At 39.9% G+C, this 136311-nt stretch overlaps 1 protein-coding gene and 1 long non-coding RNA gene across 15 annotated transcripts; both read right to left on the bottom strand.

The window, feature by feature from the left end:
* Positions 1-4742: 4742 nt before the first annotated feature.
* On the bottom strand, positions 4743-15665 carry LOC146400309 (uncharacterized). Of its 2 annotated transcripts, XR_014813552.1 has the most exons (3): positions 15499-15665; positions 14487-14644; positions 4743-6844 (listed from the first exon to the last, which is right to left on the bottom strand). It is a non-coding gene; the product is annotated as an uncharacterized LOC146400309 (long non-coding RNA). The 2 variants fall into 2 exon arrangements; XR_014813551.1 differs by lacking the exon at positions 4743-6844 and having other exon boundaries at positions 12848-14644.
* Positions 15666-57962: 42297 nt separating this feature from the next.
* Positions 57963-128537, bottom strand: CPEB2 (cytoplasmic polyadenylation element binding protein 2). 13 transcript variants are annotated; one of them, XM_084970693.1, is made up of 13 exons: positions 128149-128537; positions 126638-127197; positions 123428-123709; positions 122575-122664; positions 114148-114238; positions 96704-96754; positions 88583-88606; positions 76473-76643; positions 74672-74761; positions 69498-69616; positions 68844-68958; positions 66233-66414; positions 57963-61989 (listed from the first exon to the last, which is right to left on the bottom strand). In XM_084970693.1, exons 1-13 carry the CDS (start codon positions 128324-128326, stop codon positions 61762-61764), a joined length of 2181 nt encoding a protein of 726 aa, XP_084826819.1. In that variant the 5' UTR covers positions 128327-128537; the 3' UTR covers positions 57963-61761.
* Between the last annotated feature and the right edge of the window lie 7774 nt (positions 128538-136311).

The following is a 136311-nucleotide window of genomic DNA, read 5'->3' as shown; positions in this document are numbered from 1 at the left end:
CATACAGAAAGCATTTCCTGGTGTCCAAGAGAGGAGGCAATAGTTTGAGTTTCAGTTCCAATTCAGGAACTGAATCATCCTGGGCAAGTTAAACTCTCCAGCCCTCTGTTCTGCAAGCTTGGCAGTAAAATGGGGAAAATAATGCAGAGCTGCTCTAAGAAGGGAGTGAGATTTTCTTCTGTCTATATGTCCATCTCTAGTCCACAGACACACACACACACACACACACACACACACACACACACACACACACACACACAGCCCTCCAGAACCCATTGCTATTTCTACTGTAATGTAGGTGGAGCCTCAAGGAGCAGTGGTCATCTCTGCCTACAGAAGTCAGCAAGGCTTCATTGACCAGGAGAGACTGAGCCAATTTTCTTCTTCTGGTAGACGTGAGAGCTCTAGTGCATGAAAATACAGGTGCCAAGTCAGTGGGGCAGGAAAGAGCCTGGCCTATTCCAGGAAAAGCAAGGATACCTGGAGCCCCAGTTTCTGGGGGAAAAGGGGACAGGTGGTGGTGGAGTGTGACCCTAGAGAGGTAGTTGGTGGCCAGGTCCACACCCACCAAAACCCTGCCTCTTGCATTTGATGGCTGCTCCCAGGACATGCCTCCTCCACTTTCTCGTGTTGTGTGATTTCTGCTCTCTTTCTCAGTACCACTCAGACTCACCTTTTCCATTCAGCCTTACCTGCTTCCAAGCTAAGTACAGGTCCCAGCATGGCACGGGGTGGGGAGCTCAACCACCCCCTGTCACCTGTCTGGGCTCAGCTCGTAAAGTCCTCCAGGAGGGAGACGTCATAGAAATCTGTAACCCCATTTCCAGAGCACTTTGCAAACAGAGGGAGTTTCATAAATGGTTTTGCTTCGCTGGGTAGATTTTTTTTTTGTCTTTTTACAGCCACACCTGCTGCATATGGAAGTTCCCGGGCTAGGGGTTGAATCAGAGCTGCAGCTGCTAGCCTACACCATAGCCATGGCAACTACGAATCCCAGCCACATCTGCAACCTGCATCATAGCTTGTGGCAGTAGCCAATTGAAAGAACACTGTAAACCAGCTATAATGGAAAAAAATAAAAATCTTTATATGCAAAAAAAATAAAGATGACATGTTTCAAGTTTTGACCTCAACCAACTGCAGGGAGGAGATAGAAGGGAGAACACTGGGAAACCGTTGGTGTGGATGGGAGAGAGAGGCTGGGTGTCAGGTGCAGAGCCGGAGGTCTAGTGACCAGGTATAGACCAGAGAGAGGAAGCAGAGAGGCGTGGGAGGAGCCTGAGCTGGGTCCATGGTTGGGCATGATGAATCCTGGCTCAGGCAATGCTGAGGGAGCAGACACCGAGTGCAGGTTCAAAGTCCAGATGGAGCACTGACTTAGCACAGAAGCAAAACATCGTTCCTGACCTCACAAAGAAGATGCTGTCTCTCTTGAGTTATGCTTGCTGTACAAGGAAGGGCATCTGAGCATCATGTCTCATTCCAGAAAACACGTCCCTGCTCGTAACACCCACAAGAAGCGTCTCGATGGAGGTGCAAGATATGTCTTTGCTGCCTGTCATTTGTTTGCCTGTCCCTCTGTGCAGAATCCCCCTGGAAGGGCAGCTAGGAGTCTCACCCTCTCTTGGAAACTCCCTCTTCTCCCCCTTCACAGCTGCTGCATTTTGCATCCCAGAGAGGCTGCCTTGGACCCTTTAGGCCCCTGCCGCTGACTCTCTGTAGCCTCCAGCAGTGATGTTGGACCCTCCAAGCCATAGACCCTTCAGAGGAGCATCCACAGCACCAAGAGATGCCTCCCTGGTTCTCCTCTCTCACTGTATGACTTGCCCAGGCTAGTGGGCCTGCAGCAGTCTACAGAATACGGGGTTCTATTAAAGACCTCTGTTACAGACCTAGCAATTCTGTCCACGTTTATTATTGAAGCCCTAACATGCAGTGTGATGGTGTTTGGAGGTGAGGCCTTGGGGAGGTAATGAGGGCTAGATGAGGTCATAAGGGTGGGCAACATGCCTCTTACAGGGCCTTATAGGACCCTAAAAGGAGGGGAAGCATCAGGCCAGAGCTCCCTCTCTGACGTGCAAGGACACATCAAGACGGCGGCCGTCCGTGACCAGGAAGAGAGCTCTCACCAGGAAATGAACCTACTCACACCTTGACCTCAGACTTCCAGCCTTCAGAACTGTGGAAACAAATATCTATTACTTAAGGCACCCAGTCAATGGTATTTTGTTATAAAGTTGTAAGACAAACTCTTTCCTCCAAAGAGTAAGGAGAGAAGGAAAAAGGAGTTGCAAAGTAAGGGATGATCCAGAAATGCCCATTCTTGAAAAGGACATCAGATAGGAAGACGGGTGACCCCCCCTTCCCTGAAGCCCTCCTTGACTTCCCCAGATTGAGCTGGTACTGACAACGCTTGCACACATGCTCAGCTGCCACACCTGCTGTGCTGAGTGGCATTAATCTGTGTGCCTTTATCCCTTTCAACTGACTCTGAGCTCCTTAGACTGGACATTGCCTGTTTGCCCTCTCTGTGCAGGCCTGGTACATAACAGGGCCTCCACAAGGGCCTGCTGAGTGAACTCACAATAGGAGGAACTCTGGGATCACATCTCCCAGGATGTCACTTTTGGATGTAGATGTCTCAGATGTAGCCTGGCATCACAGGTGAGAGTGCTTGCCTTGGAGTTCCCGTCATTGCTCAGAGGTAATGAACCCGACTAGCATCCATGAGGATGTGGGTTCCATCCCTGGCCTCGCTCAGTGGGTTAAGGATCTGGCGTTGCTGTGCACTGTGGTGTAGGTCACAGATGTGACTCAGATCCTGCATTGCTATCTGGCAGCTGCAGCTCTGATTCGACCCCTAGCCTGGGAGCTTCCATATTCTACAGGTGCAGCCCTAAAAAGACAAAAAAAAAAAAAAAAAAAAAAAAAAAAAAAAAAAAGAGAGAGAGAGAGAGAGAGAGTGCTCACCTTGCATGAGAATACCTGGATTGGATTCCATCCTCACCCACTTAGCTGCTTGACTCTAGGCAACTGGCTGAGGCTTGTCAAGCCTTAGCTTCTAAGACATGTACATGGGGGAAGGATGCTTACTTATAAGGTTGTGGTGCCATCAGCGGAGATTGTCCGTGAAAACGGCACTGGGCCCAGAGTCGGTCCTCAATAAATCTCAGCTCTTATTGTTTTTCAAGGAGGCAGAGGGGAGGGAGACTGCTTTGTGTGATGCCCAGGAGTATGGAGGAGGCTGGACTTGAACTGCCCTTAGACGGCGAGGGTCCATAATACCCAGTACTTGGTATGTACTAGAACGTGGCCTGTGTTTGCTTGTTTAATTTTCAGCTCACGTTTGCCAGGAAGGGCTTATTCTCTCCTCAGTAAAGAGGAACACATTGAGGCTCAAGGAAACTGAGCAAACCTGCCCGAGATCACACAGCTAATAAATGACAGAGCACGGGCTTGAGCTCAGGTAACCTGACCTCAGACTAAGGCCTTAGAGGGCCAGGCAAAGTCTTCAGAGCAGGAAAGCCCAAGGCCACCCAGACTTCAGCTACAAGAAAAGATGCCTGTAAAGGCAGGAAGAGAGATGGGGGGAAAGAAGGCGGATGGGGCCTGGGGAGCTCTCTAGTGCCAGGCAGGAAGCTTCTTCCGGAAATATACGAATGCCATTTCAAGGGCGGGAACAAGCAGGTGAAAGGGGTGGAAAGGGGCCTAGATTGGAGGACAGTCCTTGTCATTTATCATCACAGACCTCAGCAGTGTCCTACCCACCGAGGCCGGGGTGATGAAGGGAGGGCCTGGTGCCGGCCACTCCTTGTCTGCGTGTTCCAGAAACACCTGTCCTTTGTCTTGTGTCCACAGCTGCTATTTGTAGCATTTCCAACTCACATTTCAGCATCGGAATGCTCTGCAGAGAGCAGCCAGGTCCAGCTAGGAGGGAGAGGATCCCTGAGCTGCAGCAAGCTGGGGCGATCAGGCGCCGGTCCCAGGAGGCTGTGCCCCAGATTCAAAAAACTCTCCCAGTGTTGCCGCCACTCAGGAATAAAGCTTGCACAACCTCCTCACCCCCTAGAACTTTCGTTCCCTTTTGTAAAATCAGGAGAATAGAGCGCCCATCTGCCCGAACCGGTCTGCTGTGTCAAGCGAGCCTGTGTTTGTGAAAAGTGCAAAATCATCATCCACACCCTCGTGTGCCACCCTGACCCTTCCTTCCTCCTGTCTCCACTCCAAGGAGAATCAGTGAAATTCAATCATTACATTCAATCTGGAAAATAGATATAGGGAACCAATACAGGCACTGCACAGGCAAAAGTGAAGGAGAAAATCTCTCCTTAAATCTCTCTCTTCCTTTTTTTTTCCCCACTAGGGACACGTATGGGGCCTATGGAAGTTTCCAGGCTAGGGGTTGAATTGCAGCTGCTGGAGCTGCAGCTGCCCTCTCCACCACAGCCACAGCAACACCAGATCTGAGCTGCATCTGCGACCCACACCACAGCTCACGGCAACGCTGGATCCTTATCCCACTGAGCGAGGCCAGGGTTTGAACCCACATCCTCATAGATACTAGTTGGATTTGTTATGGCTGAGCCATGATGGGAACTCCCTCCCTCTTGTTAATAGAGGAATTCTAGACTTGAGCAAAGAAGGTGATGGGCCATCTGGAGTCACCTCTCACCTGCGATTCCTCCCATGTTGCTTCCTTGACGAGTGTTTGAGAGCACTTTCTAGATGAGAGGCACTGGCTAGTGTCCTTGCCTTTATTTTATTTAATCTTTGAAACAGTCTGGCCTCAGAGATTCTAAAACCAAAGATCATCGCAAGAAATGTACCCAAGATCACCCAGCTCCAAAATTGGCACAGTCAGAGTTCTAATCATGAGCACATACCCAGAAATCTTTCTTCTGCCAACCAGCCTTACGAAGAACAAATGCCCCTCCTCCCATGCCTACCTCCACCCTCGCCACCCCCCTCCACATGACTGCCTTATTTCAGGCCCCCCTCATCACTCACAGAGATGATTTAAATAACCAACACCCTAATCTCCCATGCTCCCTTCCAATCCACCCTCCCCATGGCCCCTAGAAAGAGCCTTCTCAAATCGCTTCATCACTGTTTAAAATTCTCAGTTGTTCTCTCTGTCCACAAGACAAGGTCTAAATTCCTTGACATGCCCTGCAAAGCCTGTACTGATCTTAGCTTTGCAAACCCCTTTCAGTGGTGCCCTGACCACCGCGCCCAAGCAGACACCCACTCCACTCATTAAGTCTCCCTCCAGTCTCTGTGCCGGATTCCATTCTGCCCTCATCTGTCTAGGAAAACCCCACTCTTGACTCCACATTGAGAGTTTCCTCTTAAAGGAGCCTCTCTGAGCCATCACATGCCCAGTTAGCCAGCCCACCCCCGTCCTGTCCACTGTAACTGTCACTTCTATTATAGGAATGGACACAGATGGCAGGATGCTCCTGACACCAGGTGGGATGGGGCAGGGGGCATTTATCTATGGTTGGTCCTGGCCTTGAGGAACATATTGCGGAAGAGGTGGGATGTCCAAGGATTTCAAAGGGGGAATCGGAGGCACAGAGGTCACCGAGCTCTGAATTCCCAGCTGTCGCCAAGGAGAATGTCAATATTGGAGGCTGTGGGGTAGGAAGAAGACGAAGTTCCTTAAACACGCCCTGGGCGGATGGACGGTGTGTCTTCTGTCCTCCAGGTCGGGCCGCTGGCTGGTGGCTTGTCTGGCAGCGAGCCAGGTGTCCCTCAGCACATCGACACTTTGAGAGATCTGGCCCAAGCAGCAAGTATGGGTGAACTTGATATTTACCAAGACCCTCTCCTTCCCGAAAGATCACGTTCCAGCCGTCAGGGAGGGACTGTGGACATCATCATTTTACTAACCGGGGCATCTTTTGTTGCCAGCGGAAAACAAACACCGACCTTCTGACTTGGCCTCCAGCAGCCCCAGGACTCTCATTCAACAGTGTTATCGGGAGGGTTTTCCCCTGGGCAACCAGATGCAGGTTTCCTGACCTCTGACTTGGCCAGTCAGAGGCACAGAAAAAAAAAGACGAACCATCGTCTTCCCCACACTCTGGGTCTTCCAGCAGCCTCTGTAAGATTACAGACCGTCTTCTGTTGCCTCCTCTCCAACTTTAAGCATCGCAGAGTAATTCCTCATTCCCAAGAAGACAATTCTGTTTCCACACTCCTTATTTTAATCTTACTGCCACCCATCTTTTATTTTCTTTTCCACTCTTAAAATTTCCACCACATACCTCTTACTCCAACCCCTCAATCTTAGTCCAAATGAGCACTTACTTTGGCTGGGTTTTAGGTATTTTGAAGATGTATAGGCTATAATTGTATCTTTTGCCCCTAAACACATCTTTTTTTGCCGACGTAGGTTTCTGTTCAGATCAGCTCCTCTAGTCTCTCCTTTTGCATCCTGTGCTCCTCCCTCTTTGAGAACGTGGGTTTTGCTAGAAGGATTAATTAATTCCTTGCCACTGAGGGTGGATTAGGCCATCTGTCCTGGAGCTTCACCTGATAATGATAACCTTAGCAACAGTAACCGCTGACCATGGGCTTGGGGCTGGCCAGGCGCTGGGCAGAGCCACCAATCTGAATTCACCGTCTCCGTTATTGATACAGCGAGCTGGAACATTCAGTATCACATCTCTCCCCCACTTACAGGTGTGATAACAAGACTCAGAGGGGCTTCAGGACCTGTGGAAGGTCGGACAGGTAATGAGCATCAGAAACTGCCTGCCTTCAAAGCCGAAGTTCAGGGTGCCACACAATCCTGTATCTTGAGCTTTTGTTGACGTGTTTTTCTTTCTTCTTAGGAAAACTACAATAGATAAAGACAGAAGATAAGATCGGAGAGACAAAACTACTGGACACCATGGAATTATCCTCTCCCCTCCTTTAGGACCTGTCAGCAGGGGTGCCATTCAATTTCCTTAGTTCAATCCATTTGAAATCATTTTCGGGAGGTAAAATTTGACAAGCGGCTGTAACAACACACTCCGGTGGCGTCCGGGCCCACAGCCCCCTAGTATGTCTGCCCTGATCTTATTTTGTTTCTCTCCCATTTGCCTGGTGTGATTTGTCCTTTATAAACCAGCCTCATCTGGGAATCGTGTGCATTTGTTAATTACCTTTACAGAGCCTGCAGATGGTGCAGAAAGCACTGTATTGTCTGTGGAGCCAAGCCAAAAAAAGAGAGGGGGAGAAAGGGAGAGCGAGAGGCATCTGTTTATTTGTTTAATGTCTTCGCAAGGAAATGGTGGGTATAAAAATAAAACCGGTCGTCACTAGGCTTTTCAAAATGAGGAACATGTTTGCTGTCGCATAACAATGGTTTGAAATAAAATTCTCTTTGAGTCCCCAAAGCCTTAGCAATTCCAAGACGTGTTTGAAACCAGAAGCTGGCCATGTTGGATTCAGCGAGGATCCATTAGCCAGTCTGAGATGCTGGCCAAACTTAACCTGTCCAGGGACATGCACCTGCCACATCCCTGCCCTGATCTTAGGTAGAGAACTACCCAGTAAAGTAGATTCCACCTGGAGGCTCTCACTGGATTCCCCCACCCCCACCCTCATTCTTCTCAACTAGCCAAAGGCCAGGTGAACTTCTTATTAACAGAGAATAATGGCCATTCTCCCTATCAGTTGACTGTATGAGTTCAGAGTATGAATCTGCATCATAGTCTCTAAAAATCAAGGGATATTTCAGATGGAAAATTCTTTTTTTTTTTTTTTTTTGTCTCTTTTAGGGCAGCACCCACTGCATATAGAGATTCCCAGGCTAGGGATCGATCGAATCAGAGCTGTAGCCCCTGGCCTATACTACAGCTGCAGCAACTAAGGATCTGAGTGGCGTCTGCGACCCACACCACAGCTCATGGCGATGCCAGATCCTTAACCTGCGGAGCGAGGCCAGGGATGGAACCAGAGTCCTCATGGATACTAGTCAGACTCGTTTCCGCTGAGCCATGATGGGAACTACTGTTGGAATATTCTTAAAGCCACCCCATTGAACCCCCTCCTTTCAGAGATTAAGATATTGAGACTAGAATAGGAAAGGGCTTTATTCCAAGTCACCAAGCTTATTAGTGGCAGAGCCAGGATGAGAAGTGAGGTGCCCCGTCTCTCAGCTTGTGGCCCTCCTTCCCTGAAACTCCAGCAGATGATTAGAAGAAGGGGTGGTGGGGCAGGGGTGGTCTGAGAAGATTCTACAAGGGTTATATCAGCCAAATCTTTGAAACTGCCTGCTGTGGAACGGCCCTCATGGTCACACATATGGAGGGATGCAGGCTCATGACTTTGAGAAACTTGAAATACATTTGAGTGACAAGAGTACTGGGTGTGGGAAAGGGGGCAATAAAAGTCATTTGGGGCCTGACTGTGAAGGAGTTTTGTCATAAAGATGTTGCACCAACAGATGTGAGAAGGGACAGTCTGGGGGGAGGGGGACTGTGCCCCATATGTTGCTGATGTGAGGACAGGCTGGTGGGGGACAAGACTGGGGCAAGGGTGAAAGGTCTGATTCAGGGCAGCAGCACTGGAAAGCAAGAGGCTTCATAGGAATTCCCTCTAAGGCCCAGTGGGTTAAGTATCTGGGGTTGCTGCAGCTTCAGCATAGGTCACTGCTGTGGCTTGGATTCGATCTCTGGCCCAGAAATTTCTATATACCTTGGGTACAGCCAAAAAACCAAAACCAAAACCAAAAAGAGGCTCTAGCTCCCTTCGCTCCACAGGAACACTTTTCTGCTCAAGGTCACCAATGACCTTGAGCCTGCCAAATCCGATGGTGGTCACTTCTTTTTTTTCTTTTAGGGCTGCTCCTGCGGCATGTGGAAGTTCCCAGGCTAGGAGTCAAATCGGATCTGCAGCTGCCGGCCTACGCCACAACCCCAGCAATGCCACATCCAAGCCACGTCTGCAACCTACACGAATCCTTTAACCCATTGAGCAAGGCCAGGGATCAAACCCACATCCACACAGATACTCATCAGAGTCATAATGTCCTGAGCCATGACTCATTCCCAGTGATCCTTCTTTAGCCTGATCTTTCTTGATACAATTAACCATAGCTTCTGCTTCAGAGACTTTCTTTTCATAGGCTCCAGGACTCCATACACCATGACTTTTCTTTCTTCCTCGGGGGCCAGTCTCGGCTCAGCTTCCTCTGCTGGGTCTCAAATCGCTGATGCCCACAGGGTTCCCTCCTTGGCTTTCTACTCTTCATCCTGACTCTTTCTGGGGCTTCAAATATCATCTTGGAACCATTAACTTTATCTCTCTGGCACTGACCTTTGCTTTCAAATTTACATACCTATATCCAATGGCGTACCACTTACAAACCAGGTGGGTCTCTGGAGCACAGAGTTGGATAAAGGAGAACCCCCATTCCCGATGCCCTGTCACAGTCAGTGCATATGATGAACACTCAGCCCACAGGGCAACTCCAGAGTTAGGACTTCTTACATTTATTTGTGTGCTTTTCACCTGGTCATTCCCCACATCTCTTCACTTTGAAGTAACCATTTCCTGTATTTTACATTTTTCATTCCCTTGTTGTTGTTTTTTTTTCCTCCACACCATTTTATCACCCATGTGTATGGCTCAAAGATAGAGCTTTTGTTGTCAGTGGTTATTGAATTTGTATTGAAAAAGTGTCATGATGTACGTGCTATGTTACTAAGATCCTTCCATACTATTCTTGGGAGCCTTAAGTAATCATTTCATTTCCCCTGTTATATAATATTCCCTTGTCTAAATATACCACCACGTACGTATCCATTTTTCGGTCAACAGGCCTTTGGGGTGTTTCTAGAATGCTACTAAAATCAGCACTGTTATGAGCATCTTGTCACGTGTGCTGTCATACGTTTGTAAGAGATTCATTTGGGGATGCACCTAGGAGTGAAACTGCTCCTTCTCTAGTGAAATGACTGTTAAACTTGACATCATAATGCCAAGTTGTTTTATAAAACGGTTACACCAGTTCACATTCCCATTGGCAGTCTCTATGCATTCTTTTAGTTCCACCTCCTTATCAACATTTGGTATTGTTAGACTTTAAATTTTTTGTCAATTATATGAGTATAAAATCACATCTCATTAGGATCTTGATTTGCATTTTCCTGATTACTTATGCGGCCATGCCGCCCTTCATACGCTTATTACATGTTTTTTGTTTGTATGTTTGTAATGTTTCTGCATGTCTTTGGCCTATTTTCTATTGTATGGTTATTGCATTGTAAAAATACTTTATATATTTTGACGCTTTGTGTTTTTATACCAATCCTTTTTCTGGTATATGTAGTGCATATATTCTACTTTATAGTTTGAGTCTTCATTTCCCTTCATGCGTCTTTTTTTTTTTCTTGATCCACAGAATTTAATTATAACATTCTACATTTTTCGCTCTCCTATAATTAGCACTTTTTAATCTTTAACTTTTTTTCCCTATCCTAGAGTGAGAAAGATATTCTTCACTCCATTACATACGAGCTGGAAATTTTATGATGTCACTTGTGTCTATAATTCATCTGAAATTTGTTTTGGGGATGGCGTTAGGTGGGGATCTGATCTCACCTCTTTCCCTTCCAATGTGAGTGACATTTTACCAGCACCCTTTGACAAGCAGCATCTCATCTCCCCACTGACCCCCCATCCATACATTAGATTATGTGTGCCCCCCTTCCATATAATAGATTCTACTCTGTGAACAGAATCTATCCTATTCTATTCGAACAGGATGGATACATTTTATAATTTTGTCCATCCAGCATTACTTTCTCTTCATTCTGCTAACAGATTCTTTCATTACTTATTAGAGACCACCCCTTCCCTGCCTACTGGCCTTTCCGCAGTTGTGGACATATGAACCTGGCTGAGTCAGCATTCTCCAACTTCTGAGCAAGGATTAATTTAAAGTTGGTCCTCTGAACTGGATTAATTAAGAAGCCAGGGTAAGAGAATACATAGCTGAATGAGAAAAGAAGTAACTGCTTGGTGATAGCCTTTAAGCACTTGGATGCAGCCATACCTGAAGCAAGTGGCCCTTTGCATTTTCTAATTACAAAAGCCAGGGAATGCTTGTGTGAAGGCTATTTAAGGAACATTTTTGTCTCTTGCAGTTTACACATTCAGATGACCACACCATGTCTACCTGTAGGTGAATCAAGAGACTACCTATGGGCAGAGTCAATGTTTTCTTCAAATAATCTATGTCCCTGCTCCCACCGAAGACAAATAGGAGATGGATCAATTTCTCAAAGCGCCAAAGAACAGATGTTTTCAAGTCCTTTTAAAAACGTAGAACCCCTTATTTAGGCAAATTCAATGCAGGAAGAATCCCATATATAATGCCACATAAAAGTGGCATGGCTGTGGTTGAGAAAGGGCTGAGGACCCACACAAACCTCCCCATGCTGGCCCCAAAGCAGTTTCCACTTCCACAGTGTACAAATGCTGTGATCTAAGCCTGGAGACTTTCCTTAGCAGGTCTTACTAGACCATTAAACAACCAAAAAAGGATTTTGGTTTTAGAGTGGGTGACTTTAGGCTGTTCCGCCTGGCAATAACAGATAACAGGGCAGTTATCTTGGGAGGCCATTCTTAATCCATGACAGTAAAAGCTGTCAGCAGCTTGGGGAGAATGCTGACTTTTTCGTTTTCTGGAGCACAGAGGGAGAGGAAGCAGAGAGGCTTTTGGCTAGACTGAGTAATAGCAGAGCCGGGGAGCCTGGGAACAGCAGCATCTGATTTCATTGTCCCTCACTCTGCCCTCATGTTTATGACTCTCTTTCCTCCTGCCTCCACAGCCTCAGCATGGTAATGGTCTCGGGGCAGGAGGGTGCCAATCAGCCTGCCTTTGCAGTTCTGTTTGAAGTCAGATTTCCCCGGGGGAACCACTTATCATCTGGGATCCCTCCGCCCATGAAATCTTGGTAACTTGATTCAAATCCCATAATTTTGTGACCAGTGGGATTCCAAAGTCCTCCCCCACATTTATTTATTTCTGAAGCACTTAAATGATGCCAGGCTCCTCTGCCTTAGGACACATAGAGAGGGCTGATGGGAAAATCTGAAGGTGAGACAAACCTGTGAGGGAGAGATAATAGGGTAAATGATCAAATTGAAATTCAACATAACTGTGAGAGATAAAAGCCAAGGCGAAGTCAGCATTGTGAGATTGGACAGGGAGAAAAGCAAGATTTTCCATTTCAATTTTTTTTTTTTAAGATAGAATGAATAAATGAATGAACATACGCAGATACAGCTATTCTTAAAAGTAAAAAGTGTGACTCTCCTTGGGTGGAGGAAGACAGTATGGATTATGATTCAACCCCTCCCTAGTGGGGAGTCTGTATAGGACCAAATGCACAAGGAGCAGCCCTCAATCCAGGGCATAGGCCAGCAAAAGGAAAATCCGGTATTTGGGCTTGAAAAATTCAATGAGAAATAAAGCACGTAAAAGATGCAAGAACGAATCTAGTTACAGCCCAAGTTTTCCGCTAATCACAAGGAAGAGTCAAAGTGACCCAAACCCAGCATACGAGCTTCTAAGACTTCTTCCCTTTTTACCATTTTTCAAAAGTTTTTTTTTTTTTTTTTTTTGTCTTTTTGCCTTTTCTAGGGCCGCTCCCGCAGCATATGGAGGTTCCCAGGCTAGGGGTCCAATCGGAGCTGTAGCTGTCGGCCTACGCCAGAGCCACAACAACACGGGATCTGAGCTGCGTCTTCGACCTACACCACAGCTCACGGCAACGCTGAGCAAGGCCAGGGATCGAACCCGCAACCTCATGGTTCCTAGTCGGATTTGTTAACCACTGCACCATGACAGGAACTCCTAAAGTTTTACTGAAGTACAGTTGATTTACAATGTTGTGACAACTTCTGCTGTAGGACAGAATGATTCAGTCATACATGTACACTCATCCATTCTCTTCCAGATTCTTTTCCCAAGTAGATTATCACAGAATACTGGGTAGCGTTCTCTGTGCTTTCCAGCAGGTCCTCGTTGGCCAATCATTCCATATACCTCATTGGGCATATGCCAGTCCCAATCCCCCAGTCCACCCCGCCCCCCCACCTATCCCCTTTGGTAACCAGAAGTTTTTCAAAGTCTGTGAGTCTGTTTCTGTTCTGCAAATAACCTAATGTGTATCCTTTTTTTTTTAAAGATTCCATATATGTGATAGCACATAATGTTTGTCTTTCATGCTTTGCAGCAACATGGATAGACCTAGGGATTATCGTACTATGACTTCTTTCTATCTACTTTCCATTCTTAACTCTGTAATGGTTTCTCCTGTGTATAAACCAAGATTGCAACAAAAGAAATACTTAGAAAGCTAACAAAATCAGCACTGGCACTAGGAGTGTACTTTCCAGATCAAAGTAATAAGCCTGCATTACTTTGCACTGGTTAAACCTTACCTGGAGTTTGTTCTGTGTTCAACTCTAGGCCTCGTGTTTTCACAAGTGACAGAATGGGGACATAATCCAGCATGGGAACCTCACCACCAAATGCAAAACTGTGCCCTGTGAGAGCTGGAGACGTTTTGCTGAGAGAAATCATTATGCTCTCCCTTGATTGCTCAAACGTTCATAAGGTTAAATGTAGGCGATGGGACAGACCTATTTTAGAAGGAAAATGAAGAGCCTTCAATGCATGGACTTTGCAGGCAGTCAGACTTAGCTCTGTGTGAGCATTAGCCCTCAAAGGAGTTGACTGTTGGGACCAATGGCGAGCTTTCCATACCTGGGAATGATCATCGCAGAGACATACTCAGTGCGAGAGATGTCACCTTGTGCGTGGGGGAGTCTACATTATTTGAAATGTAGCCCTCTTGTAGTGACCACCAGCAGACTCCAGAATTTCTTAGAGATGTTCAAAACTGCTGAAAAGAACTGGAGTTGACGGGAAGGGGGAAGTAAGAAAGAGGAGAGTATGAGGAAGATGGGATCAACATTAAAGAAACTCTGAAATCTGTTAAGTGGGCTCTTGAGAACATTCATCTCCTCTTTCTTGCCCAGTGATATAGTCTTGCCTTCTTCCACGCTGTTGTCTTTTTCAAGATACTCCTTCATTAAAGGGTCAGTAATAATTCATACTAACATGTAAGACTTAGAGGAATCCACAATCTTCTCTGCCTAGAGCCATTGCTTGCCGGTAAGTGATAAAAGCTAGCTCATAGACTATAGAGTCAAATCATTAGCCATTTGTGGGGAGAGAGTAAAGGTTAGATTTGGGGGTACATATGACAAGCGTTGATGACAAATAACAGAAATGGACTCTAAATAACTTCCGCACAAAACGAATCCATTTGAAGAACACCGGAGACGCTCCCTGCAACGAGGATCAACAACAAAGCCTCAGGAAAGACCTGGACCAGGGTGGCTCCTGGGCGCCTGGGAAGTAAGAACAGGTGAACCTTCTTTCCCATGGCTGCTGCCAGAAAACTTAGCTCTACCTGCCATCCATCGCCACCACATCTGTGTATCTCAATATTCAAATTTCCAGAAGACAGGAAATGATGGTAGATCTTGGTGAGTCATGTGACCATCTTGGGGGCTGGGGAGAAGGGTTTGAGGCCAGGTGCAGGTAGGACCATGAAGGTAAGACATCCAGCTGCAGGGAAAGGCATAAAAGAAGGACTGAGGGTCTTCCTATCAACCTGAAATCACATCACACAAGTAAAGCCATAAATGTCACCTTACATCACCAATAAATCCAGTCCCACCACCTCTCTGTTCACAAGCCTTGAGTACCTCCCCAGCTCAAGCTGGTGAAGTCCAAGTTCCATAGCAGGTATCTATGCCCCATGCACCCTTACCCTTGACCATTTCACTGGCCGAATGACCATGACCACCGAGTGGTCTTCTGATTGACACCACTGTGCCACCATGGACCACCAGCATTCCTGGTCCTGGCACTCCCTTCTTCAAGCAGCATCCTTCCGACTCTTGCCAGTTTTGAGATTTCCTTTTCACCATCACAGACCATGGGACAAGGTAACTGGGTGCATCCGCAGAGCCCCTGCCCTGTTTGGTATTTTCACTGAGTCCAGCTTTATTTTTGCAATTTACAGCTTTATGGAATGTGTTTCCCACTGTGAACCTCCTCTTATCTTTGCAAGAGGCAGGAGGTAAACAGGTCCCTTTGGCGCATCAACTTGTGCTGAAGACAGGGCGAGGGGCGGGACCGCAATCTTTCCCTGGCCTTCCCTTCACTTCCTGGTCAGATTGAACACAGCCTTGCATTGCCTGTCACAGAGTAGGTGCACAATAAACGCTTACTTGAGGACCTCCTGAGGGCCCTGGGAGCCACAGCCACATCTTGTGGGGCATGGGGCTTATTTAGTTTGGCTCTAGGGAAAAGAATATCAAGATATCTTACTTTGGCAGTTTTCACAAAAACAGGTGGCAGAGGAATACTTTATAATAGGCTTCTGTGACAGAGAGGCCAGAGGCAGAAGTTTTTACCTTCGCTGGAAATACTCCGCTGCTCAGACTCAACCATGCTTCCCGGTGGGTGGTATTAACATTAGTTCCAAGAGAAGAACCAGGTAAGGAGAAAGTTTAGTCCCCACTAAGTCTTTGCTGTGAGCCAGCATCTCGTCTCATTCTCACAACACTGTGAAGGTGAGTGTACTAGTTTCCTGCGGTTGCCACAGCAAATGGTCACAGACTTGGTGGCTTAATGCAATGAGAAAAAAAAAAAAAAAAAAAAGTATCCTTCAACCAAAATTCTTTAGGAATTCCTGAAGTATTTCTAACTTATTTTTCTTACAGTTTAAAAAACCCCTGTTAAACTGTCTATATAAAGCAACACACATTTAACTGCCTTACAGATTACATTTTAACTCATTGATGGCTAAGGCCATCAATGAGTTACTTTAGTTGCCACATTATCTAACTTTGGGGAAGGCCTTTATAGTAAAGCTTTCCTGATATCTTTATGTGTGTATTTGAACTTTTTTAGAATGTAGCATTGATTTGGAAAGCCTCTTGTTTTTTGTTGGTTGGTTTCTTTTTTAAAAAAAATTCGGGTTCAATCAGGTCTTCTCATGTAAACTTGTGTGTATAGGAACCCTTATGCAGTACACCTTTGCATGATTAGGTGCTGGGCAAAAGAAGTTGAAATGTAGGACCTGGTGTTATGAAAACAATCCCAAATAGGCAATTTCTCAGATGACTGTCCATCTTAAGTGCTACTGATCTGAATTGGACATTTAAGTTTAGGATAAAGAATGTGGAGTCATAGTTAAATATTCATAGCAATAGAGCTTTATAATACTTGGACTGGTTTTACAGAAGAATATGCCAAGGAGTTCCCACTGTGGCTCAGGGGTTAAGAACCTGACTAGTATCCATGAGGCACCAGGTTCCATCATTGGCTGAGCTTAGTGGCTTAAGGATCCAGCTTTGCCCCAAGCTGCAGTGTAGATCACAGATATGGCTGGGATCTGGCGTTGCTGTGGCTTCGGTGTAGGCTGACAGCTGTAGCTCCAATTTGACCGAGAGCCTGGGAACCTCCACATACTGCAGGTGCAGTCCTAAAAAGAAAAAAAAAAAAAAGAAGTATGCCAAGTTTCCAAGATGAGCTACTTAAGAAATTCTAGTCCTTTGCAGCTACGAATCTGTGTAGAAAAGTTTGCTCGAGTCTGTGCAACAGAAACAAAATTCAAAATTACGTGAAATTCTGAAGATTACAGAAACCGTAACTGTTGCCTGTGTCTTCAACTTGAGTTAATTAGAAATGACTCAGTGGTTTCAATGCTTTTAAAAATAGGTTATACGTTTAAACAAATTAATTGTATTTACACTAGCATACCATGTTGAGTTTTAGATGTAGTTTGCATATTTGCACTCTGTGTAAGATTTTATTTGAAAATGAGACTTCACTACTCAAAAAAATAAACAAAAACAAAAACATTGTGTTGGTGGAGAGAATGTGGAGGTTAGAGGTAGGTGGTCTTGGGTTCAAGTTCGAGTGATGCCCAGCATGATGTGTGTCCCGTAGCAGGTATTTTGCAACTGCTTACCATGCATCTTCCCATCTTTATGAATCAGCTGCCTGCATGCATAGCCTTAGGTCCTGGGTTCTTCTGCTTTTCCTTTTCTTTCCCAAAACATCTCACGTGGGGAAGGGACTGAATTGTATGGAGATATGGTAGCTGTGTTCAGAGCCCAAGAAGAACCTAGAAGATAAGGGACATTCATGAAAAAGTGCTGCGTCATCAGCCCCGCCAGGCTCTGAGCCCAAGCGGGCCATTCAGTTCTTGAAGAGTTTGGTTTCTCCAAGAGGCCACCAGGACAATGCAGGCCTTATGCTAAGTCAACTGACCAGACCTTACCTCCTGCCTCTGCCCTGCCCCCAGCTTTGGGGACCGCCTGTCATCTTCTACCGTGGACAAAGTAACAAAGACCAGTCTATTTCCCTCCATGCTGGAGATGCCATCAGGGGAAACAGAGCATGTTTTCTTCAAAGTCTCAAATACTGTTTTTGGCTAGAAGGACAAACTTGAACTGGGAGGGAGTGGGATCAGATGGGAGGCTGGGAGGCGTTGGCAGGTTTTCTAACTTTGGATGGAGCCTGGGCTCCTGGGAGCGCTGTGGTGGGGGTGGGGCTCCAGGAGGAAAAAGGGAACATTGCCAGAACTGGCTGGCACAAATCATGCACATTCTTGGCAAGGGGAGAGAGTCTGTGGATGAGGAAATCTCAAGAAGCTACGGGGAGGGTAGCCTGTTCTCTGCCTATGGGTTTGCAAAATCTTCAAGGCAATCACATGCTTATATTAGACATGAAGCCAGACTTGAAGGTCTGCAAAAACAAAGCCAACAAACAAAACCCAAATGTCTTAAATAGGTCATCAGAAAGATGTCTCCTTGGTGTTGACAGTCAAATTTCCTCTTCACATGTCACTTGTCAGCATGCATCTGCTTTGTTGCAGTGCTGGGTAGGCTTGTCCTTAGTCTCTCTGACCCCAGGATTGTTCTCTTCTGCCTGCTCTGCACATGGCAGGCAGAGTAGCTGCCTTAGGTAGCATTTTGATGATGCCATTTCATGGCTCTAGCTTCCTGTTTCTCCCCATTGTCAACACAATAAGCTTAGACTCTTATCCTTGCCACTCAAAACCTTCCACAGTCTGTCCCTACACCGTTTATTCAATCCTGAGTTTATGGAAATTTTAAACAATTTATGCCCCAATCACTTTTGCATTCTCTTTCCCATTGATGCAGCAGGTGATTCACTCCATGTCTTTCTTCCTGCTCTTCCCAGTACCCTCTCTCCTGCTCCCAACTTTCCATGTCCAAGTGCTACCTACTCTGAAATATCTGTTTCAGACATCACACCTTCTACAAAAGCTTCCCAAGAAAGAGTCACTAAGAGAATTAACTTTCATCTACCAGCACTATGGTTTGGTATTAAATATTTAACTTCTCTGAACCCCAGTTTCCTCAGCTATTAATTGAAGAAAACCTATAAGCAGTGTGCAATTTAACTGAGAATATTGTATAGAGTTCTTAGCACAATGCCTAGCACACAGTGGGGGCTTTAAAAAGAACATTTTTGTATTTATTACTATGCTTACCATGTGCTGACATATTTTATGGTGGTGAGAAATGTACTCCTACTGTTTTACTTTGCATTGAGAAGAATTCCTGCAAGACTGGAGGAAGCCTGGCAAAAAATTCACATAATCAATAGACAACTTCAGAGTCACATGTTTATCCCCATGCGCTACTCTGAGCTAATTCATATAAGGAATCCTTGTGGTAAGTCTAATTTCCCATAGACATTTTAACTAGCCATTATATTCTACCTGCTCCCCCAAAGGAGCTATAAAACCAGCATTTACCATCCTGTAGAAATCTGATTCCCTGCTCAGATTTCCAGAACGTAGAGCTATCATCCCATATTTATAGAGCAACCGAGTTTTCAAATTCTAAGTCTTGTTTGGACATCACACCAATCCTGAAAGGTAGGAATCCTTAGCACTGTCTTACCAAGGGGGAAAAGACTCAGAATGAGACCACCAGACTAATGCCATGGCCAGTACAGAAACAATGAAGTCGTGTGGGCACAGGATAAATAATAAGAACGTAGGAAGTGAATGAAGGAAGTGAATGAATGAGAGAGGTGAGCTGCCTTCTTCCTCGACTGAGAGATGTAATTCATCAGGGGCCAGGGGAGAGGGAGGCTAATATTCATCTACAGAGTCCTTTACAAATTTGGGTGATTCTGTTGAACTATTTCAGTTTTGACAGAGGTCCTACATGATTTGCTTAAGGAAAAATGAGATTTATTGGTTCCTATAAATGGGAAGCACAAGAACCAAACTATCTTTTTTTTTTTTTTGTCTTTTTTCTATTTCTTGGGCCGCTCCCACGGCATATGGGAGGTTCCCAGGCTAGGGGTCCAATCGGAGCTGTAGCTGCCAGCCTACACTAGGAGCCACAGCAACGCTGGATCCGAGCCGCGTCTGCGATCTACACCACAGCTCACGGCAACGCCGGATCTTTAACCCACTGAGCAAGGGCAGGGATGGAACCCGCAACCTCATGGTTCCTAGTCGGATTCATTAACCACTGCGCCACGACAGGAACTCCCCTAAACTATCTTTTAATAATTGATTCAGAGCTCAAGTAATGCTATCAGTCCTCTGTTTCTCTTTCTCTCTCTCTCTCTCTCTCTCTCTCACACATACATACACACAAACACTATTCTGTGAGACAAACTTCCCCCACGCAGAAGAGAAGACAGCACCGGAGCCCAAGCTCCACATCCTTCCTGTTCTGTGGCCAGAATGATAAGAATTGGGGGAGGGCTGGGCACCCATATGCAACAGCTAAAACAGGGAACTGGCAACATTTTATGAAAGTGATTTTAGAGTGACCTATGGGGTGTCCCAGTGACAGTGTGTACTTCAGAGCGATATGGGTTTCTGATTGCCCATTCTGGCCCTGCCTACCAAGACACTATTCTTGTTCATTCCTTCTAAACACTTACCAACTGGCAGCCCCTGGTTTTTTTGTTTTTGTTTTTTGCTTTTTTAGGGCTGCACCTGCAGCATATGGAAGTTCCCAGGCGAGGGGTCAATTCAGAGCTATAGCCTCCAGCCTACACCACAGCCACAGCAACAAGGGCTCCGAGCCATGTCTTTGACTGATACCACAGCTCATGGCAACGCCAGATCCTTGACCCACTGATCGAGGTCAGGGATCGAACCTGCATTCTCATGGATCCTAATTGGATTCATTTCTGCTGAGACACAGAACTCCCGGCAGCCCCTGTTTTTGTACACATGTATTATCTCATCGTGCCCTTTGAGCCACTCTACAAGGTAGTTCTATTATTATCATCATTTCTCAATGAGGAAAGTGAGACACAGACAATTTCAGGAACTTCTCCAAGGCTTTGCAGCTACTCAGTAGTGGAAATAGATATTTAGGTCTAAATGGACTAAGCTCCAGAGACCACCTTCATAACCACCACACAACTGCCTCTCATCTGCTACCTGTGTGCTTTGAATGTTTCATATGACTGAGTAGAAACCTCTGTTCCTCATGAGTAATGTTACATGATTGTTGCCAAGAATAAAGATAGTGAACGTATTCACCATCCATAGCGGGGGCTCCATCAATCCTAGTTAATGGTCCCTTCCAAGAAGATGCTTATTTATGGATCTAGCATAGCCCAGGACACTCACCAGGATAGACTGGGCCAACAAGGACCAGAACTGAGACCCGTGTGTTTCAAGTCGAGATTGTGAACATATTTGGGATTCAAGAAGCAGCAACCTAACAAGTTGGCTTAAACATAAGAGAGGGAGTTCCTGTTGTGGTTCAGTGGGTTAAGAACCCGACAATGTCCGTGAGGATGCAGGTTAGATCCCTAGCCTAGCTCAGTGGGTTAAGGATCTGGCATTGCTGCAAGCTGCGGCATAGGTTGCAGATGTGGTTCAGATTCAGTGTTGCTGTGGCTGTGGCATTGGTGGCAGCTGCAGCTCCGATTTTACCCCTAGACTGGGAACTTCCATATGCAGCAGGTGTGGCTATAAAAAGAAAAAATTTTCTAAACCTAAGAGAGAAATGAATGTTTGTTCTCATACATGAAATTTGCAGGCTAGAGTCAGTGTCCAAATAATCCTTGTAGATTTCAGTCTCTTCTTGATCTTCCAGTTCTATTTTCCTCTTTGATGGCTTGTTTTTCCAGTTTGGCAGAGCTGATCACCATACGCTGTCCATGCTAATATCAGTTTAGCACATTAATGCCCCATCCCCAGGTAAACTTTCTTGAAATTTCCATCTAAAGTCCAGGGGGAGCTCTCATTGGTCTGGCTTAAGTCACATGCCTAAGGATACAGTGTTCTGATTGGCTCAGAGCCGTTCACTTTGTTCACAGTGAAGTCAGGGTGCAGTTACCAAAAGAAGGAAAAAAAAAAAAAATCCAGGGCAGGCTAAAACAATTCTTCCCCTACTGTAAACGAATGTGGAGAATTCCAATTAGTTCAGCAGAGACAGAGTTCTTGAGTTTCATCTGGAGAGGGCTAGCCTCCTTTGAATTGGGGAAAGTAAAATTTTAGCCTCAACAGCCCTTCCTTGCCGCACCCCCATTCATTGAATATTTATTTCCTAAGTACCTACTATGCATCAGGCACTGTGAAAAGAACTAAAGATAAAGAGAGGAACAAATACACCTGCTACCCTCTACGGCCCCTAGTCTAGTGGTAATTGTTGCGGATGAGAAGACAAGAATTTTAATAGTTATCTTGCAGGGTTTTTTTTTTAGTTTTATTGAAGTATGGTTGATTTACAAGGTTGTTATTATTTCTGCTGTACAACAAAAGTGATTCAGTCATCCATGTACACACATCTATTCTCTTCCAGATTCTTTTCCCACATAGATTATCACAGAATATTGGGTAGAGTTCTCTGTGCTCTACAGCAGGTCCCCACTGGCTAGTCACTCTGTATAGCTCAGTGTGCCTGTGCCAATCCCAAACCCCCATTCCATCCCTCCTCCCTGTCCCCTTTGGTATCCATAAGTTTTTCAAAGTCTGTGAGCTTGTTTCTGTTCTTGCGGTTGTTTTCGTTTTTGGCTGTGTCCTCTGCATGTGGACCTCAGCCAGGGGTCAAATCTGCCCATCAGCACCAACTCAAGCCACTGCAATGACTATACCGGATCCTTAACCTGCTGTGCCACAAGAGAACTCCCAGTTATCATGCAGCTTTACACTCCAGACACAAAAGCAATTTCCAAGCAGCCTCAATATTCAAATAGTAAGTATTAAACTATTAATCATGAAAAGAAATGATGGTATCGTAGTTATGCAATGACTTGGAGAAAACGTATTCACCAAAATCCTTTGGGAGACAGCAATGCATTTGTTTTGGAAGAAATGCTTGATACAGATCAGGACCCTCCAAGAATGTTTACCTACCAAAAGATGGTTCATTGATTCCTCTGCATAACAAAAGTACTCACTAGAGAAAGAAATCAAGAGGAGATGTGGCAAAAGGGAAGAAGATGGCGGGATGCTTGGTACTGAAGGGTGATGCATTGTTCATCATGAAATCCACCCTCCTCACCCTCCCCCAACCTCCACAAAACAATTGGTGTGAGTGGATTTATTGGGGAAATTGGTCAATGGGCCGAGTTTCCTGCATACAGAGCCTGTGGCTGCAGTTGCCTCAGCTGGAGTGACTGCACTGACATCTGGTTCACATTTACCTAATCACAGGGCGGGGATGGACTCTCAAAGCACGACCCCAAAGGCAGAAACCATAAAAGAAATGGGGGCTAAATATGGCTACACCACACAAAACAGATTCCGAATCGTTAAAATGCCATAAACAAAGTTAAAATGTCAAAAGCAAACTGGAGTGAATTTTTTTCGCAACGTAAATGATGAAAGCTTATCTTCATAAAAATATTTTTCTATCATCAAAAATACAAAGGCAAGTCCTCCAAAAGAAAGATATGCAGAGAGGACGAGATGCTCATTTTCAAAAGGAAAAATATAAATGATTGATAGATGTATTAAGAAGTTTAATCTCATCAACAGCGAAGAAAACACAATTCGCAATGAAATAATAATAAAATACTAGGGTTTGCCTATTATGTTTGGAGAAAAAGTGATCATTCTTAGTGTTTGGTAGGTTTGGGGGAAAACAGTCTCTTTCAAGTTATTACTCAACAGAGATAAACTTTCCAAAGGAAAAATTGGCAGTGTATTCTAAATCCTTAAACAGGTTTATACCTTTAACGAAAAAAAAAAAAATTCATTTCTGGGGATGTATCCTAAAAAAATATTTAGACACATGTGAAAATGTATGTTTACAGGGATACTCACTGTAGCTTATTTATAAAAGTGAAGTATTTGAAACAACCTAATATTCAGAGGACAGAAACAGGTTACCAAAACTCTGCTGTGAGACACCAGGCAGCCACTAAATATTCCAGTACAGATGGATATGGATGAACATGGGAATCTAGTTCCAATTTTGACATTATGAAGTGAAAAAAATCAGGCTGGAAAAGTATCCGTATATTGCGAACTTAATTTTGGTTATAGAGGGACACACAGGAAAAAATGCCGGAAGGGCACCTACCAAACTGTTTATAGAGCTTATTTGAGAGTGATTGGATTACAGGTCATTTTTGGATTTGTTTGTTGGTTTTAATTTTTTTTTCTTTTCTGCTTTTTAGGGCCAGGCCCACCGCAAATGGAGGTTCCCAGGCTAGGGGTTGAATTGGAGCTACAGCTGCCGGCCTACACCACAGCCACAGCAACTCGGGATCCAAGCTGCATCTTTCACCTACACTACAGATCCTGGCAAACAGGATCCTTAACCCAATGAGTGAGGCCAGAGATTGAACCCTTGTTCTCATGGACACTACTTGGGTTCGTATCTCACTGAGCCTCAATAGGAACTACCTGTTGGTTTAAATTTAATTGGCCTCTATGTTCTGAGTGTCCTAAAAAGAAAGATTTCGACATCATGAAACAATAAACACAGAGCAAAAGCGGAAGGGGTACCTGCGAGGTGCTGCAGGGCACAGGGAAGGGACCAGAAACATCCACGGGAAATGCTCTCAGGAGCGGACTGGATTCTGAGCCGTCTTCCTTTGGGGCACACCCCTGCTCCAAAGCTGTGACTCCCCACTCCAGATCTGACTCCTGAACATGACCAAAGATCCAGACCACTCTTCATCCCCAAGCCTCTGGTGCTCATCATAACTTACCCGCCCCTGCCCTGGAGCCCTGCTTTCCGCCAACGTGTTCCTGCCTTTGCAGCTTCTACTCTCACTGTCCTCGCCACCTGAAAGGTCATCCTTCTATTCTCTGTTTGGTGATCTCCTTAAAGCATGCTTCAAAGGCTCCACGAGGAGGTGCTCAGAACTACTGAATCTCTCTTTCCTTGGAGCTCTTGCCATGCCTCTATTTAGTATGTTCCAGACCCTACTCTGTGTGGTTTGGATGTCTGGTTGGGATGCCTGGTTTGGATGCCAGGATCCAAACCACCCTACTCTTGTGTGGTTTGGATGCTTGGTTTGGATGCCAGGATCCTGACTGCAGGGCTGCTCCCCATTCTGCCCTTCAAGATGGGATCTGGCCGTGTGGCTCTGCTGTCCCACCAGGCCAAATCTCAAAGGTGGACAGCTCACCTGAGCTGGGGAAGGTCACCCAGGACCCCTCCCTGCTTTGCTGCTTGGTGTAAAATCCAGCCCCTTTGCCATGGTCTTGAGGTCCTCTTGGCTCTGGCATGGCTCTGTGGGCCCAGTCCCTACCTCTGCTCTTATTTCCCCATCTCATGGTGGTCACCGTGGTGGAACTGGAGTGTCTGCCAGGGTGATGGGATGGTCTCTGGCTCCGAGTACACTGACCCAGACTTAGTGGCCATGAAGGTGCCTGATAGTCAGGCACAGCCCTGATGTCCAGAGTCATGCAATTGGCAGCCCAGTGAGGCTCATCCATTCCCCCATTATTCAGGGCTGCAATTTACATTCAGCTATGACATGGGTGGCCCCAAAGTTTTTGAAACCAGCCCTTGATGCATTTCTTACCACATTTTCTAAGACTAATTGCAAAGAATGTACCCCGATGACATGGCTGGGTGTCACTCAGGGACATACCTGAGTGAGAGGATTTTGGTTTTAAGGAGCTCGCTTGGACTGAGTGGAAGTGAGGAAACCACAAGCGTGACAAGGGTGGACACAGAGGCATGCAGGTGAGTTAGAAGTGCCTGTGCCAGGTGTAATTAACAAGATGCTACGTGTGTGGTTTGCAGAGGGGGAGATGGAAAAGGAAAAATCGTGGGAGAGTCTTTGTTTTTGGATTGAGCAACTGCATGGAGGGTGGTGGCATATTTACCAAGAGGCAAAGGGATGTGGGCGAGTAAAGAAGCACTTTGGAAGAGTTTATAGGACCCATGTGGGGTGAGGAGCCAGGGCGTTGTTTTTCCAACACATGGCCTTTGAGATGTCTGAGACATCCAGGTGAAGATGGCAATGATGTAGCTGTTTTTGTGAGCCCAGAGTACACGGTCTGTGCTGGAGACAGAAATCCTGGAGTCATCAAGGCGGAGGTGGTACTTAAAATCATGGGAAGGCATGAGCACAAGTCAGGAAGGATTATAGACAGAGCACAAGACCAGGAGAAAAAGCAGGGCAGCCTTGCATAATCTTTCTATGCCTCATCTTACTCATCTGTAATATGGGCAGCTTAAAGTGCCGGGTGTGTAGCAGCACTCTGGAAACACAGCTTTAATTGTTAACCTTTTCTCGGGTTTAATTGTTAACCTTTACTGGTGATAAAGATACAAGGAGATAGTGAGGTCTGAGGAAAACCTGGAGCATGTAGGTCCTTCTAGAGAGTGTATGTGGGCCTTTGTGCATATATATGTGCACATACGTGTATATACACCATGCATATGTGTGTGCGCACGGCTATAATGGGAATAAAGGGCACCCGAACACTCAAACAAGGCAGAAAGCCGCCGGCATCTTTAATAAGTTCTCTGAACCCACCTATTCTCTGAAGAGATTATATTCATTTCCTTTCTATTTGTAACCTGATTATATGCAATGATAACTTTTTAAGTCATTGCTAGATGATAAGAACAGCAAAATCTAACACCAAATTCATGTATAATATAATTTTAGCAAGTCCCGGATGCCCGCGTCTGCCCCAATCCATAAGGCGCCCTGTACATGCCCGCGTGATTTACTGCTATTGAGAATGGACTAGTTGATGTCGCGGATGGGCTCTCCTGCTCAGTTCTCGGCACGACCACTAGGGGCATCATTTTGAACAGAACAGGAGGTAGGGGGAGAGCTGGGGTGATTCTGCAAATGGCATTTTAAAGAGTTGATTTGAAAATGCCGGAGGGATTATGTCCTGTACCTTATTTTATTAACGGAATTTTACTGAGTTCTTAGGTCATTTGGGGAGCAATCTCTTAAAATAATGATAAAATTTGAGCGACGCACTGAGATTTGCAGAGCACCCCTCGCTCAGCTCAGATCACTCTCTGTCAGCCTTGGGAGGGAAGAACGGGCAGCCACAAGAGCCTGGACTCTGGAATCAAACAGCAGCCTGACTCCAGTCTCGACTTCTGCCTTCTAGGGAGGCAGTTACCACAAACCATTACTTAAAACAACAGATACTGGGAGTTCTCGTCATGGCTTAGTGGAAACAATCTGACTGGTATCCATGAGGACGCAGGTTCGATCCCTGGCCCCGCTCAGTGGGTTAAGGATCCGGCATTGCCATGAACTGTAGGGTAGGTCTCGGAGGCAGCTCGGATCCGATGTTGTTGTAGCTGTGGTGTAGGCCGGAGGCTACAGCTCTGAATTGACCCCTATCCTGGGAACCTCCATATGACCTGGGTGTGGCCCTAAAAAGACAAAAACCAGAAGCAAAATCCAAAGAAAACCCAGATACTCACTGCCTCCTTGTTCAGGAGTCCAGAGCCCGAAATCAAGGTGTCATCAGGGTTGTTTCTATTGTGGGCTTGCAGGGATTATCTGTTCCAAGCCTCTCTCCTTGCTTCTGGAGTTTGCTGGCAATCCTTGGCGTTCTAAGCTCACAGATGTTGAAGTCTAATTTCTGCCTCTGCCATCACATGGCCTTCTTCCCCTGTGTCCCTCTGTGTCTTTAGACTGGACTTCTGGGAGCCCTTGGCTTTGGACTTAGGGCCCATTCTAACCCAGCATGACCTCATTTTCCTCCTATCTGCAAAGATCCTGTTTCCAAACAAGGTCCCATTCTGAGGTTCCAGGAGGACATGAAGTTTGGGGAGGCACTGTTCAACCGGGTACAACCTCTTCCCAGCTGTGTAATCTCTCAGAGGTAAATGGGTTGTTTGTTTGTTTGTTTTTCATTTCTAATATGTAAGTCTCACACTATTGGGTTGTGAGATTAAATGAAGTAAAACAGGAAACACACACAGCACAGGGCCAAGTGTAAAGACCATAAAAGTTGTGTTACTAAGGTCAGATCCTGGCTCTGCTGGGAGGTCACAGACCTCTCTGAGCCTGTTTCCTATTTTCATTAAAAGCTCCTTAAAGGAAGGGATACTTTGCTCTATTTAAGCTCCACTGCTGCATCTCAAGGGTTTTCAGTAGTACATTGGTCAGTAGTGAGCACTTGTAAAATTATCTTGGCATGAGTGAACTCTAGCTTGAGAATATGTAGCTCACGGAAATGTCGGGATGATATGAGACAAAACTGTGTCTGCTTCTTTGTGCTCAGTAAAATGTTCATTCTCTCTCTCTCTTTCTCTGTCTGTCTTTCTCTCTGTCTCTGTCTTTCTTTCTCTCTTGCATGTGCACTTGCATGTGCATTTGCACTCATTATTCAAAGCTTAAAAAAAAAAAGTCAGGGGTGGGGCAATCTGAGCTCAGTTTAAGGTCTGGGTGGAATTTAGAGAATGAGAAGGAAAAAGTGAGCCAGCTTGATCAATGACCAGGACAACATCCACTTAGTCTACAGATAGATCGTCACAGCCAGCTCTGTTTCAGGGACCCTGCACATGTCTGAGGATGCCCAAGTGAGCTCCCTGTTCTCTTTGTGTCTTAAGTTCAGTAGAGAAAACAGACCTTAAGAGGTTAATATAAGGTTATAAGGATCCATAGGGACATTTCACCATGATAAAAAAATTTTTCTATAAACTATTTTAGACTTATGCAAATGTATACAAAATAACAGTGAACACTGTATACTCAACAAAAGGAATGAAGCATTGTTCAAACAATGGAAACTCTCTGTGTCCTCCTCCCAACTGCCACCTCTCTCTGACAGGTTTAAATGTTGTCCATGGAATAAACAATAAGGTGAGGAGAAATGACTGGCCCAGGGTGCCACATGACACAAAAATTCAGTTCAGGGTTCACCAACCTTCCCTAATGGGAATAAGTAAGTATAAACCAGTGTCCTCTCATGATGCTTATTTGTTGCTTTCCAAGCAAAGGAAATGGGCTATGACTCTACAGGTCTGAGGTATGTGAATGGCACAATGATCCTTTTCTTGTTGCCCTGGACACCATTTCTAAGGTCATCCTTCCCTATTTAATAATAATGACACAGAAATTGGAGGACAAGGAGGCTCCTTTAGCCCACATTCTAAATGAAACCAAAGAGGATCAAGCATCAGGCCCAGGGATCTCTAAGAGGTGGCAGAATTGGCTTCTGCCTCCAGCCCTGCTCAACCAACACAACACAACCCTCCTTAGGCTGAGAGAACAAGGGCAGGGACACAGAAGGTGAGATATTGTCATCTTTGTTGGGGAAGAGACGTCCTCCCTCTTTGGAAGCCAAGTGGAGAGGGAGGTCTAAGAGAATCACTTTCTGATTCTGAGGGCATCTCACTTGCCAACTGGATGTCACTGAACTGCAGAACTTGGAGGCTTAACCTGGGGCTATTCCTGGAGATGAGGGAAGTATAGAGTGGTGGGCAGAACTCTGAGATGGTCCCTGAGATTCTTTGACTCTGGTGTATGCACACCTTCTCCTAGTTTCCAATCAGTACTAATCTAAGTGCTGATATAAAGGGGTTTTTCAGGTGAAATAAGGGTCTCAAATCAGTTTACCTTAAGATGGGGAGGATATCTGAAGCCTAGCCTAATACAGATGAGTTTAAAGGTCAAAGGCAGAGGAAGTTGGAGATTAGATTCAAAGTGTGAGGGAGATTGGGGCCACAAGAAGTTCTCTGTTGCTGACTTGAAGATGGAGGGACCACATGGAAATGCATTCAGGCAGCTTCTAAAAGGTATGAGTGAATCTGGTTGACAGCCAATAAGAAAACAGGAACCACAGTCCCACAACTGCAAGGAACATAATAACGCCAGGAACCTCAGTTTGCTTGGAAGCAGTTTTCAGCAGTATTGCAGTCTCCAATGAGAATGCAGCTTGGTCAAGACCGTGATTTCAACCTTGTGATAACCTAAGCAGAGAACTTTAGACCTACAGAATTGTAAGATGATAAATGGGTATTGTTTTAAGCTGGAAATGTTGCAATAATTTTTTATGTAGCATACAAAATTAATAAATGCCATAAGGAAGATGTTTTAGAGCTGGGCATGTTTATGCTGTATTTAGAGGTGTCTGATTATCATCATCTGAAGATTTCTTAGTTCAGGATGCTTGTGGCTTCTGGACAATAATAACATAATGGTATAATGTGCTTGGCTGTTCCTGATCTTGTCCCCAGCCCTGTCCAATCCTCAGAGAAGGAGGAAGAACCTCTTGGTGGCTCTTGAGTTTAATGTGAAAGAACACTGGAAATTAGAGAAGAGGCAAGAGCAAGAAGAAGGCCCAAATGGCACACAAGTGAGGGCACATCATGTCTGGTGAAGGGATTATGGACATGGACCACTGGCAGAAGCTGGAGACACTCCTGTCTTTCTCTAAGTGGGTACTCAGTGAATAAAGACGTAGACGATGGGACTAAAACAACAATCACCATCAACATAGCTGTAAATAGTGGAGGCAGATAGAGTCAAACTGACCAGGGGAATCACAAGCTTTGTCTCTCAACTTTGACAGGGGAACAATCTCATTCTTTGTTTGTTTTTGTTGTTATTTTTGTTTGTTTGTTTGTCTTTTTAGGGCTGTGCCCACAGCATATGGAATTTCCCAGGCTAGGGGTAACATCTGAGCTGTAGCTGCCCGCCTGTGCCACAGCCAGATCCAAGCCATGTCTGCAACCTACACCACAGCTCTTGGCAATGCCAGATCCTTAACCCACTGAGTGAGGCCAGGGATTGAACTCATATCCTTATGGATCCTAGTCGGATTTATTACCACTGAACCTTGACAGAAACTCCTGCATGTATTTTTTTTTAATGTGGCAGATTATATTTTTTAAAGATGGTTTCCTCAATACTGCCTACCCTACATTCTCTTCTGAATTGTGATCTTGCCTCTATCTCCTCAAGTAGTGAAGTCTATTTTCTCTCCCAATGAATCAAGGCTGGCCTTAGTGACTTACTTGACTGAGAGAATATGGTAGAAGAGATACTCTCTGGGTACTAAGACTAGTTCATAAGAAGACCTGAAATTTCTGCCTGAGCTTCTTGGAATGTTCCTTTGAGAGACATTTCCTCTGAGAACCCACTTACCATATCATATAGAGAGGCCATATGTAAGCTTTAAAGGCAACTGCCCCACCCAAGCTGCCCAATGACAGCCAGCATGAAATACCAACCATATGAGAAGCCCTCTTGGACATGCAGCTTTCAGATGATCAGAGCAGCATCTTTGAGACCTGTCCAGCTGATCCCAGTCAAACCACAGAATTATGGAGATAATAATTAATTGTTGTTTCAGGCTAAGTTTGGGATGGTTTATTACACAGTGAAGAGGTAAGTAGAATACTGTCTTTTCTCTTTTCCCTGTCCCTTCTAAATTTTCAAGGGAACCGAGGCTCAGAGAAGTGAGATAACTGACCCAATGTCGTATAACGAAGGAACAGGTCTGGGGCTGGGCCCAGAAATATGTGCCCCCATTAAACATACATTTCTGAGGAGGTATCTTAGTCAGCTCTAGCTGCTATAACAAAATATAGACTAGGTGGCTAAAATAATAGAAATTTATTTCTCACAGAGACCAAGGTCCCAACCTACTTGGTTCCTGGTGACAGTTTTCTTACAGAAGGCTGCCTTCTTGCTTTATCCTCACGTGATGAGAGGGAGAGAGAGAGACAGAGAGACGGAGAGAGACAGAGAAACAGAGAGAGACAGAGAGTTCCTATAAGGGCACTAATCCCATCATGGGAGATCCATCCTCATGACCTCATGACCTCATCTAAGCCTAATTACCTACCAAAGGGCCCACCTCCCAATACCATCACATCAGGCGTTCACATAAAAATTTGACAAGGACACAAACATTCAGTTCATAATAGGAGGATCTTCCAGGGTCAGAGATATGCCTACAAATATCATAATCCAAAGCCCCATGGCCTGTGAACTGAATATCTTGGGAATGAAAATAAATTGAAATCCTGAATGGGGGCAAGGAGCAAGTGAGTCTTTTGAGAACTGCCACTTTTCATGCCATCTTGATACCAGAGCTGCCTTGAACATCAGGACTCCCTGGTCATTAAGCCCGGATCAGCCATTCTGGCTCAAGTCAGCACGCTCAGAGCCAAGGACATCTTCATCACCCTGGTAACTATTCAGGCTCTGCTGTGGGGGGCACATTCCGGAGGCCAGGGAACCAGCAGAGGTGGCGAGCTGGCACACAAAGAGATGCTTCTCAGAAAGCAGCCCTGAAGAAATTCACAAAAGCCACGTTTGCCCCAGTCTAATATTTGCCATTCCAGAATTTCACATCTGTAAACAAGCAGGGTTGAGGCCGTGGTCATGGACACAGCCTGGGCCAAGGGCCACTTCTTGCTCTTTATGGCTTTTCCTAGAAACCTGCTGGGGTCTGCAGACATGACATGATTTGTCTTTTGAGTCTGTCTCTCTCTCATCTCTCTTTTCTCCCTTCCTCCTTCTCCCGCTCTCTTCCCACACAACACGAAAAGTCTTGAAAGGAGGTATTAGAAAATTATTATTTATTGAGCCCTGACTGTGTTCTAGATATAAGGTTGGGTATGCAATGCTACATTACTTTACTCTCATAATAATCCCATAAAAAGGAGTATATCACCTCCATTGGTGGGCAAGGAGCGTTATGTTCAGAGATGTTGACTAAAATGTCCTAAAATCACACAGCCCATGAGGACTGGCATTGGATTAGAACTTCTGTCCAGCTGCCCTCCGATACTTGCTCTGTCCACCTTGCGTGAGGTCGTGGGCCCCCTCCGCAGACCAGAAGTCAATATGACTTCTTTCTTCTTACTGCCCACCTAGGACCTGACCCTGGAAGCACAGTGTCTACCTAAAGGATAACTTCAGGGAAGGTAGGTGGGGGCAATTCTTATTGTTTCATCACACCTTTAAGCAAACATCTGAGGTCCTAAGGATCACCTGTTAAGTGAGAAAGGTCAAAAAGACGAGAGATTTGGAGTTTCCTTATGGCTCAGCAGGTTAAGGATACATCATTGTCACTGCTATGGCTCTGGTGTGGTGAGGGTTTGATCCCTCGCATGCTGTGGGCATGGCAGAAAAATAAATAAAACAACTAAGATATTCAACTTGGTCATTTCTATAAATGTCACTAAAGTTCCTGCCATTGTTTTTATTGCTAAACATGAAAAGATAAACAAGACCATCTCTGCCCTTAAGCTACCCTTAATGGTTTATACTGTTACCAAATATTGTGTCCCCTTCCTATTTAATTCTTACACTTCTACTAGGAAGCCATTGGCATCTCCATTTTGTAGAAGAAATTCGGGGTGACTTTCCAAGGACCCACAGTCGGGATAGACACAGATGCTGCCAGAGCTTTGCCCGTGGGTACTAAGTCCACACCTGCAGTGGAAGGGGCTCACCCTGGATCACTCAATAAAAAGGTCCATTATCCGAATGGAACCTAAAAACCGTACTAAGACCGACAAGAAATGGTCTGTTTTTTTTTCTTATCACTAAGCCCTGGTAATGCCCTATAATGTCAGTGATCAAATACTCTTTTCTGAAAAACTCTTTTTCTGCTGAAGGTAGTAAACAATTCTGCAGTGACTATATGTGAATAGATAGATAGATAGATGGGTCAGTTCATTTCTATTCCCCATGCTTTAATCAATGATGTATTCTACTTGGAAGTTACCTCAGAGAAGTCCCAGGTGTCCAGTTGGTCCCTGACTCTCAGAGACTCAGCTCTATGCCCTGTTTCAAGAGTCTATTTGCAATGGTTTGAAATTGTCTGAGCTCACTTGGGGGTCAGTTGTTGCCTCTGACTCAGTACAGCTCAGCTGTTAGTGATTTTTTTTCTTTTTTGGCTTTTCTAGGGCCACACCCACGGCATACGGAGGTTCCCAGGGTAGGGGTCTAATTGGAGTTGTAGCCGCCGGCCTACGCCAGAGCCACAGCAAGGCAGGATCAGAGCCGCATTTACAACCTACACCACAGCTCACAGCAACGCTGGATCCTTAACCCACTGAGCAAGGCCAGGGATCGAACCCATGACCTCATGGTTTCTAGTCGGATTTGTTAACCACTGAGCCACTACAGGAACTCCAGCTGTTAGTGATTTCTGAGCACCCACTGGGAGCCAGGCTCCGCATGGGGCATGCAGTGAAACAGGCAAGGTCCCTTCCCTCACGGGGTGTCCATCTTTAGGAAGGAGGGAGGCAGAACCAAGAATTCAAGCTGAAAGACAGGAGAATGCTCTGAAGGAAGAAAGAACAGGTTCTTCTGGAGCATCATGGGATGAGGGGCCCATTTTTGGTAGGATGGCCAGGAAGCCCTTTCTTGGAGGAGCCCTCTTAGCAGAAAGATAAAGAATAAGCAGGAGATAGGTGAGTCATCCTCTCGAGAAGCAGGGCACGAGGACCCAGGTTCCAGAAAGAGCATACGCAATAGCCAGTGAGAGAAAGTTCTAGCCTGTCTGAGGACCCCTGACAGAGACAGTGATGGGAGAAGAATCTGAGGAGGAAAGTGGGGATCAATTGCCCACAGAAAGCTTGGTGGGAGTAGGGGCTTTATTCAAATTTTATTTCACTTGCCGCACAAGGCTGTTAAGCGGGGAAGAGTTTTTTTCTGTTGTACCTTTTCAAAAGGTCTCTCTTGCTGCCAGTTGGTGAAGACAGTGAATGTGGTCAGGAAAGAGGAGGGTGCTGACCCTGCTACTGGGGAGGAGGTGTGATACCAGACGTTTTTGGGGGTATAATCGTGTTAGTGAAGCTTCTGGGGTCAAGGGAAGGAGAGGGTCAAGGGCAGCTCTTGGCCATCTGTTTTGCTTTGAATAGGTGATGTAGCCATTTGCTGAAATGGAAAAGAAGTAGGGAGAAACAATTAGAGAGACAAAGACAGAGAGAGAGAGAGCGAGAGAGAAAGTGTGTGTGTGTGTGTGTGTGTGTGTGTGTGTGTGTGTGCTCAGGCAATATAATACATTCACATGCAAGACAATTTGGAAAGTCAGAAGAAAGTAAAATCCACTTCATCACTTAATGCCAAACACTATTGTGTAGTGCATACCTTTCCAGGCTTTTTTCCTTTCTATTTATATTTTTATTTGAATATACAGGATTCTGCTACACACAAAAGAACGTATCATAGCAATTAGGAGTTAAATAAACCAAAGTCCAGACTTCACTTATCTTGCCATGTGACTTTGGCAATGTACTTAAGCTTTCCAGACTTCACTTCTTCATCTGTAAAATGGACACAATGCTAATCTATAATTTAATGCATTGCTGTGAGGATGGAATAAATGATACAGATAATTCACTTAGCAAAATCCCTGGCGAATACAGGCACAAGAATTGTTAATTATCATCATTATTAATAACTATATGGTGATTTCTCTAGGATAAATTCCCAGAAGTGGAATTGCTACCCTAGAGGGCTACGCAATAACAACGATAACAGAAGAAAGAAAACTCTAAAACGTAGTGAATTTCGACACTCCTCAATAAGTCCTTGAATTTTTTTCTGACCCAAAGCGGGGGCGGGGGTAGGTAGCTAAAATTCGCATAGCAAAAGCAATCTGACCTGAAGCTATGTCCACAAAGCTTTTTGAATATTGAACCAGCGGGGATTAAACATCGGAATATTGTTCTCAATTATTTTTAAGATGATCCAATATTTCATGTGAGTCTTATTGGATAGAATCTTTTCCTTGCTGCATATTAGCGTCACATTACTACTCTAAGAGGGGGTGTTCTGTTTGGGCCAGGTGAACCAAAGAATGTCTCAGATTGGCTCTGATGTTTTGATGCTTGCTGGTGAGAGCAGGCAGGGGTGATGAAAGGTAAGCCCGCCCCACCTCAGAGGCAAATTTCACCTAGAACTGCCATCATTGGTTCACCTCCACCATTGGTGAGTCTGCTCTTCCCTTGGTTTTGCTTGGCCAGACTCCCATGCCACAAAGGTGCTTCTGTTTATACAAATCACTTAAGGACCAAAGACGCTCAGTCCATAGAGAGTCTGGCAGCTCTGCTGGAGGCTGGGCATAAAGATTGGCATAGGAATAACCCAATGCTGAACCCAAGAGAGGCTCCTAGGCTAAATCCTGCCCCATTGATCTGCAGGGATTTGAAAAACCCCAGGGACACTGGCGTGTGGGACAGTGAAGGCAAGCCAAGGAGACCTGCAGGTGTGAGGGATCACTTAGAAACACAGTGAGCACAGATTCATTTTCCTGTCAAGTTAAATTCATTAGTCCAGAAGCCCATCAAGTTGGAACATTTGTTAATAAAAATAGCACTGAACAAGGACCCCCTCTGCGGACAATGGAGATGATTTGGCTATAGAAATGGCATCACGGAAGGGGCCAGAGCCGAAGAAAGAAAAGCAGTTCTGACCAAGGTACCTTGCCACCATAAAGCCTTATTTCATAGGCAACTTAGACAAACTGTTGTGATCACAAAGTGAAGTACGGTATGTGAACATGTCTTGTGGCATCTTAGAAGATGCTCTAAAATGTACGAAAGTCTTGTCTAGCCCCAACCTACAATTTAAAGATGTAGAAATGGCCATATAGGGGTAGGGGATTAAGAGGGACACACTATTAGGCATAAAATAAGCTATAAGGGTGTATTGTACAACACGAGGCGTATAGCTAATCTCTTATAATAACTACAAATGGATTATAACCTTTAAAAATTGTAAAGGAGTTCTTTTGTGGCTCAGCAGGTTAAGGATATGGCCTTGTCACTGCAGTGGCTCTGGTCGCTGCTGTAGGGAGGGTTTGATCCCTGGCCCAAGAAATTCTGCATGCCGTGGGTGCAGCCAAAAAAAAAAAGAGAAAGTAAAAATTGTGAATTATTATAAGTTCACCTGTAACTTATATGGTATTGTACATCAACTATATTTCAAAAATAAATAAATAAATGAAGATGTAGAACTGGAAGCCCAAAGGAATTAGATAACCAGACTGTGGACACACAGTGAGACCTAGAAGTGGCGTCCTTTGAGGCCTTATTCACTGTTCTCTTTCCTAAAGCATGAGGGCTCTCTGACCATCATGCTAATAATGCATAGAGCACCTGCCGTATAGCCCTGGGAACTATATCTAATCACTTGTGATGGAGCATGATGGAGGGTCATATGAGAAGAAGAATGTATATATATGTGTGTGTGTATGTGTGACCGGGTCACTTTGCTGTAGAGTAGAAAACTGACAGAACACTGTAAACCAACTATAATGGAAAAAATAAAAATCATTTAAAAATAATTATGCATAGAGTAATTCTAATTTACTGGGTATCTAGGATTTTTCATGATAATCTCCATAAACTGTCACTAGAACCCTGTACAGTCCCATGACTATCCTCATTTTCCAGGGGATAAGAGAGGCTGGGAAACTTTTTTGTGTCATGGGGTGGGAAAAGAGGGACCAGGATCTTGAACCCACATCTCGCTAATCCTAACATCCACATTCTCTGCCAATGCAGTGCATGGCCTCCTGTGGATTGCCTCAATTTAAAGCCATCCCTTGGTGGTGTCAGCCATTCTGTCCTCTTGGTAGGCATTTGCTGTGCTGCGAGAAACAGGCGGACTCCCTCAAGCGTTAACTCACATTATCCTCCTAATCCAGGAAAGGAGGTAGTTGATGAAAGAGGACACGTCCACTAATAGACGTCAAGGAAATTGCCAACGTTCAAAGTGTGGGTAGGCCACTGCTCCTTGACTCCCAAGAAATGTCCTCTGTACCCGAGCCCTCCCCCCCACCACAGCTCCCTCGTGTATAGTGCAGGAAGAGTATGAATCATTATCATGACACAAAACTGACTGGAGCAGCAGCCATGGTCACTACAAAGAGTTGTTGGGGGCAGGTGGATCAGAAAGGAACCAGAGTAACATCTTAAAAGTGATTTTCAAACTGCCGTCAAACAAATCAGAAGACCAAGGAATGGGAGAGATGAGAAAAAATAAACAAAATTGTTGCAGAATGTGTGGCAGGAATGAGAAAAGTAATAACGCCTTCCATCAAGCATACATAAACACTAGTGTGCTGAGAGAGATAGATATTTCTTCAAGGAAAAATGGATTTGTAGCTTTAAAAGGTTTATAAAAATGATGGTATAAAATCAAATTGATGTGCACGAGTCAGCTTACACATATATGCATATGTTTATCCTTATGCAGGACTCCAGATTTTTTTTTACTTATTATAATAAAATTTAAATTCTCAGGAACAGATATACCATTTCTTGAGCTTATTTGATGGTCTAAGCCCTTCCTCTTATTTTTTTCTCAGAATGCTGATTGGTATCTATCACCGGCAAATTTTTCTGTAAGGCTCAGTTAGTGAATACTTTAGGCATTGATGGCCATACCACCTCTGGTGCAATTACCTAATTCTTCCTCATAACACAAAAGTCTTTGATGATACATATGTAAATGGGTATACATGTAATCCACAGGCAGAGACACTTGAGGAAACAAGTGAACAAGCAGAAAAATTAAGTACTTTATAACCCAGCAGTTCTACTTCTAGAATCTGCTTGCAGGTGCATTTGTGGATTCATTTAAGAATGCTCACAGCAGCCTTGTTTGTAATAATGAGAAAACTAGTAGGAACAAATCAAACATCCATGGATGGCAGAATGGAGAAATAAATTGCGATATATTCATGCAGTGGAAAACTATACATGAGAGAAAATAAATGAAAAACAGCAAAACATCCATCTGGGTAAATAGTAGAAATACAATGTTAAGTTGGAAAATAGGGATTTCATTTTATAAAGCTCAAAAATGAGAAAAATTATATAATGCACTTTTTGAGCATGCATGCACCCACATATGGAAAAATCGCCCCCCCAAAGGACAACAAAGTTATAAATACAAATTTCAGGGGAATATTTAAGAGCCTGTAGGGGATTTGGAAGGAGCACTCAGATGCGGTTCAATTTACCAGTGGGATTCAGTGGTATTTGTTATATTTGTATGACTTGATGATTTTCATAAATATTATATTTGTTCTTTGGTACAAGTCAGCACTAAGTAGAATAAAAAGATGATGAAGCAAAAAAAAAAAAAAAAGAAAGAAAAGAAAGATAATTGTGCTCCAATCAAAATCGTATTTACTAAAACAGGTGGTGAATGAGTGGGTTTTGGCTCATGGGCCACGGATTACTGACCCTCATATTGTAGGACACTTGTTTCCTAAAACACAGGTTAGGTCACACTGCCTTACATTGCACACATTGTTAATAAAGTGCTAGAGCAGACCACACAGTTTATCTGGCTTTGGTTCCTGCAAACATCGGAACCTTAAGTCTGATAGTAAGAGAGACGTTGTGCCATAAAGATATCTGTAAAACTATCTGGAGGGATTCTTCAACCGAGATCTTATAAAAGTGACAGAATTAGCTGTTACAGATAATGTCACATTCTAGAAAAATAACTCCAAGGCATACTTTTATACCAAAAATACAAAACAGACTCTGTTACTAGTTTCCTAAAAATAAATAATATGCAAAGCAATTAGTGATGTTAAATACCCATAAAGACAATTTAACATCCACTAATAATAAAAATGCTAAATATGCAAGAACTTGAAGGCTATATCATTGCATGGCCAAGTATGTTTCCAAACAACCAACATTATGCTTAGTGCTGCAGATTTTGCACTGAAATCAAGGCTAAAACCAAGCATCCCAATTATTATTTAACTGTATTCTTCATGTCCTGGACAGCCTGATAAAACCTTAACCAGAAATAAGGGCTATTGGTATTAAAAAAGATACCATTATATGATGATGGTATAATTTAATACTTAAAAATTCAAATAAATCAACAAAAATGCTATTATGATTAACAAGTTTATGAGGAGAGAGTCCAGAGAGAAGATAAATATATAAAAATCAGTGGCATTTCTCCAAGCCAGCAATTACTAGTTTGAAACATAAGGAAAATGTAAATTAAAGTTAGAATGGTAGTTAATTATAAAGTATTAAACAATAATATTTGGCCAAAAGAAGAGAGTTTGTTTGACCAAAAGAAGAGAGTATATTTACACATCTTTCCTAAAATACTCATATATGATTTGAACCAAAATCTCTCTGGTCCCCATGCCCAGAAAACGAATTGTGCTAAGTACTAACTCAGTGGGGTTCCCATTGGTTGTCATATCACAGAAGAATAGAAGTCAGAAACTAAGCCTTTAGCCTTAGGTAGCAGCCCCACTTGTGGTAAAGAAAGAACATTCTTGGGATGTTAGCAGATATGAGCTGATGCTGTATAATAAGGAATTTCTCTGGTCTTTGTCTAGGGTCCCTAGCACAGAGCTTCTAAAATCCTAGACATTTCCTGAGTGATAAAATCGTGTGTTTTTCACGAATCCCTTAGGCCACACCTGGATATAAGATAACGAGGTGACTCATGCTTGGCCTCTAGATAGTTTTAGGATGGGGACTGGTCACTGCAAAGACCAACCACCTGATTAGAGGGCTGATACTCTGAGCCACTTGACCTGTGGAGAAGGGAGGGGTGCTGGAGACTGAGTTCAATCATGTGGCCATGATTCGTCAATCATGCCTACATAATAAGACCTCAGTATAAAGCTAGACATGGAAGCCTGTTGGAGCTTCCTAGATGCAGAAGTCATCAATGTGCTGGAAGAGTGAGGCGTCCTCTTTCCATGGGGAGAAGGCTCAGGAGTTCCGCATTCAGGACTCTCCCAGACTCTGCTCTATTTCTCTCTTCATCTGGCTGTTCCTGAATTGTATCCTTGCTAATAAAACTAGTTATGCATATTGCAACTTCCTGACTTCTGTGAGTCATTTTAGCAAACTGTCAAACCAGAAGAGGAAATGGGAGCCCCCACGCTGTACTGTGGATTGAAGAATGCATGGTCATGTGGGGCCACACTGGCCAATGAGGTGGCCAGAGGAGAGACGGCCCTGCGTGGTGCTGTACTGTGGGGGGATGACCTGATGCCTTGATCACAGCTGCACAGCTGACTCACTGAGGATGGACCAAATGGAAAAATGCAAAGCTTTTTGGATGAAAGCCCTGTCTCAGGATTTCCTCTTGGGGAGGAGATGAATCACTGCCCATGCTTTAGGCCATTTCATTGATAAGTGTCCTGCCACTTGTAGCAGAAAAACCTCAGGATGCAGTGGGGATGCCAGAAAGGGAGACCTGGAAGCTTCCTGAGACGTCTGCAGGTGAAATACTACTAATACATGTGGCCATCCTGGGAGAGTGCTTACTGGGTGTCAGTGGGGACACTTTATATTTAAAATAAGTCCTGTCACAATCCCAGAGGGAATTCTTTAAAAAGGAATTTAACAAAATCACACCCCCAATTCATCTAGAAACATAAACAAAACAGGCAACAAAAAGTTGATGAGAAAAATAAGTATTGGTGTGACCAGCCCTACAAAATATTAGAACATTGACTGTGTCCACATGCAAGTGTATATGGCCAGATAATAATAACGGAGACCTGGGAGACCTTGTTATTCACTAGCAATAGAAGAAAGGGTGGGGGAAAAATGTCATTGTAATGTATACATGTAAGGATAACCTGACCCCCTTGCTGTACAGTGGGAAAATAAAAAAATTATTGAAAAAAAATAAAATAAAAACCAGAAAGAGTTACGAAAAACAACAACAACAAAAAAAAACAGAAAAAAAAACAAAAAAAAAGAAGAAAGGAAAATTGAAATAATATATACTGTTTTGTTTAATTATAGAGTTGAAAATAATTCCAGACCCGTAGTGCTGGTCAGTGTGTGTATGATGGATATACTTGGGTTCTGTTTGGAAGAATAGAAATTGAAAGGACCTTTCTAAAAAAAACTGTTTGGAAGTTTGTAGCAAGAGCCTTAAGTAAATCAGTACACTTTGATGCAATTATTCCACTTTGGACGATATATCCTAAGGAAATAATTCTAAATATGGAAAATGCTCTATGTAGGCAGATGTTTATTATTATAATAATAAAAAATGGAAACGAATTAAATTTGCAACGAGAAGGGGGAATTTAAGTCAATTATGGCACATCTACTCTCCTCTTATGCAGATATTAAAAATGATGGATATGAAGACTAAATTAGCAATGAGAAGTGTCTATAATTTAATATGAAAAAATGATGTTATAAAATTTACACAGTATAATTACCTCTTGAAAAACAATAATTGTATGGGTAGAGAAATGCAGGAAGAAGCACAACAGAATAGTTGGATTTGAATAGTAGGATTACCAAGATTTTTTTCCTTCAAACTTTCTAAATTTCTATATAATGCTACTTTTTATTTATTATTATTTTTATTTATTAATTAATTAATTTATTTTTGTCTTTTTGCCTTTTCTAGGGCCTCTCCCATGGCATATGGAAGTTCCCAGGCTAGGGGTCTAATCGGAGCTGTAGCCGCCAGCCTATGCCAGAGCCACAGCAACTAGGGATCCGAGCCATGTCTGCAACCTGCACCACAGCTCATGGCAACGCTGAATCCTTAACCCACTGAGCAAGGCCAGGGATCGAACCCGCAACCTCACGGTTCCTAGTCAGATTTGTTAACCACTGAGCCACACAGGGAACACAAAAATGCTACTTTTTAAATGAATAATTTTTTAAAAATCAGAGTAATTGCCTTCAAAAATGTAAAAGGCATTGTGTTAGCCAGGGTTCTCCAGAAAAACAGAATTTATAGGAGGCAGACATAACGGAGAGAGAAAGAGAAATCTATTGGAAAGGATTGCCTCCTGTGACTCTGGAGGATGAGAAGTCCCCCGACCTACTGTGTGTAAACTAGTGGCCCCGGAGAACTAGTGATGTGGTTTCAGTCCACATCTGAAGGCCTGAGAACCAAAGGGGGTCATGTGTAAGTTCCAGTTCAAATGCAGTAGAAGCTCAATGTACCAGCTTGAAAATAGACAGAGAGTGGATTCTCCTTTGCCTAGGCCTTATCCTACCTGGACCTTAGAGTGACTGGGTGAGGCCCACCCACCCTGGGGAGGGCAATCTGCTTTACTCAGTCTGCTAATTCAAATGGTAACCTCATCCAGAAACACCTCACAAACACACCCAGAATAATGTTTAAGCAACTATCTGGGTGCCTCATGGCCCAGCCAAGTTAATGCATAAAATCAACCGTCACAGGAGTTAAATTTGTGATCACAGTAGCATTATGTGATCAAGTAACCATCATTTTACTTGATCATTCAATAGATAAACATATATCAGTGCATATCTTTTTTTTTTTCTTTGAATGTCATCAGGCAATTGCATCTCCCCACCCAGCCAACAAGATGGATTTCTTTTTCTCTTTTTTTCCTGCTGCACTGCCATTCCTGTGCCAGGAATTGAATCTGAGGCTCAGATATGACCTACACAGCAGGACCTCCGAGGTAGTTTTCTTTTTCTTTTTTCTTTTTCTAGGGCTGCACCTGCAGCATATGGAGGTTCCCAGGCTAGGGGTCGAATTGGAGCTTTAGCTGCTGGCCTACACCACAGGCATAGGAACGCCAGATCTGAGCCACATGTGTGACCAACACCACAGGTCAGGGCAATGCCAGATCCTTAACCTACCGATTGAGGCCAGGGATCGAACTGGCAACCTCATGGTTCCTAGTCGGATTCATTTCCGCTGTGCCACAATGGGAACTCCTGTGCATATCTTAATATATCTTTATACACATATCTATATACACATATGTATCTATATGTGTGCATGTATATTTATGTATGTAAAAACATATACAAATCATATATATATATATGTGATTAGTACGTTCCAGGCACAATTCTAGGTCCTAGAGAAATAGCAAAACAAAGTCCATACCATTATAGGGCTTACAGTCTAGGGATTGACACAAATTAAACTGGAAAACAAACATGTAAAAAAAAGAATACAACTTTAGTCAATAAAATATATTATGAAGAAAAATAAAGGAGAACAAGTGGGTAAGTGATGGTGCTATTTTCATTAAGAAAGCCTCTTTGAGGAGGTAATATTTGAGCACAAACCTGAATGAAGCTGGGGAAGGAGCCCGGTGACACATGGTCCCAGGCAGATGAGACATTTCTTTGTGGTTCTGAGGAGGACACACTCACCAAGGTGGCTGGAGCAGAGGGGGGAAGGGCCCTGGGGAAGTAAGGTCCTGGCGTCCCCGGGAGGGAGAGCGGGTGGGGTCTCGCTTGAAGGGCAGAGGGAGTGGTTTGGAATTTACTTCAAGCACCCTGGAGGCCAGGGAATTGGTAGTTAGCTGGAAAGTGACTTAATCTGATTTATTTTTATTTAATCATTGCATTGACGTATACTTGATTTACAGTGTTATGTTAGTTTCCAGTGTACAGCAAAGTGATTCTTTCCCATTATGGTTTATTACAGGATATTGAATATAATTCCCTGTGCTGTACAGTAGGACCTTGTTGTTTCTCTATTTTATATATAGTAGTTGGTGTCTGCCAATCCCCGACTCTTAATTTATCCCTTCTCCCATTTCCCCGTTGGTAACCATAAATTTGTTTCCTATGTCTGTGAGTCTGTTTCTGTTTTGTAAATAAGTTGGCTTGTGTCATGTTTTAGATTTGTTTTAGAATGGGTTTGAGCCTATGTGACTGTCAGTCTAAGGCAAGTAGGTAGAGTAATGGGTTGACATGCTTGAAAAACAGGGTAACCACAAATGAAAAAAAAATGATAGAAGATTCACAAAAAACCCAAAGGAGAAAATACAAGCATAAAATAAGAAGAAAAACACAAAGAAAAAGAAGGGAACAAAGAAGAAATACAAAATTAGTTGGAAAACAATATTTAAAGTGGCAATAAATACATATCTACCCATAATTATCTTAAATGTTTGCTCTGACTTAATATGAACACTTTCTGCAAAGTTGACTGCAGGACGATAAGAGTAGAAACAGGGCAAAGAGTTCAGAGGCTGTTCCAGCATTTTAAGGGAGAGGGGTTTCGGGGAAGGATGGCATGGTTCTCTCATGCTGGGGAAGCTGGGGAAAGGACAGATGTGGTGGGAACTCTGGAGGCCCCGGGGGCAGAACTGCCAGAAGAGCCATGGACTGGCTGCAGTGATCATAAAGTGTGGTTACCTTGCAAGGGTAGAAATGGTTAGCGCAGCTGGTTGTGAACTGCCCCTGGCTGGTTGGAGTGGAGGGGAAGTGCTGCAGAGAGAGAGAGAGAGAGAGAGAGACAGAGAGAGAGAGAGAGACAGAGAGAGAGAGAGGGTCTGACCCAACTGATTTCCATAGTGGGAAGTGGGTCCTGCCTCTCAACGTCTTCCCTCAATGGGGGATTCCTTAAAAGGGATTGGGCCTTTGTAGAGTGGAAGGATTGCTTTAAGAGGAGTAGGGCTTTGGGTGTCGCAATAGGCAAAGAATGACATGTTCACTTTCAACTAAATATATCCATGTACCAGATATTGTTATGGGCAATTTTTCTTTGATATCCAAAGTCCTGAGTGAACACAATCGCTTCTCCAGAAATGCTTCCTAAATAAATTCCTTTGCTCCTTCCTAAGAAACCTTTAAGCCTCATTAGATATGTTTAAGGAATTTGGAAACTGGCCCTCAGAAGGAGTAAGTGAATTTATTGAGATCCTGCAGCTAGTAAAATGTAATGATTAAAGGTATGGCAGACTCGAGTCAGAATCTCCAGTCTGGTACTTACTGAGCTCTGTAACTTTAGGAACATTACCCCACCTCTCTGTGCCTCAATTTACATGTGTGGCTTGGGATTAATATTAACACCCACCTTGTGGAGTTGCTCTGAGGATTAAATGAGACTATGAGCAGAGCTGATGTTATTATTAGAGCTGAGGTTCATTCCCAGGCCTTCTGGCTCTAAGTAAATGTACTGTTCTTGCTGCTTACCTGACTTATAAAATTATGCCCCTACACAAAAATCAAAACAAAGCCGTCATCTGACATTTAATAGGAGTCAATTTCACATAACTACCTTGCACATGAAAGAATCTGCTCATAACCAAGACCAGCCAGGAGAGCAGCTCTTTCTTTTCTTAAAGGACTTTTGTTTGTTAGAAGCATCCTGGTGTGCAGGGAGCAGCCTCACCCACTGAAAGAACACACCATCACTCTGTTTCTCCTGCCTGGGCTGGACCTTCTGCTCCATCCAAGTCCACTTTCCGTGAGGGTGTCATATGTCTCCCCAAAATGGACCTTTGCTGCCTTGGGGACAATGTGCCAAATGTTGAACAAAGGCTCTGTTTAGGTCCTGCCACTGGAGAGCTGAACCAAGGGTCAAATTCCATTTGGGGTTTCTCCATGTTGCATCTCTGTTCACTTTAGCACACATTTTTGGAGAATGCAGACGACAAACCTCTCCCTGCCCCACCCCTTGACACACATCCCAGCTCTGTTCTGGAACATTCCTCCCTCTACCATTTCATGGTGGACCTTCCTATTGATTGAAGGAAACTCTTTGTTTGTGGTGTCTGTTTGGAAACGCATTTCTTCCAAAAAAAAAACCTCAAGCGCATTTCCATAAACACTGCACACATCACCCTGTGGAGGGAAGGTATTTCCATTTTAGGAGTAGAAATTTACGGCCTGACTTAGAATTGGCAGCTGTGGGGGGTCTTTGAAGCCCATCTCGTGGACCTCCGTTCTGTTACATCGGTGCTTGAAAATATGACTGCCAAGTGGTGACCCTGCTCTGTCTTATTCCTGCTCCATAAGCTGTCTAGTGCAATGCCAATCTCGTTTTGATTGATGGCTCTTTGCACACGAACTAGATGGACATGTCACTTTCTTAGAGTAATCTTTATACAATATCGAATTAGAGTACTTGTATGGGAAGAGAATGTCACGTTGACAAAACATTATTTTTTGGCCCTAAGATAGGGGGTAATAAACTTTTGGGGAGTATTCTATTTATTTTCTCTTTGCCTCTCCATATCCACTTTTATCCCTTCCCAGCCCTGCTCTGTGACTAAAGAAGTTATTAAGGATTGCTCTCTGACTTCTTATTATTTGAATGAGGTCAGGGTATGTCTTATCCCAGAATCCCCCCCAAAGCATAATAGTGTGTATGTGCATGTAGTTTATTTTGGAAGTGATAATAGGGAAGGAATGAAGGACTAGGGAGAATAAAATAAGAGGGGAGGCAAAGTCAATACAAGGACGTCAGAGTTGTCTAACGCACTGGATACTTATTTTTAATCCTCTAGCTCAGTGATTCAGAGAAGAAAAGGGGATATGCCTCAGCATTTTCCACCAGAAGGCTGCACAGGAGAGGCAATTAACCATTGTCTGCAGTCCTCATTATCTGAAGGTTAACCCTTGGGCTGTTACTTGCCCCCACATCTCTGTGTTTCTCATGGATGTGTGCTGAGCAGACTGTCTCAGGCATCAGAGAAGACCTGGGGCAAAAATATAAGGGCAGAGCAGAGTGTACATGAGTGGAGGTGCTATCAGCCTGAAACAGGTCAAAACCTGCATGGGATTGTTCACCAAAGCTCTGGCTGGGAGTTGATGTGAGAGCAAGAGCGTGTGAGTGTGCTGTGCCAGAGGTCTCATGTACTGCATATTTATTCCCCTGGCTCCCTCCTTGTTTGTTTGTTTCGCTCTTTCTAAGATTATAGTTCCTGTGGTCTGGCCCCAAGAGTGGGATCTGAGCCAATATCTCCATCTCTGAAAGTGTCATACAGTAAGAGATCTGAGGTGCCAACATAAAACCTGGCTCTGGACTGGGGAATCTAATACTCCAGCAGCAGCAGCTGCAAAGCCACCAGAACTTGAAAGTATCATAAGTGGGAGGAAAAAAAACATAAGAAATTTATACTCAAGATGAATCTGAACACAGAAATTAGAAAATGTGTTCAAAACAGTTATCAAGAAAGATTGCCTACAATATATCTGGACAAAACGTTCATTCAAAAGATACATGGAGTTCCCTTCATGGTTCAGCAGTTAAAGAACCCAGCTATGATCCATGAGGATGTGGGTTTGATCCCTGGCCTCACTCAGTGGGTTAAGGATCTGGCATTGTTGTGAGCTGTGGTGTAGGTCACAGATGTGGCTCAGATCCCATGTTGCTGTGGCTGTTGTATAGGCTGGCAGCTATAGCTCTGATTCGACCTCCATATAGCAAGGGTGCAGCCCTAAAAAAAAAAAGAAAAAAATACATGCCAGCCCTATGTTCATCACAGCACTATTCACAGTAGCCAAGACATGGAAGCAACCTAAAGATCCATCGACAAATGAATAGATTAAGATGTGGTGCATATACACAATGGAATTCTACTCAGCCATAAAAGAGAACAAAATAATGCCATTTGCAGCAATATGGATGGGACTAGAGATTCTCATACTAAGTGAAGCAAGTCAGAAAGAGAAAGACATATACCATACGATATCACTTATATGTGGAATCTAAAATATGGCACAAATGAACTTATCTACAGAACAGAAACAAACTCATGGACATAGACAACAGACTTGTGATTACTGGTGGCAGTGGTGGGGGAGTGCATGGACTGTGAGTTTGGAGTTACTAGATGCAAACTATTGCATTTGGAGTAGATAAGCAAAGAAGTCCTGCTGTATAGCACAGGGAACTATATCCAATCACTTGTGATGGAACATGATGGAAGATAATATGGGAAAAAGAATACATATGCATAACTAGGTCACTTTGCTGAACAGCAGAAATTCAAAGAACATTGTAAATCAACTATAATAAAAATTTAAGAAAAAAGAAAGATTGCCTACAAATTCAATGAACAGGAGGATTTGTTGTTGAGGAATTGCAGCTATTTCTATCTTCTAAAAAGGGATTTAAATGATATAAATTAAATCCTCAAAACGATAAAGGAAGGCATCATATCCACAAAGAAAAAACAATAAATTATGAAGTAAAAACAGGCATGTATGAACCAAGGAAGGAAGAATTTCAAGAAGGAGATATCTTTTTTAAATTAACTTTTTTATTTTAAAAAAGAAGAGCGGAGTTCCCATCGTGGTGCAGTGGTTAACGTATCCGACTAGGAACCATGAGGTTGTGGGTTCGGTCCCTGCCCTTGCTCAGTGGGTTAAGGATCCGGCGTTGCCGTGAGCTGTGGTGTAGGTTGCAGACGCGGCTCGAATCCCATGTTGCTGTGGCTCTGGCGTAGGCCGGTGGCTACAGCTCCAATTCGACCCCTAGCCTGGGAACTTCCATATGCCGTGGGAGCGGCCCCAAAGAAATAGCAAAAAGACAAAAACAAAAACAACAACAACAACAACAACAAAAAACAATAAAAAAGAAGAGCTCCATGTTTATAGAAAGATTGCAAAGATAGTTCCCATTATACCCACATCCAGTCTCCCTTACTATTAACACCCTATGGCTATGATACACTTGTTACCATTAATGAACCAACATCAATACCTTATTATAAGTGAAGTTCATTCTTACTCACATTTCCTCAGTTTTCCCTCTAATATCCTGTTTTGTTTTTTTTTTCTGTTCCATAATCCTATCCAGGATATCACATTATATGTATTAGTCATGTCTCCTTCGTCTTCTCTGGTAGGCAGCTCAGTGAGGCTGTAGACTGACTCAGAGGATATAAAAAGGTGGAAGAAAAAGAGTGGCTCTTGAGTCATGGAAGCAGTGCAGATAGAAATGGAGCTCTGAACCATGGGGGCCCAGAAGGAGGCATTATTTTCTGCAAGCCGAGAGCCAAGAACCAGGCAAGGGAGTCTCAGGTGTTGATGCTTGTTTTAACATTCTTAAAATAGAGCTGACAAGTTTCAACCAAACATTTACCAAGATATATGCCACAAAACAAACCAAAATTAATGCAGAATATGTTTTTGAACCACTACTAAATCAAACTAGAAATCAATAGCCAAAAAATAACAGGATAATCTCCCAACACTTGGGAACGAATCAGTCAAATTTTCTAGAGAACAAAAAGAAAGGCTCAAGAGAAATCTTAAAAAATACATTAAACCAAATGAAAATGAATATACATCATATCAAAATTCCCAGGACACAGCTAAAGCAGTGCTGGGAGGGAAATTTATAGCACCAAAAGCCTACATTAGAAAAGAGGAAAAGTCTGAAATCAATAATCTAAACTCTCACCTCATGAGCCTAAGAAAAGAAAAGCAAAATAAACTCAAAACAAACAGAAGGAAATAATAAAGATTAGAACAGAAATCAATTTAATTGAAAACAAAAAAAACTATAGAAAAAAGTCAGTGATGCAAAGAGCTCATTCTTTGAAAATAGCAGTAACAATCAACAGTTTATATCAAGGCTGACAAATAAAGAAATAATGCACATGCAAATCCTTGGTGGTGCAGTGGGTTAAGGATCCTGTATTGTCACTGAAGATGCTCAGGTTGCTGCTATTGTGGGCAGGTTCAATCCCTGACCCAGGAATTTCCACATGCTGTGGGTGTGACCAAAAAAAAAAAAAAAAAAAGTAATAAGGAACAAAATACCAATGTGGAATAAAACAGGAGATACATTACATGCCCTGTAGATATCAAAAGGATAATAGGTGGATACTATGAACAATTCTGTGAACATAAATATGACAATTTGCACAAAATACACCGCTTCCTCAAAAAACAAACTGAAACTCACCTAATATAAAATAAATAACTTGAATATCCTTATACGTACTAAAGAATTGAATTTGAAACTTAAAAACTTCCCCCCCCAAATCTCCATGTCCAGAAATTTCTCCTGTAGATCTCTTCCAAATGTCTAAAGAAGAATTGACACCAATTATATACAATCTTTTTAAGATAAGGGCTGAATATACAAAGCATATAAAGAACACATACACCTCAATATGAATAGAACAAAAACTGGATTTAAAAATGGGCAGAAGACTGGATCGACAGTCTTCCAAAGAAGACATACAGATGGTCAACAAACACATGAAAAAATGCTCAGCATCACTAGTCATCAGAGAAGTGAAAATAAAAACCACAATGAGATATCACCTCACATCTGTCAGATGGCTGTCATCAAAAAGAACACAAATAACAAATGTCAGTGAGGATATGGAAAAAAATGTTGGCGGGGATGTAAATTAGTGCAGTCACTACAGTAAATGGTATGGAGGCTCCTCAAAAAGTAAAAATAGAATTATTATATGATTCAGCAATTCCACTCCTGGGAATATATCTGAAAAATGAAACAAACAAAAATGCTAATCCAAAAAGATACATGCATCTCAATGTTCATGACAGCATTATTTACAATTGCCAAGATATCAAATCAGCCTATAACCAAGGTGTGCATCAACAGATGAATAGGTAAAGAAGATGTGGTGTGTGTGTGTGTGTGTGTAAAATGAAATATTACTCAGCCATAAAAAAAGAGTTAAAATCTGCTATTTGCAACATGTTCAGATTGAAGGGTAGTCCGCTTAGTAAAATAAGCCAAAGACAAATATCTTATGTTATCACTTATACATGTAACTTAAAAAATAAAACAAATGACTGAATATAACAAGACAGAAAGTCACAGATATAGAGAACAAACTAGTGGTTACCATTGAGAAGACTGAAGGAAAAGAGGCAAGGAAGGAGTAGGAGATGAAGAGATACAAACTACTGTGTATGAAAAAAATAAGCAATGAGGATGTAAAGTACTTCACATGGAAATATAGCAATTATTTTGTAATAAATTTAAATGGAGTGTAATCCATAAAAGTATTAAATCACTACACAGTATACCTGAACCTAATATATATTGTAAGGCAATGACACTTCAATAAAAAGAATCCTTTTTTGTCAGTACCTTAGCAAAAGCAACCCTAGCATTTTCTAGCTGTGATCTTGCACAAGTTATTCAACCTTTCTATTTTTTTTTTTTTTTGTCTTCTCATCTGCCAATGGGATTTATTTTTTCAGAATAAAAATGCTCACCTTATTGCCTGTCACAGAGTAAATAGGCATTTCAGTCAATGCAGGCTTATGTCCATCGTCATTATCATGCTTGTAGGCAAGTCTGGAAGGGGCACGTTTGAAAGGAAGGTGGAAGAGGTTGCTGGTGTGGTGGGCATGAGGACCTTGGACAGAATAAGGCTGAGGAGAGAAACATGAGTGGGAGGGAACTGTGGCAAGGACTAGGATGGGAAGAGCTAAGGCCAGAAGAGATCCATGAGCAACTTACTGCCTTTCTATTTCTATTCATCAGGACCTGATTTCGCATTTCAAATCCAGGCATCTCAATGGCATTCCCTTCTCTTCCGCAGTCTCTTTGAAGAGAAACCTTTGTGTTTTGAGTTTCCTTTGTTTAATGCAAGACATCCACCAAATATGAGGTGAGTACTTGCTATGTACCTGGCACTCTTCTGTGTGCTTTGTCCCAACGTTATATACTTTGGAACTTCTGGACATTTCCACTCCCAATTTCCACCCTCCCACTCCCATTTGTGACAAGGGACTCAAGGGCTAACGTGATGACGTGAAGTCAGCATAAACGATGTGGCTTTGAACAGGTGCTTATAATTCTTAAACATCAGCTTCCTCATCTGTAAATCAGGAGAAAGAATTTTCTGCCCCCAAAAGTTGGTGTGAGGGTTAATTTGGGTCCTGGAAAGTTAGCATGGTTTCTGACACATATGTGACCTCCAATAAATGTTGCTCTTACTAAAACTAAAAATCCTAGACTGGGAGTTCCCATTGTGGCTCAGTGGGTTAAGAATCCGACATAGTTAGTGTCTGTGAGGATTTGGGTTCGATTCCTGGCCTCACTCAGTGAGTTAAGGATCTAGCATTGCTACCAGCTACAACATAGGTCACAGATGTGGTTTGGATTTGTATTTTGTATTTTGAAGGCTCAGTTTTCCCACTCTGTGGGGAGTATTAATACAGTGCAGTTCTCAGAAGCATGGTCCCTGGAATCAGACAAATCCGCACTTAAAACCCCACGCCCGTCATTTATTATCTGGGTGACCATATGTAGGAAGCTTAATGTCTCTGTGCCTCAGTATTATCATAGGCAAAATGGGAATCATAACAGAACTTATGTCATTGTGTTATTATGGGGATGTATGATACAGTGTATATAAATCCTTATGCATAATTAACATTCAATAATACCCTTTGTCCTCTTCTTAGGTAGAATGTCTAGTATAGTGGCACTCAACTGAAGGTAGCTGTTAGTATATTTCTTGTTTCCAGGAGTGATATTCTTATATGTGATATATGAATATAAAAAAAAATCTGTAAATGATTACAGAGGAGAATTCACCTCTGCTGCATTCCCATATTATATGAAGTCTGCCTTCCCCCCACTGACTCTGAGAGCTTGGTGGAAAACGTCAACTCTTTGGCATTTATTTCAGTATCCCCTGAGAATCGACCATGGTGTCCAGGAGGGCATGAAACGAGGTCTGTTGGAGAAAATGTGGAGGGAAGAACTGTAAAACACAGGGGATAATTTTGATGCTTCACATCACTCCAGGTGTGCCCCTCTCCCCTCCCACTTACACATGCCCAAACAAACTAGAAAGAGGCTCAATCTTGTCCAGAGCAGTTCCCTGTAGGGTACATTAACCCAGAGAGCTGGCTGATTTGAGTTGGAAAATGCCAACATACCCACAGCCTTTCACCACAAGAGCTATCGTGCAAAGTGACATTTGCTGAATTAGGGTGAGATGAGCCCCTATTTAGCCATCGATGGCCTAAAATGCATGAGATAAGAAGTGTGTCTCCTTGAACACCCTGATCCCTATTTTCAGGTGACAGCTAAAATCCAGAGAACTTTTTAATGCATTGTAGAAGACATGAGGAATGTCTTGAAGGAACTTCCTGTGGATTGATTTCGGTTCTGTAATAATGTGACATTCTTTTCTTTTTTTTTTTTTTTTTGTCTTTTTACTATTTCTTGGGCCGCTCCCGCGGCATATGGAGGTTCCCAGGCTAGGGGTTGAATCGGAGCTGTAGCCACTGGCCTACACCAGAGCCACAGCAACGCGGGATCCGAGCTGCATCTGCAACCTACACCACAGCTCAGGGCAACGCCGGATCGTTAACCCACTGAGCAAGGGCAGGGACCGAACCCGCAACCTCATGGTTCCTAGTCGGATTCGTTAACCACTGCGCCATGACGGGAACTCCCAGGAATTTTAATAATAACATTATTTTTGTAGCTAAGATATACATATCTAGCTGTGAAACTTAAACACGACTGAACAAACTTGACATTTGATTCCATGCAACTTTGAATAAAAATAAAATATTTTCCTTTGCTATTACCACCTGCATTTGTGACACATCTTTATTACCTATATTTATTTACTTAGCAATTGTCTCTCAAAACTTCTATGTGCCAGGCACTCTTCTAAATGTTGGGGCTGTGAGAGTGATCAAGATAGACAAGAGTTCTGCCCAGAGGCAATCTGATCAATACAATGATTGTGGATTACAATGTGTTATGAAGAAAATAGATAAAAGATACTGAGACGGAAATGAAAAGGTGTCACCCACTTCAGAATGTGTGGGCATAGGAGGCCTTATGGAAGCTGAGGTTGCAGCCTGAGAGGAGACTTGGCAGCAAAGCATTGCAGGAAGAGGAAAGAACTGAAGTGAAGGGCCTGAGGGGCAAAGAACTTTACATGGTCTTGGGAAGTTAGGAGGCACCCAAACAAGAAAATTGGACTGCACATGACACAGCAGTGCTTTAATCATGATGTTCATGATGAACCATCCTGCTGTGCTTTAACCATAATGCAATCCCAACCCCATCATTAACATACCATGCTGTATTTATTTCAGATTGTGAAAAGTCTCACTGGGGAAATCATGCCTCCATCATTTTCAGAGGTCCATTTTCTCCTGTCCTCTGACTTTCGAGCGCCTCGTTCTTAAGTCTTCAGATTCCACCTTGCCAACAGTGAATTCTGTCACATTTCAGCCTCTGTAATCACGTGCACTAATTCCCATAATAAACCTCCTCTTACGTAGCTATACCTATCCTATTGGTTCTGCCTCTGGAACACTACTGCATTTGTATTGCTAACAAAATCTAACAAGTGATGGCATTTTTTACCTGGTAAGTATTCGGTTTAGAGGTAACTGAATGAGCAGGTGGGTGGAAGATTCAGCTTCGTTGTTCGGTAGGATATGTTTTTCACATGTACCTTAGAGCATTAGAAGATATTCAAAGGTCTATTTCTAAAAGCTTGGGTGCTTGATTGCTTCCGATTAAAATTTACCTAAAAGTTTAAAATCAGACAAACTTATGTTTTATGTATTAATAGAAGCCTCACTTTAAGTTTCAATGATTGTTGAAGCTGTATCCATAGTTGTAAAGGATTATAATCTTTTGGACAATGGTAGAGATTTTCACAGACACTGCTCCCCTGTCTTATTATATCACTATATCTTGACATTAGTATTATATTCCTGCTATTTTGTGTATGATGCCCAGGTGCTAACACAATGCATTTCTTCTTCAGTTATATTAGCAGGTGGAAAGAAATAACCAAAATAAGAGGGTAATTGTAGAGCTAGAACTCATGACTCTCTCCCTAATACCTAGCTCCTTGTTCAACCATTCTAATTTTCTAGAACACAATAATGGGCATACATTTATTAAATATTTGCTTTTCCAACAAACTGCAGTTATTATTGTGGTGAACACATTTCATGATTCTGCTGGATCTGGGCACTGCCCTGGATGCTGAGGACACAGCCAGGATTGCTTCCCATGTGAATCTTGCAGTAATGACGCAGAGAAGGCCATGTGCAGGTACTAAGAGAATGCAAAGTAGTGAGGACAAGGAAAGGAGAAAATGCTGCATCCCTGCTTGAGGGGGTGGGGGATGGAGATGAAAGGAGGCTTCCTGGAGGAGTTGATGATGAAGCTGAGTCTTGAAAACGTCCATAATCTGGCATGCTTTGAGCTCCAACCTCCTTTTCTGTTCTGCCCAGCTTTGCCATTTGTACCCTAACCATGCACGGAGTAGGCTGTTTTAAATTCTTTGCTCAAGCTCTTTCCTCCCCCTGAAATAGCCATCTCACCTCTTCCCTCATGGTTCAGTCACCCATATCTTTAAGCCTAATCTCAGCTTTCATCTCTTCCAGGAGACACTCTTTAAATGATCAGATTGGGCTATTTACCTTGCTCAGTGCTCTTGTGGCCCATTGTGTAAATCTCATCCTTGCTTTATGTTATTGAAATTATTAGTCTGTTCCTAGAATTGACCATAAACATCTTATTTATCTTCATATCGCCGTATCTATATGTCTATCTATCTATCCATCCATTCCTATATCCACTACAAAATGCTAAATATTTACAAGTTGAGCTGCAATATGAATTTATGTTAATACTATCCTGAGAATACTGCAGACTTGATTACAGCTGCCTGGAGTGGACTTTAATCTAATGCATAAGTGGTTGGAAAGCTTTGCCTTAGTAACCCCCAAACATCACGTTCTGCACAGCTACTGCATACTGGGAACTGACGGCAATATGTAGGCAGAAGAGGCCAGATGTAGAGCTCTCATTATGTGTATAACACGCCTTCCTGTTTCCTGGATATTTCCTTATTCCTTGTTTTTTGGTGGAATAGATCTTCAAGTACTTCTCTCGGAAACGTTGTGTGAGTGCTACATTTTGGGTTCTTTTAAATTCTTTGCTCATGCAGGATTTCAAGTCAAATGCCAACTCCTACGTGACATTCTTAAATCTAGTAAAATCACTTCAAAGAAATGAAGTCATTTCAGCAGTCTTTCCCACAGCACTTGATACACATTTTTATGATATATTTTATAAATATTGTGTTTGAGTTAACCCGAGTTTTCACCTACAAGACTATGAAATGGCCTGGCAACTAAGAATCCTCCATGGCTAGTGTCTAACGTTTAGTAAGTATTCAAAGTTTAGATTTCTCTTAAATAATAATAGGGGAGCGCAGGAAGATAAATGATCTTTATGTCAGCAGCAGAGGAGAGTCAGGAGGATGTGAAATTTCTGCTAAGTCTTAAAAGGCCAGAATGCAGAGGCGGCACTTTGTTTTTGTTATGGAAGGGAACTTGTTGGGCAAGGAGAAAATAAGATTCCAAACAGAAAAGTGGCAGCGGCTGCCAAGACACAGATGTGTGAAGGTGCATGATCCACTTGGAGGGTATGGGTGATGGTGGCGGAATGTGAGGGGCTGACAATGTCAAGATTAAGCCATTTAAGGAGTCTCCGTGATGTCATGTAGAATATGAGGAAATAGTAAATTTTACCCTCTCTGGGATACATAGGTCCTCAAGGGTAAAACAAAAAAATGGTTACAAATCAGTGATTTTTAAAACATTCTCAAATACAAAAGTGACGGAACCTTTCTTTTCCCAGTCCCATCCTTGAATACCAATCTTTTTTTTTGGGGGGGGGGGGAGGATAGATGCTACACCTGTGGCATATGGAAATTCTCAGGCTGGGGTCAAATTGGAGTTGCAGCTGCCGGCCTACACCACAGCCACAGCAACACCAGATCTGAGTGCCATCTGTGACCTACACTGGATCTTTAACCCACTAAGAGGCCAGGGCTCAAACGCAGATCCTCTTGGATACTAGTTGGGTTCTTAACCCAATGAGCTACACCGGTAACTCCTGAACACCAATTTTTAAGTAGAAATCCAACTTTGTTCAAGTTAAAAGTATACCTGTTCTAGCCATAACCAGGATGAGAAACCTAGATCCTGGGCTACTTCTTCTGAACTGTTCCTTCTTTCTCTCTCTAGAGTGTAGCCACTGAAGAGCTCATAGATTATGCACAAAACTAGCAGAAAAACTATAAGACAAGTGGTTCCCAAACAGAGGGTATCCAGGAAAGCACCATGGAGATTGTGCATTTGGCAAAATGGCCAACAGGTTTTCCTTTTTAAAATGCAGCATCAGGAGTTCCCGTCGTGGCACAGTGGTTGACGAATCCAACTAGGAACCATGAGGTTGCGGGTTTGATCCCTGGCCTTGCTCAGTGGGTTAAAGGATCTGGCGTTGCTGTGAGCTGTGGTGTAGGTTGCAGACATGGCTCGGATCCCGCGTTGCTGTGGCTCTGGCATAGGCTGGCAGCTACAGCTCCGATTCGACCCCTAGCCTGGGAACCTCCATATGCTGCGGGAGAGGCCCAAGAAATGGCAAAAAGACAAAAAAAAAAAAAAAAAAAAAATGCAGCATCAGTTTAGATATGGTACCACTATCTAACATTTCTATGTCGGCATTTGTGTGGGGATTAAGGGTGTGGAGGAGAACTGACGCAAAGGATCATGGGGGCTGCAATACTGAGAAATACTGAACGGGTGGTCTTCAAGTTCCCTCACACTGAAACACAGAGTGGCCTGGGCTGCATCATATAGAAACGGACACTCAGTTCTCTCAAAACGACTGTTCTGGTGTTGACGGATATTTTGATAGATTCGAACTAAAGAATAAGATTCCACAACTATGCCAATAACTTAATAGTTTATTAGTCAGTCAACAATATTACAAATATTTAAAAATTACTTAATATAAATAGTTGGCAGCAAACTATTCCATTACAGAGTTAATTTACCAGTACAACAGACAGACTGGAGATTTAGACACCTGGAAGATAACAATAAAATAAACTAAAATATTTTAACAAAAAAATTTAAGCTGAAGGCGTTTACCTAGTGTTCATAAAAGCATGGGTTCTCTTTTTATTTAGAAAAAAATAAAAAACTGCTTTAACACCCCATTAGGAATATAAAATAAAATCAACTGAAAATATTAATTTGCATATCAAAGAACCATTTATAATTACAATCCAAACACTCCATAAACCACTTGTGCGATTCTATACAGAAACTGGGAATTAGAAACTAGTTGCTTTAATATTACAAAGATTTCAGCTCCAAAAATAATTCAACATAAAATAAACTTTAGCAATTAGTGTCATAAAATTATATATTTCCACATAAAAATACAAAATAATATTAATGACAAGAATATGAAAAATTATTCCAAGTATTTTACTACTATTAAAATAAAATAAAACCCAAAAAAACAAAATAGAAATATGCATGAAAAAAGTCTTTCCTTTTGTTAGCAAAACACTATCCAAAATAACTACAATCATTTACATCAGTACAAAGATTTCTGGATTTAAAAAATAGTTGCAATGACAAAAGGGGTATCTTTTCTGACAGTAAAAAATGACACTGTGGATAAAATCTGCAAAATATGCAATGAAAAAAATAAATTTGCATTAAAAAGGTTTACACTGTTATTTTTTTTTATACAAACATTAGAAACAGTATTGCACATCACAACACAGAATCGAGGTTAGTCAGCCTTCCAAAATGTGTTATATTCAAGTTTTGTAGCATCTTTGAGGAGAGGCTCTGTGCAGCCAGATGCAACAGGGATAAAATATCAAGTGTTTTCCATACACAAATATATAAATGCTAAATGTTTCCTTCTTAACAAAAAGTGTGGATTTTTAAAGTTTTTTTTTTTTCTTCCACAGTCATACTTTTGGGCAGCAATATGAACATTTAGGGAACACAAGTGAAGAAGCTTTGAAAATACAAAAATACAATCAAAATTAATAATTTTCTACAAAAATAGTAAAATAAATATGATCTGTAAATTAAAAAAAAAACAAACAAACTCCAATACAGTGTTTAACAGTTAGGAAATAAGAATGTAGTACATAAAAGGCAAAAAAAAAAAAAAAAAAAAGAGGTAGGGGTGAGGTGGGGGAGGAACAAAAGATTAGACTAACAAACTTTAATTGTAACAGAAATGAAGGTAAAACAAACCATACATTTCTGTCATGTTTACCCAGCGAAAAGGGTGTTCTGTTACATTTCCCTTCATTTCCAATATTCATTTCTGTTTAAGAAGGGAAAGTGGTTTTCAACATCTCCAATTATTTTCATCATATAATTTATTTTAGTGTTCATTATTTAATACATGAAAAGGCTCTTCAATTTTAAACATTAAGCAGAAATTATGAAAATAAAGTTAAAAAATCTGCGAAATTAAATACCTAAATAATTAACATTGCAAAACTACTGATTTCTTTTCTAAATTCCAAAAATTGAGGTATAGCAAAGGAGATGTCATCAGTCAAAAAAAGTGTGCCATAAAATAGCTGACTGTTGGAAAAATCTCTCACAGAGATATAAAAATAGTGCATAACAAATGTCAAATGGATCAAGGTTGGCAGGGTTAAGGTTAGAAAAGAATACTCCAAAAATCTGGAGGATCATGGTTAAGTAACAAATAGGGAACATCGACAAATAAATTAGTAAAAAGCTCTTCTGAAAACAGCATCAACTTTAAACATTAAAAACTTGAACCACAACCACAATAAAACAGCAGAGTTAGACATGAACCACATATTTTTACAGTACAAAAAAGCACACCATAGACAACCAATATTAAGATCAACACTTTGCTTACGTGAAGGATTGTCCCAAGGGGCTGCAGTAAGGCAACACCCTTGTAATTTTCTCTCTTTAGAGTCAAGAATCTTAGTTCAGCATTTTTAAAAAACATCTACCATTGTGGGTGCTTTGCTTAGATTGCAGAGTAACTCTTACGTTAAAATATAGGGGATAGTTGCATTAAAAATGCTCTAAAGAGAAAAAATATCACTAATGATATTCTAATAGTGTTCAGTACCAAGAGAAACTCATTAACTATTGCATGTTTCCATGCCACTTTCTCAAAAAAAAAAAAAAAAAACTGCAAGCAAAGTCATTACCAAAATTCCTTCATCAAAATTTAAAAAAAAGCAATTCTTAACCATTAAGAACAACAATGTTCCATGCAACAGTGACCCCAGTTTAGACAGAAGACCCTAATATACATAAGTCAAACACTTAAGCAAGTTTAAGCCAGATTTCACCATTATCTTTAAGGTAAAATTGAATTTTATGCAACTAGCCATCTGTATATTTCCCCATCTCCATTTTGACTTTATTTAAGTGTACTGAAGTTTTGCATTCTTTGATAAAAGTTCACTTGTTTAAATATGGGCTTTCTGTGGGTCTTACATTTGGTGACTGGTTAGCAGTGTGCTGGCCATCTTTGGTTTATAAAGGATGTCTTAACCATGAACTATCAAAGGGGCTAAAATCAACTTTCTTTAAAATTCTAGTGTTTTTCTTGTATTCAATCTTTTATCTATACTATATCACTGTACATGAATTAGAACCGCACATCACAAAATTGCACAGGGATTACAAATATTACATCCAGTCTGCATAAAATCGAATTCCACTACCGACCAGATCACAAAATGGCTGCACTCTCTAATCTAAAGCTAATTTGCATATTGTACACATGTAGGACATTTTTTTAAAACTTGAAGTCACAATAATGCATGCAAGTTTGCTTTTTTTAAACAAATTTTATAATTTGTTCATGCTACCTAGATTCAAGAGAGCTTTTTTGAACATTTGCAATACCTCACCTCTTGTTAGTTAATAATTCTAGTGCATGCATATGGTGTATACAGGTAAGTAAACATGCATTTTTTTTTTTTCTTCACATTCTAAAACTATGGCAGTTTAGGCCATATTGTGCTGCCTGCATTTTATCCGCAATGCAGTGTGTCTCTAACGTTTTCAATCCCGTATTAATAGGTGGCATTTACACATAACACCTATATAGCAGCAAAGCTAATACAGCTTGTGATTAAAAATGTTTAAAAATAGCTAATAAATCAGATTATCTTGAGGTATTATTTCTTGCAAGTCAAAATGGAGAGCAAAAAAATCAACCCTAATTTTTAGTTTATGTATACACTGAAAATAGCAACAATAAAAATAAGCATTTGTAGCAGACATATTCCATCTTCACTATTATTTTGCTACCTTTGGTAAATTACTGGGGCAGATCTTGAAGTTAAAAACCCACGTTTAGAAATAAGTGCACGCTTCACCCACTACATAGCAGCAGACTGTTTGCCCCTACGCAACACATTCTCGTATCTAATTTTAACTTTACATATAAAAATAACTTGGAGGAAATACAAAAAAACATTTTATTTTAACATGAAAATATCACAAAAATTAGTAAGCCTGAGATGTAGGGTTTTGGTGAAAAACAAGAGGCTTGTAGTGTTTTGGCTGCTGATAAAGATGCATGTATTGATAGCTGGGGTGAAAGCAGAAGAATGCACTTATTTCTTCTGCATGTCAGTATCTTCAGACACAGGAAGCCACATGCACCCTTTCTCTCCTTGTTAAACAGAGGCCGGTTTGCTCTTCTTAGTTCCAGCGGAAGTGGATCTGACGTGGGCGATCAGCACCTTCCTTTACCAATGGCTTATGGAACTCACGTCCTGCACGAGAGTGGATATTTGCCCAACAAAACTCACAGTAATACTGCAGGCAAGTGACATTGGCACAAAAAAAGGGAGCAAATTTTCCACCACAGCGTGCGCCCTGGCACTCATCACACATCTGGTCATCTAGCACATATGGCTTTACCTCCACCTAGAAAGAGAGAGAAGACACATTCTATTAAATTGGCTTCAGAAATCATTTTAGCAATAATTTAAAATGTTCATACAGTGTTCTAGAGAAAAGAAGGAGTGCTCAATGTCCAGAAAGTAGGCAGTTTCCCAAGGTAATAGCTTCACTACTTACTAGGGTTAAAACAATTAAATCATTTTGTTCTTGCACTAAATCTTTTTATATGTCTCATGTCCATAATTGACCATGTGATTAAATAAGCACACAGCTTGTTAATTTTATTGTATTTTGACATGTTTTCTTCTGAGAACTATATAAAGTGCATGGTATTTAAATAACTCTGTTTTCCAAAGACATAAAATATTTTAAAAACTATAAAAACCAAATTGATTCACAAAACATTCCACCTTCACTTGTCTTGAAATAACATCTTTAAAATACCTGTGTGTTAATATTTGTGGGGGGGGGGGTGACTGTGAGCGAAAAAGAGGAGGGCATGGAAGACAAATGGTGTTGCACCTGTGTTCTCTCATTCCAGTACCAGCTGCAAGGTGGTAGAACCCTAACAGCCACTGATCACAGCAACACTTCTCTACTGCAGGTGAGCGCCATGCCCTGCTTGTAAATAACTGGTATTGACAAGCCAGAACTGTGGATAATCTTATTAAGGGCATGTCTAGACTTCCGTGAATTTATAAGATATGAAGCCAAAGTCCCACTGTGAAAGCCTGACTCAGTAGAAGATCTCAGACTCAAGGCAGCTCTGAATGCTAAACCTCTTAACCTCAGTTTCCGTATCAGTGAAATGAGAAAGGCAATAGAACCTGCTTCATAGAGTAGTGAGGATTTGATTATGCAAGTAAAGCTTTAAGATAGTGCTTGGCGCATGGTAAATACTCTGTGAACTAGCATTAGCTACTATTAGCTGCAAGAGCCTTGCTTTCTTGCTTGTAAGAACTTTATGAAGGAAAGGTTACTGCTTTTGTCAGAATGAATAGTGCCAGGAAGCCTAAGATCTCTGCCTTTCCTAAGGAGAGGAGAGAAAATTGTGTTTAAAATAAATGACCCAACATTTTCTATTTTGAATGTATTATAAATAATATATAATATAAATAATATTTATCACAATATATATTATATAACATATATAAATGTAATAATAAATATATAGCAGGATAGGAAAGTAATGAAATTATGTGTTTTTCATTAGGGTTAGGATACACATATTTTATGTGTATTACACATTTTGTTTTTCCTGAATTGTCTATATCTTTTGTATATCTTCCTGCTGGTGCTCTCTCTTTTGAAACTAATTTATAAGTTCTCTTGGCCACCTAAAGATTTTTAAACTTTTTTTCCATCGACTTTTGATTCTTAAAATGATCTTTGACACAAATGCTAAAATTTGTATGCTCAATCTTTATCTCTCAATTTTTTCCTTTATGGATTCTATCTTGATTAGCAGGCTGCTATTTTTGATTCATTACTTTCATCATTATAACCAGAATTAAGGAAAAGCATCACTATAACCAAAGAGTAGATCAAGGCAGAGTGACAATTACTGGATTTCATTTCACTAGAGGATAAACTCCACGAGCACAAGGACCTTGTCCATTTGCTAACACTCAGTACTCCCTGCCTGCAGCACATCCAGCACAAAGTAGAAACTACATAAATATTTGGGTAAATGTCAATTTACATATGTTTTCTGGGTTTCTCTTTCAGGGTTTTTTATTTCCGTTATCATACAGTTTTAAGCAAACTGAAGACAATATTTATGCTTTGTACTTCATTTCCATAATATCTCATAAAATGTCATGTGCTCAGGAGTGATTTAATGTAAAACTATTGAATAACTTTTACAAAAGCAATGATTTCAATTATTTGTATTTTTAAATTCTATATATTTTATGAAGCTAATTTACTTAACTCGAAATCGAAACTTCAAAGCTGAAAAACAGGATTTCAAATTTATGATTTTAAACACAATCAAAAGCTATTTGTGATTAATAAAAATCTCTAACAATTCTTGAATGTGTGAAAGAGAGTTTCGCTGCTTCTAGACTATTCTTATTTTCCACTATGACGTCTTTCCCTTTCACTTGAGAGGCGCTATCTGTGATCCTCTGTCACTTCATAACTAACAGAATAATAAGCAGCCAGCTTGAAGTGTAACACAGTTCACTTCAATAACTATCAGAGGTCATAGTGATTTATACCCCTCATGTAATAACACACAAAACTAAAATAATTTACACACTTGTGGTGATTATTCTTCACAGCTATCATAAAAGCTATCATAAAAGTGTTCATAAGCCAGTTGAATATGCAATTTTAATTCCCTTCAAATAAGTATTATCAGTCATAAATTTAAATTTAATATTTTAATGTTTTAATAACTATATTCACATTAGAGGTGAAAGTTATAAAAATTAATGTTTTAATTTTTTTTTTGTATAAGCAAAATTAAGAACTTGTAAAATAGTTAAGACTCAAATTCCTTCAAATAAAGTTCAAAACTTACCTTAGGAGCACATTTCTTAAAAAATAAGCTTTTCTCTCAAGTAGTTTAATGTCTTTTTAAGGAGGTGAGTGTTTCTCAACTCGCTTGCTTTGCAACGAGGTTTCTCTTTTAAGAACCAAAACTCTGCCCCAAATAATTGGTCCTCCACTACCATTTTGGAAACAAAGAGGTATGAGATATGACGCTGCAACAATCTTTTCCCCTCTGCTTCTGCATATTGAACAACTACAGTTACATAATGTATAAATAACTTCATCTGTGACCCTGTCTCCTCTCTGCATAAGTTGGGTGTTAGGCTAGATCAGTGGTCTAAAGCATGGCTGGACATCAGAGTTGCCCTGGGAGCTTTCTAAACCACTGCTGCCGGACTCTGTCCCAGACCAATTACAGCAGACTCTCTGGGGGTGGGACACAGATGTCAAGGTTTGTCTAAGTTCCCAGGTGAATTTAATGTGCAGTGGAGGCTGAAAACCACTGGATGAGGAGAGTGGTAAGGTTCAAATCAGTTTAAAAAATTTTCAGAGTATGTCTGAATAAAAGCTGAGTCCTTTTCCTTGGATACTTACATTTTTTTTTCTTTTTGGGGGGGCAACATTTTAATTAACAATGCAAGCAAAAATGTCACTTTGCATATGTGAACTGAACTTATGTTGTACTTCTTTTCTAAATGGTATCATTTGATAATTAAATTGGTGACTACTTCCAGAGTCCATGGTCCAGCCAACTGGTATGAGTTGACCAGCTCCCTTACTCCCCAAATAGTCTTCTAATATAAAAACACCCTCAGAGAAGAAGCTTCAAGAACTTGCTACATTGGGAAAATAAAAACCCACTCAAGTTAGATTATATTGGATATAAAAAAGTCAATTTACCTCATATTTTTAGTATATATTTCCTCTGTACTATAAATGTAAACATGATTATTCAGGAACTACTCACAGATTTTAGTATGAAAGGGATGTGTAAAGAAAATAGCTGAGTTTTGGTCACTCCTTTCTCCTATTTTGGATTATAACTGGCATTAGAAATTATTCAGCAGGGTAGCTTTCAGTTACCATTCATAAGACTTCCTAAAAGCTTTTATTGTGACAACCTAAGCCATGCTACTAAAGAGTAAATAAAGTTTAGGACGATCACCTTATGTGTTTAGTTTATTTGTATATTTTGCTTACTCACATATTTGTTATTGCATATATTTAGGAAAATATACACAATGTGTTTTTATTTTATATTTTACAATAAGTGAAAAACAAATAACACTTAACAGTCTCAAGCTCTGTGCTACATATGTGAATTCACTTAATCCTCAAAGTAACTGTGACAGAGATACTATTACTGTTTTCCATTTTATAAGTGAGGAAAAAAGGTGTAAAAGAGGGTTAACTTGTCCAGGGTTATGGAGTAGATGGTGGAAATGGGACCCCAGGTATCTGGCTCTAAAGCACAAGTTCTTATAACAAGCTTGTCTCCATGGTCAGAAGGACAGTGAGACCTTGTCGGCTGATACAATTTTTCAAAATGCCTTTAAAAGGACATTTTGCATATTACACCTAATGTTTAAAGTCTGGTCAGGAATTTTACATTTAGAGATATTCTGATATAAAACTCCACCTCTAATAGCTAAAGGAGTATTAAAAAACGAACCCTCATTGTTTGGATTATATTTACTCTGTAGGGTAGTAGGCTTTGGATCAGCACCTTATTATATAGGACTTAGTGGCTTTCCAATATTCAACTTACGCGTTTATCAATATCACCGTGCTGAAGCTGAACGAACCGAGCACTAATGGCAGCAATATAGCTCTGCTGATTGGAGAAAGCAACTCGACCAGCACCTTTTGGATATTTCAGCTCAGGATCTGTATCAATTCCCGCATAACAAACACCACCATACAGCCGGTCCATGATCATAGCAAGCTCCACTTGAAAAGGAAAAGAAGTTCACATCAAATGAGGGCGAACACAATCAAATCAACAATTTTTAAGTACCTTTTTTTTTCAAAGACAGGCAAAAGTCAAGAGGATAATGCTCTTTTCTAAAGCCAATCCTTCCTCTCCTCTTGTACACTAGAGCCCATCTGTTTTCACTACAGAAGAACTGGACAACTCAACTGTCTACTGGACAAGCCACAGTGATACTTAGCAGACACTGCATCACTCAATGTGTTCAAAATGGCACTCCTGATCTTCTGCCATCTGATTAAACCTTTCCAGTGAGTTTTTGCTGGCTCGCTGGGCTATGGAAAAGGTGAAGTTGCTAACTCAAGACCCTTGGCTTCATCACCTCTATTTCCTTTTTAACTCATTGCACATGCAATCCCGTGAACATGATTTTCAAGACATAACTAGAATCCAATCCCTTTGCCTCCATCACTAATATCTTTTTCTAAGGTATTATTTTTCATCATCTAGATCATGGGAATACCTTATGTCTTTGTTTCTGATCCCCGCCCTCTCCCTCCTACCTTACTCTGTTTTATTTTCATAACAACAAGAGTGATTTCTCTTAAACATTTAGCAGATACCAATGACTAAACTGAAATTTCTATTTCAGAGCTCTGGATGGTGGCACAAGCTGGCTTTCAAGACCAATACCACAATCTTCTTTCCAACCTGCTCTTTCTCTAGTATTCTTTATCTTCTCAGTAACAGTACCACTGTCTACCAGGTAGCTCAAGACTAAAGGCTGAGATTTAGCCTTTGCATTTACCTTATAAGTATCTGTGTCATCTGTTCACTTGGCTCTTCCACCACTTCTATCACTCACCTAGGCCACCATGATGTGTCTCTTGGACCGCAATAATAGACTCGTTCTTAAATTGGCCTACCTAAATCTACTCTCAACTCAACCCCTCCTTCCACGAGTCATCAGCTAAACTGGTTTTTAAAAAATGCAAGTTCCTATTGTGGCTCAGCAGGTTAAGAACATAGCGTCTGTGAGGATATGGGTTTGATCCCTGACCTGGTTCAGTGGGTTAAGGATCTTGCACTGCCACAAAGTGCAGAGTAGGTAACAGATGCAGCTAGGATCTGGTGTTGCTGTGGTTGTGGGGTAGGCTGGCAGCTGCAGCTCTGATTCGACTCCTAGCCTGGGAACTTCCATATACCTCGGGTATGACTGTAAAAAGAAAACAAACAAACAATGCTCCCTCTCCCCCATGCAAATATGATCATGTCTCTCCTTTACTTAAAAACTCTCACTAAAAGTTTTTCTTAAAGGGGGAGTTTCCTGATGTTCTAATGGTTAGTATTTGGGCACTTTCACTGTTGCACCTCAAATTCAATCCCTGGTCTGGGAACTGAGATGGAAACCAAGCTGCTGTAAGCCATGACCAGAAAACAAACAAACAAACAAACAAACAAACAAAAAAAACCAACCTAATAAAACCTCTTCATTGGTTTCCCTGTTCTGAGAATAAACACCAAATGAGCTATTAGACTTGCATGATCTGACTCTTATTTACTCTTTCAACATCTTCCAGTGTCTGCCCACTTGTCACACCCTGGGCAGCACCTCTGGACTCCCCTCAGTCCCTCCAACACACTCTGCTCTCCTCCCCTGAAGAGCTTCAAATATGCTGCTCCTTTCGTCTGAAACATTCTCCTCACAGTCCTCCTCCCACCCAACCCTGCTCCTTCTCTTCAATCTGTATGTGTCAGCTCTAATCCAAGTATCATTAAAATATCCGATGACATCACATTTCCTTGCTATATGCTCTTTGATTCCCTGCGGTCCTTCTTTGTAGTAATCATGTCTCTAAGTCTTTACGTGTGTGAGTAGTTCTTTACCATCATCTCCTACACTGGAAGAGGATGTGATGGAAGGTTCCCACACTTCACAAGGGTACAGCGTATCATAAACCTTCCTTGTATAGTGGGCATTTACATCTGTAATTATGTTCTCATATGACATTTCTGGTAGATCTCTGGTTCTTGGTTATTGATGAACATAAGTTCACCATTTACTTATCTAAAGCACCATTTGAGAAGTCCCCTATTTTTTCTTCATATATCAGAGTCATCCTACATAAACAGATCCCAAATTCTCGTATCTTAGAGAGTTATACTTAAAAGGTCATAAGTATTTGAGTGGATTTTTCTTGTAGAGTCCATCTGGAGTTAGCTATAAATATTGATAGATGAGTACCAATTCTCCAGGTGCCTGATGCTCTCAAGAACAGTTCCTAGACTCTGTCCCAGAATTCTCTAGCAAGCCACTATTGGAGCAAGAGAATCTGCCCTTTGCCCACCCAGTTGTGCCATATATACAATAGGTACCAAATATTTACTGAATCAATTCATCTTTAAATAACGTTTTTTAAAAAACAAAATCTTTTAACATTATACTTACCAGCCCTTAATGGCCTAGGAACACCTCCAACAAAAATTGTTTTTCGAGGATCCAAAGGCTGAGAACCATCCATCACAAAATCACTATCACTTAAATTCCAAGGACGGATCTGAACCTATGAAAAGAAAATGACATTACTATATTAGATCTTACTCCTTTAATAGCTGATGAACTTCATGCCAATTAACAGTGGTGCTTTTTTGCTCAAAATTTTGGATAGATGGATTTGGGAACAAATTGTTAATATTTTTCATCTAGATACTATAAACTATTTGAATTTTTTTCATATTTTAATTGTACTGTCTTTTTATATTTAGTCATATACATTCTTTACATATTCTATATACAAGTTCCTTACCAGATAAGTTATTTGAAAATACTTTTATCATTCTGAGTTGTCTTTTCACTTTCTTGATATTTTTTAACCAATATTTTATATTTTACTCCAATTGCATAGAAGCACAAATTGCTGCAGGTTTTAGGAAAAAATTGCTCTGTTGCAGATGAATTTTCCTGTCCAAATTTTATCCCATTGTTTTTTTTTTTTAAAGTACAATTGAACTTTTAACATAGCACTTTATTTATTTATTTTTTCACTAACAGTTTTTGGAAAACTTCCACTTGTAGCTTAAAGTTTGAGTCGCATTTACTTACAGGTTTGTCCTTGATGGTAGGGCTGGAAACACACAGATAGAGTTTTCCATCTTCTTCAATACAAGCATCAATTAGTGCCTGAACTGAGCTTTCTTCTTGAAAGAGAAGGAAGGCATAGCCTGTAATAACCATTAAAAATGAGGCAATATGTCAAGGTAAGTGATTTCAGCCCAAATTACAGTACTGTTTGGAAAATACATGCCTTTGGAAAAGGAAAAAAAAAAACACAAAACTATAAAATAGGACTAGAATTGTTATGCTTTCTGTAGGAGAACGCAACGGCCTATGAAATACCCACAAAAACAGACACTCGGCAAATTAGCTACTTACTGTTTGATAAGGCGCTAGGAGCTTTGCATGAATTATTTCGTTTGATTCTCACAATAAGTCTTTGAAACATTATTCCCAATTTATAGAAAAAAACACACAAACAAACCAAAATACCATGAGGTATCAAGTGGTTAAATTACTGCCCCAAAGTCAGTCACATAAACAAGTAATTTGTTGATTAGCCAACCCCATAGATCAGCCCCACGGTCTCCCATGACACTGTCTGAAAGAATTTGGCAGGAGTAACCAGTTGAGCATAGCAGGGCTGAAGCTTCCTTTAAATGCCCTCAGGGCAAGACAAGTTGAAGAGTAAACTCTGGACCCATGGGAAGAGCACATGTGGAAAGGCCCAGGAATATATACATATCTGTAGATAGAGGGAAAATTCTGTAATCACCCTGACAACTTCCAAAGGACAGTAAGAAAGCTTCCTTAGGGAATTTGGAATAAAACAAGTTTCTTCTTCTTCTTTTTTTTTTTTTTGTCTTTTCTAGAGCCACACCTGCGGCATATGGAGATTCCCAGGCTAGGGGTTGAAAAGGAGCCGTAGCCATCGGCCTATACCACAGACACAGCAACGTGGGATCTGAGCCATGTTTGTGACCTACACCACAGCTCACGGCAATGCTAGATCCTTAACCCACTGAGTGAGGCCAGGGATCGAACCCACAACCTCATGGTTCCTAGTCGGATTCATTAACCACTGAGCTACAACAGGAACTTTCTATGAGATGGGTCAGAACTTTTAAATCAAGCCTCAAGGTGAAAGAGCTACGGAACATGTCTTTTTTTTTTTTTTTTTTTTTTTCTTTTTTCTTTTTCAAACAGTCTGGAGAAAGAAAATGTTTGCAGTTTGGATCCAAGTTCTTGCTTAGATTCCTGTAACTTTTGGAAATATGCCCTTCTTGCTTTCCTTGTGACAACCAACCGTCAATCTTTAACCAAATACTATGTATGCCGAAGCAGGCAGAATAGACTTTGTTATAAAAAGAAAGCATCAACATTTGCAAGTTTACTATTATGGGATTATTCCCAGTAGTGGGTAACTGTAAGTGACCTAAAAATATCACTTTTCGTTGTCAAGATTTCTGTGCAAACAGAGAGCCCTGTAATCTAGTCCCAATATGACGAAGTCATCAAGCAGACCAAGCACGTCTGTTCCATTAAACAATGAGAAGTGTGGGGTCATGTTTTATTAGAAATTCAGAAAACACAGCTTATTGCCAACAGTGGCTTTTAATGCCTCAAAGGTCTGATATGACACAGAAAAAGTTCTTCATTTTAATAAAATTATAATACCTGATTATATAAATAAGGCATCAAACCAATCTACATGAACAGAACCTCCCGAGGGTATGATTATACAAGATTAAAAACACATCTTAGGCCTTTTTAATTGCTAGAAAAAAATGTAAATAGGCTTGGAAAAAAAAAGACTGCTTTTCTTTATGTGAAGGCTTTAATTTTGATGTAAGCTAAAGTTTTGCAAGTTATAATTGTTTTGTAATAATTGAGGGGCTATAAGAGCAACTTACTAAAATAGTACTGAAATATTTTATTTCAGTTGCACCCATGGCATTCAGAAATTCCTGGGCCAGGGTTTGAACCTGTGCCACAGCAATGATAATGCCAGATCCTTAACTGCTAGACCACCAGGGAACCCCCTAAATTCGATTTTTTAATGTTAAGTTTTAAGGTATTAAATTTTTTTTTTTTTTTTTTTTTGCTTTTTAGGGCCGTACCTGCAGCATATGGAAGCTTCCAGACTAAGGGCTGAATCGCAGCTACAGCTGTAGGCCTGCACCACAGCCATAGCAACACAGGATCCAAGCTGTGTCTGTGACCTACACCACTGCTCATGGCAACACTGGATCCTCGACCCACTGAGCAAGGCCAGGGGTTGAGCCCACATCCTCATGGATGCTAGTTGGATTGGTTTCTGCTGAGCCACAATGGGAACTCTGACGGTGTTAATTTTTGATATTAATATTTTAATATTGCTTATTTTTGTGATTATTAGGGAAGAAATGTTTATATCGTAAAAATTAAGCAATACAGCAGGTAAATTATGATCTAGACAAGGCAAGCCATTAAATATTAAAATACCTTTACCAAAAATACCATTTAATAGCTCTTTAGAATTTATTAGAGCAAACTAATATTCACATAGGTTGAACTTTATTCGCTGCAAAGGACAGGTATGTATTAAGTGTGGCTCAGTATCCAGGTGCTCAAGTCACTGCCTTAATTACAAGATAGCATCATCAACTGCTATCTAAACCACTGCTTTCTAAACCATGGAAAATGATGAATAATGACAATGACAAAAATGATTAAAAGCTTAAGATTCAGGAACATTGGTCTTTGACTACAATTAACTATATATATACCAAAATACTCTGATGTGCTGGTGCTTTTTTTTTGGTTTGTTTGTTTTTTTTTTTTTTTGTTTTCAGTTTGAGAAAAGAAACAACAACCACAGAAACCAGAGTAACAACAATAATGGCAGCAAGAGAAACAGAGATGGCAACTACAGTGTTTCATTAAATTAGTGCCTATTTTTCTAGGTTTATTGTTCACCCTGTATATGACCAAGAGACCCATGCAGAAAAACATGTATCTGTCTTGACAAAACCTAACTCTAACTGCTTTCAGAAGTGATACTTCAATTCCTGCCAGGAAATCTTCTGAACAAATTTTTCATCTCTATGAATCACATGGTATCTTTCAGATTTAGGTTAAAACTTCTCAGGGAAGATTTCCCTTACTTATTTCAGGTCAAAGGATATACCATCTTATAGTATTTATAGTTGTTTATATTATTTATTGGGCAACTCTCAATCCATGAATTACTGAGACTATAAATATAAGACACAGTCTGACATTAATAAAGCAATCACATACTGTAAAATTGTTAGAACTGTAATACTGCAGCTATGAGGCGTGCTATGAAGGGGACCGTGCTAGGAGGACCCACCATAGGAGGGTCTGACCTCATCAGGTCAGTTCTGAAGGCTTCTCACCAGCAATTGATATTTAAACCGAGATAAACAGGGGATGTAGAGATGAAGGGACAGGGGAAGCCTTCGGGCAAAGAGAACACCAAACACAAAAGTCCTCAGGCAGGAGAGAGCAAGGCCAGTCTGCTGAGCTAGAAAGTAGCAAGAAAACCTGGGAGAAGAAAGGGATGGGGAGGGCTGGAGGGCAAGTGATTTTTGCCTTTATACTAAGCGAGGGGTTTTAAACAGGGAGCAAGGAGTAGCCCCATCAGATGAGTTTTCAGAGCTATTACTCTAGTTATTCTGTGGGAGAAAAACTGGAGAGAGCCAGAGGTGTGGACAGACTAGTCTTACGCCTGAAATAGTCAGAACAGGGGAAGATGGTAACTGAGGCAGGAACATTAGAATCCAACTGGAATTTCATTGAACACTCAGTAAAATGAACATGATAAAAGGACAGGACCATGCCATTCTCAACAACAGATTCAAAGTAAGCTACGAAATGAACATATACATCAATATGGAGGTAATTTTCTCTCTAAATTAAAGATTCAGGATTTCCAAATCTAGTAAATTCCAAAATCATGTGAAAATTTAGAGTATATGGAGAGATGTCTGTAGCTTTAACTAGATTCTCAAATAGGCCTGGGATTCATAATCCCTGCTCAAAGAATTCTGTAAATAAAGATCTTAAGGTATTAAAAAAAAACAAATGCTACATTATTCCCTTTCTTTAAAAATCTACAAGAATCAGTAATGGAAGTTTTATAATTTTAATGACAAAAAGTAGAGATGGCCCATATAATTTATCACCAGAAACCCTTAGCTATTTTTTATTTGCAAGTAACTCTAACATGTTCCCTCTCCCAGAGCCAAAATCAGTTGTTCAACAGATCTACTGGAGTTTTTTCCCAGTCTTGAAAATCCACTCAGCCATAGAGTAATAGTGTGGTTTTTTTGTTTGTTTCTAAAACTGTATTTTAGAAAATATAATTAATTTTAACCTATAATTAAAGTTATTTGATACTCAAAGTATAGTTAAGACTAGTCTTTCAACCTCTCCTTTCTTTTATTCACTTCAAAGAATCTGCCATTAGCAATGTGACTGACTAGATTCCTGTTTAATTCTCTCCCCGTGCCTCCTTGCTCACCATGGGCAGGGATCTTTCCTCTTCCACTGACAGTGGCGGCACTGCTTTGCTCAAGGGAATGACAGCTCAATTTGTGATTCTTGCACTCTGGCGATGGGTCCCAGCAGTATTCTAGCAATACGTAACTAATACATCTAGGCATCCTCTTCACATTTTATCTCTTTCTGTAATCAGGGTTTTTCCTTAGCATTCATTTTCTCTATCTAAATTCACCAAGAGTATATGCTGCTCTTTTGTTATCTGCTATTATGTGGAACATTTAGGTACATCTTGCAGCATTTAAAATATTCTTAGGTTTACATTTTATTCTCACTTAACACATTTCTTAATTTCACTGAGCGGAGAGACATCTTTATGTTTGTACCCAAGTTACTTAGAATATTCGGACAGAGAAAATACACATACGTTTATTGATACATGAGCCTCTGAAATCATTATACGATAATTATAGAGAATGCATTAATAAGTCTTACGATTCCTGACTAGCTTTCAAGTGAAAGTGGAATGGTTCTTAGAGCCATTCTGCTTCACTTGATACATGTTACCAGCCTCTACAAATTCCTCTATTAGTTTTTACAGAAAAATGTCCTCATAGTCAATTCTAAGAGAAAAGAAAACACAAAGTAATTGATATTATCTCTTTTGCTCTCATATAACTTATTCCCCAACAAGTATTAGAAAAAAAATCTCTTACCTTTTGGTGGAAAATAGGACTTGCTTTCTGCTTTATGAGGCCAATCTACCACCAAAGGCCCAAATCTTCTGAAGCTAGCAGTTATTTCATCTTAATAAAGTACAAAAATAATGCACATTAGGAATTAGTTTTAATGATGCATTCTAAAAATCCGGTATTTTATATGCTTTTTAAAGACAATATTCTAAAGCACCAAAGAGCCTAAGTAGAAAATAAACAATAGAAACATATCTAATATCCTCAAAAAATTATACATAAAACTTAACAGCTATTTTAGTCTATATTAGCTGTTAAGTTTGATGTATAAATATATATATACATAAAACTTAATAGCTGTTAAGTTTGATGTATATATATTTACACATAAAACTTTATAAATATATATATATACTGTCTTATATATATAATAGCTGTTAAGTTTTATGTATATATATTTATTTATATATATTAAGTTTTATACATCAATTTATATATATTTTCTTTTTAGGGCTGCACCCATGGCATAAGGAGGTTCCCAGGATAGGGGCTGAACTGGAGCTAGAGCTGCCTGCCTGCTGTATAGCCATAGCAGCGTGGGATCCAAGCTGCATCTGCAACCTACTCCACAGCTTATGACAACACTGGACCCTTAATCCACTGAGCAAGGCCAGGGATTGAACCTGCAACCTCATGGTTCCTAACTGGATTCATTTCTGCTATGCCACAATGGAAACTCCTGGTCAAAATATTTTTTAAGTGGCACATTGGTTAGAATAATCAATTCAGTATGACTTCTAAAATTTTATATATTATATGGATACTAATGGATTTATAGTATACCAAATCATATTTATCACTGGCTAGAAAAACATGCCAACATTATACCAAGTTAAATAGAGATCCATTACTGCTTGATAAAGTAAAATCTTATAGGAAAAAAGGTCTGCTGAAACAAGACATGTAAATCTCTAATACTCCTAAATATACTAGGGTCTGATAACATGCCAGTTACACAGGTCAAATCCAATCACATGTTCTACATTATTTCATCACATGGAAACCTTATTATACTAACTTTTACATAGAGTAAGTCTGTGAATATTTGAATCATAACTGAAAAATTTCCCCAAATGTTGCAATGTATTCTCTATTAGTAAGTCGTGAATAAGTGGCAAATTTCCTACAACCTCACAGATATAGTTTACTTCAGCATTTTGATCTTTATGTTGAATTATTTTTCTTTCGTTATTATTATACATGATAATTCTTAACATATGTTTATTAGTTTTTGTAAAACCTGAATTTCCCGTTTATGTTCTGTTTCCATTACCCACTTGGGTTTTATACTCTTTCCTACCTGTTTCTAAGAGCACATTTCCCCTTAAAGAGACTGAATTTTTGACTGTCATGCATTGCAGGTGAAGCTTCATGGTCCATAACCTTTAATTCATCATGTGTGTATACCATGTGCATGTGTGTGTGCGCATACACATGTGTGTTTCAGTCATGGAAAATGTTTTAAGTTTTATACAAATATATAAAACAAAAACTTTAATGTATTTGAATATGTTCTATATTTAAAAAATAAGTGGCATATGAAATAAGTGAAAACCTTATAAAAATGCTCACAGTAACAAAAGATATAAAGAAACTTAAAAAAAAGTTATTTGTTCAATTATCTATATTTCAACAGATGAGAAAATATTTAAACAGAGATGGACATCCATTTTAACTGAGAATTTCTAGAGGTAAAAAAACTATATACCCCCATTCACAATACATTTTAGATCTGGATTTTTTAGAGCCCTAATCCTCATTTTACCTTCATCAATATCTGGAGGAAGACCACCAACAAAAACTTTTCGAGAGAAACGTTCTATTCGCTCTCCATTCTGATGAGCTGAGTAACATGTGGGTGAATTTAAAACACCAACTTGATCATTGTGGCCATCATCCAGCAAGCCATCATCTATTGGAAAAAGGGAAGAACGACCTAAAATATAAGAACAAATATAACTTGAATGTCGGATCTAAGAAAATGATAAACTGAAGTTGGGCATAAAAACAGCAACAAATTTGAAGGCTTAAAAATGAAGGTGACATAGGCATAAACAACTAAGCAAAATTCAGAGAGTTAAAAGGTTTAATTATCTGGATTCAAGAGAGAAGGTGTCTGAAAAATGGTTTAGAAATAAGCATAGTCATATGACGACAATTCTATCACAAACACTAGATCATTTCAATTTTTTATAGAAAGCAGCAAGAATCTGATGTATGAGGGTGATTAGATTGGTGGCAGAAAGAAATGGCACAGACAGTAGATAAGACAATAAAAAGCCATTTGCAGACTACAGTAAGTAAGGGCAAGATCACAAGTGATACTGGCATATAAGACCTTGAATTAATTTACTGCATGTGTGTCAATTATATGAGAGGGCAGAAAAGGCTTCTGCACATGTGCAAAACAGAAAGAGGCATCCCCTCTAAGAGTTCAGTTCCCATCTGAGCCCACCCTTCAGGGGTGTGTCCTTGTATAGGCATATCCTGTATAATCCTCTGTAGCAATCCTGATGCTAGAATCTGTGGGGATTAAAAAAATAAATAAAATGACCTAGTAAAATATAGTTCCCTGCTCGCAAGAAGTATACAGTTAGAAAAGATCAGTTCTATACTTATAACTATGGTACATATTCACAAGAAAGCAAGAAAATGCTGCAGAGGAAGTATGTTGGAGGAAGGGAATAATGTGGGTAATAAATGGGTCATTTTTTGAAATCCCCAAGTGAAACTGAATAGTATCTGTGGTAAAAAGGGAAAGGGAGTGGTACTTACTGAGGGTGTTAGAGAAGATAGGATATTTCTAAGTAGAAGTATTTGTAAGAACATGGCTTTAAACAGATTTTTCAAGTGGAAGGAGAAATGTAAGAGAAAGTAGGAAAAATGAATTTATTTAAGAAATAAAGAGTAGTCAAGGTTGGCTGAAACATATTTGAATCAAGGAGAATAAAAGCTAGATGTTAGAAATAAGAGTTTGAAGTTTATAAGACCAAAAACAGGGAGAGATCATATTTGGTATAGGAAACAAATTATTCTGCAGATTCAAACTTAAGTAAGATGTTCTGAAAGACACCCATGTTCACTGAGTAACTCTGTCTTTATTTAGCTTTCCCCAAACTATTGCTATCAAGAATAAGGACCAATGAAAAACAAATGTCAATATTCTTTGTGATCAATGGAGAAAGAAAGCTCTTCAAAATACAACTATTTTACTAAAAATGAACACCATCAAGTTCCATCAAAAGTAATATTAATTGTGAATAACTGATTCCATCCCTAGCCCGGGAATTACGTATGCCACAGGTGCGACCATAAAAGAAAAAAGAAAAGAAGAAAAAACGAGAAAAAAACAGAGCTTCTTAGGCAAAGAGATAAATGATTATTTGAGGAATTCCCATTTCAGCAGAAACCAATCTGAAGTACCATCCATGAGGGCACAGGTTCAATCCTTAGCCTTGCTCAGTGGGTCAAGGATCTGCCATTGCTGTGGCTGTGGTGTAGGCCGGCAGCTGTAGCTCTGATTGAACCCGTAGTCTGGGACCTTCCATATGACACAGGTGCAGCCCTAAAAAAGACCAAAAAAAAAAAAAAAATGCCGAATGCAATGATGAATAAAATCACTATGTAAGCAATGCCAAAAACAGAGGTGACCCAAAAATGATTTAAATTTTTTTAACTATAATATTGTAGTATACTCATTCTATATTTTAACAATTATTCTACATTACTAACTATAAAAATATTCTAACTATAATAAGTGCTATAGTTAATAACTATCAAAAATCTATAATCTGTATGTCTGAAATCTATTAACCAAAGTTCAGCTGCACAAAAGATGTAATGGAAATACATATCACATAACTGGCTATACTAACAAGAATCTTCATTGCTGGAAAATCATGACCACTTTCTAGAAGATCTAAAAGCTATAGAGTCAAATATTCATTAAAAGAGGGGTTAACTGGAGTTCCCGTTGTGACGCAGCGGAAATGAATCCGACTAGGAACCATGAGGTTGATGGTTCGATCCCTGGCCTTGTTCAGCGGGTTTAGGATCTGGTGTTGCCATGAGCTGTGGTGTAGGTCACAGATGCGGCTCGGATCTGGCGTTGCTGTGGCTCTGGCGTAGGCCGGCGGCTACAGCTCTGATTAGACCCCTAGCCTGGGAACCTCCACGTGCCATGGGTGTGGCCCTAAAAGGACAAAAAGACAAAAAAAAAAAAAAAAAAAAAAAAGAGTTAACTGAATATATATTATCAACAAAACTCCGTTTATTTTTCTAATTATCCTTCCCTACAACCCAAATTAATGACTATAAAAGGAGAACCACTAAATAATTATGTCTTCCATGTAGTTATTTAGACATATTTTCGAAGAATGATACATGAAAATGACTGGCAATGAAGGTAAAATTACTTGTGTTGAGAAAAGTAGAATTTGATCATAAAATGATGTGGACTAAACAACAATATTCAACCAAAATTAAATTAACTTTCTCCCTCTTTGGTATGAAACTAGGATACGCTTTCAGGTTTTTACACCTGAAAAAAATGAAACTGAATGACAATGAAATCACAAGATATAATGTGTGATGTAGTAAAAGCTATATACTTAGAGGAAAATTTCCATACTTAGAAAAAAATTTATACTTTTTAAATGCATATTAGAAAACAAGCTATGCTTAAAATACATAATCCTAGTTCTACCACATAAGCTGAAAAAGAATAACAAATACAAAGAGAGTAGGGTCAAGGAAATAAAACACTGAAATTAGTGACTCAGAAAACAAATTAACACACAAAGAAATCAATAATGGCAAAAATTGCCTCTTTAAAAACTTAAAAATAAAATCAGTATCCCTCCATGCAAAGTTTATCAAGTTCATGAATAAAAAAAGAAAGCTAAAATTACCAATACTAAACATCAAAAAGGGGACATCAATCAACGCAGAATAAATTTCTTAACTTGTTTTGTAACCCTGATATTAAAACCTGACAAGAGTATTATAAAAACAGAAAACTATACATGAATATCTTTCATGGAATAGAGGCAAAAATCCTAAAGAAAATATTGACAGATTGAATCCAGAAATATATAAAAATGGAAAATACATCATGAGTAAGTAGGGTTCACCCCAGGAATGTAAGATTGATTGACATCTGAAAATCATTACTATAATTCAATACCTAAAATGGAAACAGAAATACTATATAAACATTTCCACAGATGTAGGAAACACATCTGATAAAATTAACAGCTATTCATGACAAAAAAAACACCTCTCAGCAAACTGGAAAAAAATGGGAATTTCCTCAATCTGATTAAAAAAATAAAAAAATAAAAAACCCAGAGTTTATAGTTTTAATGATTAAACTATCAAACGTTTTCTCTCTGAGGTTTGGAAGGATGTTCACTCTTAATATTCTACTATTCCATATGCAACATTACACTGGAGGTAGGACCAGAATGCAGTAAGATGAGAAAAATAAATTCACATCTCAAATATTTGCAAGGAAAAAAAAGTAAAATTGCCTTTATTTGCTAAGAACATAATTGTATATGGAAAATTCAAAAGAATCAAGGAAATAGAAATAAATGCATTTAGCTAGGGAACAAATAAATGCAAAGTCAACTTATAAAAACCAGTTTATTTCTAAATGACAGTAATAAGCCTTTGGGAAAAAGACAAAAATATTGTCATTCTGATGCCATCAAAATTCAAAAAATGCCTAGGAATAATTTTAATAAAATATATGTAAAGACTTCTATATTGAAAATGACAAAAATCTGCTGAGAATTTTAAAAGACCAAAATAAATGGATAGGGAGAAGACATCAACAAGTGAGATGCAAATTCTCTCCAGATTATCTTATTTATAGATTTAATATGATTTCATTCAAAATCTCAGCATGGTCTATCTTCTATAAATCCATAAGCAACTTCTATAATTTATGGTCAATCAAAGGACTCAAAACATTAAAAAAAATCACACTAAAAATAAGGTCAGTAAATTTACATTACACTGCCCAATTCTGAGACATCTAGTTTAGCTACAATTAAGACTATAACACTGATGTTACTATAGACACATAGATAAATAGAACAGAACAGAGTATAGAAATAGAACCACACATACACATCACTTGCTCTTTTTGAAAAGTACTAATGCAGTTCAATATGGAAAGGAAGATTTCAGTAAACGGTGGCAGAACAATGGAATCCAGTTGGGGGAGGAGAAAGAAACTTGATCCCTATTTTTATACCATACACAAAATAAATTTAAGAAAGATCATAAATTTAAATGTCAAAGTTAAAAAAAAAGCAAAGTTTCTAAGTATTTCTTCACGACATTTGGGGATAGGCAATAATTCCTTAGGACCAAAATGCACTAATGCGAAAGACAACAACTGGACTTCTATTAGAATTAAATATTTTTCTGCTTATCAAGATAGAGTGGTAATATAATGAAAAGATAAGCAATGACTACAAAATTGGACAAATGTAGAACTCCCATAAATGAAGACAAACAACCCAATTAAAAATGGACAAAAGACTTATACTGGCATCTTACAAAAGAATATAATGGAATAAGTTATAATCATATGAAAAGGTACTTCAATATCATCCTTAGTCACTAGGAAGATTCAGATTAAAACCATAATGAGATGCCATTTATACATCTATCAGCATGGCTATGATTAAAATGCTAACAACCCCAAATCAGTCTTATACTCTGCTGGAATATAAAGTTTGGTGAACTACTTGCTAGCTTCTAATAAAGTTAAACATAGACTTACTCTATGAACCAGCAATTTCACTCTTAGTTATATGTACAAAAGAAATCAGTGCTTTTGTGTACACACACACACACACACACACACATTAGAAAGGGAAAAAAATGTTCATGACAGTTTTATTCATAATAGGCCCCAAAGAGAAAATAACTCAAAATGTCCATTGATAGGGAAGTAGACAAATTGTGGTATATTCATAAAATGATTTTAGTTACCAATAAAAAGGAATAACTACAGATAATAATTTCTCTTGTATATAATTTCTATACAAAGAAATGGTCATTTTATAATTTCTCTTTAACTTGAGATTGAAATTTATAAATATCTAATGGCAATTACTTATGAAATTTTAAAAATGTTTTCTTTTAAAAGAAGAGCTGGAATGGTTGTTTCTAAGGCACCTGCCACAAGAATTAGTGTTTTTATTTTTCCATATAAATAATCTTAAAGCTGAGATTTCCATGATGTTAAAACCAGCAACAGACAAACACTAGGGATAGATTAGCAAGCCCCATAGTCAAAGCAATTTTAAATAGTAATTGGGGTTGCACCATTTGAAGTGGTAGGTTTTTTTTTTATTTTAGAAATTATCACTTGATCTTGACACCAAACGCTTCATTTATATTATCTATATATTATTATGAAATAAATCCAGTTTGAAATTGTTGAGTCTGCTACATGGCAATAATGATGAGACGTCACACAAAAATGCTACTCCAGTGATTTTAACTAAAAATGTGGGCACATGCACCCTTGTCTGTATGTAATGATATACATATACATGTAAGCATATATACATATTACAGTATAATATACATATCACAGGACATATACATAGCATAGGATATACGTATGTACATACATGCATGCATATAAATATACATATATACAAATGAAAGGCAAAGTAAAACTTTGTAACAGGAAAAGGCAAAAATAGAAAATATGAGAAATAACATAATGTAATATGAAAACAGTTAACTGAGATTAGAGTAATCCCTTTAGAGTTCTTTAAAGGATTTATAACTAATGGGATAGTTTTAGACAGAAAAGAGTAGAGGAGAAAAAAGAGGTAAAAAGCTTTAGACTATATTTGCTTGAGCAAAAGCACAGAAACATTCCAAAGGCTTTATTAAGATAAAATTTAGAAAAAAATGAGATATTAACCATGTGCTCAAAAGCCCTACATACAAACACAAATGTAAGTAAATTAGCTTATATTGTTAGCCCTGTAAAATGTACAATAAAAATTTTAAAAGTAAAATGGTACTTACAATAAAGATTAGAGATAGAAGAAGTAATAAGAGATGAAAGAGCCTAAAGGGATACACGACGGTGGTCAGTCATTGCCAGTGAAGGAGTATAAGACGGCTTCCATGTCGCCAGGGCTCTTTAACAGATCACCAAGATCCTTCTAAGGTGAAGGCAACACTAGAGAATGCCTGTTCCTATACTAGGACTAAAAATACACCTTCTCCCAAACTGGAAAATTGGCAAAGGTTTTGTAGTGAGAAAAATGCAACCACCACAAATATGAGCCTCATTTGTGATGGTTAATCACAATTCAAATTATTCCAAAATATTTTAATAAAATGATTATAGAATACATGGGACTTTTCTAGAGCCTTATAAAAACTGCGCTCTACATAATCAATAATAAAAACTATGCTACGACCATCCTAAACTGAGGATGGAGCTAAAGATGAATTTAGGAATATTTTCATATGACAGACTGATAGTTATTCCCCAATATCTGGTCTCCTATTGTGTAGGTATATATGCAGCAAAGATGTATGCAATTAGATAAGTCATGGCCAATTACTAATTCTAACTCTGATGGCTATGATATGCCCCCAAATTGATGGTTATAATTGGCTTTTCAGATTTTAGCCTTATTGTGGAAGCCCGGAATCAATGCGGCTAGGCAGGAGAGGAAAAGAAAACATTTGTGCAAAATTAATCAATTCATAGCTTAAAGCCAAGCATGACTCCTTGATGTCAATTTATATCCTGTACTTTTATTTACCGATTGTTTTAAAAATGAAAGCAACACAAAACAAGCCATTACTTACTAGAATGAATGTGAATATCTCTCCCATCTTTCAAGATGCCAGCAGCTACTCTACTGGGTTAACTAACCCACCAGTGTGATAGTATGGTTTTTATTTAATATGCAAGGATTAAAAAAACTATCAAAACAACAGAAGTAAGTCCAGCACTGATCTCTCCCAAGTTCAATCAGATAGAATTCCTATCAGGCCTATTTCTCCAAGGAACTAATAGGAGCATATGGAGGTTCCCAGGCTAGAGGTCCAATCATAGCTACAGCTGCTGGCATATGCCACAGCCATTATCAACGCCAGATCCAAGCCATGTCTGCGACCTACACCAGAGCCGTACATTTTTTTTTTAATGACCACACCTATGGCATATGGAGGTTCCCAGCCCAAGGGCTGAATTTGAGCTGCAGGCTGAATCCTTTAATGCACTGCAATGAGCCAGGGATCAAACTCACGCTTTCACAGTGATCCAAGGAATCTCATATTCAATATGAGCTTGATATCTAAAATATACATGAAACTTATCAACTTGGTATCAACAAAAAACAATTAAAAATAAGCAGAGGACTTGAATAAAAATTTTTCCAAATAAGACATACAGACGGCTGACGGATACACAAAAAGATACTCAGTATCACTAATCATCAGGGAAATAGAACTCAAAGCCACATGAGATCCCAATTCACACCTGTCAGAATGGCTGTTACCAAGAAGTGTTGGAGTGGATGTGGAGAAAAGGGAACCCTCATGCAATGCTAATGGGGAACATAAACTGATGCAGGTACCGTGGAGAACAGTATAGAGATTTCCTCAAAAAATTATAAATAGAGCTGCCTACAAGCCAGCAATTCTGAGTATTACCTGAAGAAAAGGAAAATACCAATTTGAAAAGATGTACTCCCGTGTTCAGTGCAGGATTATTTACAATAGACAAGATGAAAGGAAAAAGAACACGTGTGTGTGTGTGTGCAGGGGAATATTAGTCACAAAAAAGAATGAAATCTTGCCATTTGTCATATTACATGGATGACCTAGACGGTATTACATGAAATAAGTCCGACAAAGACAGAGATACTGTATTACTGTATGATTTCACTTATATGTGGAATCTAAAAACAACATAAAAGGAAGTTTTCCTTTTGGCACAATGGGTTAAGGATCCAGTGTTGCCACTGCTATGTCACAGGCTGCAACCAACTGCAGTGTGGGTTTGATCCCTGGCCTGGGACTTCCAAATGCCGTGGGTGCAGCACCCCCCCCCCCAAAAAAAAAACAAATAAAAACAACAAAAATGAATAAACAGAAACAGGCTCACAGACACAGAGAATAAACTGGAGGTTGCCAGAGTGAAAGGAGGTGGGGGAATAAATGAAATAGGTAAAAGAGATTAAGAGGTACAAACTTTCAGTTGTAAAACAAGTCAGAGAGATGTAAAGTACAGCATAGGGAATACAGTCAATAATATTGTAATAACTTTGTATCATGACAAATGGTTATTTGACTTATCAGGATAATCACTTTGTAATGTATAAAAATATTGAGTTATGATGTTGTACATCTGAAACTAATACTGTATGCAAATTATAATCAATAAAAATGTAGAGAATGTATTTATTAAAGATGAAAAATTTCAGTCTTGACGTCATCATAAAAAGACTTGGTACTGGTGATATTAAGGTGTATGTACTTACTCTGAGTACTATATAAGACTGTTAAAGAGTCAAATGAGTTCAAGTTAAATCTAATAGAAAATCCTAGGTCAACTTTTAAGCAACACATGGTATGATATATTATTAATAATTCCTTATTCATTATAGCAAATGAATACAAATGGTTAACTGTACAGAACAGTTCCAACCTATCTAGTTAAACCTTCATTAATTTCACTCCTTTTAAAATTATTTCTCCAATTTTCTTCTTCTGTATATAATCTACTGCAATCTACTAAATAAAGCTTTAGGCTTGCCTGCTAGAAAAGATGTCTTTGTGGTGTTTAGGACCACTAAATAAAACAGGTTCCTTATTTCTACTATTTAAAATATTCTACGTGTTTTTACTCCTTCGGGAGTAGAGAAGCCCTTTAATATTGTATTAAAGGGACAAATGGCACTAACAGAAACACTTTAGTTTGAGAAATAAAGTTTTAGTTAACTTCACACCCTTCTTCACAACTTCCCAACCTACTCCAAAGACCAGTATATTCATTCTCAGAACGGAAAAGACACTGAACCAAAAAAAAAGAGCCAAGTGAGAGTCTTTCTCCTTTCTAAGTTTAGCCCCCAGGCCACCATGAAGTAGAAGAACTCTTTACGGCTCCCAGGGTACAGAGATACACAGGAGTAGGGGCAGGATCCACATGAAAACTGAAGAAACAAATCTTTGCTTTTTCTTAATTACTTTCAATATAATTAAGTTTTGATTATTCTTAAGATTATTTCATATGTTAATATCTGAAGTCAGTTTGATTTAAAATTCTTATATTGACATTCGTAAAGATATTAAAATATATAAATTCATTCTGGTAGTAATTTGGTTTTACTGCAGTCAAGTGGGAAATCTTTAAAATGAAAACAGCTGCTCTGGGACTGAGATTAAAGGTGAGCCAAAGAAGAGAAAAGAAGAAAAAGTAATTCTTCCTAAATTGGCTTAAAGTCAAAATGCCCTGTGAAAATAATACTGTCCACCCACTACTGCACTAGTACAAAGCAACGTCCTATATTTTGGCAAAAATTATATCAACTTAGTGTGATATACCCCATCATCAAAAGGTCTGATGTGTATGAGGGTTTTTTTTTCAAAGAAAAAATGACTAAATAAATGAATAAAGGGACTTCCTTTGATGGAACAAATCTAAAATAAGAAACCCATGAAAGATGTCCTTGGTGGCTAAAAGGTTATCAATGTGATACTGATACAACATTTAACATAGGAAGAGGAAAAAATTAGTCGGAAAGAGGAAGAGAGCCAGGCTACTTCTAGTCCTTTCTGAGTCACTCCTTTGGTATTTTTTTTTCCTATGTTTTATTACTTACTGTGTTAAAATACTTTCAAATTCAAATAAAAATTTTTCAATAGCTATTTCTAATGCTATACTTTTAATCTATCAAACGCAAAATTTTAAAAGCAGAATCCTACTATTCACAGAGGACAACTAAAAAAATTACTAATGCCATGTAATTTCAAAGGAAAATTCAGGTGTTATTCCCCCACCCCCCCATAATAAGCCAGATAAGAGTGACAACTGTCTGTTTGTCCTAAAGAAGGCTTCTACCAGAAGCCTTAAAACCATTTAAGAGTTTCCCTTCTTCTAATGGTGGAAGGCAGCTATGAAGTAGAGGAAATCTTAGTGGCTCCCAGAGGATAGAGATATATAAGAGTAGTAGCAAGTTTCTATCTAAAAGCAGACATTTTTGCCCTTTTTAAAGTCGCATTTGATAATTAATGAACTGAGATAGAAGATAAGCAACATGAATTTCTTATATCTTGTTCCTAAGAACTTCCTAGATTATGATATTTACATTGAGATTAAACATAAATTACACTAAGGTTAAAAAAAAATGAAAAACCTGTAAAAAGAGAAGACTCCTAAATTGCTCTACAGTTTCAAAAATACCTTAAAATCACAGATTGGTTATTTTTTTTCCAAGAGAACTGAAGCCCCATATTAAAATAGCATAGTGAAATAAGATAGGTACTAAAATCCTCACCTTTCCCCCTCTTCTCTCAGTTGCTAGTAACAATCTTTAGAAAGTTATTAAGTTTCTGTTTTCTCAGACTTGTGTTTCTATATCCTCTATTTTTTTAGTTAGAAAACTAAAAAACCAAGAGATTCAGTGAAGCACTTGATGAAACTAGATTTACAAAATGAAGTTATATTCTGACAATGTGAAATAAAAATGAAATACTTCTTACAAATATAAAATACTAGCTTCTGTCATCAATAGAGACAAATGGTTTTGCTGGTGGTTTTCAAAGTAACCCACTCATGACTAGACAAAAAGAAATTGAAGCAATGGCACACATATATAAAATTTATCAAAAGGCACTATTATTACTATCTTCCATGGCTCAAGGCAGACTTCAGGGGTCAAGGAAAGTCTTTTTATTCAGTCTGGCACTTACAACAACTATATAAATAGTGTGTATGATTATTGGTCACTTAAAGGATATTCTAGTTAAGTTTCTCTTGCTGCTTCTTATTCCATCATTGCACCTACTTTTATCCCTCTCGATTTTTGCACATAAAAGAAAAGCAAAGTTTAAGCCACAGAAAATGTCAGCTGCTTTCTTAGGAAGATGAATAGTACAGCATCATATAGTCCTGGCCTTTTCCTTAAGTTAACTAGAACCCTGAGAGGAAGACTTTTGTGGGAGGGAGAAAGAATGTGTGTGTGTGTGTGTGTGTGTGTGTGTGTGTGTGTGTGTGTGTGTGTGTGTGTGTGTGTGTGTGTGTGTGTGTGTGTGTGTGTGTGTGTGTAAGACATGGGGCACGGAGGAGAGAGAGGATTATATTCCTAGAAGACACAGAGAAATATTAACAAGATGATTTCTATATATCAGTGTTGGCAATAATGTGATATTTGTTATTTTCAACTGGGTCTAACATAAAACTAATAAACCAGCATTGTAAATTATATACCATAGATAAGACAACCAGTTGCAGATTGAGAGAGCACAAAAATCACATTGCATGTCACCTTCACTAGTATTTATTAAAACATATTTCTTAAGCAAACTATAAACAGTAGGCTTATTTTAAAAGATATGCAAGCAACTTAAAAATAGTTAAAATCTGGACAGTTTACAATGGAAAAATTTATTAAATAACCATATTAGTATGAAAATATACTTTAAAGGTTAAGATGTTTAGGATTCCAAACTTTGACAAGTACGTGCTCAAATCAAAATACAATTTTTCTGTGAGTTTCCAGACATTTCACAATAAATCTGGGGTAATTAATTATAACATTGATCAGTAAAACCCAATTAGACACAGTTATACCATAGCAAACATAAATGAATTACCTCGTCTTCTCCCATAACTCCTTGCTGCATGTAAACAAAGGACAGATTGTAAAATGTCAGAACTAAAAATAAGCCCACATACACAAATATTTTTGATATGAAAATCTATGTGGGCATCTGGAAATCAGTGTTACTTTGTTTTAAGAGCTACCACAAAGTCATCATATAATATCTGCATGGTGTCTTTAATATCTACAAAGCACTTTTTTCTATTTTTTGATTTGTTTATTCATTTTTAGTTCATTCATTCCATTTATATTTACTGAACACTGACTTTTTGTTAAGCACTGGGCTAAAGATTGGGGGTTAAACAATGAGTAAGAGACACACAATTCTTTTATTATAGTTTCTGAAAGAAAAACCTCATGGTGAAAAAAAGAATATGCCAACTGCCTAGAAGCCAAGAGTTCTCTACAAAGCACTTTTTATCACATATGTATCATCTGAACTGTATAAAAACTGCAAAATTAACAGGAAATACGTTACTCTCATTAATGTTAAAATTCGTGAATAAATATTTGTTTTATCTAATTAGGATCAGAAAAATGTAACACTTCATGGTTAAATAGCATCTCAAATAACTTTCCCAATGAATGGAAACAACTTGAACTAAATCCTTATTTTTCTACTTATTATAAAGCATGATATAGCATATACTGTCCAACAAGTAGCTATTCAGAACTGATTCACTTTATACCAAGCCCTGTATGTAAAAAATAAGTGGAAGATACAGAAGAGTGATATAATAATATTAAACTGATCCTCTGAAGCCTTTAGAGCTTTATTAGATAGACAGAATGTCAAAAATTCAACCCATGTTCAAACTTGCTTAGTTGAAGTAATGATTAATAACATATGATAGCCAATAATGCTATCAATCTTTTTGGTTCATGTTATAACAGTTTATATCTCCACCTCTGGAGTAAGAGGGATTGAGATACGAATTGTTATTAGCATCATCAAAGAATAGCACATATGTTAAATACTATAAAAATATAAAGCAGGAAGTATTTCAACCTATGTTACTAGCAGTTTACCTAATTCCTGATGGAAAAAAAATGCTCCATTTTATTTAATTTTTCATAAGAAACTATCAGTTAATTTTTATCACATCTTGATTTTAAAAAATTCCTCCCCTCGAATTTGAGTATACAATGAGTATTTCTATTCTGGAATAAACATATGAGATCAAGCAGTAAACTGAAAACAATTGCCAAAATCAAGACCTTATTCATGTTCATGCATTTTCTAGGCCTGGGAAAAATTTGATATTGAAAAATCTCAAATCAAAATACATATCAAAAGTTGTCAGAAATGTAGTCTCTCCAAAGGTATAAAACTGACAGATGAAAAGAAAACATTTCACATCATTAAATACATTCTATTATAGAGCTTTTACAAAATATTTAAAGAAATGTTTACACTAAAACCCTTTATGTAATAGAAGGTAAGGATATAACATTAGTTCCCCTATAATAAGGAGGAAAAACTTGTGTACTTGTAATCATTTATACATCAAGAAATAAGTCAATAAATCTTACATCAAGTCTCTCTCTCTTTTTTTTCCCCCTTTATGGCTTCACCTACAGCATATGGAAGTTCCTGGGCTAGGGGTGGAATTAGAGCTGCAAGCTGTAGGCCTACGCCACAGCAATGCCAGATCCGAGCATAATCTGAAACCCATGCCACAGCTTGCAGCAATGCTGGATCCTTAACCCACTGAGTGAGGCCAGGGGTAGAACTTACATCCTCAAAGAAATCTACATTCGTTTCTGCCGTGCCATAACAGGAACTCCCAAGACCCTGCTTTTCTTAAGGCCTGTAGAAGTCTTCGATGACCTAGATAACAAAATTCTAAATGCTGCTGCCACCTGTACACTCACCCAAGACTACTATCTAGGTACGTAAGCTATCTATACACACCAACTATATATATACACACACAAACACATACAGAGGTAAACTATACATAAGCTAGTATACAGGTCGAATAAATCTACCACGCTTTGAGGTAACTAGAGCTCATGGACAGATAAAGTCTGCAGTAGATGATAAAACTAAAGACAGTAGAATGGCACGGAAGCAAATGAAGTTATTTTATATAAAAGATGATGTGGAGTTCCACTGTGGCTCAGTGGGTTAAGAACCCAGCATAGAACCCGAGTTGCTGTGGCTGTGGTGTAGAACCTCCATGTGTTGTGGGTGTAAAAAAAAAATAGGAAAGAAAAACAAGGTCTCAAAGAGATAGAAAAATCAGGCAGTAAGAATTTCAAAAGGACCTATCAAGAATAGGCTATAGAAAATTCTCTGAAGTCTTTTTCTTTCTTTCTTTTTTCTTTTTAGGGATGCACATGTATGTGGCATATAGAAGTTCCCGGGCTACTGTCAAATCAGGGCTGCAGCTGCTGGCCTATGACACAGCCACAGCAATTTGGAATCTAAGCTGTGTCTGCGACCTACACCACAGCTGGAGGCAACCCTGGATCCTTAACCCACCGAGCAAGACCAGGGATGGAACCCGCATCCTCACGGATACTAATTGGGTTTTTAACCCTCTGAGCCACAATGGGAACTCCCCCTGAAGTCTTAATAGTTGTATTAAGCATGGAAATGGCCTGGAGGCCCCAAAACACTTCGTAGTAAGTCTCAGGAGTCGGTCTTTCTGCTTATCCTTAGGCCTGATCTAATGGCATTTAATCCAGTATAAATTTGCTTTGGGGAATTTCATTCATGGCTATAGAGGGTCAAAGATTTACAGAGCAAATGAAATTGTTTTCATCAAGTTTACAGTCAATTTATGAATTATGATCAAGTAACAATATGCAGTATAATTCATGACCTATTGAGGAAGCTAGCATCTTAACCAGTTTATGTCTTAGCTGTTACATTCTTAGCTGAGGTTACTCAACACTAAAATAGTGAAAATATGTACAAATGTTCACAGCATCTTAGGTTTCATCTCATTCCTAGGCTTGAAGATGTAATTTAGAAAATTCCTCCAACTATCTCATACCTGAGGAATTTTAGAATCCTGTAAAGAGCTATTCCACTTATTTTTTTGGATAACTCTCAGATTCCAAGTCTGTACATTACCAAAAATAGAACTGACTGCAGATGAAGCTAAACCATGTGAAACAACTCCTATTCCCTGTCAGAGAAATAACAAATCTGCTACCACTACGCCGAATAGTGGTGTGTATACTCACTTTTCTACCAATATTTCTATCTGAATTTCAGGGATACATTCCATTATAATTCTGAATGAGAATTATCAGAAATCCTCAGTGAGAAAAAAAAATCATTAAATGTCCAGTATTTAATATGTTCTAATTAAATAGACTTCTTTAAACAATATGCCCCCACCAACTCATTCAGAATATAATTTAGGAAAAAAGCAAACAATTTGTTGTATTAAAACACTGTATTTAGAACATTAACTTTCAGGTACATAAATTTATAAAGCATTATAAAAAATTGAGGAACTGACTAGTTAACATATACGTATAAACATATACATATATATGTATGTGTGTTAAAATATATATTATACACACACACACACACATTTCTTTGTTTTAAATGAAGAAAATAAGAAGGGTGTGAGAAAAGTCTTAAGACCTTTCCTATATGAGTGACTTTACAGTTTGGTCCTGGGTTGCCAATGACCTTATTTAGGTTCTAACCCATAGCTACTTAAAAAGAAATACAATGATTCTAACGTTCTCCTTAGGATCCTTGTGCCCTTATGTATTGCCTCTACAGTTGTGCTGCCTGAATTCCTGCAGCTGGAGGAAAGGACAGCTAAATATACCAGATCATCTAGAAATATTTAAAAGTTAAAGTTCTCTTGGTGTGAAACTAAAGCCATTCTTATTTTTCACTCTAAAAAAGCCAAAACCAAGGAAAGAAATACACCCCCAAATCATAATCCTTTTCAAGATCTAAAATGAATCTGCTGTTATCCACTTCACTTCCGTCAGCATAAAAAAAATAACCGATTGCATATTCAAGTTTCCCATTTTCATGACCTAATATACTAACATGATTTCATTACTGAGTAAATTTTCCTAATTAAAAGATACATATAACTCCCCCCCCAAAGTAGAGCAAGCTCTTGATTACACACATGGCTGTACATGTCTAATCACAACAAATGTGAATTTCAAACCAGCTTGCTAATACTTCCCCTATGTAACTGTTCCCCTTTTGAAATAAAAATGGAAGTGATTTTCCTTGGGAGACACGTAAGTAATCTCCACAGTAATAGAAAGAAATACTCAAACATCATTTTGTATTGCTCCTCACCACTAAGGGAAACAGGGTGTTTCTTAAATTTTTATTTTGTATTTTATTTTTTACTATTGATAATAAAAAGTATAGGATTTATACACTTGGAAATGTATACACTTTGAAATTAAAGCTGTTATTTCAACATCAGAGAGAAAAACCATTCCTACTTTTTGTGACTTCCCTCAAGCGCTTCTGGATGTTAAATCTGGACCCTTGCACAATATCTGGACTATTCAACAGTGGCAGTGTTCACTAGTCATTTCAATGCATTTCTAACTGAATTGGGAAAAAGTCTGTTCAGAAGTAGGAGCCTATTTGCAGTTTTATTTCTGAAGTATTTTCAATTGTTAAAATTAAAAAAAAATCTAACAACTTCAGGAGGCATACACGTATGAGATTACATTTTTTTCTGTATCTTAGTAAACAGGCTCAGCGTTAAATGGTTTGCCAGCTATACTTTGTAGCTTTACCTAGTTTGACCAACTTCCTGACCTTTATTCCACTCCCTGTTTACCCGTTACTGAAAGGAACACTTACATGTTTAGCCATAAGGCTAATTAACCAGGAAGGTAGAATCACAAAACCTTTACAGTGTTTGCCTTATCTTTACAACAACTATACTAATATTCATATACTATTTTTGTATGGACTCAAATCAAGCCTGGCACCACTGTAACATCACGGATTTCTATATTTTCCAAGGCATGTTCTTAAACTATAATGGTCATTTATTTTAATTTATTTTGATGATACTTGTGCATCATCAAAAATCATCTTGGGTACCACAAGGGGCAAGCATACCACACTTTACAAAACACTGCTTGAGAAGTCATTTTACTTTTCTTGACTCCAACTTTGTCCCTGTATTGCTTCCTCCAAATGGTTCTAGTTTGACTTTCTGAAATAATATAAAACAAACCTTCGTTCTTCACTGTAACATCCTTCAAATAGTTGAAAATACCAGTTATGTCTTCTCTCAATTTTATATTCTCCACACAGACTCTAACAGATTATGTCCTCTGTCCAGAGAACACAGTTTTTACTCTGTCAGCATCACTTTTGTCACTGTTCATCACCCACTGCCATTACTGGCTTTTACTTTTAGGAACTGTTCTCCTTTAGGTGAATGAATTCACTCACTTCTCACAGACACCCCTGAGGCAGGCAGCACACTGTCTCTCTTAAACACATCAGGACTCTCAGTCAAAGGGAAGTTAGGTAAGCTTCCCAAGATCACATAGCTAGAAACAGCAAACTTGGGTATAAACCCAGATAACCTGGTTCCAGAGACTGTGGTACCAAGCAACCACCAGCAACTACTATTACACCACCACACACAAAAAAAAACCTGATGTATAATTTGTCATCAATCTTGATTTTCAGAGCCAATAAGTAATAAAACTGAGTCAACTGCCTAACTAAATAAATCTATGACATATTAAAAAGTGAAATTTTAAAGGTCCATGTACTGAGATGCTATGATTTCTTTAATCAGTCAATAATATTCAATAGTAATTTAGGATAGGCAGAGGGGTTTGGTATTAACATCACTCAATTCTCACTTCTCCCTTCAATAACCTGATGTCTACAAAAATAATCTAAATTTTTAGTATTCAAATACCTCCTTACCCTGTAAATACACCCAATTTTCTGCTACTGCTTTTCCTCTTAACCAATAATCCCAAATGAGCAAAATATTTCTTCTCTTTTGGGATCAAACTGTTTCTACTTGTGTAAACATATTTCCATGTCCTAGTTTCATTATCATTTTTCTCCCCTAGTCACTTGCCAGAAGTTCAGAATTTCCAGGATGCCTTATAGTACTGAGTATGTACTACAGCCCTAAAGTGGTAGATAGTGAAGAATGCTCACATGCTAATAACAAACAAAAAACAAAAAAAACCACATTTGCCCACAAGATGCAACTCCTCACTGCAATAAAACATACTTATGTCTACTATATGATGAAATACTTTCAACCTAACATCTAGATTATTTATAAGGGCTTTAAGGCAGCTGATGAAATCAATTTAATAATGTTCAGTTTAGCCAAAAGTATAAACTATAAAAACACTATGGCTACTAAGCTCTTTGCTCACACAGGACCGAAGCATTCTATTGTGATTACAATATACCTCTGATTCATCTGAGTTTACTATGTAGTCAGCAGTCTAAGAGCATCTGTGAATTATCCAACTAATTATCTCATACAGTACTTTCTTCAGATGGAACTTAACAGAATATGTGAAACATGCAAATTCAAAATTTTCCATTGAATTGCTTTTTTATAAGTTAAAATAGAAATGTGAATAATCTTTGCTTATCACATGAATGGTCCATAAGATAAGAATTTAAGGAAATTCAGGAGGTGTATGTGTGTGTGTGTGTGTGTGTGTGTGTGTGTGTGTGTGTACAAAAAACCTAAAGCTATCATTATTTTATAAATCCAGCCATGGGAATAATGAAGCTTATGATCTATTTTGTTTGGTAAACTCAATATCAACACCATAATTTTTAGTCAAAGATTTAGAGTTCAGAGATCAGTTACTTAAATGACATTGCTTTTTAATTCTGTGATAGAAAAAAGGTTGAATGGAGAAGTCTTGGAATGCAATTTCTAGTGCCTTTCCAGTCAGTCCTACCTAAACACTGTAATTCCTGAATTGGTAAATATGGACTCCTGGTCCACTGTAAGGTCTAGTTTGAAATGGTCTCAGCCTGGAGTGCACGGTCTGGGCCCACTCTTAGTTCCCTGGCTACCCTACCCTGAGGATCCTCATGAACAGATGATCCAAGGCTTACACCAGGCTGGTGTGCCATGGGCAACTCGTCAGCTCATACAGAAGAGTCAAATGGTGAATGAACCAGTCAATCACCGCACTTAATGCTTCGTCTCTTCAATATTTTTCTCATTCCAAAATCCTATCTACTTTGACAATCTCCTATAAAGTAGCCTAGACTTTATTCCCTTCTTTTCATCTTTACTTAATATCACTTTTTGGGTAACACTAGAGTTCACATGGTCTAGCTTTGCACCAGCTGTTTTTTCAGCCTTTGCTCCTTAACTTCATTGCCATCTTTTTTCAATAAAGCTTTAGTTGACAAAGAAGCACTAAGACATTCTAGTGACACAGTTACGCATTTTGAAGTAAGTCCTATACTTTCTCTACCATTTCTTCTTTATTCTTCTTTGTACTTTTGTGAAGGAAGGTTTAATTCTCTGCATTTTCCACAGCCATGGATGTGCTAGGTATTGTGACTCTGAATACAATGTTTGTCCAAAAGAAAGAAAACTAATGAAAATTTATTTTTCACCAGAGTAAAATCCACTATGTAACTTTTCTAGCTAGAGTAAGGTTAGTGTGACTACCATATTTATAGAATCATTAGTATATTCCTCAGGAGAACATAAACACAAGTGCTATGCTAAGTAACAAGCTCTATGCACGTTGCAAACATCATCTCATTTAATTCTCATAATGAACCTTGAGGCTGTTATTCCCATTTCACAGATGAGAAACTAAAGCTCACATAAGTTACTTGATCAAGGTAATACGATCAACTGGAAAGCAGATATTCAAACGCAGGACTGTCTGCAAAGTCAGGATCACCGAATTAAATCATACCGTCACAAATACACTGCAATGACTGTTTTGCCAGTGAGAATACACTCAAACGCCTAATTCTGCTTTCTGTATAAGGAAAAGTTGTGGCTTTATTTTTATACTTATAAAATGATTAACTTGTGTGTACGGTGAAGGTTTAGAGAAACGTATTCCACCATCTTTATATAAATCAATTAGAAATATAAAATAATTTTTTAAAACTTACCATTTAACATCAACAGATTGTCAGTTCCTGGGTGTGGATAGCTCAATCGACCTTCAAAAAGACAGGAAAGGGAAGTTTGAAAATTATGGAGCTATTTGAAAAGTAAAAAAAGGGAAGCAGAGTAGCAAGGAGAAAATTACTGAACACAGTAGAATTCTTACAGAATAAAAAATTAATATTTAGCTCAAAGTGTATTAACTAAATCTTTGAAAGCTGAAAACAAAAACAACAGTTAAATTTAGTTCTTAAATTAGCTTCAAAAATTGAAAACAAAAAGCAGTTTACTTCAGTTCTTAGATTCTAAGAGCACAGTGTGATCTGGGAGCAATGCTTATAGAATAAAGCCTACTTGTTTTTTTAAATATGAAAGCAATATAGGTATCCTAGTCTTTCAAACTTATTATAGGATGTGAAGTTTTAAAAAATATTTTCAAAGCAGTCTGTAATTCTCTCTACAGATTTCTTTTCCCAAAAATACAAGGTGAAGGAACGAAACTTATGTTCTTCAATAAAAAACAACCAAAATATTAAAATAAAAAATAAGCAGCAAAAACCCACCACAACTTGGGCACTGTATTCAATGACTGTATAAACTGTACTTAAATAAAGAAGTTTTAATAAAAACCTCTTAAAAGTTTTATTACAAATGACATTGGAAATTTAACTTGTTCAAAGTTCATAAATGACATAAAAATACAAAAAATGAAAATATTAAAGCTTTCTTTTGAGTTATTCTTCATTAAAGAGTTTTGCCTTTACTAAAACGCATAGTGGACAACGGTACTGAATGTTGCTGTGGAAGAGAAAAAAGGTGTGTGAAAAACTGTGGCTTACCCATCAGTTTTACATCTTAACACTTACTTCATTAAATGCCAATAGTGACATGTAGTGGTCATTAAAATACAAGATTTTCCTTTACTGCTTGAGTCCCCAATAAACTACCAGAAAGGTACATTAAAATGCACTTAGAAAACGTCTAAAAATTAAGTATCCCTGAGATTGCATCTTAGCAACTTTTAGCACAGCCTTTTAAAAAGACACTATGACAGGGTGTAATGCATTGACACCAGAGGGTGACCAATAAACATCTGCGTGGATCTGACAAGGTTAGTAAGGAGTCAGATTAACTTCATCACCTTTACTACCCACAGCAAGTACTTTAATACTGTAAAGGTCCTTTATTATACACAAATATCTCATACACAACGGAGATTTTCTATTGGCTTTTGATTATGAAGTTAAAGAATATGATCATCTACCAGAGCAAAATAACCCAATTTGACATTAAAATAGATGGAAGTACATGTACATGCACTTCCCCTGATTTCTAATTTAACTACAGCACATTTTGTTTTCAGACTCAACATGGTTAAACAAATCAGACAGTTCTGTTCTTCAAAGGACAGTTTTCCATCTCATTATCTACTCCTGAGTTTTATGCAGCATGACATTAACTAAATGACCTCTTAGGAAAAGTTTTCATACTCTAAAAACACAAATAAGTTTATTCTTGTGATACTTTGGTATGGAGTGAGAAACAGGAGGACAGTAAAAAAGGTACAAGACAGAAAGTGTTAGGAAGTAGACAGAGCTTTCTTAAACAAGACTTCAACAGCATGGAACATTACTTTGAAGAATCATGGTTTATTTTGGAAATACGCCTATTTCTAAACATCTTGTTGCAGATGACCAAACTTAGAGAACAATTTAAGGTCATGAAAGAAATCACTGTCATTTCTTACTTGATTCTGAAAATCAAAATCCCTACAAAAGTGGCAACCTGCATTGCTCTGTTCACTTCAACAAGTTCAGTAAGTCTTATATACTACTGATAGTGCAGGATGCTGAGGATACAAATAAGAGTGAGATACAGTCTCTGCTTATGACGTGGTAGGAGGGATAGACATAAATACGCAATTTCAATAAACTCTGCCAAGTATGAAGAGTCACTGTACAATATGTTATATAAAAAAACCACAAAGGAGCTAACCAAGCCCAGGGATTCAAGCAAGACCGCCAAGAAAAGTAAACTAAGTAAAGCCTTAAGCCTAGTTCCTCTTCCAACGACACTCAACTTTCAATTGCCACATAATTACCCTCTAATAGGTTCACTGTCCATGTTATTTATTCCAAGCACAGGTAACAAGATATTTTCATTACTAACAGTCTTTTGACTTCTTGGCTCTGAATGGACTTAAAAGGCACACCTCATGTGGAAACTTCAAAAGAGAGACATCTATTTGAAAATAGATATATGTATATATTTGTAAATATGTTTTGAAATATAAATCTCCAGAGGACTATCTCTCAATATAACTATTAAAATACTCCAAAATGAAATATGCAAATTTAGAGAGAGTTAAAAATCATCCAGTGAGGCCGTATAGCTCAGGGGTTAGAGCACTGGTCTTGTAAAAATTATCCAATTACTTTTCCTCTACCACAGGGAAATACTAAGACATTTTTACAATTTAACTTCTACAGTTATATCTCACACAAGACAGTATTAAAACTACTTTCATTAAGAACCTCTCAACTGATAGCAACAACTAACATCAGAGGGCTTATGATGTGCCAGGAACTTTTCTACGTTCTTTACAACCAATTATTTGCCCTCATAACAATCCTGTGATAAGGTACTATTATCTTTTTGCCACAAAAGGTTAAATAGCTTGCCCAAGGTTATACCACTTGCAGGTGGCATTGGCAGGATTCGATCCAGGCATATTAGTTCTACACTATGCTATAATGCCTTTCTAGCTAACGACATAATCTGGAGAAGAGTATGCATGGTTGGTTTTAAGGGAAATTCATCCATTAAAAAAAAAGTCACAGAATTAGTATATATGAGACAACTTATATTTTAATATAGAAAAGAAAAAGAAAAAAGCCACACTGCTATAAAACCAATTTCTCCCTGTTGTCTCAGAGGCCTGTGGCACAGACTGTAGACTAACACCTGTTCCTGTCAATACTTGGACACAGAAATGGGCAGACACAGGACCACCCAGAGAAAAAAGTAAATTCCCCAGCCTTCCTTATAGTTAAGTGCACCTGTTTGTCTTAAGATCTGGCCAATGGGATGTGAAACAAAATTGGTATATGTCGTTTCTGGGAATTATCCTTAAAAGGGAAGATTTTCCCTTTCATTTTTTCCCCGCTTGCTGAAATACAGATGCAATGGCTCAAGTGAAACAGCCATCTTGGATCACAGAGTATAAGCTGGGTATGAAGGATAGCAGAACAAGACAGGAAGACTCTAGATCTATGTAACTCACAATATCACTTCTAGGAGTGTTACATTTATGTAAAAGAAAAAAACTCTATTTTGTTCATGCTGCTTATGAGTTTTCTGTTAAACCAGAAGAAGCTAACCTTATAAATAAAGTCCTCCAGTAATGAGTTTAAGTAAACTGATTTTAGGTAACTGGGCTATGATTATTGTGAAAATATGATAAAGTATAATAATTTAATGATGGTTTTAACATATCTATAAGCAATGAGTATAAAGTAATGAGTATATACTATCTCTTGGTACTTTTTCTTTTACATTATAATACTATAAAATTTAAAATAAATAATTTTGAAAACTACATAGTCTTAGGCATCAGTGAATAACTAGAGTATCTAAAGTATCTTAAAAATTGTCTTAGTCTATTCTGGTTTAAATAATATACATAGTATATATATAAAAACAATTCATGTTAGTCATTTTAGATGTTTCTATTAGAGCACCAAAAAACAGAAATATGAAAACTGTATACTGCTTATCAACTGTAAAGACAGATGACCAGTTACTAGAATCTCAACAAAGCAGTAAAGACCTGCAACAAGCTAAGCCAATATTAAAGACCATTCACATATATATCACACATATATACATTGAAAAAAATATGTATCATTGATATATATTTCAAAATGTGAGTACTTCCTCCAAACTAATTACCTACTACCAATAATAAGAACTTATAAAATAGTGATAAAAGTAATATTTCTCATTTTTCCTTGGGTTTAAACATACTTTTAAAATTATAGAAATACAAATTAGAAATGATAAAATGAAGCAATCACTTCCCCAGCATCTCTTAATGTTTGTGTATTCTCAAGGTAAAAATCTCCAGGTAACAAGGAGGTCTCCATTTGATGAAGTATCATTTTATTTCCTTTCCCAAATTCCATACTATCTTGGTTCTCCTCTATCAGCTGCCACTCCTTAAGTTTCCTTTGCTGTATTCTCTTCCTCTTCTCAACCTTCAAATGTTAAAGCCCCAATATTCAGTCCTTGGACTTCTCTTTCCACACTGCCTCCCTAGGTGATATTACCTACTGCCAATATTCATATATCATCTCTAAGCAGATGACCTGCATGTTTCTGTCTCTAACGGCAACCTCTCTACCCCAACCCTGTATTTCCCCAGATCAGCAGATAGCACTTTCTCCCATTAGTTTGCTTATGCTGAAACCTTGGGTTATCTTTCCTCTCCACTCTATTTGATCTGTGTTTCAATCTGTTAATTGTTCGGTGATTCACAGAGCCCAACCTGATTGCTCTTTACCAGCTCTGCTGTCTCCTGAGTCCAAGTGCTCCCCATCTCTCTGCTGATAGAATAACCTAAGAGTCTAGCCTCCGTTCAGTAACCTGTGTGATCCTTTTAAAGCCCAAGTCAGCTCATGTTGCTCTACTGCTTAAAACTCTCCCACACTTTGTTTTGTAGCTCCTTGTCCTCTACCATTCCAACAACACTAGCCTTGGCTATTACTCACACATGCCAGGCGTACTCCCATTTCAGGATCAGTCTATTCCCTCTTCCTTCTGTTTGAAATGCATTTGCCTAGATATGATCAAAGCCTGCACCTCACTTCATTTAGGTCTCTAAGAGATGCCATCACAGAGACCATCCTGACCAAAGGAACAGCTTCTTTCTTTCTCTATTCCCTTGACACATATTTTTTTTTCCCTTCATAGTACTGATTTCTATCTCTATCTGTCACTAAAATAGGACTTTGTCTTTTTTTATTCCCTACTATAACTCTAGCATCTAAAACACAGCTCAGTATATAACAGACTCTCAAATATTTGTTAAATGGATGATTGAAATATCTCATCTACTCATGTGAACAATGAGCTCATCTGAAGCACACACCTAAGTATATGTTTGTATGTGGGGCATAGAAAGGACATGCTCTCAGTCAGTGGGAAAAAAAATCACAGAACAAGCCGTTATCAGTTCATTTCTAAACCCTTTAAATATGAAGAGAGGAGGGAAGAAGACAAGTGTTACTTTCTGCTCTTTGCTAAGATTAATTTTTCCCTTCTCCACAACTGTTTCCTTTTTTATTTTAAATGATTTTTATTTTTTCCATTACGGCTGGTTTATAGTGTTCTGTCAATTTTTTATTGTAGAGCAAGGTGACCCAGTCACACATACATATATACATTCTTTTTCTCACATTACCATGCTCCATCATAAGTGACTAGCTATAGTTCCCAGTGCTATGCAGCAGGATTTCACTGCTTATCCAATCCAAAGGCAACAGTTTGCATCTATTAACCCCAAATTCATAAAATGAATCTCTAAAGCCCCAACAGTCATGGTTAATGATGCCAACCTGTTCCTCATTAGCGATGAGAAAAATGCTAAAGAACAATGCCACACACTCTGCCAACTCCTTTTCATAGAAAAAAAAATTAAATCACTTATTAGAATTATAAAGAGTTGGAGTTAGAATAATAAAACCAATTAATAAGAGAGGCAGTACAGTGAAGTGGTTAAAAGCACAAACTCAAGAGCTATTAAATTCCACCACCTACTAGCACTGAAACTTGGACAATTACTATTATTAAGCCACCACCGTCATCCAACTGTAAAATAAGGGTAAATACCTACCTTTAGCTGTGAGAACTAAATAAGTTAATACATACATGTAGAGTCCTTAGGCAGTGCTTGACATAAACCAAGTGCTCAATAAATGATATGTATGGTGTGTTATATATTGTATTCATATGTTAAACACACACACACACACACACCCTTAAATGAAAAGATCTAATACTTCCTTTTCTTGTGCTTTAAATAAAGCATTGCTCCCACTGGTTTGGTAGATTGTCTTGTATTTTTTTCATTATCTACATTTCACCTTTACTTTGAAATCCAGTTAGAAAAAAAAAAATGGTTCATAGGAAGCCTGGTAAAATCCACTCAGAATGTGGTCATTACCAACCTTGAATAACTCCAATCTCTGCTCAGATCCAATGGGCAGGACAGTCATTCCTGACCTCACTCCCAAATCTCAATGCATGCCTCATAAAAGCCTAAGAATAAGATCATACAAATGTAGAAAAGACCCTTAGATCCAGATCCCAAGAAAGCAACAGAATCATTCCTTCCCTCCGTCTAATAAAAGACATCAATCTAATTAAATTTCCAGGAAAATTAATCTAGTTAACTACTCACTCTTAAATCAGCATCCCTTCACAACTTTGTCACCTAATAATTATTTATAACTTTAAAAAACTTTTATCCAATTAATACTACAAAATATTTTAAGAAACATCAAGGAACACAGAATATCAAAAAGTTTATTTCAAGTAAAGTATAATCACGTTAAAGACAAAAACAACAAAAGGCTAAACTTACATCATTAATCATCTGATAAGGTATTATCAGTAGGTTATTGCAATAAACCTAGTACTAATTGATATATGCAATCAATGTTAAAATCAAGTTGCACTACTGGTCACAAAACTTTAAATTGTAAAAGAGTTTTTATTAATGAAAATAATATTAAGAACAGCAAATGGGCACTTGAACATACCACTGGCAGTATAACTGGCATGAAATTTAAAAATAGTAGGCAATATACGTCTAGAGCCCCAAAAACAAATGTATTAAATCTATTCTACGGAAACAAACTAGAAAAAGTCACTGATTTTTATTTAAAAACTGAAATACCTAAATGTCCAAATGTTGGGCAATGGTTATACAAACTATTTTATATGCACGTAAATAATTTTTAAAAGTTCTAAATGAATATTGATAAAAATAAATTACTGTAGAAATGTGTTTAATCATTCACCCAATAATTTGCTGAGACCCTTCTATTTGCTTGGCACTAAAATAGACACTGATTCCAGATAAAGCAAAAATGGGAGGTGGTCATTGCTCCCATGACACACTACCATGTGAAGCGATACATACACTGAAAAAAAAAAAAAACCTGACTGAATAAAAAATAAATCATAAAGGTGCTCCCCTGAAAAACAAATATGGTTCTTTAACGATCTTTACCAAATTAACCTACCATTGACTAGGAGTGTTAGGGAGGCTTCGCCAAGGAGGTAAGGGATTATAGAGACTTCCAATTAGCATGGAGGACAGAATACATGTGCTCACCTCTGCTGCTTTCCAAAACCCCTAAAATAACAGCATACAAATTTTAAAGAGGCACAACCCTCATTAGGACAAAGAGACTGGACAGGATGACAGAAGAATCCTATCAACATGTTTGGAAGCTGTGAACATGAATGGTTGACTTTGGGGACCAGAAATCACTGGAGGCACTGAAAGCAAAACTGATGTGCTCATGGAGAAGATTATCTAGAAACAAGCCACTTACCACGGCAGAAGCCTAGAAAGCTCCATAAATAAGCAGTTCCGGCTATCACTGAGAGTAGATATGGGGTAGAACTCAAAACAGGAAGACTGATGATTGCCTGCTGGTTTTTCATGAACCAGAGAGACATGCAGCCCCTTTGTGGCTCTTTTAAGAAGGCTATGAGCCAGGCCTACAGCTCTCAGGCAGAAGAATGGAAGACATACATCCAGGGCAATTTCCCAGACCAAAAGAAAAGACCTGAATACACATATTGTGACAGTTCCACCAGACTGGTTTACAGTAATGCTTACTAGATTATAAACCCCAACTACATACACAGAGTTTCCAATCTCCATCTTTGCAAGTTTAAAAATGAAGGGTCATGGAGTTCCCGTCGTGGCGCAGTGGTTAACCAATCCGACTAGGAACCATGAGGTTGCGGGTTCGATCCCTGCCCTTGCTCAGTGGGTTAACGATCCGGCGTTGCCCTGAGCTGTGGTGTAGGTTGCAGACGCGGCTTGGATCCCGCGTTGCTGTGGCTCTGGCGTAGGCTGGTGGCTACAGCTCCGATTCAACCCCTAGCCTGGGAACCTCCATATGCCGCAGGAGCGGCCCAAGAAATAGCAACAATAACAACAACAACAACAAAAAAAAATGAAGGGTCAGCAAAGGATCATAAGATATTTGATGAAAGTCTCCAGCATGAGGGAAAAAAAGAACAAAATCAAACAAATAGAAAAGAGGAACTTGAAAGAAGCATAGACAATACAATGAACTGGAAAAATAATCTTCAAACACTATAATAGAGTGTTTAAAGATAAGCACCCAAAGAAATAGAATCAAAGACACACAATAGGAAAGTTCTGAGAATTTTAAAAAGAAGGTCTTTAAAAGTTATTTAGAGAAAAATTTTGAAACAAAAAAGAAATCATTAGAAGGGTTGAAAATAAGAGATGAGGAAGCTTTCCAAAAACAAAACAGATAAAGCAATGGAAATTAGAAAAGCAAATTAGTATAGGAGGTTTAATATTTCAGGAAAAGAATTTAAAAAAAGAGGTAATATAAAAAAATAGAAGGGAAGAAATGATAAAAAAATACCAAAACTTTCCAAGAACTGCAGGAAATTAATCTCTGAATTAGGAGGGTGCCAATGAATATGAAGCTCAGGAAATAAATCAATTCAGTGGAAGGAAGGAAGGAAGGAAAGGGGAAGAAGACAGGTTGGTAAAGCCTCCCCACCACCATACACTAGAAGACCCATAATTCATTATCATGAAATTTGAGAACTATAAGCTTGAAAATATTCTAAAAGGCTTCCAGTACAAAAAGCAAAATTTAAAAATAAAAAAGGCAATTAATCATACAAATGTATAGGTTTTAGAACAGCATTACCTTCAATATTCTAAATTACTAACATAAAATTCCATACCATTCAATCATCTAATACAGAGTAAACATGTTTTCATACATATGGGTCTCAAAATTTATATCCCCTCTGAAGGAAGGTACTGTAAGACAGGCCCAATAAAACAAACGTATATGGAGGAGTTCCTGCTGTGGCACAGCGGGTTAAGAATCCAACTGCAGCAGCTTGAATCTCTGCAGAGGTGAGAGTTCTACCTCAGGCCGGCATAGTGGGTTAAAGAATCTTGCATTGCTGCAGTTGCAGCAAAGGTTGAAGCTGCAGCTCGGATTCAATCCCTGGCTTGGGAATTTCCATATGCCGCAGATGCAGCCATTAAAAACAACAACAACAAAACAAACAAACAAACAAGCACATGGAGATCAGGACATGATTTCCAAAGGAAGAAGGAATTCCTGGGATTAGGGAAGTCCCAATATGGAAGTTATGGCAGGCTACAGGGGAAAAAAAAATTAATCTAGATGATTATCTGATGTTTTTACATGTACTGAGAAGCTTCAGAAGTCTATAAATATATTTTGGGATGAATCAGTGACAAGTACTTAGAAAATTCCACAAACAAACCAAAAGAGACAATGACCAATTTCAAGAAGAAGAAAGCTATGTGAAAAAGAAAATGCCATAGTACATAACATATGAAATTCATCTATTAATAATATTTGCATTATCATAGTAATTAATATACCCTCTGATTTAAACAAAAGTTGTCCTAAAATAGTTTTGAGAGGACAGAGCAGGGAAAACACTTGGGGGTATGGGTAAGCCAAAGTAGACAGTCAACAAATACTACCTAAAAGGTAGGAAATACAAAGCATAAGCCTACTACTTATAAATAGTTACATGAAGAACTGGTGAAAATAAAGTTGAAAGTGGCTACATCTAAGGAAGAGGAATCAGAAGTAGACAGAGAAGAATGGGGGAGAAGACTTCTGCCTCATGGCATTATTTAACTTTCTAACCTATATATATATATACATATTTTTTAAAATTAAGTTTTAAAAAGTTAACCAGGTTGGAAGGAGGTAAACTTTTAAATATCTCAAATATCGTAAGCTGATATATTTAAAAAGAAAAGGTTAGAAAAATTATACACCAAAAATATCAAACATGGTTATTTTAGCTTGTGGAACTGTTGATAATTTTAAAACGTTTTTCCAAACTTCTTTTGGTGAATGAATACTACTTTTTGTAATAATAAACATTTCAAAAGAATAAAGTCCTATACTCTGAAGGAAAACCTTCATTAGAGGTTCTCAGATACTCTTCAAATACCATAAAGCAGCTAAAATTCATAAGCCTCATTATCCTATGTACTTGTTTTTATCACTGCAAATTCTATACAAAAAATACTTTTTGCTGTTTTTTTATTTTCAGTGTCAGAGTTATAAGCCTGTATTTAAAGTTCTAGGAGATGCTTTGTGGTGAGTAACAGGCCACTAATAAACAAAAGTGTGCTCAGAATAAATAAATGTGATTTTAAGGAATTTCATGGTCATTTCTGCATGATGGGTATTAGTTTTTTAAAAAGAAATCACACAAACAATAAATGGTAGAAAGGGTGTGGAGAAAACAGGACCCTCCCACACTGCTGGTGGGAATGTAAACTGGCACAACCACTGTGGAGAACAGTATGAAGGTTTCCCTACAAAACTAAATGCAGAACTATCAGCAGTACAACTCCCGGGCATATATCTGGAGAAAATCATAATTTGAAAAGATACATGCACTCCAATGTTCACTGTAGCACTACTTACAATAGCTAAGACATGGAAGCAACCTAAATGTGCATTAACAGAGAAACGGATAAAGAAAAGTGGTACATAAACACAATGGAACAATACCTAGCCACAAAAAAGCATGAAATAATGCCATTTGCAGCACCCTGGATGGAACTAGAGATTCTCATACTAAGCGAAGTCAGACAGAGAAAGACAAACATCATATGATATCATTTATATGTGGAATCTGAAAAAATGACACAAATAAACTTATTTATAAAACAGAAACAGACTCACAGACTTCAAAAACAAACTTAGGGTTACCAAAGGGGAAAGGTGGAGGGAGGGATACCCTTGGAGTTTGGGATCGGCACATGCACACTATCACATATCTGTGATAACTGATATGGCGGTGGATATGTATATATGTATAACTGAATCACTTTGCTGTACAGCAGAAATTAACACATTATAAATCAACTAGACTTCAATAAAATTAAAAAAAATAAGGCAAAAAAAAGAAATCTCAGTCTGTTGTAACTCAAATCATTTAGATGTATATTCAAAGATGCTTGGAAGAAACAACAATTCAACTACATTTTAAATTTAGTAATATTTTTGCTAATTAAGACAAATACCTAAAAAGAAATAAAACTTTAAAATCGCTATCCATGATAGCAATATTTCCAATAAGTTTTCTAAAATAAGAACGTGTATAATTATATTTTTGAAATTTCCTCTTCAATCTGCAGATACTTCTAATGACAGAACTTAAAAACTCTTGTAAACTGTCCTTTCCTTAAGATGAAATAAATTCTGAGTAGTTGAGGGGTAAATGTATCAGGTATATCACAACAGTGATTATCTCTTAAAGTCAGAATACATTTAATAAAATCACATGGCTTCTATATAAGTTATTCCAAAGTTAATGATTTTTCTTTATCAAAGGCCAGTGATCTACAGGAGAAAGAATCAATGAAGTAAAAGGGAAATAATATGTAAATTCTACTTACTCCTTTTTAAAATAAAAACTGCTTTCAGTTTTTATTTAAAAACTGAAAGCAGGAGTTCCCGCTGTGGCTCTGTAGTAATGAACGGGACTGGTAACCATAAGGATGCCGGTTTGATCCTTGGCCTTGCTCAGTGGGTTAAGGATCTGGCCTTACTGTGAGCTATGGTGCAGGTCACAGACATGGCTGGATCCTGTGTTGCTGTGGCTGTGGCACAGGCTGGCAGCTGCAGCTCTGATTCCAACCCTAGCCTGGGAACTCCCACATGCTGCAAGTGCAGCCCTAAAAAGCAAAAACAAACAAAGCATAGAGAGCAATCCATTCTCAATTATCTTTTTTTGAAGACTTTCTAATAAAATGACTTCCATCAATAATTTTTTCTGGCACTTGTGCAAGTTTTGACTCCAGGAAACACAAGTGGCTAAAGAACAGCAAAACTGGTTCAGAGAAGAGCATACCTCTCTCTGTCAGAGGGAATCAGCGAGGGGTGAGAGGAGCCACGGAACAACTTTGACTTCGCAGATGCGAATGGTATCAGTTTTAGTTTTCATTCTGCTGTATTTAAACAGATACTATTCAAATTTTTACAATTCTTGACAGATGTCTTCGATCTTGTTCTCCTATAGGAGCGTTTCTCTAGGTGTGCTCTTTACAAAGCCTGCAATGCACAATCTCAAGGAGCAGGCCCTGCAAACTGCATGTTAAACATCTTCTCTGGGTTTGAGAACCTCTGTCCAGCTTAGAAGTTCAAGTTCCAAAATGTAGTTCTCACACCAGACCTTTAGAAACCTATATAAGTTACTTTGTGACTTTATACTTTGATTTTACAGTAAGGCATGTGAAGAGAATCAGAGGGAAATGAAAATGTCTTCAAGAAAAGAAGCAAGAATTTAATTGGATTATGAGGACCACAGAGCACCTTACAGAAGTCATTCCTTATTTTCTCAGGGGTTATTTTCCTTAAAATAAGCAGAGTTTTTTTTTAATTATTATTTTAGGAATCTTAGAAATAGGAGCAGTCAAGTAATAAATATGATGCTAGACATATAAAAACACATAGTAAACAAAACATTTTAAAGGTATCCACTTCTAAAAAATTATTGGTATTATAAAACCATGCTCTAAATCCTTTTTCCTGAATCCCCCTTAATTTTTAGGGAGCATCAGTGAAGGCATGGTGACTTGATGAAACACATCTTCCCAAGAATTGTTACATAAGCTGGATTTCTTCCTACTGTTCTCAAATAATCTCTTATGGGCTTATTTTGTTTCTTTGTTGCCTTTATGCTTTGGAGGAGGGGGTAAGCAATTTTTGGTAAAAATGCTTACACAGTAAGACCTTTTTTTTGTAAATTGCTGAGGGCAGAAAGGGAAGAGAGCTTAAAAATAATCACTGTCCTGTTCTTTTGTTTAAATGTGAATGAACTGACCCACACATACATAAAAAGATCACTGATTATTTAATGTAGGGAGGCAAATACAAAACGGCAAAATCACAAAATCGAACTTGGTAAAGCGTGATTTATTTTAACCACTAAGACTCCATATTTGTCCTTCCTTAGAAAAGGAAAATATTTGTCAACAATTGAGACAGTCATCAGGAAAATGGGATGTTAATGGTGAGAAACCAGTGCAGAAGAAACGAAGCACATGAGTCAGTGTCCCCCATACTAAGGAAAGCACACAGTAATACGTTAGTGTTCACAATCCAGAGCAAAAGACAGCACATGCGCCCCCCTTCCCACAACACCCCCTCCCCGCAAGAGGGGCAAGTCAGCATCAGGCAGCCCTAAACAAGCTCCGTTCCAGGGCTAGTCTGCTTTCAGTTCCTTATCTATGTCAAGCTCTTAAGTACACCCGGTCCCTTCGTCTAGGTGATACTTTCCCCTATACAAGGTCTCGGCTTTCTTTACCTCAGGTTCCTCCACTCCTTCCCTCCCTGGACACTTTACAATCTCCTTCCACAGTATGTCTAACACTTGTGGTTATATGTATAAATAACAAATAACTGGTATGCATTATAAGCATATATCATATTAGTGTATGACACGTATCGATGTATATTATACATAGAGCTATAAGGCCTCTCTTTCCCTCTACGGCTGTACATTCCACAAGCACAGAGACCATGTCTGTTTCACATAATGCATAGCAGGGTCTTGGACACTGCCTGGGACAAAAGTAGGCACTTTCATAGAATAAAAGGCATTCAGAAGTTCCCTTGTGGCACAGCAGGTTAAGGATCTGGTGTGTTGCCACAGCTGTGACTCAGGTTGCAGCTGCTGCTGCGCAGGTCCGATCCCTGGCCAGGGAATTTTCACATTCCACGTGCTGTGGGTGTGACCAAAAAAAAAAAAAAAAAATACATTCTGAGTTCCACCTTTGGTTCCCATAGTTTCGTATCTTTAGAGCCTTGACAAGACACTTCCTCCTGTTAACGCTAGACAATAAAAACCTCAACATTAAGCAATGGAGGTTCCCTACTGACCTGTAAAAATCATTAGGCTTGTACTGACTGGAACAACCCTAATGACAGGCCTCCAATAGGAGGGTCCTTCTGTTAGAGTAACAATCAGTTATCAGTCACTCCGTAACCTGCCACAGACCTTTCAATTCCAGACATCTGCTTGATTGCTTTTCTGTTTACCAGCATTAACGCCTACCTGGAGTAGTTCCTCTTTTCCTTCAGAAAAGCAGAACCAAATTCATGTTTACTCTCTGCTTCCACCTCCCTGGAAGGCAGCCTCCAGGACGGCCTCCACTGAGCCTTGCTCCTCTGCAGTCCCAGCTCCTGAACAGCAGACTCCTCCCCAACCGAGCAGAGCTGACCTCTGTAGCTAGTAGGATGTCCTGGAAATGACGGTGTGAGAATTCTTCTGAGGCTAAATCACAGAAGACACTGGACATCTGCCTCGGGCTTCATCATCTGCTCTGTGGGGAGCAAGTGCCCCAGCACCACACTCTGAGGACGCTCCAGCAGTCCTGCAGAGAGGTCTACCTGATCAGCTCTGTTCTCCTGACAACAGCCTGCACTAACTTGCCAGCCACCCAAGGAAGCCATCGCAGAGAAGGACCCTCGGATGACTGCAGCCTCAGCGGATATCCTGACTGCTACCTCCTGGGATCCTCATCAGAACCAATCCACTAAAGTGCTTCTGAACTCTAACCCACAGAAACTGCGTAAATGTTTATGGCTGTTTCGAGCTATTCAAGTTGGGGGTAATTTGCTATGCAGCAATAGATAACTAACGTAATCTTTTATCACTCTAGTTCACACAAATCTTTTTAGAAACCTTCACCATTAAAACAAAGGGATACAAAAAAATCCTTTTTCATTTTTTTCAAGTTTAGCCTACAGCTCCCTTCTCTTCATTCATTAGATCCCATAAAGAAGACAAAGCAAACGGTTGGTTTTCTGAAAACATTTTAGAAGGATAAAATAAGATTCATTCTATTTTTTAGGAAAACAGAAAAAAATTCCCTAAACAGAGGACTGGATTTTCTGAAAGGGATGAAAAGATGGGATGGGAGAGATGGGACAGCAGCTGAAGTGATGCCCTAAAGATCAGGAATGGAAAGGAAAGGAAACAAATTCAGGGATTGGTTCTTCCATTTGTCACAACCTTGCTCTAGCAGATTTCATGGAGGCACAGCACAAAGAAAATATGTCATGATCAGAGGGTGGGCAGGAAGATACATAATATGATATCTCAGAAGGCAGGGAGATGTGAACTAGGAATGAAAGGAAGAAAAAGTAAGTGGCAGCGCCGGGGTATTGAGATTTTTTACAAAGGTATATCATGGCAATCTGGCAGAAGTACCAGCCCCATTTCTTTATTTCACATGGAAAAACTTCCTCAAGTGTTTTTAGTTTTTTTCTTTATTCCCTGCCATAATAAAACAGGCACAAAATACTCCAATTAGAAAGTGAGTTTCCGTCACCACATTTCCTCAAGGTGGATAGTGAGCACCTTTCCCCTTTCCCACAGCCAAAGAAAGTTTTCCAACAAAAAAATTTTGAATTCACTTGAGTTTTTTAATTATTAAATTCCTCTTAGTCTTATGCTGCTTCCTTTTTTTTTTTTTTTCCAAAAATCTTCTTTCTAGGTTTCCCTCCACTTTCATTATAAAACAGGCTAGAGAAAAATAACTGATATAACAATGAGGTATTAAGTGTTTTTTCTTAACACTTTCAAAAGGTTTTTTTCAAGGAAGACTGGGAGAAACAACAATGGAAAACTTAAATTATCCACTAGTAACAGTTAACACTGACTATCTTGTATTAAAATTTCTAAGAGTTTTCTTTCTAGGGAAGGCACAGAGGGAAATTCTTCATAATCATAAGCTGCTTGCCTGCTTCTTAAACAGTGGGTACAAAATAAATGCTACTGGAACTGCTGGGATAACAATGTGTGTGTGTGTGTGGGGGGGGAAGACCTCAAATACAGATATTCCAAAAAAAAAACAACACCCATCTAGGCTGAATTTTCTTCACAGGCAACACCAACTCAAAAAAAAAAAAAAAAAAAAAAGTTAAACTAGATTAGTTTGTGAGAATTAGCACTATCAAACATCATCAACTAAGGATCCCTTGAGCTCCTCAAACTCCTTAAAAATAAAGGAATTAGAAAGATTAGAACTACTTCACAAGCAAAATCCAGAGTCAGAACAAATATGTTTAGAATCTGCTCAGTACTGCCAACTCAGCTGGAGCTACCACCTTGCTGCCAACTCTGAAGTTCTAGAGTTTTCAGGCTAACTCTTGGAAGGGAATGCTTACTTGGCTTTATAGAATCAAAAAAAGAAAGATTACAAAGTAACCCACAGTTCTGATTCAATGAGTGATCTTGAGCCAGAACCAACCAGTTAAGCTGCTCCTGAATTCCTGACCCACAGAAACTGTGAGAGGTAATAAATGTTTATCATTGTTTAAAGCTTCTAAGTTTTGGAACTGTTTATTATGCAGCAACAGAAAACTAATACCTCTCATCACTCCAGTTCACAAAGTTTGCTAGATTTTCACCATTTACATAAAAGACAAGGAGATAGTATATGAAGATATAGAAAATAACTACTAACATGTAATGTGCAGACAACTGAAAACAAGTATGTTAACAATTTTGTCATATATGGTTAAATGTAACTATGATAAGGCTGACGGTATAAGATTATTGGGGGCTGATTCTTTTTCCTAATTAGCCCCAACTTTTATGAATAGCTCCCCTACCTCAAAGCCCTTTCAAAATCCTATGATATGACAAAAAGAAAAAAAGAAAGGAAGTTAACCTAGGGTAATTTTAGGCTGGAATCACTGCAAACTGTGAATGTAAGAATCCTAAGAAAGTTATTTTTAAAAAATATGTCTATGTTTGAAAGAGTTCTAGAATAGTGATTATAATGCCTTTAGATCCATTCTTCATCCTTTAGTGAACTGACGAATATCTCCAAACAGTAACTTTTTCTTAAATAACAAGTCAAGAGACATAGGTGTGCATTTCTCTCTGTACAAATTAATATAGAGCTAAATGAGCTACAAGAAAAAAGTATGGCCTGTCACAAAAACAAAGGTTCTTATTATCGAACTTATGACAGAATTTTATGGGTTTTTAGTGCTTATTTTCATGTAAAAAATGATAAGGTAAACAAGCAAAACTGTGGATAATATAAGAAATTAAAACAAAAAAAAGAGTCACCTACCCTTAAGAGGATCATGCTCTGCTCTCATAATATCAATAAGGGAATTTTCCAGAGAGTGCATATTCAAACTGTCATACATTCTACTTCGATCCTAGAAGAGAAGAAAAAAGAAGAATATATTCTATGCAATGTTTTCAAAAGTCCATCATTAATATACTACCCTAAATCCTTTTACATAAAATAGGACATCTGACTAGTAAAATTTTACTGGTCAGTTTATATCCTGAGATAATACCAATAACTAAGGATCTCATGAGCTATAATATCTCTTGTATTGGAAGACATTACATTTTATATATTTATCTCCAAAATCACTTATCAAAAGGAATCTTACTTCATTGGCAGTACTAACACAATACAGTAAAATAATTTCTACTGGTATTGTTCTCAACTTGTAAAGACTTCTGAAATGTTACACACACACACAAAACATTTTTAATTATTATTTAACTTTTCACATATATCTAAGGAATTCAGACACTGACACTTGAAAAATAAATATTTGAGATGAAAGGGCTTAATTCCGTAATGCACCATACTTTAAACATCTATCAAACACTGTATGTTATTTGACATAATAGAATTTCACAGTAATGAATCATAAACATCTTAAACAGTAAAAAAAAATCAAAAGCATGAAATACTAATATCAGGACGAGGACTAATATCTAGAATAGTTAAATCTTGCTCTCTGAAATCCTTACACACTGGTCTCTGCATTTCTAAATCTTCCCTCCCTCCATTCACCTCTGCAAGAAAAGGAAGGTGGGAGAGAAAAGGGTGAAAGCATTCCCATCACGGGAAGTCCTTCTACGTCATCATGTCTCACAACAAAGTCTTTTGCGTCATCGGAAGTTTTGTTTGCTGAGTGTTAAATCTCTCAACTTGCTTTTTACTAGAAAGAATCTCATTTGTTAACACTCATGAATTTATACTGCATTCTGCTCAACCTACACTCAATACACTTGAACAAATATATAAGGGAACCACCAGAGCAAGCCCTGGCCTGTGCCCCCCTAATCGTCAGGCAGCCGGTTCCCCAAATATGTCAGTGCTAACCCTGCCCATTGAGGTGCCTGCCTGTTTGTTTGTTTGTGCAAGTGTATTTAAGTGAGGGAAAGGCAGGGGAGGCTATTTCGAACTCTCCAAAAATGATTAACACAAAAAAAGGAAAGAGAAAAATCATAGAAGTAGAAAAATGTCCCCACAGAAATGAGAATGAGGCACTTCTTAGCCTGGGTCCCTGAGCTTCAACAAGGACGATGTCATCTGTGAGATATACACAATGTTCGGTATGTGTGTGTACACATAACCTTTTTCTGAAAAGATTTGTGGCTTTCATCAGTTTTCCAAAGAAGTCCACAATCCAGAGACTCAGAACCAGTCTTTTAGAGAGCTGAGGAAAAACATAAGAAGCTTTCCTGAGAATATGTTGATTTTTTTAAATTAAAATTGGATGTTTAGAGTTGTGGGCTTTTTAAAGCTGTCAAGGAATTTGACAATGTGAAAAGTAACACTGAATGATGGAAAGTTTGCTGGACCTGGAGGCTGTTACTTGAGCTTTACCATTAATTAGCTATACTGGTACCCCTTACTTATTTTTACTTAAAGACTTCCGAGGTATAACACCCATCAGTAATAGGTGTTCACTAGCACAACGACCTTGACTGGAGAGGGAGGCACAGAGCATCACTGAGCTGTAACAGTGGTTCTCAAACCTCAATGTGCTTCAGAATCATCTGGGAGGCTCATTAAACACACAGGTTGCTGGGATCCGTAACAGTCTAATTCAGTGGACCCTCAGAATTTGTTATTTCCAGTAATTTTTCAGGTGATACTGAGAATGCTGGTCTAAAGACCACACTTTTAAGAAGCACTGAGCTTCTTAACCTTAAGTTACTGAAGCATGTTTAGGTTTTGTTCCATCTTTGAGAAAATAATCATGTCGAAATATATAATGCCTAAAATCCACTTTAAAAATAATGGAAAAGCAAAACACTCAAAGTAGTATGTTATAAATAAAACTGGAACAGAGAAGAGCAATTTTAGTAACATACTCAAATATTTCCATCTTTTGTGCTTCTACTGTACTTGTTCATAACTAATTTGCTGGTCTTTTTGCCTCTGCCACCAAACCTCTAAGTTAATTAGGGGTAGGGACCTTCTAACTATGGAATCTATCTAGCTTGCAAACATTTGCCAAATGAATAGTACTTTACCATAAAACTGCAAGTTCAAGTTTAGCTTGGTGAGGGCAGACTGCACTTTTAAATGGTAATTATAAAGGACTAGAAAGCCTTCTCAGAATCCTCTATGGAAAGGTATTCAAATGTTAAGTAACTAAACTGAGACAAGTATCAGATATTAAACTGACCTCACTATCGACTTGAATTTCCAACCACACAATGAAATGTTAAGTGCTACTATATTCAAAGTTTCAAAATACATTTAAAATAGAATTAAAAAGTGTAAACTGTCATGACAAAAACTGTTCATGTAATTACGCAAAAAAATCTTGAAAGGTGTGCTGTATCATATAGGTTCTAAGATACAGTAATTACAGATACTGTATGTTCTATTTCTCTTACTCTTTGTAAGAGTTTAAGAGAAACAGAACATATTACAGTTCAAGCCTATCTTCTCAGGCTGATGTTCTTCTGAACAGAGTCAGACCACGCCCCATTTTTAGTCAACCCGAGAACTTAATTGATAGTGACTATGACTATTAACACCACCCAGATAATATTTTCCACAGAACTTTCACTTACTTATTTTTGTCCAGCCTCTACCTCCATTCCAAGGAGTAGTCAGAGCACAGTAAAATTAATGTACAATCCCATACATACTGTCAATGGGCCATGGACAGTATTTAAGGTGTGAGGGGAAGACACACAACCAAGCTATTCAATAAGTATCAGTCACTACTATACATCAACTCTGACAACACTTATTCAAAAAAAGCTGCATGGCTTAATACTTCAGCTTTATGCCTATATCCAACTGAAATAGTGAGATGCCCACTTACAAGGTTCCTTATGTTCCTTTGCATATCAAGTCTCGCATCATGAAACAAACTCCTCCTTTAGTAAAGAAAACAGCAAAGCTATTTAAAGACTATTAAGTTAGTTATACTTTATTAAGCATCAGCTGCATCCCACATGATTTTTAAATCACCAAGCACAAAATAGCCTCCAGCAGGCAAAGAGCTCATGATATCTCAAAAATCACTCTCTGCATAATGAAACCTAAAGGATCATGTTCAAAAAATAAAGATAATTCCATTAAAACAAGTCTGGGGATTAAAATATGACTTCTTCAAAAACTCAACAGAACTAAATTTGATTGTAAGATAAACACTCACACATTCTTCCACAATAGGGATATTAGAAAAAAATGTTTCACAAACTGCCATTGGTTCAAAACTAAATGGAAAACCTGAAACCATTTTAAAGTAACCATCAACACAGCAATACTGATCAGCATAAACAAATATGGAAAATCAAGCAATATACTTTACAGTTATTACTACACGGCTCTTTGAAAACAGCCATTACATCTAACAAAAGTAAGAATCTCTATCAGGAAAAGCTTACCCAAGTCTAAATATTAAAGCTGTATGGCAAGGAATCAACTAAATGGCCTTTCAGAAACTGAGATTACACTATCCCACAACAATGAAGAGGCAAAAAACAGAAAACATTGGTGGAAAAACTCAAATGATTTTTCTTTTTGGCCACACCTGCGGCATGTGGAAATTCCCAGTCTGGATCGAAACCATGCCACAGCAATAACCCAAGCTGCTACAGTGTGACACCTCAGGGTCCTTAATCCAATGCACCACAAGATAACTCCTCATTTCTTATATTCTAATACTATTATTTTCTTAAACCCAGATATTTGCCACAAATCCAGAAGCAACAATGAAGCCCTAGAAAGACTAAAAAACATAGAACGGAGTCATCCTAATTTTAAAAAGGATGATACGAGAAAGGTTATAAACGCTGAAAGATAACTAATGTGGTCAACAATGATATAAAATACAACAAACGGAACATGAACTTAAAAGAGCTTTTTTATGGGATATTCTACTTCTGCTTTGATGTATTCAAAACCCTATCCTATTTCAAAAGCGGTGGTTAAGTAGAATCTCTTCCTTTTGACACTGTCTCTTTCCTAAGAAAAAGGAGGTTAATGATTGAAAAAACTTGTATCCTCATATTTGAAGTTATATACCAGATGCTTGGGCATATATTCTTCTGCCTAAGTAGAAAGATCACCTTTATTGTATTTTGTGTTTAGTTTTCCAATTTTTACTTTAAAATAAAAATGCAAAGTTGTATTAACATTGCTCTCAATTTTAAGTATATACTGATTACACATTTCTTTCTTTCTTTTTTTTTTTTTTTTTTTAATTTTGCTTTTTAGGGCCATACCCATGGCATATGGAGGTTCCCGGGCTAGGGGTCCAATTGGAGCTACAGCTGCCAGCCTACGCCATAGCCACAGCAACGTGGGATCCGAGCTGCGTCTGTGACCTACACCACAGCTCACGGCAACGCCAGATCCTTAACCCACAGAGCAAGGCCAGGGATTGAACCCGCAACTCATGGTTCCTAGTCGGATTCGTTTCTGCTGCACCACAACGGGACCTCGTGATTACACATTTCTGATTACACTCTGCTGGTGCACTACACTGAAGGAGCAGCAGATGATGTGCTGCTCTGGGTGTGGCTCTTGAGCTCATTCTCACCCACAGCATTCTCTAGTTCCACACAGATATCCCTCATTCAACCAGCCGGACTTTCTTCTTCTCGGAGGCAAAGAACAGCATTTCCCCCCATCTATCTCAGGGGTAATTAAAGCACTACCACAGAAACAATGAATATACATTCTTGACCAGCCTTTATTCTGATCCTCAACAAAATACTGTAACAGTGATTTTGAAAAAAATTTAAAAAAAAAGGTTAAAAAAAATTAAAAAAAAAAAGGTTAAAAGCCAAAGCTATTCTAGTATCCACAATGCTAACAGAAAATGGAAATGTAAAAAGAAAATAACTGGTGTAAGAATGTATGGAGCACGATTAAAAAACTGAACACTGGACAGGAAATATAAACAGCATCCATTACTCAAGCATGTGTAAGAGATCCCACTCTGTCCCACTTGCAGTAGGTGTGACAATTTGATGACTACCAATGTCCTTAAAAAACTTACGTAGTTTAAGGGCCACAATTTAAGGAATGCTTTATTAAATGAAAAATTGGACTTGGTCTGCTACTATATATTGTTTTTTGCATAAAGTGAATATCTTCTAATAATGCTTTTTTCTGAGAGGTACCCACATTATCATTTATCATGTTGTAACAGCCTGGATATTAAAGATTAGTAGAAACTGTCTTCAATTAATTCAAACTAGTTTATGTAACATGCTAAGGAATTTCAGGAACAACTTCTCTAACAACAAAAGTCAACTGAACACATGCATAATCCTCCTGCTAGAGAGTAGGCCAGGGCTTCACAGCCTAGATCACAATTTTAAAGGCATGACGTTGCTTTGTTTATAGAAAACTGATATGCCATATGTAAACTTGTAAGTAATAACTTCTGCTACTAATATATTTACTCTTTATTTAAATTGTTCAAGTATTAATTAATAAATTTATAGTATATTAAGGTAATTTAGAATTCATACTTTAGAGTATGACTTCTTACAAGGGTAACTAGTTAACAGCATTTTAAAGAGAAGTAATTCTTAAGCCTTAAAGAAATAAAAATCTCTAATATTCACTTTAAAGTCAGAAATGTACACAGAAATTTATATTTGTTTTTAAAATTTTAAGTTTGAAGCTTTTCCACAAAAATAAAGGCCTTTCAAATATGGAAATGTCAACTTGAAAAATTTTATACAACAACTGAAATAAAACTAATCTACAAAACGATTTCTTTCCCACTTATTAAATACAATTACATGTCCAGCTCTCGTAAGGTCAGGTACTAGAATCAAGACTTACATTTTAGAATTTAGTATATTTTAGGCCTCAATCAACTTGAGAATAAAAGAAACCAAGAGTTAAATGTTTTTGAATGTATTTGTTAATTGAAATGTATTAGTATTAGAGTGTGATATATGATGAAAAAAGATCAGAAATTAAAATAATCTCCACAGATACTTAAGTGTCTAAGTATTTTCTATAATTTTAACTTCTGACAACAGTGAGGAACTATCCAACTCTTTAAGATGCCAATTTCAGTTTGTAGCTGCTGCCATATTTCTAAGACCCTCAACTTCAAATACCTCAACCTTTTATGGGAAGACAGAAACATGGTATGCATTTTTATAATAAGTATCCTTAGGGTCCTCAAAGAAGACAATAGCATTGCTTTTAAGAACAGGCTGGAGGTCATACAGCATACCTCCACTGCCTGGGGCCAATCCCCATTTGCTTCCCCCTAATAGACCAAGACTCTTGCATTCTAAAAATAAAGGAGGAGGGAGCAAGAAGGAGGGAGCAAAAGAAATGATGAAAGAAAGTATAAGAGCTGGCTGAAAAGGCCTTGCATGATCTAGTTCAAGGTCTTCCTTTTATAGATAAGGAAACTATGACCCAAAGAGAAGAAAGTTCATAAACTGTGTCATCCAGAGTTGTAAAGATTGTGAGAGGAAGAATAAGAAGATTCAGATTTCAGACCTCCTTTGCACTTTTTCCTTCACCATTCTCTTCATCATCACATCTCTGGTTCAAGAGTGCAAAGGGAATGTCAATATCTCAGCAGTTTACCAAAAAAATAAAAAAATTAAAAAAAATCTTAAGCATCAAAATCCTTTTTCCTAAAATGAATTTATCTAAAATCCTAGGTTATAGATAGGTAAGAGCTTTGAATGAAGTCTAAGTGGGAGGGCTGCTGGCCTTCACCCTGTGGAAGCTCCAGGGGCACCTGTGCAGAGCCCAGTGTGAAAATGTCTCTTTCATCATCACTTCTGCCTACTCTATGGCATTATTCAACCAACTGAAGCCATCTTAACAAGCTAATTTCTCAACAACTGCCCCCCCATCCCCATGGGTCCTCGTGGCAGCTAATCTGTCTTTTTTCTCCATAGGTCCATATCCTTCTCATATGAATACATGAGATTCATCATATACCTCCTCTTGCTTTTTCCTGCAAAGCCTCTTCAAATAATTATGTCCTTTCCCGTCTAAAGGCATGTCCCTTGCCACCTTCAAGATAATTATTACCGTACTTTTCCTCTTCCAACATACCATCTACTAGGCATTTAGGTATTTAATTTGAACACGATAAAAGTGCTACCATAAAAATATCACTAATATGGCCTAACTGAGCCAGAATGAAGAAGAGTAGAAATAGATGGATAGTGTTACAACATTAGCAAGACAATACATTACAAATTACATGAGATGAGTACTTATTTTTAAGTGGAGTTCCTGGCAGGCCTACTTTGGTAAATAGGTAGGACCTAATTAAAACAAGTACTAATGGTTGACTACTGAGGTTACTGCCAACCCTCCAGATTACAATGCTATTTGCAAAGGTAATATTACTCTATTTATACACTCCTTACTTGTAAAATCATTTCATGTTGATAAAGTAACTAAGGATAACATAGCTCCATTCAGTGGACTCCCACAATGGCAAGTCTATGCTCATTCAAACTTGGGCTCTGTAGGAAAGAATCCTCGTATGTGAGGACTGAGTGTTCTATTTGTCCTGTAATAATTCTCATCACCTGGTACCCAGAGTACATTCAAATTTCATCTGCAGGAAGAGAGATAGCATTTTGTAACCACAAAGGACTTGAAGGTAATGCAATTAAGACCGACTTTCAGATTTTCAACTCAGGAGTTTTTCAACAGGAAACTGATCATTTGGAAGAAAACAGTATTTAATTGCAGTAACAAAATTTAGAATAGAGGAATACTATAAAGTTTTTTTTTTTAATAAAGATGAAAAACTGAGCTAAGGGCTTTCTTAGAAATGTATCTCAAGACAAATACAGCAGATTTCATGAAAAAAGTTTTCCAAAAAATTCTGTAAAACAGTCATGAAATGTAAAATTGTATGTTAAATAAGCATATGATTTACACCTAACTGCAAATGATTCCGAAAAGAGATAAAACATGTTCAGTGTGACTGATGTTTAAAGTCAGGTGCTCTTGGGTATGATTCCTTTTTTTCAAAAACAAATTTATTATGTTTAGGAAACACAAAATGATTATGAATTGCTTTTAAATTTAAAATTGAGGCATTTTATATTAAACAAAGTCAAGTGACCCTTTAAAAATAAATTGCTTTAATGCTCTCTGACATATGCTTAAATAGGTATAATTGGAAAGTAAATACTAAATCCTACTCATAATACAAATACTAAACTCCTAGCCAAAATCCTGAAAAATATACACTGTGCAGCCTACCTGGTCTATTCTGGATGTTCCGGCTGCAGTGCACCAACTATCTTGGAGTGAATCTGAGCCCCAAGCTGGCAACTGCAAACTAGATCTCACCTTCAATAGCATAGAAGTTTTCATCAGAATAAGCAGTTCTCGTCCCCATACCCACCCACACAAAAAAAGGAAGAATGAAAAGAAAAAAAAAAAACAATCAAAGTTCTATCTTATATCTTTGTTCCATCCTCTAATGGTTTTAAGGGGAAAAAAAATCTCATTTTAGATATTCATAAGGGGACTTCATCAACCTTTAACATCAACAAAATATTATAAGCCCTGAAAAAAACGTCTAATCATCCAAAGCATTAGGCCACATTTAGAAAAAAATAGTCACGGAACCAGGGAACAAATTTTAATTTGATGTAGAAAGTCCTAATATTATTCTGCCATAATCATACCTATGTTAACTATATTTGAATGTACATATAGCTGATACAGTCAAATCTATGCACAATTACAAAACACCTTAGTTTAGCAATACTGGAGGAGAAACTTATTCTGGTGGCCTATTAAAGATTAATGAATTAAGGCATCCTTAAGGTGCTGCCAGTTAAAAGCTCCAATATGTATTTAAGAACTATACCAAGATTTTCTACATTTTACAAAGCTTATTTTCTATTATGTGTTCTCTAGAGATTTTTTTCTATTCTCAATTTTCTCTGTATAGGTATTTTAACCTTTGATAAATTATATGCTTAAAAGTTAGAGCTTTCTCTCTTTTAATCCATTAATTTTGCTACACTATTACTACCACCACCACCCAGTTTCCTATTTTGAAAGATTAACATTAGAAATAAGGCCATTTACATACCATTCTTACCTGTAAGGGTAAGAGTGTATTACTATTGTTGTCTGTTCTGAACACATTATCTTCAATCCAAGATTTTGGAGTCAGTGATGGAGTAGAGCGCGTGAATTTCGGTGGTGCTATGACATTACCAGAAAATGGTTTCTTCAGTGGAGATATCTGATTCATAGTTCCTGGAATTCCCATGTTTCCAGTTCTACGATGATCTCTGCCATGCATTGCTCCCCAGGACATACTTCCAGTGCCCCAGCCACTGCTCTGATGGTTGCTCCAAGGTGATTGTTTCAGAAGAGGCTGGGGAAAATACATCTATTTAAATAATACGCATTTAAAGAGTTTAAAACTCAAATTCAAATTTCGGCCGGAGCTAAGAATTTATGGTCTTAAATTTATGATTTTTAAAAATGAAATATATTAAGGCAGCATAACATACCTATTTTATAAAAAGTAATAGGCTTGAGATCATGCTTACGAAAATATTCGTTTTATGCTAGGTGACTTTTCATACTCTTGTCTACTATAAATTATAATGTCCACTCTAAATTATAATGAAACAAGAAGACATTTCATGACCATTACTAAAATTGAACCATGCAATTATTTTTTTTTCCCTTCAGAGAGAACACGTACATGACAAATGTGAAGAAAAAACTAAATACTTTTAAATGATATTAACTTTAAAGACTCTTAGAAGATACAACCTACATTACGATCTTAAAGCAACCATAATCTGCTGGGCACACATCTAGGAATATGATCTTTATTAATTAAAATATCCCATTCATATGAGTGAAATATTTAGGCTTTAGGATTCTCAACAAGTTGTACCACTGCAAAAGTGGATGATGATTAACATTGGAGTGCTTCTATTGCATGGATTAAGAATGCCTTTTGGGATAGGGAAAATATGGAAATATGTCTCTTTTTTGCACTATTCATCAACTTTCAAGATATTATATTCCAGTTTCCAGGTAGTTTCTTCTAACTTTTTGTAATTTTTACCTCAATTATCCATGGAGAGACAGGTAATTATCTGATATTACCCATAGGTGGATACCAACCATAGATAAACAACTATATACTTTGATCATTATAGTACAGATCTTAGTAAGTCTCCATTAACTTCATTCATGGAAAAGGAAATTATATTCCAAACTAGAACCAATGGCAAGGAAAGTTAAGTCATCAAAAAGAAAAATTCACCAAGAGGCTACAAGTGCAGATTTTGAAAAGTGTTAACTGCTAGCAATTGTACTTTCAATAATAAGCTTATAATTTAATAATTTTGTGGTAATATTTAGCCGAAGTCAATAAGTTACTCCAAGTCAAACACTCTTAAAATTAAACCTGCTTCTTTATAATTTTAAATCCTGGTCTACAACATCTATTATTTTTTATAAAATTAATGCTAATTTAATCATGAATACATACTACTGTTTCCACCTCCACATAGTTCAAAAGCACAGCTTGGGGACCATGGACAAATCACTCAATTCCTAAAGGCCTTACTTTCCTCACTGATGCAGTGTTCAAAGTGCTCTTCCAGTGATCTAAAATTCCATATGACAGTTGTGTGACCTCTTACCTCTACTGCAAGACCCATCTTTGGACAAAAAGCAGATTATAGTTAAATATAGACCCTGGTATATGGTCTTCTAATGATATACCATGGCCTTAAGAATACAAAAATACCTATAGATAATTTTCTGCAGAAATTTTTCATTTAAAAAAAATGAGGACCCTGACACACAAAAGAGAGCTGCTCAGAATTACATAAATCATGGAAGAGTGGAATACTATTTCAAAATTATCTACTTTCAATCCTTATAGGCCACACACTCCTCTCTCAGGGAGAAACCAATGATTCAACAAAAACTGCTCTTATTCTAGTTAATTTAAATAACCTCCTGTTACTTTGGTTAATTTGGCTAGTATTCACCTTTTTAAAGACGTTAATCCTTAAAAACTTTAACTGGTCAGTGGAAAAAGTTATATGAGTAAGTAAGCACTAGCTAAGGTCCAATTTTGCTTGTCGCACAATCTTTAATCACGAAATCGGCCTTAGAATGATCCCTATCATAAATGTTGACGATCAGAAACAACAACAAAATACTCTTACGATGTCAACTAACCAACCCAGCGGCCACTCAAACGCTGTCTTGAGAGGATAACAAAACAGACTTTGAATCAGAAAGGCCCCGGATGAATAAAAAAACCTGCCCGCTGTGATTTCCTAATTTCATTACCCACTTAAAATATACACGCCCTATCATTCAAGGGAAGGTTACGGCCAACAAAAATATGCAAAAGTCTTCTCTTCAAGGTAACCCACCGATCGCAGACTCCGTTAGTTTTAAAAGCTACAAAATACTCCCCAAACATTGAGAAGTACAGCCAGTAAAACCACCTGGAGAATCTCGCTCTTAACCAAGGGAGCCACCACCACCCGTTTCTCCCCGCAAGTGCGCTGACAGCTCGGAGGACCGACCCACGTCGGAGGCAGGTCAGCGGGAGGAGCGCGGCCCCGCGGCTCGTCGCCGACGCCGGGTCCCCGGCAGGTTGTGCGGCCCGGCCACCGCCTCACCGCGACAGCTCTCGCCGGTCAATTAAGAAGGAAACAAACTCGAAAGAAAAAAAGCCTTTCCGCCCGTTCCCTCATTGGACGACGGCAAAGGGTCACGGGCTCCCCACCAGGACCTTCTCCGGTAATCACTCTCCTCCCCCAGTTCGCTTCCCACGGCCGCTCCTCCTCGGAGGCCGCCGCCCGACCCGCGGGTCCCGAGGCCCCGGGCCCCGGCAGGTCCTCGCCGCGTCTCCCGAGCTCGGGGAAGCCGGACGGCGGCCCCCCCCCCCAGGCCAGGGAGCGCCGGCGGGGCTCCGGGGTCGCCCGCCGAGAAGGACGCGAGGGACATCGCGCCCGGCCGGCCGCCCTCGGCCCCGGCGCCATTGCGCCCTGGCCCCAGCCCCCACCGCCGAGCCGGGGCGTTCGAGGGGGCGCCCGGCTCGGGGCCACTTCCAGCCGGACCCGCCTCCCGGCCCCACGGCCCATGGTGGCCACAGCCCTCCCGCCCCGCCGGGGCCAGTGTCCCAGCTCCGTCACCCTTTTCCGCCCTCCGGGTGCACGCTCACTCGGGCGAGGGGTCCTCGCCGCGGCTGCTTGGGGCCGCCCCGCCCGCGGTCTCCCCGGCGCCCGCGGCGCAGCCGGGCCGCCGCCCGCCGTACCTGGTGGTGGTTGTAGGAGTTCCTCTGCTGCAGGAAGGCGGCGGCCGCCTGGTGCTGCTGCTGGAGCTGCGGGCTGACGGGCGATCTCCGGCTCTGCGGCGGCTGCGGCGCCGCGGGCGGCGGGGGCTGCTGCTGAGGTAAATTCATGGCGGGCGGCGGCGGCGGGGGCCCGGCGGCCGCCGAGAAGGGGCCCCCGAAGCCGCCACCGCCGCCGCCGCCGCCCGCCGGCACGCTGAGCCCAGCGCAGCCGTGCGGAGACACGGGCGAGAAGCTGGGGAAGAAGGCCGGGTTCATGGACGACGGCAGCCCAGGGTAGAAGCCGTTCTCCGAATCGGGGCTGGGCGGCGGCATGGCGCTGAGCGAGCCGCCGCCGCCGCCGCCGCCACCCGGGGTGGCGGCCGAAGAGCCCGGCTGCGGCGGCTGCTGGGGCGGCGGCGGCGGCGGCTGCGGCTGGGGCGGCGGCGGCGGCGGCTGGGGCTGGGGCTGGGGCGGCGGCGACGCGGTCTGCACCGACCAGGGGGTGCCGAAGCCGGGCAGCGGCGGCGGCGACGCGGAGCCGCCTCCCCCTCCGCCTCCGGGGGGCCCCCCGCCCCCGCCCCCGCCGCCGCCGCTGCCGCCGCCCGGGTGCGGAAGGTCCGGGCTCTGCAGGCTGCTGAAGGCGCCCGCGCCGAGCGCCCCGCCGGGCAGAAGGTTACTGGGACTGTTGAGCAAGGGGTGGTTGGGGGACTCCATGGAGCCCGGCGCGGGGTTCACCGGCGGCGTCGAGGGGGCCAAGCCCGCATTGGGGGACTCGGCGGCGCTGCCCTCGCCCGCGGCCGGGGTCTTGCGAGGGCTGCCCGCGCCTCCGTGGCGGCGCCGCGGGGCTGCGGGCGACGAAGGCTGGAGCTGCGGGAGCGGGGGCAGGTCGGCCGGGCGCTGCCGCGGGGCGAAGTCCTGCGGCGGGAGGTGCTGCGAGTGCGGGAGGCTGAACTGCTGCTGTTGCTGCTGCTGTTGCTGTTGGCGCTGGGCTAGCTGCGCCGGCTGGAGGAGCGGCCCGGGCGGCGGCGGCGGCGGCGGTGGGCTGAACCGGCCGGGGCAGTGGAGCGGCGGCGGCGGCTTCGAGTCCGGAGGGTGGGGAAGGTGGGGAGGGCTGAACTCTTTCCTCTTCTGGCTGCTCAGCTGCTGCTGCTGCCGCTTACTGAAGTCCTGCGGGGAGGAGGTGCGGCAGCAGCAGCAGGAGGAGGCGGAGGAGGAGGAGGGGTGGTGCAGACTCGGTTTGAAGTCCTGGGAGGGGAGGAGGTGGGTCACACCCGCGTTCGTGCCGCCGCCGGGGTGGTGGTTGGGGAGTTTCTCCGTGGCCGCCGCCCCCGAGAGCGGCCGCGCCGGCTGCTGTGTCAGCCCCAGCAGCAGCTCATCCTGCATGGTCTGCTGATGCGCCAGGAACGGGGAGGAAGAGGAAGCGGCGGCGGCCGAGCTGTCCGCGCCGCCGCAGCCGAGGGGGATAGAGAAGGGGGAGGCGGCCTCCGAGAAACCGGTGACAGGCAACGGCGGCGGCGAGAGCGGGCCGAAGGGCGTGGCGGAGGGCAGCGGGGCGGCGGCCGCGGCGGGCCCCGCGGCGAAGGGACCGTACGCCCCGCCGCTGAACAGGGACCCGGGGCTGCTGCTTCGGAGAGGGGCGGTCTGCAGCACCCCAAACCCGAAGTCCCTCATTTATCAGGCCGGTGGCAGCGGGAGGATGCGCGCCCCGTCCGCTGCCCCGCCTAAGAAGCCGCCGGATCTGGGGCGGCGCGGCCGCCGTGGTGGAAGGAGGGAGAGTCAGTGAGAGAGGGACACCGTGACTGAGCCGGGGGCACCGACTTCGGCCCCACCAGCCCTCGCGGCGACCACCGCCACCTCCCGAGACCGGCTCGGGCGCCGCCCCGGCTGCCGCCGCCCTGGCCGCTTAAAAACCCCGGAACGTGCGTCAGCGCCACCTCACAATCGCGCCGCCCCCCGCGGTGCGTCCCGGCACGCGCGGGCCCGAGGCCGCCGCGCCCCCCGCTGCCCCGCCCCCGTCCCGCCCCTCGTTAACAAGCAGGCTCGGCCCGGGGCGCGCTCGCGCTCTCGGGAGAGGCGGGGGGGATCGCGGGCGCGAGCAGCGCGTAGCCTCCGGCTTCTCCCGCGCCGGGGGAATGGAGAGGCCGGTTGGGACAGCGGGCGGCCGAAGAGGGCTGAGCGCTCGCGCGCACGAGGGCGAGCACGCGCAGGAGGCGCGGACCGTTCCTGGGCAACTGCCCCAACCCGCGCGGGGTCCTGGTGGAGCCAGCTCTAGGTCGCTCGCGCCACCTCCCCTCTCTGTGGTCTACCTCGGGGTCCCGCCTCCTTCCTGTCACCTCCGCCGGGTCTTCGGTCACAGGAGCCCGGCTGCAGGGACCAGGTCCTCCCTAGGCAGCGCTGGCCCACAGGGGAAACTGAGGCCGGACTAGCAGCGGCTCTCGGTGTTGTGGTCCGCAGCGCTAGGGAGCGGGGACCCTGTCTCTCCGGTCCCGGGGCTCGGTGGGGGAGGCCTCTGGCCGACTCGCTGGTGCGGGGCTCTGCCCGCCTGGCACATTGCCCAGCGGGTCGCCCACGCCTCTGGCCCCACTGTGGCCGGGACTCCGAGCCCTCCTTGCAGTGGGGAAAGCGCCTTTCCGCGCTGGTTTCTGTTTTTAGCGTCTCGTGCAGCGTGCTGTCATCCTGCAGCCCCGTGAAAGTGTTTTCTTTAGGGTAAACATGAAGCCCTGGCGTTCACCAAATCGTTTTCACTTCGGTACTGAGGAGCAAAGTCCCTGGAACCTAGCGTGGCTCCGTGTGGTTATTTACACACAGATATGCATGTGATGGGTTCCGAGGCGAGCTCCTATGGTAACCCTGGGCCCGCTCCAAGTCCTCCAATTTCAGAAAGCGTTTCATGTGCCACCCTGGGGACTGCGGTGTGGGGCACTCCCTCCTTGCCACATTCATTCTGGCATCCCCGCCCCTTCCCCCTGGGGAGACTCTAATTTAAACATTTCCGAAGCTTTATGAATTTTCAAGGGAGAAAGATTTCTCACATCAGGGGAAAAAAAGGAGATTCTGACTCAGCAGCAGACTTGTTGAGGCTTGCAAAATGGAAGGGGAGCCAGAGCTTTCCATGGTAGAGCTTCTGTTAGAAGCCTTGGAAGAGGGACTAAACCTGTGTATTTTCTAAAGAAACATTTTACGTACAGGGAGAAAAAAATAGGTGAATGAATAGCAGACTGATCTATACTAGTAAGAGGAATTTCATGTCCTGTTTTGCAGTTTTAACTTTTTCTTGGCATTTAGAGAAGTGAAACTACAGAAAGAGTACTAGATTAATAATCCCCAAAGAACAGAAAGTGGGTTTAGAGTCTACTTGATTTCGATTTACCTCTGAACTAAGATTAAATAGTGTTGTAAATTAGCACCTCTTGAACTAAGATTAATTAGCGTTATAAATTACTCTTATTTAGGCAGAGTACATTTTTGAGTCCTCATTCTCTATTAGTTACATTTCATTCTTGCTTTTGTTGCTTCAGTGCTTCAAATTTATATAAATCACAATAAATACAGTAGAAAGAGAACAACTTACAAAGGGAAAATACCTTCCATGTATAATGTTTATGTCTGATATCCTTTCTAATGAACTAAGTTTGATATTGTCTTTATAATAAGGAAAAAGTGCTTTTTAAAAACAGCTCATAAATGGTTTAGAAATCAGTGGGTACATAGAAAATTGATTTGAGTTGGTAATCTCAACACCATTTTTAACAATCAAGCAAAATATAGAACTGGAGAAGTAGTTTTTATTATTCTAAATTACCACGTCTAGAAAATAACTAGAGCTTATTGGAATTAAAAACACAAATGGCCATTTTCACAGCACCTATTGACATATTTCTTAACTGTTATTCATTAACCTATTTTGTAGGGAAAATATTCAGCCACAGAGGCCTAGAAAGTCTTAAAAAGGAACTTTTTTTTCTAAGTAAAGTTATATTTGATTGGACTCATCTGAGGATCCAGTGACAAATCTTGCAAATATAGGCATGAAAATTAGCTCAATCATCTATTAAAACATCAGTTAGTGCAATATAAGGCAAGAGAGAGCATACATGTAAAAGTCAAATGGGTCCATTCTGGGCTAAAGTTTGAACAAAAATAAGATTTCGTGGTGTGCTGAGGCTGGTTTTGTGTTAGAGCATTTTGACTTTCCCAAAACAGAAAAAGGCCCTCAAGTTTGGTATTAGGTAATAAGGTCAAACTTCATATTAAGTACACTAGATTCCAAAGTCCCAATGCCAGACCCTCTACTCACTACTTTACCATCTCAGGGTGTTATGAGGGCCCTGCTTTTCATAAAGAGGAAAGTTATATTCTGAAATCTAGAGCTTTTAAGCTGATGAGCATCCCATCATTGCAAATATTCCAACACGAAGCTCTCCGATCCTGAAGGTAGAGGTGGGAGGGAGGGAGGGATGGAGGGGTTGTGGTTCTCTAGCAGGTCCAAGGCCAGGATCTTAGGAATCTATATTCTGACTGTATTTACATGAAAATATGTTAATTCTATGATACCTAACTTGGTCCCTGACTGTAATTTGACAATGCCTTGTTCATTTCCTCCCACTGCCCTGGCCCAGTGTTTTCAAAAATATTTTGCTACAAACCAGGACATACATATACACAAAGAAATAAAAACAAAGCCTTTATTAAGCAATTCCTACATGCAATTGACTCACAATTTTCCTTTTTAAAATCACCTAATTGATCTCAAATCACTCGATTTTACAACTCACAATTAGGTCATGAGCTGAAACTGAAAAGCACTGTCCTAGAAGACTATGTCATAGCTCTCCACCTTACAGCCTCCTCACACCTCCCCTGTCCTCAATCATCTGCTGACCTGGCTTCCTATTTTAGTGAGAAAATAGGAGCAGTTACAGGAGAGCTTCCCCAGGTCCTCATGACTCAACTCCCTTTTCCAGTCACTCTGAATCTGCCCCTGGACACCCTGCCTTTCCTCCTGGCATGTGGACGGCCACACCCCCATGCTTCCATCTGACGCCAGTCCCTCCACTGGTGCTCCAGGGCCTCCTCCCGCTTGCTTGCTCAGGACATGGCTTCATGGACATCCCAAATTTAACTGCCATGCCCCCAATTCAATTCCCCCACCTCTTTAGTTCCCATCTGGGTAAATGGTACTCCATTGTTCTAGTTGGTTAGGCCAAAAATCATGGGGTCATTCTTTTTTTTTTTTTTTTTTTTTTGTCTTTTGTCTTTTTAGGGCTGCACCCGTGGCATATGCAGGTTCCCAGGCTAGGGGTCTAATTGGAGCTGTAGCTGCTGGCCTATGCCACAGCCACAGCAACGTGGGATCCGAGCCGAATCTGCAACCTACACTACAGCTCACGACAATGCCGGATCCTTCATCCACTGAGCAAGGCCAGGGATTAAACCCTCAATCTCACGGTTCCTAGTCGGATTCATTTCTGCTGCGCCACGGCAGGAACTCCATCATTCTTGATTTCTATTCTTCTTGCAGCATATCCAAGCCATCTTATATGCTGCTTGTCCTACCTTTAAGTTCTATCCAGAATCCAACTACCTCTCACCACTCTCCCCAGAAGCAACCTGGTCCAGATGACCATTCTCTCTGCCCTGAATTGTTGCTCTCAACTCCTAACTAGTTTCCTGGCTTCTGATCTTGTCCACAATCTATTCTTCATGAAGCAACCAGAAGGTTCCTTTCAGACAGAACACATCAACTTCTCTGACTAAATGCTTATCAGAATAAAAGTCAAAACATTTTCAACAACTGAAAGGTTCTTCTTGATTGCCTCCTGCCCACACTAATCCCTCCTTCTACCCCACAATGGAATGATCATTTCTTTAACACACCAGGCCAGGTCAGCCACAGGGCCTTTGCTCTTGCAATTCCCACTGCCTGGAATGCTTGTCCCGGCAATACCAGCAGCACTCACTTTATTACTTTCCCTCTTTCTTCTTTTAGGTCTCTGCTCAAGGTCATTTTCTCAGTGATATCTTCCCTACCACCATTGTAAAACAGCAGCCTTCTCCCTCTGTTCCAGCCTCCCTCTGTCTTGTAGTGGTTTTAGTTTTCTCCATTTGGCCCACTATGTACTTAAATTGTTTATCTATCCTCCCCATTAGTTTGCAAGCCCTGCCAGGGAAGGTGCATTGTTTTGTTTACCTCTGCATCCTCGAGTATCCTGGAATAGTCTGGGCACACAGTAGGCATCTAAAAGATGTCAAATGCATACACTGAATGAAGGCATCATGGAATGAATGAACAGCAATTTTAGGAAGTAATCGCTACAAATATGCTGTAGTAATATGAGAGTCTGTTCGTCCATTGCTTGTTTGTTGGCCAAAGCTTCCCAAACATCACCTAGATACTCCTAGGAATTATACACAAGGGAAGATAGTTCCAGGCATCTGTGAGTGAGGACGGACTGGGCAGCTCGGGATCTTAACACCAGGGAATGGATAAATCTGGACCCCAAAAGGCAAGACTCCTGTCTTAAGATCCTAGAGAAGGACTCTGGTTGCAGGGACTGGGGTACTGGGGAAAGAGAAGGAAGCACAGATGTTCGTTACAGGGATGTGAGCAAAGACAGGGAGTCAAGGCTTCAGCTCATAGAAACGAGAACCAGTTTAGGGTGCATGACAGTGAGGCCAACTTGATGCTGAGCCTCCAGGATGCTTGTTTCTTACCACCGCCCATCCTGTAAATGTGACTGACCCCACAGGATGGTAAAGGTCTAGTCATTAGGTGGGAGCTCATTAGTTCTGGCTTTGGGTTGGGGGAAAGAGCAGTTAAGGTCCCTACTGACCCTGTCCCACTTCTGGGTGCTTTCTTGACATAGCATCCCAGGGTAACACCATCTTCAATTACTTCTGGTTTCCCTTCTACTTTTCTAAACCTTCCTTCATCCTCTCCTCCACCCTCTTCTCTCTTTTGTACCCTTTTGTGGTGGAGTTCCTTAGCTTCTCTACTTCTGTGTACTCTTTGGAGGTGACTTTATACACTCTTATGTATGTATGTATGCATGTATGTATGTATGTATGTATTTATTTATTTATTTATTTTTGTCCTTTTAGGGCTGCACCCATGGCATATGGAGGTTCCCAGGCTAGGGGTCCAATCAGAGCTGTAGCTGCCAGCCTACGCCAGAGCCACAGCAGCACGGCATCTGAGCTGCGTCTGCAACCTACACCACAGCTCAAGGCAATGCCGGGTCATTAACCTACTGAGAGAGGCCAGAAATCGAACCCAAATCCTCATGGATGCCAGTTGGGTGCATTCACTGCTGAGCTATGATGGGAATTCTCACTCTCATGTTTTTAAATGTCCTCTATCTCGGACCCAGGAATTCAGGTGTCTCTACCCGAACTTACCATCTTCCCCCAAACCACCCTCCCCTTTTGCTCCCTGTCTGGCCAATGGCATCACCCCACAAGCTGGAAACTTGAGTTATCCTCTTTTTCCTTCTCTTTCACCCTCCAAAAACGATTGGTTACTATACTCTGTCAATTCTACTGCAGAAATGTTGCTCAAAGCTCCCTCTCCCCTACCCATGTCTTATCTCTGAATCTTTCCTCTGTCCTGTCCTAGTGCACAGCCTCTTAGCTGGCTTTCCTGCCAGTTCCTCTTCTGAATCTTTTCTCTTCAGTAGTCTCAGAAACCCAATTATGATCCTGTTACCCTGTCCTTGTCAATATCCACTCCCTAGCTTCCACAGCATCAAGTCCTAGCTTGCTAGTAGACAGAACCCTTCAGAATTTATTTGCAACATGCCACTTTGCCTTTATCACCAGTCACTCCTCAGACTACTAGATTTTCTGAATAAGCCACGTCATTTTTTTTTTTTTTTCTTTTTAGGGCCACACCCGCGGCATATGGAAGTTCCTGGGCTAGGGGTCAAATCGGAGCCATAGCCACAGCAACACAGGAACTTAGCCACATCTGCAACATACACCGCAGCTCACAGCAACGCCGGATCCTTAACCCACTGAGTAAGGCCAGGGATCGAACCGGCATCTTCATGGGTACAAACCCACTGAGCCACAACAGGAACTCCAGCCATGTCAGTCCATAACTCTGGGCCTTTGCAAATGCTGTTTCTACTTCTTGGAATGCCTCTTTTCATCAACTAATGCTTCCTTTCCTTTCAAGACCCAGTTCAGATGCCATCACCTTTCTTGACTCCTCCTAGACAGTGAGTTGAGCCCTCTCTATGGTTGTAATGTTGTTGTAATAAATGTTTTTATTGGAGTTCCTGTCGTGGCTCAGTGGTTAACAAATCCAACTAGGAACCATGAGGTTGCAGGTTCGATCCCTGGCCAGTTCAGTGGGTTAAGGATCCAACGTTGCCGTGAGCTATGGTATGGTCAAAGATGTGGCTCGGATCCTGCATTGCTGTGGCTGTGGTGTAGGCCGGTGGCTACAGCTCAGATTGGACCCCTCGCCTGGCAAACTATATGCCGCCGGTGTGGCCCTAGAAAAGACAAAAAAAAAAGTTTTTATTGTTATAACGTGTCACACAGACATAATTATGTTGCCTTGGTCATCTGCCCTTTTAGGTTGTGAGTTTGTATAGGTCATGGATTTCCTTTACATATCTCTGCACCTTTCTTGCCTGCATGATACCTGGAACACTGTTCCCAGAACATTTTTGTTGATTAGTAATTGCCCAATTAGGGCTATAGGAAGGAAAGATAAAGGAAAGGAAAGAAGGAAGAAAGGAAAGCAAGCAGGGAGGGAGAGAAGGAGGAAAATATATCCAAAGGACACTTAAAAGGAGATGTGTATCACACTGATTGATTTGTGGATATTGAGGGATCCTTGCATCCCTGGGATAAATCCCACTTGATCTTGGTGTATGATCCTTCTGATATATTATTGGATTCAGTTTGCTAATATTTTGTTGAGGATTTTTGAATCTATGTTCATCAGTGATACTGACCTATAATCTTTTTTTGTGGTATCTTTGTCTGATTTTGGTATGTGGGTGATGATGGTAGCCTCATAGAATGTGCTTGGGAGTGTTCCTTCCTCTGAATTTTTTTGAAAGAGTTTCAGTAAAATTGATGTTAACTCTTCTCTAAATGATTGATAGAATATACCTCCGAATCCATCTGGTCCTGGGCTTTTGTTTGTTGGAAGTTTTTAAATCACATTTTCATTTTCAGTACTTGTGATTAGTCTATTCAGATTCTCTATCTCCAAAAAATACAAACATCTCATGTGGCTTTATATAAAAAAAAAACAAACAGCCTAGTTAAAAAAGGGACAGAAGATCTAAAGAGACATTTCTCCAAAGAAGACAGATATATGGCCAAAAATCACATGAAAAGATGCTCAACATGACTGATTATTAGAGCAATTCAAATAGAAACTGCAGTGAAATATCACCTCACACCAGTCAGATTGGCCATCATCAAAAAGTCTACAAACAATAAATGCTGGAAAGGGTGTGGAGAAAAGGGAACCCTCCTACACTGTTGGTGGGAATGTAAATTTGTACAAGCACTATATAGAGGTTCCTTGAAAAATTAAATAGCTCTACCATATGCCCACTCCTGGGCATATAGCCGAAGAAAAGCATAATTTGAAAAGATACATGCACCCCACTGTTCATTGTAACACTATTTAC

Source organism: Sus scrofa, chromosome 8 (genome assembly GCF_054392235.1).
Source record: "Sus scrofa isolate SSC_HxYL_T2T_F1_AM1 chromosome 8, Sscrofa_HxYL_maternal_Yorkshire_Landrace_v2.0, whole genome shotgun sequence".
In the NCBI taxonomy this organism is placed as follows: domain Eukaryota; kingdom Metazoa; phylum Chordata; class Mammalia; order Artiodactyla; family Suidae; genus Sus; species Sus scrofa.
Note: the sequence above shows the minus strand (reverse complement) of the source record. Positions and strands in the feature narration are given on the sequence as shown.

Excerpts from the sequence above, each read along its gene's own strand:
- CPEB2 (XM_021100320.2), bottom strand. The coding sequence starts at position 128,326 with ATGAGGGACTTCGGGTTTGGGGTGCTGCAGACCGCCCCTCTCCGAAGC. Across the intron at positions 123,710-126,637 it reads ACTCCTACAACCACCACCAG|CCTCTTCTGAAACAATCACC; the intron begins GTACGGCGGGCG and ends TATTTTCCCCAG. Across the intron at positions 88,607-96,703 it reads CAATCTGTTGATGTTAAATG|CAAGGAGTTATGGGAGAAGA; the intron begins GTAAGTTTTAAA and ends GTTTACATGCAG.